This window comes from Vanellus vanellus (genome assembly GCF_965231255.1).
Source record: "Vanellus vanellus genome assembly, chromosome: 5".
NCBI lineage: Eukaryota > Metazoa > Chordata > Aves > Charadriiformes > Charadriidae > Vanellus > Vanellus vanellus.
The window spans coordinates 5,412,043-5,556,221 of NC_138910.1; the positions used below are offsets into that span (position 1 = coordinate 5,412,043).

At 40.6% G+C, this 144,179-nt stretch overlaps 2 protein-coding genes across 2 annotated transcripts in view; both read right to left on the reverse strand.

Moving 5' to 3' along the window:
* ARHGAP15 (Rho GTPase activating protein 15) overlaps positions 1–15,567 on the reverse strand; it is a 319,965-nt gene extending 304,398 nt beyond the window's left edge. Inside the window, exon 1 of the mRNA XM_082483158.1 lies at positions 15,400–15,567. Within this exon, the coding sequence (XP_082339284.1) occupies positions 15,400–15,564 (165 nt within the window). The 5' untranslated portion in view covers positions 15,565–15,567. The remainder of the gene's footprint in view (positions 1–15,399) is intronic.
* Positions 15,568–49,031: 33,464 nt separating this feature from the next.
* KYNU (kynureninase) lies at positions 49,032–113,415 on the reverse strand (the record flags this gene model as incomplete). Its single annotated transcript, XM_082483564.1, has 14 exons — positions 113,374–113,415; positions 108,496–108,685; positions 101,808–101,928; positions 94,956–95,038; positions 88,616–88,677; positions 87,109–87,180; positions 85,628–85,702; positions 84,100–84,246; positions 78,171–78,269; positions 77,326–77,399; positions 59,330–59,382; positions 57,730–57,815; positions 53,970–54,200; positions 49,032–49,184 (listed from the first exon to the last, which is right to left on the reverse strand). The coding sequence occupies exons 2-14, from the start codon at positions 108,662–108,664 to the stop codon at positions 49,032–49,034; spliced, it is 1,425 nt and encodes a 474-aa protein (XP_082339690.1). The 5' UTR covers positions 108,665–108,685; positions 113,374–113,415.
* Between the last annotated feature and the right edge of the window lie 30,764 nt (positions 113,416–144,179).

Consider the following 144,179-nt stretch of genomic DNA (forward strand, 5'->3'; position numbering starts at 1 on the left):
TTCCTGCCCTCCCCTTTTCGTTCCCTGACCACCATGGCTTGTGGAGGTTCACATTTCCAAAAATACCTCAGCAGCTGACAGTCCCAAGTCTAAGACAAAGAAACGGAGGCTGAGGCTGAAATCGCGGCTTCCCTGCCTGAACCGAGGCCTTTCTCTCATTTCAAACAAGGAAACATCAAGATGAAAGACACGAGAAATCTCTCTCATGTCAATAGATTCATTAGACGTATCTTTAGAATAAAAATATTACCTTTCATCTTTTCATATTGATTTTTTTTTTTCTGTAATAAACATTTTTGTTTTCCTAAGGAAAATACAATGTTTGCAACCTATGTTTGAAAATAATAAAAAAAAAAAAAAAGCCACCAAACCCAGAAAATAATATTTTAAAAATGATTGATCCTACCCACACTGACACGGCCGGCAAACACAGATTTCCATCGCATGTAGTCATGGTCTCATATGTCATTATTCATTCAGTTACTATGAAATCTAAATCATGGCCTAAGACTTTTTAAAAAAAATACGGATTGTGTATTTCTGTAAAAAAAAGTTGAGGTCTCAGAGCACACTACTGTGTAAGGAAAAGAGGATACTGTGGTTTTATTCCCACATTATAGAATTATCTTGTTCTAGAAAATATAATCTTGTCCAGAACCCTGTATCTCTCATCCTCAAATGAGTTTATTTTTCAAAAGATAGCACTCTTCCTCTTTCTGTAGATCCCCAAAATCAAATACAAGAGTAGAAACTAGTAAGACAAATATTGACACTGCTATTTTATTTGGATCCAAATACTTCACTTATCAGCTAAATAATTTATTTGGGAGTTAACACCATGCTTTATGAAACTTATTTCTTATTGTGTATAATTCTTACCTGAACATATTACATGTAAGCTTAAAAAACTTTCACTTTTACATATCATTACTTCATCTTTTCACTATTACAAGCATATTATTTATGGTTTTGAACTAACATGCTATAACTGAGCGTAACGTATTTTTTTTTTAACGTTTTTCAGATCAGCAAACCAGAGTTGAAAAATAAAATGCCTCTTTTTGGGGGGTGCGTGCATTCATGATGCATCATCAGTCTGTTTATTAAGTAATCATATCTGGGTACAAGTGTCAACACAATTTACGTTTTGAATAATGTGAAGCAGATAACCTCAATTAACAAGTAATTAGAGTCATTTTCCTATTAAGCAGTTTCCCTAATTGTTTTTGAAACCTGGAACTAAAATTGTAATAAATAATAAGCGGCCAAAACATGTCCCTGCATTAGCTTAATCCAGGCTATTCCACTGGAGCTTGGGAAAATTGCAGCAGACATAAGGGCTGAATATCCACGTGATGTTGAGAGATGAGGGAAATGCTGGTTTATGGCTGTGGACCTCTGTATAGTCCACTTTTTTCTGTGATGGTTTTGTGGTGTTTGGTTTTTTTCTTTCTTCAACATGAATCTCTTTCCTTTCCCTTCCCTCTCTCTTTTCACCCCCCTGATTTCTTACATGAACATTTAATGTATGGAGCATTTGACTTAATCATTACCATGGGTTGACTCGAGTTTATCAGGGAAACACCATCGCAGAGTGAACCAGAGTAGGGTATCATCTCTGTTGAACTACAACTCGCAGTAGCACAAATCAATTTGATAGCTCATATTCTACCTCCCCAGCATACTATACCTCTGTTTATGTAAAATAATAAATATGACCTGGTTTCCCCAAAGAATTTGTATAGAACAAGTTGTGGGTTTGTTGCCGGTCATCAAAAAAGAAGTCCTTCCCTTTGATATCAGTCCTTAAATAGATACATGTCACACGTCAAGTACAATAAATATGCTCAGATATCACAAAAATTTCATGTGTATTTCTCTGTTTATACTATATGAAATCACGGAAACCACCTACGTTGCATTCTGTCTGCCATAGCCAACAATGAGGAAAAAAAAATAATCTAGTTAAACACAAAAAGAAATCCACCCTAAGCCAAAACAAACAAATAAACTAAAAACTAGCAGAAAACCTACCCAAAAGTCCCAGGAAAAAAAAAAAAAGGCAAGTGCAATAATATTCTCTTTGCCTGCAAACTCCAGCCCAAGCCAAAGCCTCGGGTCTTGCAGATACATTTACCACAATTGCAGCTGGAGAGCTATGCTGATAGGATAGACCATTTTTGCCTGAAGGTAAGGAAAGAGAGATTTCTTATAGTCCATGAAGGAACCAAAGTACCCGTGACTACTCAGAAGGCTCTTAGTTGGTCTATCTCCGACTAGACTGCCCCCACTGCCCCACAAATAGAGAGAACAGCAAAGCGTGCATGTCTACAGGAAATGTTGCCAGCCTTGGAAGAGTAAGGGACTTATATTTTTTCCATTTTTCAAAAATTTTCGATAAGGTAATAAATCAAAACCAGACCCCCAAAAATAAAAAAATTGAAAACCATGGGAAGATACCCTGAAAAATTCCAGGAAAAACTCTGGCAGCTACAGGAGGACATGAGCTGTTCAGAAGGAATACAAACATTTAAATAATATATCTTGCTGGAAATTAGGCTTTGTGAGAAATCCCATTGATTTCTTTTAAGTCATTTTATTAAAAGGTCTATTAATGCTTGGCTTGCACTTTGTGGCTATGAGAGATGTTGGAATGAAGAGCTATCAAAGGTGGCTATCAAAGTTTTTCCCCTTTTTCCATTTAACTTTTGCTAACTATTAAGCTGCTCATTTTGTGGAGACAATCATTAGTGTCTTTAATGTGAAACAAAGCTTCTGGATAAGAGCTGCTAGCTGAAGATCAATATGAAAGATATCATTTCAGTTACAGCTTTAATAACTGTAACAATAGGGAGCCTGGCATCGCCGCCTTTATGCATTAATGTAATTTAGAATCTACCAGGTACAAATCTTATCAAACATTAGCAGTGGCTGCGGTGGGATTTTCTAGGTAAGGAAACCGCGTGATAAATGAGAAGTATTTTAAAGGTAAACTTTCATGTAATCAGGCTCATCTGCCCTAAAACCATGAAAGAATTTACATGAAGAAGAAAAAAAAAAAAAACAAAAAACCAAACCAAAAGAGATTCTTGGGAAACGATGGCAGCTTTTAAGGAACTGGAGGTGCACAGGCCCATAATGTGCTCAGAGTATACTGGGATGTCTCTCTTGTTTAGATCATTGTGAAAACCATACAACCCACAGGACTGGAAGATTAGAAGCCTCAGCCAAATTCAGTGCAATTAAAGATTTTCTACAAACCACCATACGTAGAAGCCCACACCTACCTGAACGTGCACCCCATAGCTTTCAGCTAAACCACAGAACAGATGAGGAGTTTTTGCCAGGCTGCCAGCAAAGCACCAGCTCTGCAAAGCAGCAGAATGACTCTTCCTCCAGCCAGGACCCACAGCTCCACACAGCTGCAGAAAATTCCTCTTTCCCAACCCTATTTCTTCCAGCCCACCTGCCTCCAAATTCCTTAGCTCCTTAATTGTTCCGTGCTTTTCACAATCACCAGCCCCTTACCCCAACCTTTCCCATGCATCTGAGATTTTCATGGTGGTATCATCCTTATTCTTCCGCAAGAGTTTGTCTACACAATGTTATTTCTTTTCCCAGCTTCTCGATTTCTTGATTAAAAAAAAAATAAATAAAATATCAACACACACACACCCCCCCAAAAAAAAAAATCAGGCCTGAAAAAGTTAAAATGTAAATTTTGGACCTTCCCTGCAAAGTTATTCTTAAAATCTGATGCACCCAATTGGCAGTTTTTTAAACAATTTGTTTAACTTGTGTCCAAATGTCTTCAGGTTTTAGTGCTTACAGGTGGCCACTTTAGATTTACACTTTAATTTTGAGAAAGATCTAAACTGGGAGCACTGAATTTTCAGTTCATCATTTGCTGATAAAAAATGGAAAGCTCAAAGTTGAAGTAGCCAACTACTGAAAAGAGTTGGCACCTGGCACTTTAATTTTTAAACATTGGGGTTTTTTTGTGTTATGAGGTTATAAAGTAAGAGTCTGACTTCAGGACCACAATCAAGAAGAATGAGCTCTTAAAGATGACAGAACTGCTGATGTGAAGCTCAGTCAGTCCAAAACCCAGGTTTAGGCCAAATAGACACACAAAAGTTTGGATGCTCGTCTGGGTTTTCTACCTGCCTTGGGGCTAAAGATGTCATGAGAACAGATTTGCTCATCACAGCTGCAGTACTTCCAGTTCTGGCCATGGATGAAATATCCAGGAAAACAATCTTTCTTGCAGAGCTCTGGCAGGGGTGCGGTGGGAAGTATGGGAAAATGGGATAAGGTATTTCACAATCTTTCAAATTTAATTCCAAAACTGGCGGAAGATTCAGAGATTAGAAAGGATACCACTTTTTTTTTTTTTTTTTTTTTTGCTTTATTTGGCTTTTGACTGTACTCCTAAATGCAAATTTTTACTGTAGCTGTCAGAATATGTGGCAGCTCAGATAGTCAATAATCATGAAAAGAAAAGCATAATTGTTTCTAAAGTTTAGGCATATTCAGTACTGTCCTAAAGTAACAAACACAAATTAGCAATATTGGTCTCTGAAATACAAAGAAAAAGGCTGTAAACTGAAAAACAAAGCTCCTTCTTTCTCTCAAGGTGTAGGGTCCTGGGCCCTCTGAAGGGGAAGGTTGCAGTTCCAGCCTTGCCATGGCTGTGAAATCACAGTGTGCGCACACCCAGAAACACAAAATCGCACATGACCAAGCCCTATTTCCATGAAGGCTGTGATCATTACCGAACAAGAAATCAAACAGAAAACAAAATATTACCATGTGAACGTGACTGGATCGGATCCTGCACTTATTGCTCCTGCAAAAAAAAAAAAGCTGACTTCAAAGGGAATTTGTTCTGATTTAGGGCAGGCGAATGCTGCTGTCAACTATTCGTCTAAGAATAGGCGCGTTGCTTAACAAGGACGCTCTACTGCCTGTTTTAAAACCTCTTCTCAGTGCGTTGAACACCATTTAGTAAGCGTGTCCATGTATTGCACAATAGCACACGTGTTTAGGGCACGCACGAAATAATTCGGTCCCCATTTCATTGCATGGGTAGTGCAATTATTTCACTGCCGTAGTAAAGCAAAGAACAACAACAACAACAACAACAAAAATCCCCTGGTTCTTTACCTCTCCTGTCATGTTGCATCGGGTCACTTTGTGTCACATGATGTGATATAATGTAAGTCAATGCAAGGAGACACATGTCCCTTCTCATTGGAAATTTAAAGAAATGGAGCTTACTTTTCCCCTGTGGGAAACTATGCAGGTCAGGTGCCCAAGACTAGCTATGGGAAGTTTGATATCATCTCAGTTTCAGTACCTACATATCTCAAATCTTATGGCATTTTGAAAGGAAACGTGTTAGATGCCACAATTTAGCCGTAACACAGTACTTAATAAAGATAGCGTAAGAGGAATATAATTCCACGGCTTATGTTCCTTGCCATGGTGTGCACTGACACATATTGCCAAAGAGACTCTCTTAAACTATACTTTTAAGCACACTTTTTGAAATGTACACTATAAAACGTGAAAGCTCTCAGAGAAACCGAATGCGGCTAAAAAACACGTGGGTATAGAATCAAGGGAACAGAACCGATTAATGATGAAGCCAAAGCAAGACTTTTTTGATGAAAAATAGTGAAATGGTTAAGCGCAGAGAATATAGATAAGGAGAATGTACAGGACCTGGGGCCAAGTTTCCCTCTCAGTTACACTAGCATAATTGTGGAATAATTCCATTTCAATTAATAGAGTTAATATGATGGGAATAGAATTATCTACGTAATGAGCATGATTGAAACATAACAGTCGACCCAGCTCTGAGGCAGACTCTGAAATGTGTTCAAAGGAGATACGCATCATCCTCAGTCCCGCTTTACAGGTGGAGAAACGGAAGAAAGGACCAAAAATCTCTTGGCAGGCCAATGTCCAAGCTGGGACCAGGGACACATGGTAAATTCCAGCCCAGCTCCTTCTCCACTTGTTTGCAATAAATAAATCCAACAGAAGGCTATCATGGAAGCCAAGTGAAATATTACGTATATAAAACATTATCTCTCTACCATCACGGCATGTTGCTATCTCACTCCTGAAGCAAAGAGGTGTAGCTTTATAGTGCGCTGGGACATTTAGCACCAGGATAGTAATTTCAGTGTCATTAACACGCCTATATATTTGAATGCCACTGTTTACAGGATAAAATAGCAGAAAAATTAGAAGCCTGAGAAGCACATTCGGAACAGATGCGGGAAATAACTTTTTCCTACTAGGAAAAAACACAAGGGTGTGTGGAATGCGCTATGAGATAATGAAAATGATACAAAAGAACTGGTATCATTTCAATTTGAATTAGACATTAAATTACAGAAAATGATACTATTCAGGGGGTTCTGGTTAGTTCAAAACCTCATGTCTAAGTTTTCTAAGTCTGCTTAGTTTCCTTACCAGGACAGCTCAAAGGCTTCATTTTACAGAGTTTTGGAACAACTGAGTTTTGAGCTACCAGCGCTTGAATCAATACCGTGATTGTCTTTTGGCTTTGAACATTTGGAGTCTTTAAAAATCACCTTATTAAATATCAAATTCTTTTCATTTTTAACATTTTTGACAGAAAGAAGAAAAGGGAGAGGTCTTTTTTTTCCTTTTTGCTTCTGAATTCCTAGTGGATACACAGCCCTACTCACCGCGTATCACTAAGTAAAGGTAACCTCAATCTGCAGCTGTACCTGCTCTTAAAGAAGATATTACATCTTGTATGATGTGGCCAAAAATTGATATTACCATAAGTTTCCACTGGTATTCCATAGACTGCGATAAAACCAATAATTTCAAAAGAAGCAACACATATTTACCCCTTGCATTTTCCTGTGTTTGCCAAAGAACTACTAACACTGACCCAAGTATATTTTTTGAGTTTTTCTTCATCTGCTTTTCTATCAGTTTGGAAAACCATGGTTTACTTCCCTAAGTGCCTTAAAGAAACAAAGGGATTCATTGGTGGAAAAGAATGCAATAGTATTTTCCTTTTCCAAAGATACTTAACAAGGCAAGCAAACAGTAGGTAGCCCTGGACTGAAGGGAAGAGTGCTCAAACCACCCTGCACCGCAGCATCTGATGAGGGAAAGGACCAGGTTTTGAGGGAACCACCAACTGGTTAGGCAGAAGAACAAGATCTGGGCTGGACTGCCCATCATCGTCGTTCCAGCAGGCACACATGCCTTGGTGTCACCAAATGAAGGGGGAAGTCTGGCTAGACGTCTTACAGGATGCGTATGGGGTTTCTGGTCCGGCCCCAAGCTCTTGCACCAAGCAGTGACACCCCAAACCACCAAATCCTTGAGAAGAACCAGCACTGGCATCTCATATCTCCACATCTCACTGAGACAAAAAAGGTTGTTAAGAGGCAAGCACAGATGAAAAGAAAATATGAAACAAAAGAAGTGGAGCATGGGGTTTAGATGGTAAATTAAATAATATTTTCACAACCAAGTTTTCTTTTTTTCCCCTCAAGATATACATTACAGTAGAGAGAAATGCCACAACTGAAGAAAAAAACCCTACTCTTTGATTTTTTTTGTTCTATCGGCTTAAAAATATTTTTAAAATATTTACTCCACGTTTTCTATGAAACCCAAAGGGATTTGCAGGCTTTGAGGAATGCATTGATCCCCCAAGTTGTAGACAACTCTATTAATGACAATGCAAATGTTTCATTCTTTCACTAAACGCTGGAAAAACGATGGGGAGATATTCGCAGAGAGGATGGAAAACTTCCTAGCAATGCATTCAGTTTGGAAACTATTTCAATATTAAGCATCTCTTCAAATAATCGTGCTTTCGAGCAACGGATGATGGGAACATCAACGTTCTGGAGTCAGCGGCTCTTCTAGCTAGCATCTCCCCGGTTTTTAGGGGAGGGGGGAAAGAAAGGAAAAAAAAAACCCAACATTTGGCATAGACTCGTGCTTCTGTAGCATCAGCTGCTTCACCTGTAATCTCTAGTGCTGCTCTGCCCCCTTGTGCTGCTGCGGCTGCAGAGCAGCGCCCGCGCCTTTGTGCGGGGACCGCACGCTGAAAATCCCCCCACTGTCACTTCTCACTTCTCCGGCAAGTTCAAGGTCAGTGCCTAGCTATTTTCAGCTCATCTCTTCTTGATCCATGCAGAGAAATGACAAGGTAACGTGATTTGGGGTCAGCTGTATTACAGGAACCGTTACATAAACGGAGAAAGTGGAAATCAATCCCAGCTGACAGTGTCTTCAGGATAATCAGCGCTCACTCCATGCCGCTGTCAGCTCTCCTGCATCAAACACCATGTTACTTCTGTCAGATCTCCTTAACAAAACCATATTCTCACTTTTGGCAAAGTAAATAAATATTTCGCCCGGGCTTGCATTTAATTCCTTGTTTAGAGAACTTTAACACTTTGGACTTGCAAAGAGTCCCCATTTATACGGGAAAGGACGTCTTCGCCTGTCATGTCCATTACTGCCTGCAAAGGGCGTTGGCAAAGATACAGTGGAGGCTTACGAAATACCCCATTCTTCATATTTTGTGCTCGATTTCTTCATGCAGATGATTGTCCTCCAATTCTCCGTTACCGAGCAGACCTCGGCTTCCCAAAGTGCTCACCTAACCCACGGTCATCCTCACCCCGACCGTATCAAGGCTTTTCCTCTAACGTTTCAGGACACCTTCCTCAATTTGTTTGATTATTATTACTTTATCTGAACCATTTCCTCCCCTAACTAGACATCTTCCCTACCGCAGAATTATGAACATATCATTTCACAAGATGCGCCGCGTTAGCCGCGTCTCGATGACAGCACATGGTATGTCAGTTTAGGGAAAGAACAGCGATTCTATCCCACCCACCTTGTGCTCCCATGAAACTGCCAAGCCCGCGGTACTCCGCCGAAGAACAATTTACCATAATATTAGTTGTCAGTAAATTCAAAGACGGAACTCCTAAAGCTATAAAATGGATTAGAAGCAATTTAAAAAAGAATTAACAAACTAGAGTAAGAGTATACTGTCAACAAACAAATGCTTCATCATAGCACTGTAATTTGGAATTTTAATTACCCCTCTGCTTCTGTAACAAAACAATGTCTGAACTGGCAGCCATTTGAATCTCTCACAGGTCATTGAGCATTCTAGTTAATTACTCTATGAATAGCCTGTTTTTCTCCCCTCTGGAAACACGTTTCTAATGGCAGTCAAGGTCTGACAAATGTGTCATCTACATAATTAGCTAGGAAGCAACACAAAACATTAAACATGCTTTGTGCCGACAACTATCAAAACATTTCATTTGTTGTCAATTATTCATTACTTTGTAGGTTCTGAAGGGGTTGTTATTATGGAAATAAGTCCAGATGCTAACAAGGTTAGAGTTTTTTATTCAAATTAGTAATCAGAGGACTAACTTTAAAAAATGTATCCCGTGTACGTTTATGGCAGCGTTCAATCAGTACTAAATTATAAACGAATTTAGTTAAGTTCAAGTGAAAATAGCCATGGCAGAGCACATACACTAATTTGTAGAGTTGCATCTCTCTTTGAAGTTTTAGGATCTAAGCTGAAGTAGCAAACTTTCAGAACCTTTGGCAAGACTAATTTGTGCTTGGTAAATAGAGTAAAGATTTTCACAGCGTGAGATAATGTAAGATTGAAAAAAAAAAAAAAAAGAAAAAAAAAAACCTGGAGGTTTTTGAACCTTTTTTCTACCCTTCTGTCACACTGAGTAAAAGTCAAAATCAGCAATTCCGACTCATATAATATCTCGTCTGAACTTCAGTTTGGTTTAACAAGGAAGCCAAACCGGTTACATTCACCACTCCCTTAATAGAGCTGAAATGAATTTATCCTCGCTTTTAAGAAGAAATAGGTGCTGGTTATTTCTCTTTTCTATGATCTCATTATGATGCTGCCTATCAAACTACGCAGCTGAAATGGTACAGTGAAAATGTTTGGAGGAGAAATAAATGAGCAGTTGAACAATAAAATTAACTTCTTCCTTTTTAGCCAAGATTATTTCAGTTGAAGTGCGAGAATACAAATACATAATAAAGAGTACCTTCTCACAGGGCATATATAAAAAAAAAAAAGGGGGAAAGAAATATTCAGAAAAACAAAAGGCTCATTCTGAGCCTGGAAAAACGCCTGCACGCTAAATGCTGATCCTGAAAAGGGGTTGGGAGGCAATCATTGCTCCATTGAGAAAAATTGCTTATTGAAGGTAATCTGAACCCTAAAATATTCTACTACATTAATATTCTACTTTCAGCCCCTAAGTCAAAGGAGTTCGTGGCATGTAGGACATACACGAGCACGTAGGGGTGCAGCCGGGAGCGGTGCCCAGTGGAGGCTGAGGGCCTCTGCCCCGGAGCCGGAGCAGCTCCTCAGGTGGGGAGCGAGGGACACGCGTGCTGAAACGGATGAAAATCTGGAGTCAAGGGCCGAAGGAGGCAGTCTGCAAGCGCGACACACACCAGGGAGCAGATCCAGGTTTTGAAAGCACAAAACCAGTTTGAATACGGTATGGGGACATATGACAGACTTCACTTCTCATTTCCCTGCACTAGAAAGGAGAACAACTAATGTTATTCAACAGACTAATTTTTTTTCTGCTTCTGATTTCTTTTTTTTTTTTTTTTTTCTTTTTGGGGACAATATTCCCCTTCAAGAAGTAAAACTGGACCTGTGTGATGGGCTCACTGCTTTCCCTCAAATCTTTCACACCTGCCCTCCAATACTGAGGGTGAGCAAGGTGTAAGCTTTCCTTCATTAAGTTACCACACTTGTCATGGGAAGCTCATTTATTTTTCCACAGCTGCCCCAGTGCTACTGTATGATTTGTGTAACACCTTGAAAGGAACACAGCTACTTCCTTACAGAGTTAAAAGTATGACTACTATGTACGGCATTAAAATTTGCAGAGAATAAAGCCTGGGCGGTCGCTATTACAACACAAAAAAAGACAATATTTTCCCCCTTCCACCTCAGATGTACACAACAGGACAGGAGAAGGTTTTCTGGTTTTAGAAATATTTTGTCAAGATTTGTTTTTTCCTCCAGGAAAAAAAAAAAAACAACTAAACTGAGAAAAAAAAAATCCTCAAAAAGTGTCCCTAAATAAACTATACTATAAAAGAAGCTCCGATGATCTCTCAGAGATTGAAATAATCCATTTTCAGCTAAAACTACCCATAGCAATGAAACTGAAAATACTCTAAGAGAGGGCTGGAGTCTGTCTTGTAATTAACATTAAACAGATAACATATTTATGAGGAAGTCAAAATATTTTGGAAGCCGATAATCCTGTAAGCCTTAACACGGTATAAAAACAACAAATAAATGCAAAGTGTTACTGTTACACATGCCTGCCTGATCAATGGTTTTCACATATTGATCTATAAATGGAGTTGACAGTCTGTGTTGGCTGCACATTTTCCAAGCAGCTCTATTTTTGTACAAAACCAATACGGGCAATTACCTTTGTTTGAGATGCCAAGTCTTATCAATTCAATGTGATTTAGTGTCATTTTAATTAAATATCAGGATCTACTTCAGGACAATCTATACAAACAAAGCCTCAAACTTGACTATAAGCTTGATTTGAAGTAAACATGTACAAGCCCTGCAATTTCAAAATATGGCTCAAAAACTCTGCTAAACAGAAGGCTTATATTTTTAGCAATTTTATTCCTGTCTTTTTGGCTAGCCATAACTTTGGCAAGTGTTCTATGATCACAGGAGTAAGAAACAAAAGAAGATTACTTCCCCTTTCCCTGATAATGTATTAGAGAGATAAATAAACCTACCAGTTTGTTTAACCTAATCAGAAAAAGCTCTCATACATTAACATTTTGGAATGTCTAAATAGGTTCTAATTCTTAATATAGACGCCAATAAAAAAAGACATTTCATTGTTTGAAGTTGTTTTGAATGAAGCAAAATGCACTTCCCTGGGGTTTAGCAGATGAAAATAGCAAATATTCATTTACTTTGCTCGTTCAGACACCAACATTAAGCACAGAAAGAGCCCTTGCTTTCCACGGTCTGTGTCCAGCTTTGTGATTTGTGCTCTGTAAACTCTACATTAATACCCATTTCAACCTTTGCACAAAGCTCAAGCATTTCCATCGCAAATAAATAACGTAAACCCCCAAGAATCTGCATGTAGCTTTTGCATCCGTTAGCTTACGCAGCCCACATTTGCATCTTTACTACTGTCAAATGCACAAGTGCATATGGCCCTACTGATGTATGATGCACATCCTTCTTTGTCACACTATAGAAAATAATGTGTCCACCTTCACAAGTATAGCCCCAGGTGTGCTTGCAACATCGCAGCAAATGCTCGAGAATACAACAGATCCCTTAGAGAAAATTATGCATTTTCTTCTCTATAAATCACCAGTGATCTTTCTAGTTTTGTGCCCGGGTTTTGCCCTTTCTTGTCTGGAGGTTTTGGGTTTGGTTGTTTTGGTGGTTTTTTTTTTTCCAAATAAGTTTTAGAAATATTGATCGTTCAAAACGTGCCAAATGCTGATTGCCTTAATCCACTGAAGTCGGTAGGTTTTGCATAAGTTGGGTAAAGAGGATTTGACCCATTTATTAATAGAACATAGGGTATAGTACGCAGGTCGATTATAGGTGGTGAAAGAGTAATATGGAGTCCTTTATTCAGCTATTTGCAGATTTTGAAAAGAAAAATCTCTCCGATGATAGGACAAAAATATTCAGTCAATGTAAAATAGAAAATAAGCATTATCAGTGGATACCTTATAGGTTATATCCATCATTTAAAGAGAGACAGACTGTTGAGAACAGAAGATTTCCAAATAGAAAGATCAGGCTAAATCCTTCTTATCTTCTAGCCCAAAATAATTAGCTTTGCTAACCATACGGGTAATATGTATCTTTTAGCAGGGATCTCTGTGCCTTTAAATGCAAAAGTGAAGACTGTGTCTGTAAGTGCACTGTAAAAGAGCGCCACAAATTTTAAAACAAGATTACTGAATGTATGTGTATACACACATATACGGGGGGGGGGGGGGGTTGGACCTTGCTTTTTCAAGACACTTGGACAGACAGAACCTGCTCTTCTCCATCACTTTCCCCTAAATTCTTGACAAGTCACATGCACAGATTCGGATATGTCAGCATGCAGTTGATACACGCAATTGATATTTCCCTGCTCTTTCAACTCGAATCTCACTGTGTTTGAAGCACGTATTTGAAAACGTTTGGATCCTTAAGAATTCTGCTTTTCGTTTGGGCGTTAGCAAACAACTTTAAGAGGCTTATTTAAGTAAATACGTCAAAACACTTTCAGTCTGTCAATATCTAGTCAGGAAATTCTGCATGGCGAAAAGAGATGAAAAGAATTGAAATAGAAAGGAAATTAGTAGCATGGCAAGCTTTCAATCTATTATGTCGGAGCCAAGTTTGCTTGGTAAAATGACACATACTCAGTAAAATTCCGCTTTTATATAATTAGCTACTCAACAAATGTAACACAAAGCAACTTTTCAGCTCTCAGCCACTGAACGTATATTGTACCTGCTATGGTGATTGGAATACGGCAGTGAATATTTATGTCTAATTTAACTTTTTAGAGCCCTTGCTCTGTACCGGTCCAGCACACTATCCCCAAAACTAAAGTTATGTAACAAGGTAATATCAACAATGAGAAACTGCATGATAAAATCCTGCCCAAAAGTGAAAAATGCTAATTTTGTCTCATTTAGCAGCTGGATACAGAAATGCTCATTAGTTTTAAGAGGGTTAATCCTTTTAACTTTTGCATATTGATATGCCAATTATGCCTAATTGTACAAGAGGCATCAGTCAAGGTAATAGTGCATAAACACATGAAAGTTATTAAGTACATCCCAACATGTAATAAAGTAGGTGTTAATTGGTAGCTGAGTTCTGCAGGCTATTGAGGTGGATAATTCATTGAGAGATGGATCACTTGTAATTTCTCTACATAATTCCTTTTGCAGTCTCATGCTGTGATGTTTTCATGCTTGTCAAAAACAACTGCAGCCTAGTGCCTTTTGTTAAACACAGCCAATAAAATATGTTAGGCATCATTAAATATACTTAACTTTTAAACTTTTTCAAAGGTACAGTTCTTCCTGATAATACATTATAGTATTCCCAGTAAATTACCATAAGCATCGTTTCAGGTTTGTAATGGAGGAAAATTTCATGTCAGATGAAAAGGAAAAAGCATGTACAGTGTGTCTGAGGCAAACAACGTTCGTTAAACGGAAGGTAAATGAGTATCTTATCAGCTGCTGAGATCTAAACAGATTTTTCTCTCCAGAAATATAAGGTGCAATGAGTTAAGCTATAGCAGAGACATTAATGATTAAAATAATGTATTTCTAAATAAGTCTGAATTCTGAGTTTGAACTTCGAGTGAAAAGGGAAGAAAATACAGCTGTTATTGTAGGTTTCCTCCATTTAATAACTTTGTTAGAAAGCTGAATATTTCATAGGAATCCATTACATCAACAAACCAAAAAATTAATGGCTGGCAGGGTTGTGAGAAGTGACTGAGACCTGGGACTCTGTCCCCAGCTAACAGAGTTTTTTCGCTCATTTGCATTCTCTGAGAACAAAATGGATCTGGAGTCCAAAAAGTGGCTAACATTGCATAAATAATTTTGTAACATCATATGGCCTCAGCTGCAAGTTGCCACCATTACGGAAGAAAATTAACCAGGGGAGACTCATACCAATCAGTTTGTTTAGTAGCTCAGAAGGAGTACAGGGGCAGGGACGCAACTGGCAACAGAGTTCATCGCTAACTATTTAATTTAAAAAAAAAATGGTAATGGATAAAAAATGACTCAACTCTTTCAACTCTGTCAACTGCTAAAATAATAAGATAACTTCAGTGTCTGATTTTTTACAAATCATTCATTCTTACAGCGAGATTTATTTTTGTTGCCGACAAAGATGTCTTTTATTTATAGAGTTGTAATTTCCGTTTCTTTTCTTTTGTCTGGTTGTAGCGTTTGCCTTTTGAGAAATCATGACACGTATCTGATACTGTAAGCACTATTCTCTACAGCAGCCGTATTTAAGTACTGTAACGCTTGAAAGTTGAAATGCTGAGTAGATGCTATGATCCCGACCACCAAATCCAAATAGTCTTTCAGTAAAGGAAAATTGTTATTCCAATGCCTAGCCATACTCTTAAAAATATATTAGTACCGTTAAATCCCCCCTTGCGAGGGACGATCATGAAACCAGTATCTTAAGCATACTTAAGATAATTCTGTAGTTTTTAAAAAATCGGAAGACTCAAAAAATGTTAGGAGTATTTTACTTACAGGCTCAGTGACTTTCATGTTCTCGGACAGAATCATAGATTTGCTTTGGCTCAGTCTATCGTGGTGACTGTTGGCATTTTTGATCCTCATTTGAACAGCCCCTGTACAGTGGTGGGAAGGATTAGGCTTTTCGGAGGCCGTATCAGAAGTTGTAGACCTTTCCATGGTTACTGGGTTGACCTGAAGAACATTAAAAAAGAGCATTAATTTAGGGACCCTTCATACAAAAACGTATCCATGAATACATCACTGTAGTCAGGAGAAGAAGCTGAGTTATCTTGCTGGCAAGATCTTGATCATCTTTGAACACCAGGATAACTAACTATCAGCTGTGTCAGCCTGTAGTTTTATTATTGTCCTTATCACTCACCCATCCAAACTGCCTTGGAAGAGTTAGTTTGTGTAAAAGATTATCCTTATCTCAAAAGCCATTCTCCTTTATGGTGTAATCTCCCTGCAAGCCTCTGCCACGTCCAGCTGGCAGCCACTACACTTTGTCTTTGGCCCTGCTCACGCTACACATTTTAAATCTTGCAAAGGAAAACGACACGCTGTGAAGCCAATTAACATATCTTACCTCCACAGTTCAATGCGTGCATGTTACAAGTGCATTACAGGGCCACGCTGCAACCCTGCTAGCGTCCGAGATTCAAACCCAAATCGAATAAAATTTTCCTTAATTTTAATGATTCTACCAACAGCATGGATGGGATTTTTGTTCCTCTATTCAATTTTAACATTTTGAAACGAAGAAATGGCTGAGCACATCAGCTCTCAAGCCCTTGGAGGGATCAGAGGGAACTTGTACAGAATGATCACCTTCTCTAGAAGTGCTGCTGTTCAACCTCCTGCCTCGCCAACAGTGCAACTCAAGAAACTGTTCTGGCCGTTCAAATTCCCAAAACATTTTCCATCAGCAAGAGTTGCTTTATATTTCTTGTACAAAACATCAGGACAGTGATGTACACCACTTGTTCTATTTTCCTCCCCCCTAGTTCACCCCTAGTTCATTTGTCCTGGTCTGAGGTAAAACAGGACTACTATATGTAAACCATGAGTGAAGTAATACGGTGAGAGTCATAAGAAAACTTGCTATTTATGTTGATATTAACTGTATGAGAAGAGCTGAGGTACTCAATGACATTTTTGCCTCAGTCTTCACAGGCAAGGACTGCAGCCACACTGCCCCTGAAGCGGAATGCAAAGGAGAGGATTGGGAAAATGGAGAACCGCCCACTGTAGGTGAAGATCAAGTGCGAGAGGAACCTGAGGAACCTGAAGGTGCACAAGTCCATGGGACCTGATGAGATACATCCACGGGTCCTGAGGGAACTGGCAGATCAAGTCGCTAAGCCACTAGCCATCATATTTGAGAAATCGTGGAGGTCTAGCGAGGTTCCTGCTGACTGGAAAAAGGGAAACATAACCCCTATTTTCAAAAAGGAAAATAAGGAAGACCCAGGGAACTAGAGGCCAGTCAGTCTCACCTCTGTGCCTGGCAAGATCATGGAGCAGATCCTCCTGGAAACTCTGCTGAGGCACATAGAAAACAAGGAGGTGATTGGTGACAGCAAGCATGGCTTCACCAAGAGCAAGTCATGTCTGACAAATTTGGTGGCCTTCTACGAAGGGGTTACAGTGACAATGGATAAGGGAAGACCAACTGATGTCATCTACTTGGACTTGTGCAAAGTGTTTGACACTGTCCCACACAATATTCTGTTCTCTAAATTGAAGAGGTATGGATTCGACAAATGGACCACTCAGTGGATAAAGAACTGGACGGTCATACTCAAAGAGTTGCAGTCAATGTCCAAGGGGAGAGCAGTGATGAGTGGCATTCCTCAGGGGTTGGTACTGGGGCCTGTACTGTTCAACATCTTTGTCAGCGACATGGACAGTGGGGTCGAGTGCACCCTCAGCAAGTTTGCCGATGATACCAAGCTCTTTGGCGAGGTAGACATGCTGGAGGGGAGGGATGCCATCCAGAGGGACCTGGACAGGCTGGAAAGGTGGGCCCAGCCAACCTCATGCAGTTCGACAAGGCCAAGTGCAAGGTCCTACATCTGTGTCGGGACAATCCCAAGCACAAATACAGGCTCGGCGGGGAACGGCTGGAAAGCAGCCCTGAGGAGAAGGACCTGAGGGTGCTGATTGACGAGAAGCTCGACATGAGCCAGCAGTGTGCGATCGCAGCCCAGAAGGCCAACCGTATCCTGGGCTGCATCAGAAGTGTGGCCAGCAGGTCAAAGGAGGTGATTCTGCCCCTCTACTCCACTCTTGTGAGACCCCACCTGGAGTACTGCATCCAGCTCTGGAGTCCCCAACAGAAGAAGGACATGGACCTGCTGGAGCATGTCCAGAGGAGAGCCACGAGGATGATCCGAGGGCTGGAGCACCTCTCCTCTGAGGAGAGGCTGAAAGAGTTGGGTCTGTTCAGCCTGGAGAACAGAAGGCTCCAGGGAGATCTTATTGTGGCCTTCCAGTCCCTAAAGGGGGACTACAGGAGAGCTGGGGAAGGACTTTTTACTAGGGCACGTAGCGATAGGACAAGGGGGAATGGCTTTAAACTGGAAGAGGGCATTAGGAACATTAGGAAGAAGTTTTTCCCTGTGAGGGTGGTGAGGCCCTGGCACAGGTTGCCCAGAGAGGTTGTTGAGGCCCCATCCCTGGAGGTGTTCAAGGCCAGGCTGAACGTGGCCTTGGGCAACCTGGTCTTATGGGAGGTGTCCCTGCCTAAAGCAGGGGGGGTTGGAACTCAATGACCTTCAAGGTCCTTTCCAACCTAAACCATTCTATGATTCTATGATTCCATTCTATGAAAAGATACCATATAAACCAGAATTTCTGGTTTCCCAAGTATGGAGCTGGGGAAATGGAAATCCATTTAAGTACAGTTATAAAATATTGAAAATCAGCGTTTTCCAAATGGATTTGAAAAGCACAACTTTTTCTAGAAACATTTCCTCAACCTTTGAAAACTCTAAAAGATGAAATTCCCTGGTTTCAAGAACATCTGTTTCTATGAAGGCATCAGAGCAGAGGAAGGTATGGTACCGGTGTGAATGTGGGAGAGGGAGATGAGGAGCGTTAGTGCATGTCTCTGGGCAGGACCAGAGGGCATTGTGTTGGTGGAAGGACACAGCTCTCATAGCTTCACCCTCTCCTGGCCCTGCTAAATCAATTCTTTACAGGAAACTGCCTTAGATGTAGAGGATAATAATGAGAGGTCATGCAGACATGGAATGGTTGAGGTTGTAAGAGACCTTTGGAGCTCCTTTGGTCCAACCCCCCTGCTCAAGCAGGACCATCTAGGGTTGGTTGCCACAGACCAAGTCCAGACAGCTTTTGAATATCTTCACAGGGATTTAAACTCAAACAGCCAAAGATATGGAAAAGTGAGGAAACACAACACTCTTGAAGAGAGAAATGAAAAGAAAGTGCCTCAACATCAGCCATTACTCATTCCATATTACATGCCATGATAGAAACATGAAATTTAGTAAAAATAATAGTAAATTTTATGGTCAGTGGCTGTTTCCTGCATTGAACTGGTTACTCAAGGGTCCGTACAGAAGCTGAACCACAGCAAGAGAGGGGAAAAAATTGGCTAAAGCTGTTTCCTGCTACTTGGGATTATGCATGTCTATTACTGCTGTAGAGCTGGTACATGACACTGGGAAAAACTGTATATGTGGACCTTTATGAGACAGCACTGTGTGTTCTTCCTCTCTGAGACACTTCTCGCCACCCTTCGGAGCAGTCACCACTCAAACCCATGTCACAGGGACACTTTGCCATTTTGGCAGTAAGGTCTGCAGCATAGCTAAGCAGGAAATGATTTTTTCCTCCTTCTAAACTTGGAGAGTCAAACCATTTTGTATTTCATATTGGTGTCAAACCAAAATTGTTTCTCAACAGATTTTCAGTAGGCTCCAGGCTGGAGAGCTGATCAGACTCGAGAGACGAGAGCAACACTGGCTCTGTCACTGATCCAATGTTTGGCTGGAGCACATCTCTCAGATTTTCTTCTGAAATCTCCCACCTATAAAACTCTGACATATCTCTTCTTGGGAGCATTATGAGTTTTAATCAGGTAGTGTCTGTCTGCTGTTGGCAGTACATGATGTGCTGTAACAAAGTTTAATAATATGACGAAGTCATGCCCTAGATCTCAATTAGGACACAGTCAGTTAATGACTGTTCTTCTGAAAATGTTTATTCTATTCTCATTGAAGCTTAGTTAATTTTCCCTAAAATTGGAACTAATTCACACACATCAAACTACTACAAGGAGGTGTTCTGAGGCACTAAAATTACAGGAACCACCATGACAAAAAAGAAAAGGAAAGGAAAAAACCCCAAACCTCAACATTTCCAATAGTGTAGAGCATGGTGAGATCCTGCTGAATATGAAGCAGATCTTGCAGAATATAAAGGAAAGGTACAAGTTACAAAAGGTGTTCCCTCAGGATTTCCAGGTAGAAATCTTTTGCTGCCCAAACTCCATTAAGACTCCTGACAACGTTATCAGCCCTGCATGCCAGTAGATGGCACCCTGAATATGAGCTCCACAAATGCAAAGGCGTTGCATTCCCATTTGCAAGAAAAATTTGGTAGTACACTCTGCCCTCTTTTTTTTTTTTTCTTCTTTTTTTTTTTTTCTTTTAACTTTTAAAAAGTAACAAAAGGGAATACAGTCAGGAAACAGATGAAATATTAACAGAAAACAGAAAAAGGATCCTATCTGATGCTTTTATGATTTGGTGCTTCCAAACTGTTATTAGCATCATCAGGGCCAAGTTTGGGCCGGTTTTGCAGGGGAATTCGTTTCGCTTACTTTGGAAGGCAGAGCTGCCAAGCCCTGTGCAACTGCTTGCGAGGCACTCCATGTTCATTATATAATTAGCTAATTTGCCTTTTGGCAAATAGTTAGCATCTGGATATAAATTTTAGTTCTGAAACCTCCTACGGTTGATTTGCTGGAGAAAGGCATTAAACCAAGGCAGACCTCCCCCCCCTCCCCTCCCTGTTGTTTATCAGGTTCCTGGAGCAAAGGGGCAGCATAACTTTAAGGAATTCACCTAAGAGAAGGGGGACCGGGGAACACCCTGAAAAACCCTCTTGGAAGTAGCTGGTCTGGGGCACTGTGGCAGCAGTTTGGATAAGAGTGGGGAAAAGTCAGGGAACAGTATGGGAACAAGAAAAATCCTTGACATGAAGTTGGATAGATGATACAGGAAAGGAAAACTGATTCGTAGGATGGGAGAAAAAAAAAAGATTACAGTGGATGGGAGAAAGAAGAACTTTAATTTCTGAATAGTGGGTAGATCAGCTTAATTATGGGGCAAGAAACACCACTGAGCTGAAGGGACAAAATCGCCTTTCTGTCTGGGACAGCTGAATCGATTTGGTCCTACACACACAACCACTTTTGGAGATACCTTCAGGAGTCCAAAAGCCCTCACAGAGGGAAGAAGGGGTTCATGCTTTTAATTAAATTATTGGCCTCAGTGGGTCAACACTTGCCGTTGCTTTTCCCGTGAATTGGTCCATGTGTTTGGGATGCTCGGAGAGGAGACAAGCCTGCTTCAGCAAGTAGCAGAGCATCCCCGAAGTGCACCTGGTTGAACTGAAGCCAGAGCTCAGACAAGTACAAGTGTGAGGTGGCTGCTAAATAATCAATTATTATTAAACATTTTACATGCCTTGGCGAATCAACAGTTAAGATCCTAAAACCCCGATTTCTAAATGTACAGTTGACTTTCAAACACTTAGTGTGGAAGTAATGAGTATGACAGAGGTGAAATACAGAAAGGTTATTGCAGATGCAAATCTGTACACACAGTAAAGTCATCCTGTTTCTGAGAATCGGGCCCAGGTTCAAAGAGTAACACAGCAAATTGTGGAGATCAGATATTGGCCTTCCTCACAAAGTGCTGTGTCTTGGCAAAACTACTTCCAAGAATATTTTTGTAACAATTCTTTTAAAAAGAGTGTTTTCACAAAACCTTGATGTTCGATAACAGCAAAAATATTTAAATTAGTTCTAATCTTCCTTTGATGGGAAAAAAATACTTTTCTGCCCTTTCTCTTCAAAAAGAGAAAGGAGATGATAAAGGAAACAAGGTAACAGTGTTAACTTTCCAATGAAACACAAAACAAAACCAAACCCCCTTCCTTTTGCTATTTATAGTTTCCATGAAAAAAGGAAAAATGTGCTTTTTAACTTTTTGCAAAAATTAAGAAAGTCAATTGTTCATCTCACTGCCATTCTTATGTTGTTGGTAGCTTAATTATGGTTTCTACCTCACAATGACGACCAGTAAATATTCCCCTCCTACAGCAGCCCATGGAGCTAGAGGAAATTTCATATTGCATTTATCATTTTTTAACCCATTTTGACATGTTGCTTTGTCCAGAAATGGATCATATAACAAATGGATTGAATGGTATTACCCAAGAACTTTATTTCATGAGTTTTGGTACAGTATTGGCAAAGTTGGTATATAGTTTTTCTACAAAGCAAAGCATTAGTTCTTCAAGAAACAAAAATTTCTAAATTTTGAGTTGAGCTATGCCTATGTTTCCTACAGCTACACACAGTGAAAGACAAAATGCAAATGTTAATTCATTAGCAATTTGTACCAAGTAGTAGTTGTAACAAATACTTTTATCCAAGAAAGGAAAAAAAAAATCTATCCATGATTAATATAATCTGTTGCATTTTTTTTTCAATATGGTGAGATTAAAAATGTTGTATATCATTTTTGGTAAGCTTTAATGTCCAACTTCACTCCTTATGACATATTTACCAGTATCAAGTCAGAAGCATAGTGAGCATGAAAGTGCTCGACATAGTCGTGTAAAAACACTGCAAAATTAAGGTGCATCTTGTTATATTCCCTAATTTCATTTTTCTGCTGAAAAACATACTATACATGAAGAACATCCATTGAAACTTAATGCAACAATATTTCAAAAGAATAAAAATCAACACTAGGATAAAAATCAACCGTCACACTAGACCTGTGGGCCTGAAAAACCATAAGAATGGAAGAGGAAGTAAGAGTTAACAAATGAAAAAAACAGCTAATGCCATACACGTGGTGAGTCAGAGCATTCTTGTAAAGGAGAAAACATACTGCTGTGTCTGTGAAAGACTTGTTTAAAATCAACACACCTACGTAAATATTTCTGCTGTCGGGTTTTGCTTTTAGCCTTTGCGACAGTTTATCATCTCTGCTGAAGTACAGCTCAGGGGCAGTAAGTGCTTAAACACACAACTGATGGAAATAAAGGGAGAGAGATAAAAAAACTATAGGTAAAGAGAGGAGACAACAAGTAAACTTCCACAGAGCTTTTTTTCAATTATTCTTATCTGCATTCTGCTCTGTCTTTATTTTTTGTCAACCATCCCCACCACGCCGCTCTCACAGCTAACACGTCACACATCTGTGCCCAGGGCACGGACACAAACAGCAAAGGCTGCTGAGGGACACGGTGTCCTGGGCTGGTGCCCAGAAGAGTCCTGAAGCCAGTTTATCTGAGCACTAGAAAAACAGAAAAATCCATTGTAATGAAAATACAAAGCAGATGTAACATTCCTGCCTTTCCCTTTGCAGAAAGATGTCATCCAGCCTGGAATAATTTGTACTTAGGAAGTAGCATTAATTCCAACCATCAGTCATCTCTCTGGTCAAAGTAGATCTGAAATGACACTACATCACCATTGCCTGGGTCTTTACTCCATTTTTATCCTTTTATATCAGATAAGCAATAAAACAGAATTTCGTGCTGAGTTCAGTCTGCTGTAAGATGTTAAATGTCCTCAACTCAACAGCACAGTTTCCCTTATCAACCAAACTCGCAACCGTATTCAGCAAACATCTGTGAGTTAGTTGATACATCCTCAGTCCTACGAAAACCATGCTCATTGGCATTAATTATCACACCTCCTTTTAATTTCTTTACCTGTTGCCATATTAGACTTTCAGGGGTGTCTCTCAGAACAGACGATACACTGAGCAAGGACCAGGGAGGTCTTCTTACCTCATATTTCTAAAGGCTGCCTTTGTAATCACACTTTTCCAGTCCAGTATTTGAGAATTTTCTGCAAACAAAAGCAGAAATGGCCCACAGGGTTCTTCAGGCAACCCTAATTTAAATGTACAGCTACCCATTCCTCTCCTGTGGTCAAAGAGAAGAGTAAAACATCTTTTATGTTTTGTTTGTGGCTATATCTCCCTGTCCAGCGTTCCTCTGTTACCATGTGTGGAATATGCTGTTCAGCACATTATTTGCAATTATATTTATGCTCTGAGGTATATAATGCAGCCTCTGTGAAGGATGCACCTAAAGGCAAATTTCTTGACACAATCTGGCCCAAATCATAGCAAACTTCCTAGGTAGTAGCAAATACAAGAAGTGAAACATTTTCAAGCACCATTGTTAAACAACTCCTAGGCTAAGGAGTCTTTCGTCCTTGAGATTTTAACTTGGTCTTTGATATGATGAGCATTTCAAGCTTTTTGGTTTATTCTTTTATATAAACAGAGGGTTTGATTTTACAACAACACTTGGTTAATAACTGCGCAATTGTCATGATTGAAATCTCATGCGCCAGCTTCATATCCAGCAGGAAGAAAAGTGTGTTATCACCTAAAATAATTTCTTCCTGGTTTATGCAATGGAGGACGTGTGGTTCCGGGCAGGTCTTAAAGGCCTGATCCAGATCTCAGGTTCACAGTGAAGCCACTGCAGTCAATGGAGTTACAGCAACGCAAAAGTGACATCGAGCGCAGCCAAGGAGGAAAGCCGAAGCGTTTACTGCGTTGTGGAGCCAGGTATGGCCAAATACTTTATAACAGACTGCAAAAGGGAAGGAAACAGACTTGCACAATCGCACAGCAGTAACTATGTTGTTTAATTTGAGGTCTAAGAACATACTCTAAGGTTGTTTTGATGACTGCGTTCCTAAGAATTAAAGTGCAGTAAAATGCAGTACTTCATTTCTCATTCCTGATAGTTACCACGCGCATAAGGAATATGTGATTCTCCACTTAGAGTACGTCACAGACCCTCATGGGTGCAGAGTCTACACCGCACAATAACTTAGAGGCTCTTATAGTTTGATGCTTCAGCGATTTCCTGCCCATTGGCTGCAGTGCTAAAAATATGAGTGGCTTACTGCTATTTTTTCAACTAATAATAGCACCTTACACAATAAAAAATTAATAGGATAAAATAAAATAATAGAAGGCTGATATTGGTCCCTCTTTCTAGCAGATGGCAGCAAAATATCTTAAGTATATATACCATTTCACTGGAAATATTAGTAACCTTTACGGGCTGTTGCTCGATATGTCTCAATGATTCAATGAAGAGAGACATGAAGACAGACAATCTGAATAGCTGTGCGATGGCTATCAATGAGGATTTCAGCAGAGAGCTAAGATCCTCCTTTGTGTCATTCTGAAATTTTGTAGAAGATGATAGCTGAAAGCCCCAGGGTCTCTTCCCTGCTATGCGTAGACCTTTAAAAATAGCAGGATCAGATGACAAAGAAAAACAGGGATCTGGAAAAGCTACTTGTACCCTATAGGGCAGAGATGTGTCATCTCTGGAAATGCTTTCCTATCCGGATAGAAATGCCCTGAGAATTAGAAAGAGAAGAGAATGGGAGAGAGTTACTACTCCAAAGTTTTGTACATGCAATGACAAACTCTTCACATCCATATTTTATGACTACAAATTCAACTCTAATCCTATAATCCTGTGACCTGCTATCTAAAGGACTTCCCTGCACAAATAAAAGCTCACTATGAAATATCGTTAGGATATTATTGGAAACAACAAAACTACATGCAATGGGGTAAAAGAGCTTCTTCAAGTCAGCAAGTGACTGCATATGGTCATGTCTCTTCTCGCATCACTTAGTTTCTTAATTATATTACATGTGAAGGTCTCAGGAAAGGTAACAGCTGTTTCAAAAGTTCGTCTGTCCCAATATATCATATGGGATAGCATAATGGAGTCTATTTTCACCACTCCTATGTCAATTTAATATCTCAGTTTCAAGTGGAACTTGAAGCTAAAAGTATCCTTTGTGTACAGTTTGGCCTGCATATGTTCTGGGAACAGTCGTCCATAGTAGAAATTCAGTTGAATATGCAAAAGAACATGCCTGGGAAAAATTGCTACTTCTAGGTCTTCTTGCTGGCAGCGCGTTTCACTTCTTTCTGGAGTGCATCTGATCGGCGACACCTGCCTCCATTTTCCGTGCTGCGCGAGCTAGACTACAGCCCTCCAAATGATGAATATTGGGTCATATATACACAGTATTAAAAAACCAAACTATGACTATCGCCTGATATGTAACACTTTTAACGCATCCTACAACGTTGAATAGCAGAGTGAGTATAGTTTAGTCATTAGACCAGTGACAGCAAGAAGTTCCCAGCATCATAAAAGTTTATAACAATTTGATTAATTTAGCACCTGAGAAGTGCTAGGGGGGCCCAGAGGAGTACTGCTTGGTTACTCCTGACCTGCCCTCACCTATCAGGTAAGGAAAAGATAATTTCCTTCTACCTTCTTTCTTTCTGCTATTCATTTATATACTGCAGATAAGTACAGATTAGAGTCATGTCTTTCTAACCACCACGGGTAAGTCTGACCACCCCTAAACTCATTTTACACCTGGCTATGATGCTTGTCACACAGTAACTTTTTAGTTTAAAGCTGTCTAATTCTGAATAAAAAGAATCCAATATTTTCTCTAGGAAGATCACATAAGAATCACAAATTTTCTCCGGTGCTTGAAAGAAATCTGTTCCTATAGCCTAAATGTTCAGAAAAGTGTTGTTACTTTTAATGTTGCCAGATCTGAAGTGATGAGATACTATGGGAAAGGTTATTCTTGCAGTATTTACAGATACAAGCAGAAGCAGAAGTGACAGAAATTTCAAAGACTGCTTGAAATACTTCCAGCTCAATTTTGCAGAACTTCTCCTCACAGAGATTCAGATATGCATCCAAACTTTCCGTGCTTACCTGAACTAGACATGTGGTGATGGTAATTTTGGAACAGCCAGAACTCTCTGGAGAAGTGGAAGAGTTAGTACCTCAAGACAAACTGATGCATTAGAAAAATATTTTTTAAACGCCTGAAAGCCTGCTGCAAATAGCCAAAGAAACAAACTTCCTATAAGTCTAAATTTCACAGCTCTGCCAACAGAAATTTCAGTTTCAATTTGACAGCAGCTATATAAACAAGCTATCGCGAGGCCAGCCCGGGTAGGACATCACAGCACATTTGTGACCTGCGCCACATTCGTGTACACGCACAGGCTCCGCTGGCTGCTCCGCCGCGGAGGAAGCACCTTGTGGTCATCACTGAGTAAAGCTACACGCAAGTTTTATCCCACTCTACCTCTAAATCACTACTTAACGCTTGGAACAGTTGTAAGTCATGCCTCAGTTTGCCTCCTGGTCCTTTGTTCCTGCAGCAGCAGCATCCCCTTCACTAGAAAAAAAGGCCTTCTTGAGCTCTGTTAGGCCTTTGGTGAAGCAGCGGCAATGATTTTAACCTCTTAGGGTACCTTACAGTCCCTCAGCTTAGCAGTTTAAATGTGCATTTGCCATGTCTTAATCCATTTTGCAGTTCCATATACCCATCGTCCTGCAGAAGACGTGTCAAACGGAGAAACCGATATTATTGGATAGAAAAGGCTTTAAAGCTTCTCCTAATTGAAAAACAAATTAACAAATAAAGCGAACTTATAGTAAAGCTCTTTCTTTTTTATTTAAAACTTATAACCCCCCCTATTTCTTTCTGACACTGCCTGCCTCAATAGCGTCTACAACAAAAGGCTTGCCCCTTATTCAGACAGCAAGACCTCCTCCGTCCCAGCTCCCCAGGATAACGTTCAATTCTCTGTGCTGCGCTCCCGAAACAGTCCCTCCTACCCTCTCTCAGTCTTCCTCCATACATAGCTGCAGCAGTTTTTGCGCTGTGATCCTGCAGCTGCTCCCTTCTTTCTTCTCACTGCTCCCACTTCCCATCTGAGGGGGGAAGAAAAAAGCTCCAGACACTTTTTAATCTGTTCCCACACTCCATCTCCGCTTTCCTTTGCAGAGCTCCTGGTGCTGCTCTTGTAGGAGACGCTGCTGTGAAACGCAGCAGAGCCAGCACCTACAATTTTAGGAGAAAACTTTTAAGCTATAGCAGGAACGAGAAGGGGAAATTCTTTGCGGCGTGCGCCGAGCAAGCCCCTCTTCTGCATTTCGTGGGGCCCCCGGTTTGTTTTCTTCACCAGCCGCCTCTGCCGTGGCCCAGAGCGGAGCAGGAGGTGGCAGGAGCGCCTTACCCCACCACGCTGCTCCTCAGCACCGCGTGGCAAAGCGGGGAGAAGACAAAGGCGTTTGTTTTATGTGATAGTACCTGATATCACATTGTGCGGCTGAGATGTCTCCTTTCAGCAAAGGGGAAATACCAAGGGTATTGTGGTGTCAAAAATACAACTTATTAGGCAAGAAGTTTGAGCATAGGCTCTGTTAATTATATCTAGGTTTTTTTACTGCAAATACACGTTGGTTTGTGAGGGAGCAATGAAAACTTTATTTCACAAAGGTGGTTCAAGACGACTCCTACCGTCAGCTGTGGGTTTATTTGGTAGTGCGGTAACATGCAGAGCTGGTGGACTCCTGGAATCCCTTGTTGGCTGAAATTGCTGCTCTCAGCTCAAGTGAGCCCTTCCAGTCCTACGTACCTTTCAGTCCATCAATATTATTCCCTAAACATCTGTATTTTAGTTCATGATACGAGTCTGGTTATAAATCTCTGTACTTAACTTTTTTCATTGTTTTATTTTATACAATTTTTGCTCCATCTCTTAATAGAGTCCCTGTCTTCACTTACTCACACTCTAGGAAATATTTCATAAAAACACCCAAACTTCAGATGAAAATTAAAACTAGAAAAGAGGTTTTCCTATTAAAATCTCTGTAGCAATTCTGAACGGCTCAGGTCTGTATGACTACATCCTACTCAGTCCAGAGCCAGTGCTGGATCATCCAAAGGAAATTCAAGACCAGTTTCTCTAAGTCTCTGCTAAGATTGGGGGCAATCCTTGTCTTTGCCATGACCTAGGGATTAATGAACAAGGAGGAACTCATATGCTTTGACTTGGGCTGTTTCCGCTTCCTTTGCCGCTCCAAGAGGAGTGGATGGATTGGTGCCACTTCCTAGTCCAAAAAACAATCACAAGAATTTGATTACTCATTACTGCTGGTTACTGTACTTTGCTTTTTTTTTCCTAATAAAGTAACCAAGCATGCAATGTACTGCTGATAATAGAAACATTAATCTTTGTAAATCAAGCCTCAGCTCTACTCAGCCCAAAGCACAAAAGGCAGCACATGTCAGAGCAGCTCGGCCAGTTGGAAAGTCTGATGTGACACCTTCCCAGTGGAAGATGTTGATTCATTTGTAGCAAAGCTATTTGCTAGAAACGCGTTTTGTTTCTGAAAGCCCAGGGAGGATTCTGTTGCTGTATGCTGTGGATGCCCATAGTGTTACCATCAGGCTCTCCTGCAATGAGTGTTGGGGTTTGGCTCTGGCCACCATCACCGTGCGGGCTGAAGATCCCCCAAGTGGTGGGACATGCTGCCAGCCTTAGGTCCATTCCCCCACCATGGACTGCTCTATTCCTCCGAGTTCACTGTCCCAAGCAGACATATGGCTGGCCCAGCAGTAGGTGTCTCCTGAACCACAACAACAGCAGAAATACCAGAAGTTCTGAGAGCATCCTGACACCCAGCAGGCTGGTGACGAACCCACCAGCTATGGAGGTGACTCTCTTGGAGACAGAACTCCATGACTTCAACTGTCTTCACAAAATATCTGTGTCATTTCCCTCCTCACCCACAGAGGAAGAGAGTTTAGTAACATCCTGAGCAGCAGACAAACAAGTACAGGTGCCTTGCCTAGGAGGAGCTTCGGTAGCTGAATCAGTACCACATACAGTGGTGGCTTTGCTCAGGGTGTGGCAGGAAAAGAAATAAGAAACAAAGAGCAAGCGCATGTCTCTTCAGCTCTCAGCCACATTCACTTCTGGTTTTTCTTCCTCCTTTCCTCCCCCTCCCCTCTTATCATCTTGCAGTTTAGCTGAAAAACTGATGGATGTCTGGGAGAAGGAATCAGAAGTGACTTTAAGTTTATTTGTTCGAGGACAGCGCTTATTTAGTGTATCAGGCACAGGCTTTGGAAGAAATATTTATGAAAAACCACAGTACAAACCCACAATACCTAGCTTAATTACAAGTGAATGATTTAATACCCATCAATCTCAAATGGCAGGAAGTGTTATATTGTGTCTTAAACAACCTTAAACCACTAACCATAGCAATAGCAAACTTTCTCAGTTAGTTGACTGAAGAAATGCTTCAGTAAGCATCTGCACACTGAGTTAGTATTTTACTATACAACTTGCACATACCCCCAGAAGTTTAGAAGTTAATTTGGGAAATACCAACATCTGTTAAATAACCCTCTGATATCTTACCTACTTAATTCCTAAAACATCTCTTTCTCATGATTCTCATCTGAAATAAGGTGAATGAAAATACAGAGAAATTAAGAGAAAAAGGCCAAAATTTTCAAGCATGTATGAATTTTGGGTTCTTAGTTTCCGGCAAACAGGACTCACTTTTACACACGCTGGACCTCAACACTTCCACGTGACTTCGGCATGAGCCAATAATGCACTGAAAATGTGCTCCAGCATGAACTGGCTGTGTCCACAGACTGAGCTGTAGCAGGAGATGGGTTTACCCCATGGGCAGTTTGCAACATCTAAATATCCATGCCCAGAAAATTATTGCCTGCTTTTCTCATTCAGACAGCCTTCTTAAAAAAAACAAACCAATAACTTTTCTTTTAGTTCTGTTTCAGCCAGCCTGGAAGCTTGCACCCCAAGTTCTTCAAGTTCTAATAAAGATGATGGGAGTCCACAGACTTCGTTATAAGAGGTCTCACTCTTAAAAGGAAAATAGGTCTGCGTTGAGGAAGTCCCTGTGCAAATGAGGAGCTAGCAGTGTTTGTTTTGTGGTCAGTCTCCAAAACAACCTTTTTATAGTATTTTTCAAAGCAGGAAAGACTGACCGAGGCACGTTGAGTGCGCGAAGGCACAAACTTAACATCTAGCACAGCAAAAGAACAATCTCCTCTGTCCTTCACATGTTGATAAGAGAGTTGTCAGTGAAATGAAGACTCATTGAGACCTCTGGTTGAAGCAGTCCAACCTTATGAGAAGGTTTCAGAAGCAAGTAACACCAATGCCTCCTGACCTAGACCAAGCTCACAGGTTCCCAGACGCACACCCAACAGGGAAGTGTGGCCTTCAGCCTACTCTGAGACTAAAAGGACATTCCAGCAATTAATTTGGTGGTGCCAAAAGCTGTTGGAAGCCACCGCAAGATGGAAAAAGGGGACAGTTCCATGCAGGTTGTGCAATCAGGTAAGAAAATCTGCTCTTGCACTCTGAATGGTACTTGAATTATCATGGAAGATACACAGTCAAAAGCCGGACCAAAATTTTATCCCATCTCTTTTCTTCAGGACTAATGCTATTAACAAATGAAACCAGGAAGACCATCAAAGCATCTTCGTATAGGTGGTATCCACCGGTACCAGCTCCTGGTTTTGTAGCACTGAGAAATAGGTTTGTTGCATGCATGTGGAAGACTTCGGAGAAAAGTGAAATGGAGAGACTTTAGGTAGAGCTCAAGTGATGCTTTTTTTTTTGTCTTTAAAAGAGATCAGCTCAAACAACATATACACGTACAGGATTAGGGTACCTTCTGTACAACCGCCATGTTTCAGGTTTCTAATTAAGAACACACCTAAGCAATAACAGACTTCTCTAACATCAAGAGACAGATTTTAACAGCATGCAGGCTTTAACAGCTCCTTAAATAGTTAGCAACTCTCACTGATTGAGCTGACACAGCACAGAGGCATCTATGAAAAAAGTCAAGAAAAATAGGCAAGTAGCAGAATTACACACTGTGAGCCTAAAAACATTCAGAAGGTGCTGCCTATAACCCGCTAAGCCCCACGTGACTCAGTAGAAACAGGCCATGAGAAGACAGCAGTTCCATTGTTGTAAGCCCGCGGGACTCCTTAGCAGAGGACCAGGCTGAAAGCTCCAAGCAGCACAGCAAAAACCCATCCTTACTACAACACTAGAGATCATGATGGGCCCTCCATCCCCCTTGTGTAGGGTACTACTTTTTAGAGCCTGGTCTGGAGCTCATCGCTGCAAAGAAGTAATAACTTCTGGGACCAGAAGTAGAGAAATGCAAACTCGAGCTGTGGACAGCTGTTTCAATTAAGCTAGCATCACGCTGGAGGTCATGGTCTTGTGCCACCCAAACATCAGGAGAAGAATCAAAATGTGTCTCTGTCACCATCTTAGTTTCTGGTTCCTGCCTGGCTCTGGCAAGGGGAGGGGTGGGGAGGAACATGCCCGAGACTGCGGTCTGATACCGACCTCTCCTTTGCTGCCCTGGCAATCCCAGCCCTGGAGAGAGGGGCTACCAAGGGGGCCACACAGCCATGTTCAGTCAGAAAAAGACGGAGTGTCTCTTCCAAGCTAGGGTATCTCTTGTATCAAAGCAAAAGGAAGTTTCTACAACAAATGCTGCCAAAAAAGGCAGAGGTGTTTTTTTTGTAATTCAATAATAGTGTACAGCAGGAGCTTTAAAATACAGAGAGTGCTTCAGCTGCTCACTCTATTTGGAAAAGAAAATGAACAAATGTATGTTACAGATGTAATTGGATTGAGAGGTAAAGTGAACAAGAGATGCTGCTTTTAAATGAGTTTCCTTTGGACACAAAGAGGTAAGTTGCAGGGAAGGGAGAAAATAAAGAAAAATAACTCTGAGAATTCAAACTACTTTTCTAAATCTCACATCTCTGAGCAAAATGCATTTCAAATGACTCTAAGACATTGCAGCAGTAACATAAAACCCACTACAAACACAGCCCAGGAAGAGAACATGTTCTTTTTATACAATTTCCCTGTCTGTGCTGATTTGTGTATGCAGGCAGGACAGGTTTTTTTTCTCCAAAAAGTACAGAAAATTTGAAATGTAATCTTACAACACTACGCTAAAATCTGTCTCCAATTAGTATGCACAATTTCAAAATGCGCTTCAAGCCACGTGTGATATCTTTCAACTCTGACCCATATTTCCAAAAGAAAAACAAGTTGCTTCTTACGATAAAGCTATCAGTTACAAACACGAGTCCATGTCACAAAGTTTGCAGCAAACGACACACTACCAGGAAAACAAATCTTCACCGCGGAACAAATCTTGCTGATGCTGCCTCTCCTTTATGTGGCCCATTATCAAAGCATTATATTGTGCTATTTGAACATCTTCCTAAACTACTATTTCCTTCTAAGGCTCCGAAGGCCAGAAAGCAGTGTTTGCCCACTGACGGCAATGCAAAGCTATCTTTTCCGATAGAAAGCTTCAAGTGACACGAGGAGTCAGGACACATAACTTTTTTCTGGCCGGCTCTGAAGCAGAGGAGGAATTAGTCTGAATCTAAACAGCCTCATGCAGGAAACATGCGACCATAACATCTCCATCAAACAGCCCCGCAAGGAACAGCGTTGAGAGTGCCCGTGGACAAACCAAGGACATTTTTTGTACAATGTCTTTTATGCCACCCCAGGTCCTATTCCTATTAGCACCGCCGATGAATAATACAGTGGTACCAAACTTTTTGATACCGAGCAGGGAGATCTCTGGCGATACCGAGTATCAACTAGATACATACCCTTACAACTCACTAATTCATAATATCCACTGCTACTAATCACCTCCCTCCTGGTCACCAGCAGGAAAGTCAGTCAAACAGGGCTAAATTGCACCTGGCAAAGGCACAAATGTCGGGAAACATGATCTAGTCTCATTTCCCAGCCAGTGCCACCAAACTTTTCTACCTTTTGGGGACAACTAGTTAGTACCGGCAGAGATAAGAGAAGTGATTAGTGGTTTGGGATACTAAAAAGGGTTAGAAATAGTTGTCTCTTGCATAGGATGCAGCAGATTCGCTAGATTCTGGATACTAATTTTGCCTTTAATACATCATTTTACATCTGTACGCGCTATGTTGTTGCTCATTGTTTTCAAATTCACAAATGCCAAAAGGAACAAAATAATTGTGTAATTAACGTAATTTGTATTGAACGCATACAAAATACACACAGTTATGGTCATTTTAAAAATCTTTAGCAACAGGTTTCTTAAACTGTATTAAGATGAATTTAAGGCTCCTTACCTACAGCCTCACAGACGTCAGCATCTCGTCTCAAACTGCCATCGACCAGCAACAGTTTTTACTATTTCAAAAAACGGAAAACATCTAGGTCACATGTCTATAGACTGCATTTGGGTTAATCTCCCACAGCTCATAAAGATAGAAAGAAAGCAGGAAAAAAAAGTAAAATAAAACCACTTCCTGCAACAGCAGAAGCTAACCTTCTCACCAGTGAGCAACTTACACCCAGGTTTAGTACAAAACTTTTTCCGGATTGGATAAAAAGCCAAATTTTAAAGTGTGAAAGTGGCTGCTCTGTTAAAATTGCGACAAACAGGGAGGGTAAGTTTTTGCAGAAGGTAAACATGAGGTTCAAAAGGAAATGCTGAAAGGAATTACGATTCTAAGCCTCAGGACAACTTCCCTTTTCTTACCTTCAATGAAACCCTTTGAGTACTGGAATAAATAGCTTGCAACAAATCTGCTTTGCTATTTTGAAATGTAGCTTTAGTAAACATGACACTTACCATACTGTTACTTTAGATTTATAAAATATAAAGTTCTAGTCAATCAGAGAGTTTGCTACCAAAACAAACAAACAAACAAAAAAAAAAGACTTGTAGTATTGCCTGGGAAGGTCACCCGGATAAACACTTCTGTTTCTTTGATTTTCTGTTTTAACACTTCTCCATGAAGCAGCCCTTGGAGAAGCACAGGCACACACAGCTGCTGCCCCACTTCACTTCCTGCAGCATCTCGTACTGTAACGGTCCCTCTCAGGCAGGGGAACCCAGAGAACCAGCAGATTCGGAGGCAGCTCTGCACCTTCGGGGCTCTAGAAAAGCCCCTTGCATACGCCTTTACCAGCGCCTTCCCCCTTTTTTTTTTCACCAAGAAATGGTGAAAAAATACCTCTTTCCGGTATTTCTAGCTCATCTTACAAAACAAGGGCTCTTCACCCCGATACAGTGGGGTTCCCATGCAGCGCAGGGTCATTGTGCTGTGTGTGTGAGGACCACCATGGTGCTGCAAGGCTCCAGAGTGCTCTGTTGATGCTTTTGGCAGAATAATAAAAAAAAAAAAGTCTTTTTTTTGGTTGTCTCCCACAATAAACCAAAGCACTGCCATACAACCTGAGAAAATCAAGGTAATCCTGAAGTTTAAAGATTTGTCCCAAGAGCGCAGTAAAATGAACCCCATTGACAGCGTTTTCCGGTGGAGCTCCTGAAGAAGATATGCTCCGTCTGTGCAGATGTCCAGCAAGCAACTCACTGAGTGCCCTAAAGGAGGATCTTGCAGAACATTTCAAGGAGAAAGGACAGAGACAGTTGGGAAACAAGGGTTGGGCCTGAGGCTGGAGTAGGGCTTAAGAAGACCTAGAAAGGGATTGTGACATATTTTACAAAGCTGCAAGGAAAAGACTGATTTGCAGGCAGATCATTTCCTATTCCAGCAAAAAAAAAAAAGCAAAAAAAAAAAAAGATGCAAGAAAGTTCCTGTAGAGAACAGCTTTAGCATAGCACACTCTTACTGAAGCACACAGGAAGCAGGGACTCCAGAAGAATACCCAAAAGAAAAAGGGGGAACATAGCGCTGCTGAAGGAATGACAGAGTTGCTAGGCTACAGAGTGACCCTTTTGTTATTATTATTGATTTTGTAATAACTTCTACAACCCCCATTTCATTGCCAAAGATCCAATTATGCTTAAGGCCGAACAAAGCCAGAAACAAGGCCGTCCTTGTTCCCAAACACTTGCTATGTAAGCCAAGAAGTAACACACACGTACAGAGAGGAGAGGGACTTCAACAGCATGAGAGTCGGTCTTCACCATTCTAAATTAAAACACCATTTCTTTGTAGGCACTGACTTTTGGGCATGTTTTTTAAAGGTGGACTTTTGGAACAAAAAAGGTGGGTGTTGAGTATGAAAGGTGATGAGGTGTTCATCCCAGGTGTGAGGAGGCGAGAAAGCAGTACCGTGCTTTTCTGTAAATTAACAACTGCTAGTGCTTGAAGAACCTGCAGCAGCATTAATTAATTTTTAATTTAAAAGCAGTATATGTTTCAACAAATTTTGTCATATGGAATAAATTTTAGAGAACCATTGGTTGAAAAATCTATTGTAGTCATGTTGATCGTAAGAATTTCCTCAAATAAAACCATCAAAAGCATTTTTACGATTAGAAAATATTTGTGAACAGTGTGGACAACAGAACTTCATCCCTAAACTGTGAAGAAACCATCAGCAAACCTGTAAAATACTGCAGCAGAACGTGCCTTTGTTACCTTGTCCAAAACCTAGATTACCGGGGATGTGACATTTTTCATGAAAATGTCTTTCACTGTACACCTAACGTTTCAAGTCAAGTTGCATACTCCGTCTGATTCCCTTCGCATCCATTTGACAGTATGTCAGTAGTGACAAAATTCTATAAAAGGATGGCAGCTTTGCATACTGCTTAAACTTATGCAGCACAAGTTTCCTGTGTGATCTCTGGAAGGCTGAAAATACTTTAGATGTGCAAAAAAAACAGTTTAGCAAAATCTAAGAGCTCGCTTAAGCTAAGTAAAACTAAACAGGAAACAGAAACTGCGTAGAACATTACCTGGAGCAGATTGCTGCTCAATCGGTTGGTCTTTGCCTCTTCGCTGTGCAAGTTAAAGATGGAGCACCATTTCCGAAGCTCAGATTTCTTGTCCCTATTTCAGTGACTCGTGGCGTCATTGCTTATGAGACATGTCACCAAGCTGGTGAACATCCAGTTTTCCACATCTCACAACTGAGAGCAGAAAGCACTAAGGCTAAAGCAGCAGTTTTAAAAATCGCTGTTGACTGAGGATGCTGAATGCCCAGCAGCTGTTACCAATTCAGTTCTAATAAACTCAATGAGTATCGTAAGCTTCATCAGGTGCTTGATCAATGATTCCAACACTTGTTCTGGACCAGCAGCCTCCTGAGGGGGAAAGAAAACTTGACTTTTTGTCTTCTTTCCTGGTTCAGCCTTTGCTCTTTGTTGGGATGATTGACAGGCAGCCCATAGCCTGGCTTGTATAGCAGACAACCAGTGGCAAATCTAATTTGGCGGGTAAATCAAGCCATAATAAACAATACAAACCTGGACAACATGTAGGCACAAGCATGGAGGAACAACAATACATGCAATGTCTGGTTCCAGAAGAAAATATTTTTTTTATTAATGAAAATGGATAAAGTTCCAAAACTTTGCAATTCACTGGGAAAAAACCTAGGAAATTAGTAGACTATGTGATAATGAAGAAATAATGTATCATTTCCCATATTCTTCACCAGAGAAATGATATTTTTTTCATATTTGTAGTAAGTTTTAAAATATTTAAATTAAAAAGGAGAACAAAGAATTATGCCTCTATGGACAATAATTCATATTCTTGCTCACAGCAATTATTTGCTCAGAGAGCTGTTGTCCATTCAGTAGCCATTATTTTTTTTGCTACAAGGGCTTTGACTATTTAACCGCAGTAAAAACACTTCTAGGAGCATATTCTTATGTATCGAGAAAGCCATGCACGTGACCATGTAACAGCTCCAATAGTTTATAGTCCAAGTTAAGAGAAGTCTCAATATTATCTGATTGGGCAATAAATGCTTATTATGTAGGAGCTTGTATGTAAATGTCAATGTAAATATACAGTAATGGTTAAATTCACACAACCCTCCCAACCATCATGTGCATTATAAACATTCTGGCATCATCTTCCAAAACCTTCTACTCTGAGCTGATTTTTCCCCTAAACAATCCATTTTACTTACCGCAGACTTAAAAGCATAAAAGATGTTTTTTAAAAATTGTCACAGGTTGTAGAAAATAGATCCTTAGAGCTTCTCCTGCAGTTTAACGCTGGCTATATGGAAGGAACATATGCGTTGTGACTTGAGGTCTAAAACCCACAACGTTCAAATTTTAGGACACAAATGATCTTGTATTAAAACATCTCTTAATAGCTGAGCTGCTAAAGTTTTGATAACAGATATACTTTGCAAAGCAGCAGAGAAATTTAGGATAGAATTCTCTGAACATTTACTTCCTAATAAACATCATTTTGGCTTATAATGAGGTCTGGATGTAGAAATATTTATAGCTAAGAAAATAACATATTTCTTTATTTTTACACTCTATTTTTCAAGCCTACCTAGTGTAACTTTTCACCGTTTAAAAAAAAAAAAAAAAAAAAACAAACAACAAAAATTAAGGCACTGAGCTTAATGGAAACTACTAGGTAAGAAATTTCTACATAAATCCAAGTTGGTCCTTTTCTCTCTCTTTTCCAGGTGTTTTAAGGATCTTGACACTTATTTCAAAGGCCAGCCTTACCTAGGGCTATTTTTAAGAACTTAGAAAAGCCACTCCAACCCATTGTACAGCTATACCGTACTAAAAAAGAGACAAAACCCCAGCATATGCTGATGCATTATGTAAAGACTTTCCTTGACAGGATTTAGTTACATGCAAGTTTTAAATGCAGTGTAAATGCATTTTCGGGAGTGTTAGGCCTCCAAGTGCTAAAAGTGCTACAATACCAAACTGCCAAAAAGGTGGTTTTACATAGCACAATAACGGACCCTAAAAAGACAAATGACTCATGCACTTTGGGTGACAATATCTTAATCTATGCACCCATGATCAAGTGGTGCTAGCAAAATCCTCTTCAAAGCCCTTCTCTTCTCCTTGGTGTTCACCACTGGCTTCAGGTGTGACCCAAACTCTCCATGCCAATAGCTTGTTGACTGGAGAGGTTCCAAAGGCTGTCAATGTTTTCACAGTAAAAGAAGTATGAAGTGAGTCTCCTTGTTATAAAACTGATACTCCAGCCAGTGTTGTTTCTGCTTCCATTAAAAAACCTTCAGCTACATGGTGAATAACAGTGGGGAAAGTACAAAGCCCTGTAAAATCCCACACTGCGGATGAATGCAAAAGAAAGCTGAGACGTTCTGGGTTATTCTCTTCTTTTGCTTCAGCCTTTGAGGAAGAAGAGTCTCATTTCTATAATTTCAGATTCCATATTCACAAAAAGATAAACATGAGCATACAGCAACACAAGGCATTCAGAAGAACAATGCAGTCACTGTAAAATCTGGTGGAAATAAGAATTGCTGAAGTCATTGCTTGTCTTTTCCTAATTGCTTTTATCCATGTGGTAGACTCTGCTCTCGCTCTGCTCCCTCCCATGCTGCCATCGCAGAGTGAGTCAGAACTGCCTGGGCAGTTGTGCCAGAAGGAAGAAGTCAATAAAAGCTAGAGAAAGTCAGATGCAGGAAGTGTAACTCCTCTGCAGACAGACGGTTGTCCTCTCCCGTGGTCAGAAGCTTTCAGGGGAGACTATGCTGCCTGAAATGCACTGGGAAATAAACAAACCACGAAAAGAATCAGTTTGTCAAAGACTTGAAGCAGGTAGTTAAATTACATAATTGAATATGTCAGGTCCAATCCCTTCTTGTGATTTTATTTACCCACAATACAAGGATATTTCTAGTTTTTGTTCATAGCTGTACTCTGTTGCCCTTTATCCCAGCTCCCTCCTTCAGACAGGCAATTGCTATTATACATTCTCATATGATCTGTGAGATGTCAGGAAGTCATACTGGTTATTGGCAAACAGGAGTATCCAGATTTGGGGGTGGGGGGAAAAAAAGAAAAGACAAAATCAAATGCACCACGGTGCAAGTAATAGCCACCGGGTTGAGTATTAGATACGCTGGCAGTTTGCACTTCTTGGAAGACTTCTTCACAACAGCCACCTACAGAAGATAAAGTCTTTACTCAGACCACTCCAACACGGCCGCACAAATACATTTGATTTCAGCTTGCTTTTAGCAGTCAAAAATAGCATACTGATACCCTTCATTCCATAGCTTCTGAGGCTGTTCCAGTTTTTCAGTTCCTTCTAATCTTTATAGTTTGTGGTCTCTGAAGTCACATACTTCCTTTTCCCTTGTTTCTCAAGACCACACTTTCCCCCCCATTCCTCTGGTTCATGCTTGTAATCTTGCTTTTATAAGCCCCTTTTTATTCTATATCTGCCAGACTCAATAGGGGCTCTCCTAAAGCAGGTAAATAGTACTGTGCTATTCTGATGCTGTAGTTACTTATTTAGGTAATCGTAGAAGAATCACCTTGACGCTACGATAGCGGGCGCCCAGTGCCATGTTTTACAACACCTCCAGTCTTGTCTGATGTTGGGGTGGGGGTGCGTTTAGCAAAATTATTACACTGCTGATTTCTTATGAGCCAGAATTATACCTTCTGGGCTGTGAAAAGCATTCATCCAGATCCACTGTTTCTGTTAGTCCAGACAAGCTCTGCAATGGGACAAAGTGTAGCACCAGCAGTTCAAAAGCCAAGTGGTATTTAGGGTTCGTGAATATTTTTAGGGGTTTCGGAGAATTATGGATTTAGGAGAGAGGAAGAGAGGGAGTTTAAGATTTTAGGTGTGGCACCGCAGGTAGCAGCCCCTACCCCTTGGTCATGCGCATGGACAGGAGTGTCAGCAGAACCGCATCTCTGCAGCAACCTCTGCGTGTTTATAAAGACTCAGTTAATTTTAGTCCATTTAGTCCACCCCCGACCTGTGTCGTCAATTCATCTTTATTTCAGGCTTCAGTTATCATGACCCTTCCAGTTCTTCTGAGCAAAAAAGTGTTGAAAGTTAGGCCTGTTGGGAAAAGTACACTCCACAGGACTTTTTAATTCGGGTTTATTCTCCCCTTGGAACAGGGTCTGCAAAACCAGCTTGCACTCATTAGTCATTTCTTCACAGAGCCAAGCATTATTTTTTATAACCTTTAACAGCGACAGTGCGATGGAGGCACCAGCCCTTCTCCCCTTGTGCACAAGCCTGTAAATCTAAAATAAGACCTTAATGAAAAAAATTTAAGCATTATAACTCTGCAGTGTATGTCACTGTGATATACTGAATGCAAAGCAGCTGTTCCTAACAGATTTGGCATGTAACAGGGGTAACGTAATTTTACACAAATCATTATGTTCATTATATTAAATTAATAGATTAAAATTACACAGCGATGTTTTTTAAAACCATCTTACCCATAGATCCCTTTACCCTTATATTCTAAGGATTGGGGTTTTTTCTCCGCAATATTCTGTGCAGAGAGGACATAAATGTCCAGATCACTAGGAGCATAAGCCCCTAAATTCATGGCTGTTGAGCCTCTTCCAATATAAGCATCTGAAGGAAAGGTACTTAAGGGAAATAGAAAATGACATCATTTTTTTCCTGATCTTTTGAAGAGTGAAGTATTCTTTTCCCATCCTACAGGAACAGATTCTGGACTAATTTTTCCTACTAAAGGCTTTAAAGTCTAAAATTCATCAAACATCTTGTCCTCAGAGACAATGTCATCCAAGTTCAAAGGATCTATAGTCCTGCAAAACTGATGTCTTATTTCAGAGCTAGTGCCTTTGTTTTCATTGAATGTTTGATTTCATCAAATTAACTCATGTCTTTTACTTTCTATAAGTGTGAAAAAAATAGAAGTCAGAACCAAACCTCTTGACTCTCTGAAGAGCACACATATACACACATATAGATGTACATATATATCATATATGATCAGTTGATGTGTTTTTCTGTCTAATATTTTTCCAGGGTAGGTTGAGTGTAGATTATTGGGGGTTTTATACATATTTTTGAAGAGCCTTTGAATTGAAAATAGTAGTCTTTCAAGGCATGTGTTTTAATGAACATCATTATGATTAAGAACATGCTTTTCATAACTAAATACAAGACAAATTTTTTTCAAGTAAAGTCTGGGTCTGATTACTGATGGAGGAACTTCAAGATCTTTTTGTTGCTAAGCATTTCAATATTCATTCAGAAAAACGTCAAGATAACAGACTTTAGCATGTAATTTTGGTGATTCATGCTTTTTCTGGTATTTTATCAGTTCAGTTTTAATATCCAGTTAAAGCAAGAAACTTTGAATAAAATAAGAATACTAATGAAAATGAAGCAGTCATATGCTATGTCCGTACTTCCAAAGAATTTAGGATCTTCCAAAAGTTGACCCATAACAATATCTTTCATCCATATCTGGTACAGAGCAATAGTCTTTGATGTATTAGTTAAATTCGAGAAGTTGAGAGTAATTTCTTTCCAAAAGTCAGTGTACTTGTCACTCCTGCTTTGGTCTAGAAGAACTTTACCTTATCTAAGTCAAGTTCTTTCAAGAATAGGTGAAACTCAGCTGCTATAAAGAGGTTTATAGACTCATTAATCTGCCACTGAACTATGTTCAAAGCAGAAGTCATGAACAATGATAACGAATGGGATTTTCACATCAATTTAAGAGCCAAGTTCCACTATTTTTTAGTATGCCATTATACATGCTGTATGCCAATATCTTAATAAGCTATTTTTTGCACAACTGTGTATTAAACAGGATGTGATCAAGGAATGTGGAAAGCACAGTCAACCAATAGATTCCAGAAACCAAGCGTGAGGTCTCAAAATGCACTTTAGCATGACTTCATAATCAGTAAAACTGAAATACCTGACATCAGGATGCTGAACCACAGGAATCAAGTTGTGCCATGAGGTTCTCTGCTGGGTAGAGAGGAGGGTGGCGCACCAAAGACAGGCTTCACCGCTGGTGGAGGGAACGAGGCTTCAGCAGGGCTTTCCACAACCCCTGTGAGAAGCAGAGTTATCCTAAATTTAGCAGTGAAAAATGTTTCTAAACTTTTTGCCAGTTTCTGCTGGGCTCAATGACTCTGGCACACCCAGTAGCACACCTCTCCAAGCTGAAGCTCTTGTGTTACCTGCCTGTTATCCCCCACCATAGCTCAACATAATTGCAGCTGTTTGCTAGCATCTATTTATAAAAAATGGAAAAAACATGGAAATCTCTTAGACTGATAACAGCGTCATAGGCAGAGGTCCTCCTCCCAAGGTTGTGCTAACACCAGTGAGCTTTTCTCAGTAAGGCTGATGGCTCCACCACGCGCTTTTCCACCAGAGTAGCTATCATTGCTCTACTTGCTGCTGGGTTTTATCGAGTTGGGGTGTGCTAGGGAGGTTTTCTCAATACTTGCTTTGACAGGGCTGCTCAGGAGACCAAAGCACTGCTTTGGTCCTGTTCACGAAGGATCAGCCCTTGATTCTCCCATTCTAGTGGGTGAAAGCTTTTCCAAGCTGATGTGCTGAAAAACTTTTAGGACAGCCTATTGTAAAGAAATATATGTTATTAACTATTATATTTACCCCTCACTCATAGACTCTACATTTTCTAGATGTCAGATCAAAACTATTTTTACAGTCTCAATGATACAGAAACTCAGCTGTGGAATCTGGAAAAATAACCCTTTCAGGGGCAATTAAGAGAACCAAGAGGCAGTTGAATCCGGACTTTCATTCACAATTTCTCTAAGGAGACCTTCACTATATTTTTCTCTGTAGGAAGCAGCGGTACCGGAAAGTCTGGGAACATCCTTAAAATAAACGTCCACGCATTCGCGCGTTACTGAGTTGCCAGGTGTTGTTCTGTCTAAGAAGGTAAGAACTAGCAGAACGTCTTGCCTCTTGACCACACTGGTAAAAATTTGATATCTCACACATGAACATCTGAGCACTTTGCACAAGGTTTCAGCTAAGACATTAAAACTGCTTCTGAAGAATGAATATTTCTGAAAATTTCCTTTCACATCCCAGGTGGAAATTCGAATAAAACACTCATTAATAAGAAACACAGTGTCAATATGCACGAGGTATGTCAGACATACCTCACTGCTAAAATAGAAATATATTCCAGGCCTGTTTCTGTTGAGATTCGTTAACGACATTTTAATAGCTCCCAGTTCTTAACATCTTGTGTTTAAGTACCAGCGCGAACTTTGCAGACGTCCTGCAGCCAGCCTTGCCACAACCACCCCACATCACGCTCTCTCCCAGCCGGTAAACCCGGGCGCCAGGAAAATTTGCACAGCAGCAAAGTTGCAAGTTGGACCCATGAGGCTCTACCCGTACCCTTTACCACAAACATATGGTAACACCTATCCCACTGAAGACAGTCTGTCCAGTAGCAGGGAACTTGCTCTGCGTTGCATTAGGTGAGACCATGAGCTATGCTGCAATCCATACGGGTATCTACGTAATCTGTACTCCACCGGGCGGGTGGCATCCCAGACGGCGTAATTCCTGCCAAGCTCTAGTGTTTAGATGCTTTCTTTCATTCAGAATGCGATTGGTTACGAAGAAAGAATTGGAAAAGTTTTCATGTCTATCTTCATATTTATCACACCTGGCAGTGTGATGATAAGACTGTTGTTTGCTTTTATTTCAAATGAAGGGGTTTCAGTGCTGCTCGGCCCCGTGCTTTTTTCAGAAGCCTGTATAAATCTTGCCCCACTTGGGAGTCATTTTGAACGTATTAAATAATGATTCTTCTATGTCTCTCCCACTTTGATGTAGCCTCCTAGGAGAAAGAACTATCCTGGATATACGACTTGGTCATGTTTTAACAATTTGACGATCTCTTCAAAATCCTTCAATAAAATGTAAGTTTAAAAAAAAAAAAAAAGAACATCTACGCTTAGCTCAGTTGATAAGAAGCCCTGTCCCCCACAAATTATAATGCAGCAAATTTTTGAACATATACTTTAAATTCACAATTCGTTTCTTATTTTTAAAGCTATTTTTTATCATTTGATTAATTGCTTAAAACTGTACACAAAGATAAAGGGAACTTTGAAATTCATACCTTGGAGTATTAACATGTACTCAGGACTAGATGTAAATGTCAGAGAGAAAAAAGATCTAATGAACTCTTTATTGGTGAAATACTGTATTGCAGCTGCCTAGAATTTTAAATGGTTGGTAGCTAACTCCAAAGCAAAATAACTAGAGAAGTTTACTTACAGCGTGAACTCTCATTCAGCATTTCTAATGTCTTCTTCCAGAGTGGATGGAAGCCATTTGTTTTGCTAGAAGTTACAGCTACTTCATTTTGTTGAAGTTTAGTGGATCCTTTTAACTTTAACAAAATGTCCAGAAAAAAAAAAAAAAAAGAAAAAAGAAAAAAAAATTGTGCAACCACAGAAGTATTTTTCTGTCTAGAAAATTACACGACCATAAGTTTTCCTTTTCCCTGATGTCTTCTCTGCCATAATAATGGCTTCAGGATTTAAATCCTTTGCTGCTATTGTGACTTCAAAGCCTTAAAACTGCAATTGAATGAAGTAGTTCATCTGTCATTATTCAAATATGAAGCAATTATGATGAAATAAAGATAGAATTCCATTGAGAAATACCCCAATCAATTCTCACTTATATTTAACTAGAAACATAAAATGATGCCTAGAAGAGTAAGTTTAGGTAATAAAAACTTGGAATATAAAAAGTATGAATTACTGATCTATAACTTATTCATTTCTGACTAAGCCTTCTAAATATATTTCACAAATATTGACAAAAGTTTAAGCTTACGACGCAAAACTGTCTCTCAGCCGGTCGTAAAGAGCAACTGGCTTTTCCGAAATATATTTTCATCAGTTTGAGTGCCCAAAGGTTCAGATGGGAACCCGCTGAGATTTTTAAGGGTCTCTGAGCAGGTCAGCTCCCTCTGAAACATCTTAGATCATGACGTGTTAATTGCATCTGGAAGGAGTGGGGTTTATAAGTGAGCATATGAAATAACACACCTACCTCGGCCATGTCTTCGTTATATTGCTGCTGCTGCTGCTTTGATGTCTACACATCCTGTAAGGCCCCTCTGTGGATTTAGCCCTAGATGTTTATTTTCACCTTTCTGACCACAACCAAGTCCCATCCCTACCGCTGGGGTTAGAATTTCACGGGGAATTCCCACCTGTACCCAGTTGTAGCTGGATACTTGATCACAACATAAAGTAACGCAGCTTAAAAAGTTAATTATTTTGTTTCATTATCTTCCATCCTTTCTTTTTCTAGAATTTAACATACTACAGGGCCAGATTAGGTTGGGTTTTTTCTCTCTTTCTTTCTCTTTTCATCTTTCGTAATCTACCAATGTATAATACTCTGCTGATAAGATGAAAGCACGGTGGATCCTGCAGCAGTCAGACGAAAGGCTCACAATGGTTTGCGCCTTAAGCTCTCCAAACGGGTCATGTCCTTCCCGTTCTCAGTCATGCAACAACCTCAGGTGGTAAAATAACTATTATGTCACACCTTTTTTCTTCACTCAGAGTGTACTGTTCTTTTGGAAAACAAAACCATCCTTTTCTGCTTATGGAAGAGGACTTTGCCTTCTCTCTAGTCTTTCCATGGGAAAGCAGGGGAAAATATCTGCAAATGGATCCTATATTCTTTTTCCCTCATGTTTTCAACAGCTGCAGTGTGTTTAAGAGATCTGTACAGTATCAAATTGTGCTGTGCTGAGAAAGATCACACACAACCAGGGATCTACATATTCATGTTTATCTTCCTTCATTTTGTAGGCATTTTATCAGTCTACCTGGGTATCAATTTTCTGTCATCTACAGACACTCATGTCTTGCAGTTTAATTTGAAAAATGTAATTTCTTCAGACAATCCAAGAACTAAACGTTATCACAATTAGAAAGCAGTAGTACTTAATACTGAATTTTAAATCAGAGATGTAACTAACAAGAAGCATTCGGGGTATATACAATTAATTATTTCACACATAATTATTCCTGATATTACTCTAACCGTGATAACTTAGAGCATTTGAAAAAGCAGACTGTAATATTCTTCTTTTTTTTTTTTTTTTCCACAGAAGCTCTTTCACTTGATATTCTCTCACTAAATTATATGTAAAATACTGACACCTAATGTTAACTTTCAGTATTTTTCATTTTGCAGAACTTTTACTAGAAGTAGTGAAAGGCTGTGTGAAACCAGTGCTTATGCTGCAATTTTGTTTCAGTAAAGTGTAATACATCCTTCCCTCACTTTTGGGAAATAATTTTCTGAATCTATATATATGACTATAAAACTAAGGAACTTTCATGTTTATCTTCACAGCTCATAGGTAAAAGAGAGAGAGTAATTCAGAAAAGTTGAAATAAGTAAGGGTCGATGCACTGAATTTAATCAAATCCATCAAATGGAATACAAATGCTTACTTACAAAGTCGATATTGTACCTGTAGCCTGAAGTGTTACTGAGATACAAAACACTGGTAAACATTTATCAATAATCTGTTATCTTTCAAAACCTGGACTCATAGATGTAGTAAGTACTTTACCTACCCTACTTGGTTCACTTTCCTCAACCAAAGACACAAGGAATACTTTTCACAGTTTGTGAATTCAATGCAGATGCCAAACTGTGACCTCAAAATTCACCATTTATCTCCCTGTAACCTCCGAGACATCTAGTCCAAACCTGATGTCTACGTGCTCTTTAGGAAGAGATTTTGAGGTTCTTGCTCTTCCTGAGTTTACCGAGGCCCAGCTGATATCAAAATAAGGTATTTTATAGTATGACCTAGTCTCATATCTGGATTTATATTAAGCTTGCCTAACTTTATAGGGAAGACATAAGTGACTGTTAGCCGGAGCTGTACAGCAGCACAAGTGCTTCAAAGGCACTGGCACTGAATTAAAACTCTTTTCAATGCTGTGGACTGTCACAGTTTTATATTCAGTGCTTTTTTCATCAACAGTCACTTTATGGAAAGCGATCCTTTTCTAAGACCGTGTCACTTGACAGATGAAAGTAGCTGTGCTGCAGATGCAAGTATAAAAATAAAACCACAGCCACAGAAACAGGGATACCTGGTCTGCAATACAACGACAGGGTCTCAGCTGAATTAAAGAGCGATGACGTCAACGTAATCAAAACCTCTTGAGTGAGCCAGAGCTTTCCAACTGATTAAGACCTCCTGTGCTATTCTTTATAACAATATTCTAGTTTAAGAAGCTGGTCTTACTCTTCAGAAGTGCTAAAAATACCAACAAATGCTTTATTTGCAGTTCTTTCAGCTTTTCCTTACATATTACAACAATGACATAGGTATTATTGCAGCAGGGATTTTAAAACTACCTATTTCTTTTTTATTTTAGAGCACAGGTAGACACTGTGAAGTCCTTTGGGCTTCCCTGTGCAGCAGGAGATGCTCAAAGAGTGTAAAAATCCCAACCGGTAAAATAGCTCTTGACCCAAAATTGTTTGGAGTAGCCTTCACATCTTCCCCCAAATCCTTTTTCACCCTTGAAATGGAATAAAAAGTACTACCAGAAGTAATTTTCTAAGTGTTTCATACCAAAAATCAGACACATTGAGTATCATCAGAGAGCAAGTTTTAGCTGATTCTTGAAAAAGGGCACGTGCTGAATAGCTACAGACGTAGGAGCTTAATTGTCATTTATGCCAAGGTCTTATTTATGTCTTAAAACAATTCTAGGTAAAGTCTTGGTTGAATGTAAGCGGTTTTTCTTCATTGCTTTTAGCTGTCTAGTCCAAATCTCTATAAAAATTTGGGCCACGCTGTAAGTTAACAATGATATACTTTGCTGCTGCTTAAACAGTTCAGAGTTCATTTTGCCTAATCCGAAATAAGCCTTGTTAAAACTGCAGTAAGTACGTACAGCCCTTCACACTGGCTTACACGAATTTAAAATTGTTCTCAGCTTTTCCAAGCATATCATCTCCAAGATGACTACCCAAAAAGAAAAAGAGTAAATGTTTTGTTTTAGCCAACTGTATCACACCAAAGAAGGTATCTGCAATGTAAATTCCTTCTTCAATTAAATCATTAATTAAACAAGAATTTCAAAATGTTGGGCCCTTTGAAAAATCTAGTAGGCAGCAGTTAACAGTTTTTAAACAACTAATTGTTCAAATTCTACTTTTCAAGTGTACCATGTACTTTAAATAGAACTGATAAATTAAAAATGTAAATTGGACTGTATCTTTTAACTGTTGGTGATTTGTCTATTTTCCACTTTTTATTATGCATCATTTTTATAATAAAGAAGGGATTTTTTTTTTCATTCCTGTTCTATTTGATAGCAATTCTTCCATGCTTCTCAAAGCTAATGTAATAAAACTACATAAAATGTTTAAGAAAAGCCCCATTAAAATATACAAAGCATACTAATTCATGAAGTCAAAGTCAAAGCAGAGTGGAAATATGAGCTTTAATAAAACTATGTCTGTTGTAAATAACTATTCAAGCACAGCCTTTTTTTTTGCAAATTGCATGGGATATAGCTCAGTCTACTTGAAGCAAAGAATCACTCAGCGGGATAAATGCATCTTAGTCAGAAATAGATTAAAAGATACAGCTGAGCCATCAATAAGAACCAGATAGCGCAGTATTGTTTGCTGTTTGTTTTGAAGATGTAATTGCAGATCCCAGGATTTCAATAAATCTGTGCACATCATGGAAAGAATTGTAGAGAGGAACTGGGGCAACGCGAAGAGCGTTTGGTTCTCGCATGTCACACTGCAAAATAGAAAAGGAATGCTTAGTAAATTCAGGTCACTTCATATTTGTTTGTCAGGTTATGTTTTTAAATGTCATTCTCATCTTCATGGACTTACAGCAAGGAAAAATAACTGGACTGACACAGAGATATATGAAAAAATTTTGGGACTCCTAAGAAACTAACGTGAGGACCATTATTGTGAAGAACAGAGCAAGGAGAGCAGCGTGTTGCCTAAAAAAGGATGCAAGGCTCAGGATGGGTAGGACTCCAGCAGCGCCACTGAGGCTTCCAAACCAGCTCTCTCTTCTCCAGTTTGAACAACCCCAACTCTCTCAGCCTGACTTCATAACAGAGGTGCTCCAGCACCCTGATCATCTTTGTGGCCCTCCTCTGGACCTTCTCCAACAGGTCTATGTTCTTATGTTGGGAACTCCAGAGCTGAATGGAGTACTCCAGGCGGGGTCTCACCAGAGCAAAGTAGAGGGCCAGAATCACCTCCCTCAGCCTGCTGGCCACGCTTCTTTTGATGCAGCCCAGGATACGGTTGGCTTTCTGGGCTGCCAGCGCACATTGCCGGCTCATGTTGAGCTTCTCATCAACCAACAACCCCAAGTCTTCCTCACGTATGGTCTCCATCCATTCTCCACCCAGCGTCTATTTGTGCTTGGGATTGCCCTGACCCACGTGCAGGACCTTGCACTTGGTTTTGTTGAACATCATGAGGTTCACACAGGCCCACCTCTCCAGTCTGTCCAGGTCCCTCTGGATGGTATCCCTTCTCTCCAGTGTGTCAACTGCACCACACAGCTTGGTGTCATCAGCAAACTTGTTGTGAGTGCACTCAATCCCACTGCCCATGTCACCAACAAAGGAGTCCAGGAAGGTTGGACATTCCTCAGGAAGGAAATCTTTAAGGTGCAGGAGTTGGCCATCCCCAAGTGCTGTAAGACAAGCTGGTGGGGAAGAAGACCAGCCCGGCTAAACCAAGAGATTTGGCTGGAACTCAGAAAGAAAAAGAAAGTTTATGGCCTGTGAAGAAGGGGCAGGTCACTCAGGAAGCCTACAAAGATTTTGTGAGGCTATGCAGGGAGAAAATTAGAAGGGCCAAAGCCCAACTAGGACTTAATCTGGCTACCACCACAAAAGACAATAAAAAAAAATTCTATAAATACATTAACAGCAAAAGGAGGACTAAGAAGAATCTCCATCCTTTTTTGGATGAGGGGGGAAACATAATGACAAGGATGAGGAAAAGGCTGAGGTACTTAATGCCTTCATTGCCTCAGTCTTTAACAGTAAGACCAGTTGTTGTCTGGGTACCCAGACCCCTGTCCTGAACGACAGGGATGGGGAGCAGAATGAAGTCCCCATGATCCAAGAAGAAATGGTTAGCGAGCTACTACAGCACTTAGATGCACAGAAGTCTATGGGACCAGACGGGATGCGGCCAAGGGTACTGAGGGAGCTGTCAGAGGTGCTCACCAGGCCACTTTCCATCATTTATCAGCATTCCTGGTTAACCGTGGAGGTCCCAGTTGACTAGAGGTTAGCAAATGTGATGCCCATCTACAAGAAGGGCTGCAAGGAGGATCCAGGGAATTACAGGTCTGTCAGTCTGACCTCGGTGCCAGGGAAGGTTATGGAGCAGATCATCTTGAGTGCCATCACAAGGCACATACAGGACAATCAGACGATCAGGCCTGGTCAGCATGGGTTTATGAAAGGCAGATCCTGCTTGACTGACCTGATCTCCTTCTATGACAAGGTGATCCGCATAGCAGATGAGGGAAAGGCTATGTATGTTGTTTACCTGGACTTTAGTAAAGCCTTTGGCACCGCTTCCCACAGCATTCTCCTGGAGAAACTGGCTGCTCATGGCTTGGATGGGCATACACTTTGCTGGGTAAAAACTGGCTGGATGGCCGGGACCAAAGAGTTGTGGTGAATGGAGTTAAATCGAGTCAGTGACTGGTCACAAGTGGTGTTCCCCAGGGCTCAGTATGGGAGCCAGTTCTGTTTAATATCTTTATCAATCATCTGGATGAGGGCACTGAGTGCACCCTCAGTAAGTTTGCAGATGACACCAAGTTGGGTGGGAGTGTTGATCTGCTTGAGGGTAGGATGGCTCCACAGAGTGATCTGAACAGGTTGGATTGATGGGCCAAGGCCAATGGTATGAGGTTGTCCTGGTTTGAGGTAAAACAGGACCAATTTTGTTTAGTAATTGTACTTCTTAGCTGGGCCTCTTCTAACTACTGAAATTAACAGCATATTGTGCAGACACTGTTGGCTCTCAGAGGGATAAGACCTATGTTTATAGTTGATGCCCAGGCATGGTATGCAGAGAGGCTCTTGCTTATGCTTATTGCTATAACACCCACGGGCAGCTCACTTTGTTACTTGCCCCATTGCAGGGTCGGCAGTGGAAAAGCGTAGAAGGGTCCCACCTGTGGGGAGGAGCGAAGAGAACGGGTGACCCAAAACTGACCAACAGGGTATTCCATCCCATGTGCCTCATGCTCAGTATAAAGACTGAGGGATCAAAGGGTCAGTGCTCTTTCTTCAGTGGCCGGCATCCAAGGAGGGCTCTGTCTGTTTGTCTGCCTTTGATCCCAATCCTAAATCCAGATCCAGAAATCAGTTCCCGTCTGTCACTGAGTCCAGTATGGGACTTCCCCAGTGCCAGCCGGTGACATGATTGTCATCCTGGGAGCTTGGTATGGTTTGTATAAATTTTATTAGTTTCTTTTTATTTTATTATTAATATTTCATTAAAGTAGTTTAGTCCCTTATAAACTCATGTCTCTCTTGCTCGCCCGATGGCTCATTCAGCCTAAACCACAACAGAGGTTCAACAAGGCCGAGTGCCGGGTCCTGCACTTGGGTCACAACTCCATGCAGTGCTACAGGCCTGGGGAAGAGTGGCTGGAAAGCTGCACAGCAGAAAAAGACCTGGGGGTGTTGGTCAACAGCCACCTGAATATGAACCAGCAATGTGCCCAGGTGGCCAAAAAGATCAGTAGCATCCTGGCTTGTATCAGGAATAGTGTGGCCAGCAGGATCAGGGCAGTGATCATCCCCCTGTACTTGGCGCTGGTGAGGCCCCACCTCGAGTACTGTGTTGAGTTTTGGGCCCTCACAACAAGAAAGACATTGAGGTGCTGGAGTGTGTCCAGAGAAGGGCAACAAAGCTGGTGAGGGGTATAGTGCACGAGTCGTATGAGGTTCAGCTGAAAGAACTGGGGTTGTTTATCCTGGAGAAAAGGAGGCTGAGGGGAGACCTTGTCGCTCTCTACAACAACCTGAAAGGAGGTTGTAGAGAGGTGGGGGTTGGTCTCTTCACCCTAGTAACAGGTGATAGGACAAGAGGAAATGGCCTCAAGTTGCACCAGGGGAGGTTTAGATTGGATATTAGGAAAAAATTTTTCCCCAACAGCCTTATTAAGCATTGGAACAGGCTGCCCAGGGAAGTGGTTGAATCACCATCCCTGGGGGTATTTAAAAGACAGGTAGACGCGGTGCTGAGGGACATGGTTTAGTGGTAACTTGGCAGTGTTAGGCTAATGGTTGGACTTGGTGATCTTAAAGGTCTCTTCCAACCAAAACAATTCTATGATTCTATGTTAAACAGCACTGGTCCCAGTACTACTACAGGCACGAGTAACATCACAGGGCTTGCAGTATTTTTCTTCCATCCCCTCTGTGAATTTGAACATTTTAGAGAATAGAACAATCTCTCAAATTTGAAGCGTATTACTGCATCACGAAGACAAGCCAACAGTGTGAGGCCCTGTGCCCTCTTAAAAGCAGCAGTTCCTGGAATTCCCTGGCAGCACCAAAACAGCAGCATATTTAGCCTGGAAGAGTTGCCCTTTGGGGACACAAGTACCCAGCAGAAATAAAACTCATATATCATTTATATGGCATTACGTTATCAGCCTCACCTCCCAGCACTTCTAAATCACCGAATGTACAGCCTTAAATTTAGCTTTTATTCTTTTTGAGCAGTGTTCACCGGTAACGGTGCCATTACATGGCACTGCTGTTCAGTGGCCTCTTTTTCTGAGTGCTAAAACACATGTCTAAGGAAATTACAGCTTTTTAATTCCTCCACCTTGATGCCTTGCAAAGAGCAAGGGTTTGGCCATTTGCAGATCAGGAAAGGGACCGGTGGAGGTTCAGAGCTTCTTGTCATCATCAGGCTGTAGGTGTGAGAGTTGTGGCATTGAGGATGGCAAGCACCCTTTGAGGTCTCCTGGCTACCAGCACCCTGGGGTGGCACAGACCTCTTCTTTGTGATCTCTGGACTCCTGCCTGGACCCATAGCAGAGGACTTGGACAAACACACTGAGCAGGAGAGACCTGTGCAGGCAGTACATTGCGCTGGACAGCTCTGACATACTCATATTTGTGTTTTTCCAGTGATTTGTTTTTTTTTTTTTTCTTTTTTTTCCTTTCTCTCCTGTTCAGACCATCAGCTTCAGATCCATAATGTGTCCCACCATAATGCACCCATAAAGCAGCTATAACTTCAGTAGCGATTCCTGGGTGCTACTCACAGAACTACTGCAAATAGATCAACAGAGGACAATATACAGACTAACAAATACTTTATAAAATAACTCTACTTATTTGATTATTTACACAAGTAAAGACTGAGGATACTATGTAAGCAATTTGCATCATTCCCAGTCTTTTGGAGGCTTATATGACATTATATTTGCATAAAAGCAAAATTATTACTATGTTATGGAATAGGTTCACAAAACAGTGCACAAGAAGACAAAGTTTGATTTACTCACAGCTACTCCTCTCTTCTCTAGCTCTTTAAACACAGTTTTGATTGGAAGGGAAAAAGATAGCGTGAGTTGGCATCCTCTTTCCTCAGTCCGAGATGGTGTGATTAATTTCACAAAGGGCTTCCCTGGATTTGTTTTATCCTCACTGTAGTAATGTTTTATCAGGTATTCCAAGTAACCGGTGAGTAGAATGGATTTCCTTCTCAATGCTTTCATTGTAGTTTGACCAAAAACCTATAATGATTTTAAATCATTAGAACGATAATGTGTTGCTATAGAAAATGTAAAGGCAGTAAGTAAGACTAAAAGGGTAGCAGATTTCTCCATACATTATCACTGGATCTAATGGTAATATCAGATAGACATCATACATAAACATGGCAGGATTGGGCTTCTGAAAGCACAAGATAATGTTACTACTTTAGATAATGAAAGACATTTCTGTCTACTGTTAAAAAGTTTTACACACATCCGTATCTGCATAAATGAACTTGCACACCAAAACAGTTTGCTACGAGATTATTCATTTGCATTTCTGAAGAGGATCCATAAATTATCTATACATGCAACAGGGCTGCCTGAAACTCAAAATCAAAGGCAAGTTTTTCCTTGTACGTACCTCAAGTAACAAAATCCAAGGGCTAAGACTGAAACATCATGATTGATCTGAAAATTCTTGTCTTTGAAAACCCAAAATTTATACTAACTTGCTGACTTTACTGCTTTAAGTCCTGTACAGGCTCTGTCTTTGCTAGTCTGCATGAAGAAAAAATATTCACTTGATTCTGGGTTAGTAGTTTTATGCTGTTATACAGCTACAAGGACTGAGCTGCAGAAACTCAAAACATCACGAGACGTGCAAAAGTGATTGTTTATAATGGCAGTGCTATTTTGCCACACAAACAAGAACAAGAAATGTGGCAGAAGGGTCTGGGAGCAGGAGAAGGTGAGACAGCTTCTGCTTGTGCTCTGGAAAGGGTCAGTTACAGTGAAAAATGGAAAATGTGACCCTGGAAACAATTTACCCCTGCCTTTTCCTCAAAGCCTTCCTTTTCTTCTTCCATCCTTCAAGGAAAAATGGCAAGACGTAGACAGGCGAGTACCCAATAGTCACTTCAAATCAGATTCTGGCACATAAATGCAGTATTGCCGCTCATGGACAATTATGCCTCCACTGACTGCAGCTGCCAAATCAGAAGCACGGCGGAGGTCCTGTATGAAAATCCATGATCTTTGCTCTCAATGAATCACTGCTCCACACTGAAGGAGTAACACTTTTAAGATTACTTATATCATAACCTGGAAGAGCATGTAAAGAGGTAACCAAGAAATCGTACTCAAAATACAACAAAGTCTGCTTCCCAGCAGCACCTGGAAACCTCTCTTTTGTAGAATATCCCATGTATTATTCCATGATATTATTGCAGCCACTAGACACCGCACGAAACCAAAGGATTATCAAGCATTGGAACAGGCTGCCCAGGGAAATGGAATCACCATCCCTGGAGGTATTTAAAAGACGGGTAGACGTGGTGCCGTGGGACATGGTTTAGCGGTGGTTTTGGAAGTGTTATGTTAATGGTTGGACTTGGTGATCTTAAAGGTATCTTCCAACCTAGACTATTCTATGATTCTATTTTTTTTGGCCGTGAAACAAAATATGGCTGCTGTAAGACAGACTTTGCACAGACACAGTGCTGTCACGGAAATGAATGTGACAGGGCCCAGAGCCACCAGCAGTCACTGTTTCTACAGGTCAACAAAAATCTAGAGGTGCTTCCCTCACCGCACAGGCAAGCAGAGCGTGCACACAGCTATTCAGCACATTACTGGAGGTAAAATGGAGACCTGCCTCCTACACCTCTGGGCTTTGCAGCAGAATGAAGGATGGATCTCCTTAGGCTGCTTGCAAAAAATCTGTTTGCTCAGGCTTTGTGCAAGGAGTATTTGGCCTCCGGGGTGAAATTTTTGAAAAAGATCTTTTAAATGTGGCTGTAGAGCGCTCCCCTTTTTTCCATAAAAGGGAGCAGCTACCGCCATAACAGTCACTTTAAGCATTATTGAGGAATAACATGCATTAACACTTGCAGTTTTCATTGTTTCCATTGGAAACACTGCCTTCTGCTTAATGTGTCCCAGTGAAGGTGGCATGCAATTTCACCAGCCATCTCTTGCCAGACGTGAAAACTATTTTGTTTCCCACTGTATTAGAGCAATTAGCACTGGGAAATCCTGGCTGTGCCAAAAGGTAATGCCGGCACGGGAAGGGGAGGCGATGGAAACGGCTCAGCCCTCATTGTTCGAGGCTCCCTGCAGTGGGCTAAATGACATCAGCCCACACAAACCGGAGCAATGACAATCTGGGTCATAGCAGAACAGCTTTCAGCTTATCTCGGAGGTCACATAAAGTTTAAAAAAATATATTGGATGTTTAAGGACTAACAAAATAAATTGTCAGGCAGAACAAGAAGCATTGCTGTGCCCTTTGCAGTCCTTCAGCATTGCATGTAAGCTGGAGAGAGCACAATTGGCAATTTTCTGACTTTGTTTGCTTAAGATACTGTTTTTTCAGCAAATAAAGAAGAGGGACGTACAGTGTATGGACATTGCTCTTTGTTCCAGCATCAGCTTTGCCATGACACTAACATTAATGGAATGCGAGCAGAAATAAATTTCTCCCATTTAAGCTGATGGCGAAATCTTGTTAACCGCCGCTGGCTTGAAAAGCAGCTTAGGAAGAACTTTAATATAGTAGCATATGTAGCATATAGTAGGGCAATCTATGTAAAACCATCCTTTTTAGCCCCGAAGACCTAGATTCCTGCATTTCAGGGGTGAACCATACATAAGAGAAATACCGCTATGCCTGGATATGAATCACAACACGATACCAGGTGTTTGGAGGAGAGCTGTGTGCCTTCAGACAGTGTTGAATTGTGCTCTCCGAGGTGGAACAGAGGGCTTGCAGCACATGGGTCACCCCTTCCTCACCAGGAAGAGATCAGCTCTGTATAGCAGGACTGCCCTTTCCACAGCCACAATCTCAGTGATTCGTATAGAGATGGGTCAGAGATGGGGCTCTGCTCCTTTGGCCACCAAAAGAATAATGAAGACATGAAGCAAAACCCAGTCTGGAGCTGTACCACACTCACGAATTCCCCTTTTAGGAAGCATTCACAGACAGCTTGTGCCTTTTCTGTTTGTAATGAAAGGGACTACAACGGAGGACAGGTTGCCAGAGCCACTGGTTCCATTGAGACTCCAGGACACCCAGTGGCCACATCCATTTTCTTTCATAAAGGAGCTAAGTCCGTTTTGCCCAGGGAAATATATGTAGAAGCAACTCTGGATGCAACTTTTTAAAGTTACCTGCTCCCTTCCTAGGAAGATCGCTAACGGCATCCTTTGCATGAGTTGCACTGAGGCAAACCTGGAATATCTCTATGGGAAAAGCTGCTGTTTGTACTGAGTTCCTAAAAGCAAGGACACACACCGTGCTGGCGGTCAGGCTTGGAGGTGCAAACCTCGTTTATACTGGGTCCAACAGCAAACTTTGTGAGAACAGTGAAGGGGTGAGTATATTTATTAAAGGTCTTGATCTTTCAGGGTTGTAGGGTTATTTTGTTTGTTTTTCAACCCAGCCCCCCCTTCGCTTTTTAACTATTCTTCAATTTTTTTTAATGGAGACAACAATGATACGTGTAACATTCCTTTAACATTTTTATACTCTTAAATTCAAGCTCAAAGTAAAGCAATTACTTACCTCTAAACTAGCTTGCAGAGCACAGACCAGTAAAATTGGAGGATTCGATAACCGAAACCCATTAATTCCTTCACTTAGTTGTAATTCTGGAAAATGAATAACTTCTATTAGTGTTTTTGATTTCTTCCTTTTAATGGATTGGACCTTATCTGGAAGTCCGTCCTCAGGCAATAAAACATTTCACTAATGTGGCCTGGAGAAATCGGTCATTAAAAGAGAACAGTAATCTGTTCACAGCTAATACTGTTAACTTCGAGAGAAGCCCAATTTTATCCAGCAGAAGACCTCATTAGCAGCTTCATGGGAACTAGAGAACTGCAATTAATTTGTTAAAACCACCAAAATTAATTTGTTTAAAACCACCTTTACACTTGAATCTCTTTTCACACCGGCACAAACCAGAGGAATTCCAAGTCAGCAGAGGCAGGCTCGTGCAGAGCCGCGGCACGCGAGCGGGGAATCATGTTCCTTAACTTTATTAAACTGATGAGACACGTGGGAGACTGCATATGCAGCTAAGTGTAGCTTCAGGCCACGTAGAGAAGTTGCATAGACTTTAGGCTGTGAAATTTCACAAAATCTATTTAATAAATCTATAAAGCCTCACTGTAAGTTCTGTGTCACCATTCATATTTCATGCTCCAGCAGCAGAGCAAGAGGATGCTGTGGAGGAAATGCTTCTCGTGCACAGCAGACTGGCTAATTTTATAATCGTTGTTGCCCAACTTCTCCCCTATAAACTGCCCATGGAAATGAATAAACAGTATTTTTCTTCTTTTAACACTATTTCAAGGCAATTTGTGTTTCCTGCTGGCTTTCCATAGTGCCACTCTCTCACATTTGGTCAGGAAACAAAGAGCAGACTGAGGCTATTAGAGAAGTGTTCTCCAGCCAAAGTCACATCAATAGCCACTGCCACAGAAAATTAAAAATATATTAAAAACAAAACAACCAATCAAACAACAAAGCTCCTTTCTCCTCCTGGTCCCTCAGGATATTCTCTCTGCCATACTTTAAAATGGAGCTGAACAGTCTAGCTGTCAGATTTGGAAAGGAGTCCTCATTTCATGTTGGGACAATAAATATTTAGCTATTTCAGAGCAGGTTTGGTTTTGTCTTATAAACCTTCCTTCGCAAGTGCAACGGATTTGGAGGTGCTGAAACATTAGTGGGATTTCATGATTTATGTCAGGTTGCCTTACCTTTATTTATGTAATTTCTCATTAATCCCAGCAGAACTAATCCTAAAGTAAGATATTACCCAGGTGAATGATAGCAGATTCTCGCTCCTCGGAGACTTATGTGTTTAATTCTTTGACATACTTTGAAACTTTCATCCATATTCTACATCTGCATTTTGAAGGTATTTCAGCAAAGTATCTAGAAGCAGACAGTCAGACCCATATGCCCAGAGACCAAATTTACTCCCACTTTTATTTTGTTAACTCCACTGCATCACATATTTGGGATGAGTTGAGCTTAATACCTTTAACATAAGTGAGGAAATAGGAAGTTCTATCCTTTCTAATCAAACTACAGTGAAGCTGGTTACATATAAATACATGAAATAAGGTAAAATTGAAAATGTAAAAGTACATACTGTTTTCCATGAGGAATCGTGTCTTGAATTCATGACCCCACCAGCCGATTAGCCTAAGATTTTGTAAAGAAAGTAAATTAGTAGCAATCTTGGTATAATGTCTTTTCATTGAGATTTAGGAGTTAAGAAATATGTAAGTAAGATTAAGAAGTACATACATTTCTAATAATGCATTGCATTTCTAATAATGACATAAAAATGACATAAATTCTATGAATAGCTAGCACTAAAACCTTATTATTACTATTTAGGAATTTCTCTTTAACTACTAATGATAAAATGTATCACATATTTCAATTAACTATCGATTTCTAACAATATCCTTTTTGTATTAACTCATTTCACAAAACAAATATAGAACAGAAATATTTCCCCTTTTTTTTTTCCCCCAAGACATTAAATTCAACCTTCCTTAAACTTAGTTTAATGAATATTGAAATTTAAAAGGTGTTATAAAATCTGACTTAGTTCCACCAAGCAGAGGAGTTGGTGATGGACAGCGGACAACAGGGACTCAGAAGAAGGATTGTGTGAGCATTGCCTTTTCCTTACTGTGAGATGGCAATCTGAATTCTGAGTACACTTTTCTTCTCCTGAACTGAGCTTATTGTTAAAATTTTTTTCCTTTAAAATAAAAACCAATCCGGTTTAATCCAAAAATCTTTTTTTTAGATCGTCTTCAGCAAATAAAAAAGAATATTGAATAGAAAGAATATTAAAAAAATGAAAATTAAAGATTAATTACTTTGAAAATAATTTATCCAAGCTTTTAAATTGGGGTGATAGTCTATATATAAACGGTTTTCCAAACAGCTGGATGCACTGGATCACCCAGTGCCCAAGGCACTGCAGTTAAAGTCAATATTACAAAACCAGGGAGTCTCTCCCCACCTCCCTCTGGTTCTGTACTTCTTAACTCAGCACATGGTAACATTGGGGACTAATAACATCAGTACTAGTTGACGTTTCCCACGTATCAATGCTATCCCAATATCAGGAAGTTGCCACCTTAGGAGGTCAGGAAGGAATCTGTGGTCTCCAGGACAGAACATATTTGGCACCATTTCTCCCAGGGCTTTGCTCAGTTTTCTCTATGCCAGGTGGCCGAGTTATTAGGAGTGAAGCCTGGCAAGTATTCAAAATTTGTAATAGTAAATAAATCTATAAGTAAAACTCAGGGTAGATCAGCCTTCCTGGAAGTAAACGAGGAAAAAGAAAGGCATTGCCCCTCTTTGCCGCTCTCTAAAGCAGGAGCACTTCTTTGCAGTAGGCTAGAAAGAGCTTAGCTCTGCAGAATTAAGGCAGCATTTGAGTTAAAGACTTGTTATACGAATACCGTTACAACATGGTGTAAAATAAAGTACTCCGTATTTCTGTATAACAACATAGGTTTTATGTTTACTTCTATGAAGGGCTCTGAGCTGCATCCAAACATAGTTTATACAGAAAAAGCATGCTTTTTCCTTTATTGCTATGTGTTGTTTTTATTATTCTAAGACCCATGAAAATCAATAGTGCAGTATACGTTCATTTCAAATGAGATATTACATTGCCAAAATGAATATACCCCAAATAAAGTATAATGCAGCTTCTGCCCAAGTGACTCAGTTACTGATGCTTTGAATCATAAAAGATATTCCAGCTATTTAATATGAACCGTATAATATAGAGAGAACATTTTACTATAAAACCTGAATATTGTATGTTACTGCAACATACTACTAATGTCAATGGCATGCACATTCCATGAATTCCAGAAGTTTTAAACAGAAAAAATATCCATGTCAAATATAACACTTGGACTATTACTCTGTAACATGGAGAAAACAACACTATTTGGACCACATCCTAAGGTCAAAGACAAAATAAACATCAACCAGAATAATACCCAGGCAGAGCCTGCCGAAAAGCATTCTGGTCGTATTTTGAACGCTCAAAACTCACTATCTCCGAAGCTGGCTTAAAACCAGACCTCTGCTGCAGCTCCACGTTTGCAACTTGGAAACTGAAATTTCAGAACTTTTCCAAAATGACAGAATGAAGGGTTTTTTAAAAGACAGTTTTAGCTTGTCTTGCCCTTTCCTACCATAACTTTGACAATTTGCTTTTTCTTTTTTTTCCTTTTTGGCTGTGCTAGAACTTCAGAGGTGTCACTACAGGATGTGCACTTTGAGGCAGCTCTGGTCCTACACTCTCATTGATCTAATGGTCCATATGGATGTCGCATTATTTGACATATAAGTTGACAGGCTTCAAAGTGTGGAAATTAACAAAATCTTTACAAATTAGCAATTTGCTGTTTACAATTTTCCGTGAAAATTTTGAAATGAAGGTTACCACTGCTATGCCAAATTTCAACCTGTTATGATGGGAAATAGCTAAGGTGTTAAACCTCAAACATAAGGCTTTATAAATGCTCGCTAAAAATAATAGGCAATAAAACTGCACATTAAGATACTGCAGTAAAATTTCTTATTAAAGAGTTGTTACTCTGCATGCAAAATAAGTAGTTTGAAATGCAGTCACCATTTTGACTATTCCTGCTTCAAAAACAAAGGCACCAAGATCTAAATTGATTTTGAATTCCAAACCGTAATCTTTGCAAAACACATAATGTGGAAGGCTCTGAAAAGACTTATATGATGTCCTTGTGGTTAAAAACGCCTTAAAATTGTTCGGAAGTGGACTCGAGAGTTACAGCATTCTCATTACAGATAAAAGCCATTTTGTGAAGTATTTTAAAAAGCAGAGTCCGGGGAGAAAAGGGTCTACTTTTGCAAATGTTCCACTATAAACCTTTGAGAATAATGTTTTCCTGGTCGCTGCCCGTTACACGTAAACGTATCCAAACTGAGCACTTGTCTTGTTTTAGCACAGCACTAATCAAAATGGTTATCCCAGCGATGGCCGGCTTGCGGTGTGTGCCCGGGTGGCATCCTGCTGCCAGTCCCAGGTACCCACGGTCCCCCAGGGCTGCTCAGCAGAGGTGCTCCTGGAGCACCTCTTTGGCTAACATCTCTCCATCCAGCAGCGAAAGCAAACATTAAATCCATTGCGATCATGCCAAAAAGAAGAGTACATTAGTGCCCGATCAGCCGTGGCTTTTTCTGCGAGGAGTGCATGTTCTTACAAACCCACTTCTCTAATAAATTTTAAAGTAGATAACACATTATTCTATTTTATCCCTCAGATAAAACCCGTGTCCTCATGGTTTGACAGCCCTGAGACTTTACCAGAGAGTTCTGCAGCTTTCCAGTCTATGCACAGAAGTAGTTTTTAAATGTGACACATAAAATTTAAGGCAAACTGTTACTAGCTCGATTTCATGGAACAAGCAGGCATATATGAAATATTGCTGAAAGGTTTTCAAATTCCTTATTTTTACCCCAAAACGTTCCCTTATTTTACAAATTAATGAACAAAGATTTGCTGGGTTGGCAAATGACTCCAGAAAGGAGCAGTATCTTCTCATTTAGTCATACTCTCTTTAAGGGCGTTTACACCAGGGAACAATCCCTTCAATAAGTACTTTTATTTGGCTCATTTTCCTCCTTCGTATCTGTCTGTGTTAGACTGAAGCGCCGGTTGTTCGTAACTTGAGCCGTATCGTTTGTAGTTGCATTAATGATGCAAGAATGTGGGATATAATGATCATGATGTATGTGCAGTGTAAACATCAAAGAAGATCCAGTTAAAGAACACAGAAAAAATACAAAAAAATTCCTTTGACCTTTGCTTCGCAGTTACAGACGATCATGCTACTCATTCATAATTTACAGCCTGAAGCAACATGGGTCTCATTTCCCTTCTCGGCAAGAAAAAAGAAGGTAGTGATACAGAAAAAACAGGGAAATATTACTAATGCGGCCCTACTTCTACAATCCAGGGCAGCGCGCTGGAAGTATCCTGTCATTATATTGTGTGAGAAAACATTTTACATCCATGGGAAAGCGTGTTGAAAAGCGACAACAGGAATGCCGTGTGAAATTAATAATACTTTATTTTACATTTGCCCACTTCACTGGGCATGGAAGAGTTTGTCTTCCCTCCTTTATCAGGTCACAATTCTACCCAGAGATTTCCTACTCATTAGTTAGATTATATCTATATTAGGAACATATACCAGCAAAGCATGCTATGTTTATGAAACCGTGGACGAAGCTAAATCATAAACAGGCAGTTTTGGGGCGGACTGTGTCCGCAAAGCAGCTGATGTAGCTGCTGGGTGGCAGCTAAGCTCTTCATTCACACATCGCAAAAAAAAAAACTCCAGATGTTGGCAAGGATTTGTTTGAGTTTTCATGCTACTGTTCTAACTCTGAGTAAGAATCAGCTTTGAGGAGTTAATGAGATGTCTCTCTGCTCCCAAAGTCTATTACACAGAATTCAGGCAGATGTTGTGCTATGTCTGCGAAGGCAAATTCGTGCAGGAAAAAGAACGAAATGGAGCACATCCACAGCACATCCATTCCCTCTGCTTATGCCTCAACACCTTTCAGACCTATAACAGACAACCAAGAGGCACAGTACAGTTTAACACAAGCTTACAGAACCGAAGTGAAGTGTGTCTCCAATATCACTCCATCAGCAGGAAAAGTGTTAAATACAAAACCCATTAGGTCTCAGGATAGACTTCAAAAGAGTACAGAAAGCCTGGAGGCTGGAGCCAGCCTGAAGCTAGGAGCAAACTACATCTGACCTCAGTCATAGAATCACAGAATGGTTTAGGTTGGAGGGGACCTTGAAGATCATCGAGTTCCAACCCCCCTGCCATAGGCAGGGACACCTCCCACCAGCCCAGGTTGCCCAAGGCCACATCCAGCCTGGCCTTGAACACCTCCAGGGATGGGGCTTCAACAGCCTCTCTGGGCAACCTGGGGTTGCCCAGTCACAGTGATCTGACCATGTTTGACCAGAATGCTGCTGCATAGGAGAGTGCTGTGGTACCACACCAGCAGTGCCACATCCTGAGTCCAGCTCTGCCCAATTTTCATGTTTCAAAGGGCAGGTTAAATAAAAAATAAAAAAATGGTACAGCCAGCTCCTAAAGACAAAGTAGTCAGGACTCAGGTCCTGAGCAGGAACATCTCCCAACGCTGCTGCATTCACACAGAAGTCAATCCCAGAAGCCAAATTCATATAAACAGCTGCATCTCCCCCTCTAAGCCACCTCACTCTTACCCAGATTTTCGAACGGCTCTCCACAAACTCACCCAAATTCCACACTCCACGAACAGGCTTGGCAGGTGGGGCACAGCCTTTGCATTCCACTCTGCATTAATTTTATTGCAGATTTCTAATTGCAATGTTTTTATGTTTAATGTCATTTTTATCGCATTAATATTCTTGCAAGCACATGAGCATGATTGTGCTCCTTTGGATCCAACGCCAAAATTCAGAATAAATAGCAAGAATGACACACACACCTCCCAAAGAAAGCAGAAAAAACTGTTCATTGCTTTACATAGCAAATTTTTGACTCATTGACTAGAGTTTGAGAAGGAGTTTCAATTTTCTTTGCTATCACAGACTTGTCTGATCATGGATGAGTCATTTAGTCTTTCCATGCCTCAAGCCCTCATCTCTAGAAATGCTGCTCAGTGCTGCCCTAACTCTCTGGTGAGTTGTGAGAATATATTTGTTAAAATATTTTCACATACTTAGAAATGAGGACCATGTAAGAATGGAGAAAAAGATTTCCTTGGAGTATCTTATACTGGATTTTTTTGAAATACAGATAGGGAAAGGGAATTTGAAGGTATTGACTGACGCCACTGGATTTTTTTCCCTCTTCTCAGACTTTCCCCAAATTATCCTCTTGGGCTCAAAAGTAGTTTCCAGTGTCAGGTTTCTGTTGAGTTCAGAATTTAATATTTTTCTTGATCCGTGTCACCTAACTGGCACTTACGTCAAGAAAAAAAAAAAAAAAGAAAGAAAAAAATAATCAATATTTCTCTTGCTTAATTCCACATGGTGTTTTATAGCTGTGCTGAAACAAAACTGAAGCCCAAGTGGGTGGACAATGTTATTCTACTGCAACTCCTTCCTCTCCATGCTGGCCACCACAGCACAGTCCTGCTCTGACCCAGAGCTCCCCTGCTGACAGCTCGCTGGAAGGGAGAAAAATACTTCACGTAATATTTGGTGTGGTGATGAGGGGTCTGCTTAATCAAAACAAAGAATAATCGAAAAGTGACTCCCAGTTTCATAACTGAAATGTAGAATTCAAAGATTTTAACCCTCCTGTGTAGGAGAAATTCTTCATATAGTGTGAAGCTGTCAGTTATAGGTTGTTCTTCATAGCATACATATATACAGGCTAGGATTTACATGGGGGATTAAGGGAGTTAGCAGCTAGCCCCTGTTAGAAACTAGCAATATTTGGAAACCTAACTCTCACTCTCTCCTTCAGAAAACCTTGCAAGATTGCCAGAAGCTATATTTAAAGCCTCTTCCCCCCCACCCCACCCCTTATATCTATTTAGATATCCTTTATCCCAAATGGTAAGATTGGACTTCTTTCATTATTCTCTTCTGTGCAATGTCCGTTGTTAATTTTAAGTAGGATCTGTTGTTAGACTTTGAAAAGCTTTTGAAGCCCAGGTAATTATTAAGCTCAGACTTCTGTAGTTTTGGACTTGTAGATACTCTGATGCTTTCCTTACCCTTTTCAACTCATTACAAATGTTTCCTAATTATTAAGCATATGTGACTTGTGAGCAATGTCATACATTATTAATGGGCCAGTCTCTTAGAACTCAGTGGAAAAAAAATCAAAAATCCTTATGAAAAGTTGCTACTGTGAAAGTAGTAACTTTTCATATTTAATATCAATGAGGCTTTATTTTGTCAAAAGACCAAAGTAACATGATTGTATTAGAGGCTAATAGCATGACGTTTTTCTTCTGTTAAGTAGCTTGCACTTTCAGCACCATCTGAAGGGAGATATTTTTTCTCCTGTATTTTGAGGCTTGTCTTGGTTAAAAAATAGCCAAATTCCCTTTCTGCCTCGCTGCAAATTTTAACAGCGAAGACCAAAATCCCCAAAAAAGTTTCATAATCTAAACAACGACATTTAACTATGCAACTGCAATGGGTGAAAATAAGAAAACTCTAGATTTGGGCAATGGTCCTTTTTCCAAAAGTAGCTGGGCAGCTCTCAGCTCCCTGAGCTTTGCTTGTCTCCGAGGTGGGGAACGTAATGCAACTGTTGCCAAAATTAGAGACACTCTTGGGTGAAAACCTAGTCTGTTTGGTCAATCAAGTGCAAGGTGATTTACAGCTGATAGGTATTTGAAGACAGAGGGTACACACGCTCTTCTTGAATTGATTTTTTCCTTGTTAGTCTTTTAGACTCAACACAAGTGGGAATACACCAATTTCAACATGTCCCTCCACGTTACCCCTCCAGGTCAAAACAAAAGGAGATTGAGTTCACTTTTGTAGCAGGAAACAAGTTGCTGTGATTGGGGCATGAGAAAGAGAAATGGCTGCAATGCTGCGAATCCAATCAGGGCCCCTTGGAGTCGCACCGAGCTCTCCGCCAAACCTCTAAGGCGCTTGCGATGAGGGATGATAATTTCATTCGCAATGATCAGGCAAAAGAAAGGTATGATCAAGCGGCAGACAAAATTGGAGCCTAAATTAAATCCCGGGAAAAGACCTCACAAAAAACAACCCCTCTAAGGCTAATGAAGTTGAATTAAAAACTGTTAAATCAGCTTACGAACAACTATTATCACAAAGTGCTCATATATCACTTCCACTAGCCAAATATCAGATATATGAAAAGGGGGAATACAGCCAGCAGTACGTTAGCACATTTAGCAAGGGGAAATCAAATATTCTGCCTAACATCAGAAATTAAAAATCAAGCAGGGAGCCAATTTACTCATAGAGATATTAATAAAGTTCTCGGCGATTTTTATAAAGTATTGAATAGTTCCCAATTATATTATGGTGATAAAAACCAGCATATTACATTCTTTAAGAATTCAGTAATTTTTTCTAGGCTGTTTCAAATAGATTAAATTAAACAAGAAGTAAAAGCAACAATCCCTCCTAGATGTACTTTTAAATGTGAATTCTGACTTAAAGGAGACTTGGGTGGTTTTGATTACTATGATGCATTTACTGAACTACACAGTCTCCTCAATCCCTTAAATGAATCTTTGAGGTGATGATATCTGGATAGATTTCTAAATAATACATGTATCAAACTGAACTATAATATAAAAATTTTAAGATCTGGGAAGTTGCACTTCCTCGGGTCTTTGTTGTTTTTGAATGCAGTAATCACAATATTAATGCGAGACCTTTATCATACTGGAATCCTTATTAGCTAAAACATAAGAGTTATCACCTCTGCTCTTTGCCTGAAACAAGAAGCAAAATGCATTAGATGAGATTTTTTTTTTTTTTTTCAATGTCAGTGGCTGGAACTAATTGAATTCAAAGTTTTAAGTGTCAGCAGAGTCGCCAAAGAGTCCAGTAGTAGTGTTACAAAACATTTACTAACCCCAAGTGATATTCAAGGAGAAAAGAACTCAAACGGAGTTTATTGAGCTGAAGTCTAAGATATGAAATCGTGAAGGGAGAACAGAAATGGGCATCTTTGAGAGATATCTTAAAGAGTCCCTTCTCAAAAAGATGAAATTTCATCCATTGCTAGAGACCATGAGAGAAATGTGACTTAGACACCTTTCTTTACAGGGCTGTAGTTGCCCTGACTTTCAGTAGCACATAAACTACCAGTATTTTGGGCCCTAAAACGTTTGACACGAAGCCAAATGCTTGACCTGAGGTCCAATGCACGTACGTCAAATGTTTGACATGAGGTCCAACACTGGTTTCAGGAGCCCCAAAGAACTTCTCACTGCAGGAGCAGGTGAGAAGCCATCAGATAAGGATGCTTATGGGGACTTATTCTTGTGCCACAAACTATCTGTATCCGCAGCACCGACCACCAACACACACTGATAGAATATTTCTGCACTTCCTTACAATGGCTTGCTAGAAAGTCAAGTCAGAAAACTGTCAGTGAAAACACGGATGCTGAAAAACTAGATTAAGTTAGGAAATTATTAGATATCTGTTCAATAAAATGTACGCAGCTGAAGAAATAAATAATTCTTCACTTCAAAGACCTGTTTTTCATGCCATGGGGCAGAAAGAACCTACAAGTTTCCCAAGAGAGTTGCACTGGTGTGATTAGCTCTCGGATTTAATGCTGAGAAACTAGGAGAAGGAAGGAAGCGAATAAGAGAGGCTTACAGTGTCCTTCCCAGCAGCTCAATGGAAACTGTTCTTCAGACACATGAGTGAGCACCGATTTGTGTCCCAGACCGAAACTGTTGCTGTAGCTGCCCTATAATTTCCACACAGTAGGAGGCAGCAAGAGGCACCTGCCTGCAAGTGCTGCCAATGACTTCGGTGGCAAATGAGGAGCAGTGACTGTGATAGTAAGAACTTACCATCAGCAACGAACAGCTGTGAAGATCTTTCACAAATGAAGAGTGAGAGCAAGGATGGCTTAAAGAAAGAGGGCAAGAAGAAATGTTACATGTCATGAAGGTCTCTAAGAAGCTCCTGACTCAAAGGTGTATGGAGATTGGCAAGAAGTAAAGGACAGCAGGATGTGGACTTACCAAGAAAGGAGCTGGGATGGGGGCAAAAGAAATGATCCAGCTTGCCCACAGCAATGGTGAAGATAAAATAGATTTAACTAAGGGAACCCAAGGAAAAAGAAAAATATGATGTTGTATGCCCTGGTGAGACCCTCTTCTCCTGGCTGAGCACTGGAGAGATGAAGGTTCAGACAGCAGAACGAGGGGGTATGAGGACCAGAAGCCCCATGAACAAGTGGAAACAAATAAACACAGGAGATAAACAAAACAAAAAAGAAACCCCATACGAAATCCCTCTGGTGCACACACACAGCAAACCAACTTTGCAAGTAATAAAGAGGCTGAATTATTTCCTTAACCTGGGTAACGACTTTCCAATAACCTTTAAAAATGCTTATGGTTTGAATCAGGTGCTGGCTGTGATATGAATCACAATATGAGCTGTATGGGTGATCCCAGAGCTGCGGCTAAAGCCAGAGAGGTATTCAGCCAGGACAGGGACACGAATAGCTCTGGGAGACATGAAGTGCAGGAGACCCCATCTGAACCGGTAACTGACAATTACAGGAATATACTCCAGGGGACACAAATGGGAAAAAAGGTAACAGTATTAATGGCAAAAAAGCATAATGTCTATTGCTGGTACTTTCAGCTTCGAGCAATTTCAAGGCATACGGTGATCTTGAAGCACATTCAGAAAGGAAAAATTAGAAACAATTCCCCACTGTGGGCTAATGACCTAATACAAAAGCATGAGCAAAACTAATTTTTAAAGGACATGTGTAGACTACAGCTTTAATTGAGAATCTTAGAAGAAAAGCTTCGTAGAAAGTACCAAAAGTGGGAATCTGAAGTAGAAAAAGTGAAAAATGATCAAATACTGAAAGTGAGTCAACATCTAGTAGGAAATCCCAAATGCAAAATTGCATTAGTTCCAGCACATTTCTGCACAGAGCTAAGCGAGGCCTTAGTGGAAATAGCAGATGATTTACTTGATTTTTTTTTATTGAAAATAAACTTTTTCTTCCCTAAGATAGAAAGGTTCTGTGATATGGATACAGAAACATAAAGAGTGAGATAAGTATAAGAGGGGATATAATGTCTCCGTTTGTTACTAATTAACAAGGCAGGCAAAGGCGGCTTTCTTTCCATTTTGTTAAAGGTGTGTGACACCAGCTGGAGTTTTGCACCTCTGGAAGTTCATTCAGCCTTCTCTTATTGGGAAAAATCAAGACACAGCCAAGTGCTTTCAAAACTACCTGTCTCAAAGTGGAGAACTGAGGCACAAAGAGCAGGCAGCTAACAACCCACGTCCTTTGAAACGCGGGAAAAAAAGAAAATCACAGCAACCGTACAGACTCTGAGGAGAGCCCCAGGATCTCTTCCTTGCTAGTTAACGGGGATACAAGAGTTGCCCCCAGGCTACATTCACCTTTCCATCAGGCTAAGCCTGTTGGGTTCCTTTCATGTGTTGAAGCAGTTGTGTCTTACACCATCTGATGAGAAAAGCTAGAGGCAGCAGATGGGAAACTGCATCCACAAGGAACAAAGGCACCTCCCTCTCGTTTCCAAGGCTGGCAGTGGGAAAGGGCCATGGCAGAGCAGACTGAGGTGTATGTCCCATCGGCATGGTTCAGAAGGAGAGATGCACGAGAAATTTGAATCTGCTCAAATCTAACATGCAAACTCAGCAGTGTAGTGATGGATTACTGAAGAATGAATACCATTAAAGACCTATTGCAAGAATTTGACCATCCTCAGCCTTAAAACAAAAACTATTTTTTAAAAAGGATGTGACGAGCATCATGGTTTAAATGATGTTTCTTCATATTGTTGGTGGAGTTTTGAACAAAAGAAAGAGCAAGTTGTCAAGCAAAGATTTAAAAATACATAAAACCTCCAAATCTGCACCCACCAAATACATGTATGCTGTAAATGCTACTTTGAAGAAGATACGACTCATAGAACCTAAGTGCTTTTGTTTACTTGCTTATCTCCACTTATCCCAGTCTTTTGATGCCTTGATAACAGGCATGAAAAGCAGGAATCAGTCCAGCACCATGCTTTTTAAAAACACTACTATATATATTGGGGAAAATTGACAGGAACCACATGCTTCATTTTAAGGTTTGAGTTTTCAAAATTAAGAGTTAAGTGTCTAAGTAGCGTGGGAATACACTCAGGGAATGAAAACAGCACATCACTTTCACACTCACTCCAACTATCCTACAGGTGACGCAGACTTGATATGCAGCGCATTTACACACACATAGTCCCATAAGTCTACAAGTAGACATACAGTTCCTTTCTCAAAGACCTTAAAATCTAACCAGGGCGAAGATGACAAAACATAGGGAAGACCTTCAGGGAGGAACGAATGAGAAGGTTATTTATAATGAGAAAAGAAGCAAAACTGCTTGAAGATACAGCTTAATTACAAGGGAGGATTTGGAGGAATAGAGAGAGAAAATGCTTGACAGACAACAAGGAGACAATCATGGGAGCCACATAAAAGGATGCACAGAGTTGAAGAAAAGAGAATGGGAATAGATGATGTGAATGCACATTAACCTCTCTCTTTTTTTTTTCTCCCAGAGACTTGCTCCAAAGTTAAAAAAATGCTCTTGGATATTTGCCATTCAGTTGGTGAATCCGAGAACGCACCCCTGCAGGCCCATCATGGGCCTAGATTGGCCTAATAAATCACTTGTCCCAAGACAATGCAATTAAGCCTAATTAGCCGATGCCTTTATTCCTAAACAGTCTCTTCCCAAGGGAGGTTTTAACTTTTGGTTTCTAAATTAGCTCAAGGAACTAAATTGTCCTCATCTCCCTGTCAAAGAAACAGCTCGTTTCTACCTTAGTATGAGACGCTTTATGCACTCAGGGAACACATGTTGCGCTGCACAAAGAGTTTATCCATAGTCCGCAACTTGAGTCCACTAAGACCGGTGACAAAACCCTTCATCAAGCAGTGGCGTCTACGCTTCCATCTGTGAGCACTGACTTCCCACCTTGCTGTGTTCAGCACAGCTCCCTGGAAGGCTCTACACTGCTTCTCCAGATCCTCTCCTTGGCCGGCCCAGGGTCCTCTGTTCTGCTAAAACTTTCGGTAGTGCTGAGACACTCAGAGCTGGTAGAGTCCAAGGGTCAGTGAGAGTTGGACCATCTTAGTCTATCATTCCTAGAAGCATTTTAAACAAGAGCAGCTTTAATTCTTTCCAATACAGCAGATAAAAAAACAACCTTCACAATCTTTTTGTGGCTCTCCTTTGCTCCCAACTTGTATTGCTCCAAAACTGCATTATTTTCAGCAGTTTCACAGAAGCTTCAGCTATTTAGTTTGGGGATTTTGTGGCTCTAATTAAAAAGAAAAAAATAACGTGGTGTCTCCTCATAGATAAGAAAATAACTAGAGAAACACTCAGCTGGAGCTATCAACCCTGGAAGGGGTTGAGCAACCTCTTGCAAAACAAAGTTACCAGGGCACAGAGGGTCTGCACTGGAGCAGGGTGGGACACCGAGCACCTGGAAAAATGGGAAAGGGGAGATGTAGGGAGCTGGAATAGCATATTTTTGTTTATCTCATGCCAGGGTAAAAGTTCATTTACCAAAAAGCTGTGCAGGTCTCTATAACAAAGTAGCAAGAAGCTATTTGTGCTCTGGCGTTTTCATGGGAATCAAGACACCAAAAAAGAAAGTGATCTAAGAGAAAGGGTTGATATCTCACCCCTGTCTGTGAAGAAATTTTCTGAAGATACCTTGTGTTTCTCAAAGCTAGTATGAAATAGTTATCTTTTGGTTTCTTGTTCTTTGATTTATTTTTTTTCAATCCTATAGTAAAAAACGACACTCTTTGGACATCGGTTGCTTCCTGCACATACAGCATTTCTTCCCATCATACAAACTTTATATTTGTAAACTCTACCTGCTGCTAGTCTGTGCTAAAGTTAAGTCTTGATAAATCCCTTCATTTTAAACACTAGCCTGTGTACAATTTTCATTTAATCCTCTGCCAAGACTTGTTATTATTCTCCTGGCTGCTTTACATACATTTATTTCTCTTTCATCTTTTTAAATTGTGCCTTACTTTTTCTTACAGGGATTTGACTAGGACTTTTTTTCCCCTCTCCTATCTCAGGACTCTGCGAGTTTGTCCCCTCCTGTCCCTTATGCCAGCTGACAGCAGAGCTGAACTCACCGCACATTTACAGCAGCAGATACTCTACTGTGAACACCTGACTTCTGTACCTTCTATCTCAGGTGCTCACAAACATTCACATTTTGCTATAGCTAACCCCCTTGGTAGATTTTAGTTATCCTTCTTTTTCTAAATGGAGAAATTGAGAAATGGGGGAAGAGAAAAGGAAAAAAAAAATAAACAAAGACAAAACCACAAGTCTTTTCCGGAGCCCAAAAAGATAGTCAAGCAATATTTCAGTATTAGCAGGTCATCTTAGCGTTCTCTGCGTCTTGGGAACCTCCCCTCCGCAACATAAACGCATTTATTTGGAAACTTGGTGGCACAGGATCAGCCTGCTCTCACCAAACGGTTTCAGTAGTTTTTTACAGTTCTGCTTGGTCTTTTTTTATTTGAAACCTTCCCATAGAGAAATCACTCTAGCACAATTAGCCAAGAATATATTGCATTGAGATATATAGAGCAGGTATTAAAAAAGCTATTCGAGTATTAGAAGAGACTTCAAAGGAGGTGAGATCATGAAAGAACAGGGATATATTGGACCCATATATGTCAGATTGATTCAGTTTTACTGCTCTAGGAAGAAAGATAGAGGACTAGCAAAGGACTACCCACCATACTTGGGTCCAGGTGTTAATTAGGATGGTTACAACATGTATCTTTTAGACCCATGGCCCTTGCAGTGAATTACAGAACTATCCCTAGCTAAACCAGGCAGTACGGGATGGTGTTTGCAGTGACACAGTACAAGGGAATGTATGAGTCTGTGGTGTCCATAGCCTCCATCTTCCAACCGTTAGACCCAAGGATCAAACTTCGCTCTTGGGCGTAAATCCTCTAAGTTGGTGATTTACCAACTTTTAAAAACTCTTGCTGAAGCTTGCACATCCGTAAAGAGGAGAAGTGGGATTGGTGTTGCCTTTTGTCTGCTGGGATGTGGCATGGTGTTACTGAGTAACACCGGTTTTAGGTTGCGTAGGTTGGCGGTTATGCTGCCACAACCTCAGTCTGCAGACTCAAAGCAGAAAGTGGTGTGGGCATGGCCATAGCTGGTGGTAAGGCTATTAAATAAATTAAGAGGCCTTTCACAAGTCACATTTTAAAAGAAAACAGCAGCAAATAAGTGGGGTTTTGTCCAGGGAGCAAGCTCTGGATGGAGCAGCACCCTTGGGGAGCAGCTGGGGGGGAACCCAGTTTCTGCAACTGTGCATAGCTACAATGTGAGCGCCTGTTTGCTTACACTGCTTTTATTAGCAAGGATGGGCACAGACAAAAACATACTTATGGAATTAAGGGAAGTTAAAACAAAATACCTAAATACCTTTGGTGATGGTCAGAAGCTTTTAAAATTACAATTTTGGATTAAGCTGTTTAATTTTCAATAAGTACGTATGTCCTTTTCTGCCCCAGCCTCAGTCAGTAACAGGCAAAGGCACTTGGCAAACGTTCTGGGTCTGCCTCTCCGAACGTAGTCAGAACATCCATTTTTATATTAAAATACAATACATTATTTCGATATAAAAATAACTACTTAGTCAATAGCTTGCAGAAAATATGAAGGATGAGACAAATTAAAGGAATCCATATGGGTGGGTAAAGTGACTCGCATAATATCGGCCATGAGTTAAAAACAGTATTTCAGAGAGTTTAAATGACAAAAGGATATCAGCTGGATTGGAATTTAACTATCCGCTTACGTGTGTGCTGAGATGCACAGAAACGAAAGTGTTTGATGCTTCTGTTTCTGAATGAAGTTGTCTGGCCACTGGGTGTCATCCTTGATTCAGACGACAGCCGAAGACTTTTTAGATACAACATAAAACCCGCAACTTCCAGCGCAGTTAAATTCCACTCTATTTGATTGTACAACATACAGCAAATTGCTCTGCATTTAAATCAGCTATAAAATTGAATACTTTGACATAGACAAATTCTCCTTTGTCTCACTGCCTTATTTGGAGACCTGAAATGGCTGGTTGATGCAGGATAGAAAGAAAAGTAATGCAACCGGGGCATATTAACTACAAACAATTTGATGAGTGATTATCAAATCTCAGGAAATATGAAATAATGATGATTAAATAATGCAAAGGGTCTATGCAGGAAGTTTGGAATTATATCCTTAATTAGGCTCCAGGCTGAAAAAGCCTGTTTCGTATAGGCAATTGTATTTAAGACATTCGGTATCCAGATTCAGTACACAAGTTAATGACTATGTATGAAGAGACTGGTTCAGGAAAAACTAATTTAAGCTTTTACCTACAAAGCCAAGCTAGTACCCTCACAGAACTTTCAAAATTTCATCAAGGAGGAAAAAAGACTCAAAGTCCTCGTGATTTTATTCATTCCTCCTATTGCTATTCTGTGATTTCTAGCCGGCTCACGTTTTTTTCACTGCTCAGCATCTTCCCAGCTTCCCACAGCCAAGGCCCAGACCTTTGGCCATAGGAGCAATGCCTGCGCCTGGCTAACAGTGCTTCCCAGTTACGCCAAAACTTTACAGAAGTAATATCCAGATATTTGGAATATTTTGCCAGTGTTCACATGTGAGGATCGAATTGGCTCACAACAGGTCATATGTCATCCTAATGAGTTTTCTGTTATGGGTGACTGAGAAGAACTTATCAGCTTTATTTTGTTATCTCCTGGGAGTCTAGACAGTCTGAAAGCAGCACATAGTGCAGCGAAGCTGCTTATTATAATATTATTTCTCTCTGAAACCTGATTTAGTTGGCCTTCTTCAAGCTAAAATGAAAGTGCCAGCAATTTCTCCAAGCATTATAGCCAGAAAGAAATGTTTACATTTGACAGTGCATTAAAAGTATTAATCCTACTGTTCTTAACATACATACATACAGCCATCTAACATTTTAAATAACAGGTTGTTTTTTTTTTAATGCAGCTAACCTCAGTTGATAGCACAGCTTTTCATGGATTATACAGTCTTTGAGAACACAGAGCTCCATGTAATTCTTCCTAGCTTTACAGTGGATATAATTTTAATGAAAACATGCCAGTATTAAAGAGCTATTAGACACAGGGATGAAATTGTCTTTGATTTTGTTCACCAACCGGAGACTTCAATGATTTTAAAAAAATCCATTTTTAGAGGAAAACATTAAATATTCTCTGTACATTAAACAGTCTCATAGGCATGATGTAGGTTACTTGGTTTTAATATTATAAGCATTCTCTTTTATGATTATATTTAGTTTAGAAATGATAGCAGACTTCAAGAAGGAAATGCATTTAAGATGTGAGCATGTACATTAACAATTTCAAAATTTACTAAAATTGCCATAAAACAACCCATGTGAGGCAGCAAAGTCAGGTAACCAAATTATCTATGATTCTATGATGAATGTGCATTTGCAGCCCGCAGATAGCCAACCGCGTCCTGGGCTGCATCAAAAGCAGCGCGGCCAGCAGGGCGAGGGAGGGGATTCTGCCCCTCTACTCCACTCTGGTGAGACCCCCCCGGAGTACTGCGTCCAGCTCTGGAACCCTCAACATAAGGAGGACATGGACATGTTAGAGTGAGTCCAGAGGCGGGACATGGAGAGGATCCGAGGGCTGGAGCACCTCTGCTATGAGGAGAGGCTGAGACAGTTGGGGCTGTTCAGCCTGGAGAAGAGAAGGCTCCGGGGAGACCTTATTACAGCCCTTCAGTACTTAAAGGGGGCCTACAGGAAAGACAGGGACAAACTTTTTAACAGAGCCTGTTGCGATAGGGCAAGGGGTAATGGTTTTAAACTAAAAGAGGAACGATTCAGACTAGATATGAGGAAGACATTTTTTACAGCAAGGGTGGTGGAACACTGGCCCAGGTTGCCCAGAGAGGTGGTAGATGTCCCATCCCTGGAAACATTCAAGGTCAGGTTGGACTAGATGACCTTTAAAGGTCCCTTCCAACCCAAACTATTCTATGATTCTATTCTGTGATCTAAATTTGTACTGTCCTTTTCACTGATGCAGTAAGTCAATAACAAATATTAGCCCAATTAGGGGTTTTTGGAGCAGGGAATTTCTTCTGCATCTATACATACACGTCCATAGTTTATGCCTAGGAATCTATACACTTTAGCACTTTCAGATCTCAACTCAAAGGGAAGATATTTTCCCATTTAAACTTCACAACACCTTTTATTTGGGTATAGAAATATACTTACACTGGTTTAATACTCTGGGAATGCTTCTCATGAATGTAGGCACCAGCAAGGCCTCCTGCTCCGGAGTTTAAATACTGCAAATAATAAATCAACATGCACAAGTTGTGCTCGTTATCTGTAAAGGATAGCTTTCCTTCCCTCACCCTGCTCTATAAAACAGATCAATTTTAACATTTCTAGTGGTTTCTAACTGGAGATCTTAGCATTTTTCTCAAAGTGCTGATATAGGTAAAAGCAGATGTATTTTTTCAGATTGGTTCTAAAAATATCTTTCTTGGCTTACATATAATATTGGAAGTCTAACAGACAAAAGGCTAGAAAATTGAACTACAGCTGAAGGAGTCCTACGTCATAATACATATGGCAAAGTCATCAAACAATTCATCTGACTATATCTGTCGATTCTTAATCTCAAGAGAAGCCAAAGGAACTAAAGATACCTTGTTCTATGATCCGAAATTATTTTTTAGGCAAGAATATTCTCTTATTTAGGGACGACTTAAGAAAATCTTATTGCTGTAAGACCTTCTCAGTGAGGGAGATGAGAGAAGAGCCTCTGATACTGTGACCAAAGAGCTGCATGTGCTTCAGAGCAGATGTTTAACCACCGCTAGCATCCATCTCAGACCCACAAGACCTTGCAGGTTATTGCCACTGTTATCTGTTGGAACTTCTCGTAACAAAGCCACCACTAAAGTCAGTGTCTATCTCCTCGTTGTAGCTGGTAAAAAGACTCAGCCAAGTCTTGATCAGTTCAGGTGCAGTTCTTATTCATCTGACCTGTTTGCTGACCCATCATAAGTGACATTGTGGAAAATAGTCTCAAACAATTAATCTATTTTTACCTTGTAGGAGCACCAGCAGGCAAAGTCTACGCCCCAGTCATGCAAATGAAGCTCTACATTCCCAACAGCATGAGCCAGGTCAAATCCAACAAAGCAACCCTGCAGGAAAGAGATAATTAATATACTCATCAAGATAATCATCACTATAAAATTATTTTGAAACAAAATCTTTAGAGCTTTACTTGCTCTCTATATAGGCACGCTGTCATCCCATCTGTTTTGAGTTATTACTAGAAACAGGGTTTCTATACCATAGTTAGATGTAGAAATCATGAGTTGCTTTGTGGGCTGGTCTTCAAGGACTCTTGAGTATGGTTCAGATTCCTAAGTTTTTTCTCATGCAGTAAAACGGAACCACTTGAAATAAGTGTTCAGAGTGAATGCATAATTTCGAGCTGTTGTATGGCATGACAAGCTGTAGGCGGGGACAAAACAGTAATGTACGTAATGACGCCAGTCACTCACGAATAATTACAGTCCACTATATACTTATGCTTAAGGTCTCCCTGATATTTAAACTATGAGGATTCCTCTTTGGGAATCCAAATGGGTGAGATAGCCGCCTACGCAACACGTCGAGCTTTAAGGGCTCGTGTACCCGTCCCTAAAACTTTACAAAAGCATTCTGTCATTTCTCTGTGGAAAGTGCTGTATTTGTCATAACCACAATTTGCCCAGGGCACTGGGGGGCGGGAGGGGGGGGGAGCGTATACTGACCGCAGATGAATAGAGCAAAAAAGTAGCTGTTTTACATGCTGACCACTGGATGGCAGCATTTTTAAACTAAAAAGCTCTTCCAAGCTTTGCCATTTATTTAAACGCAGAGAAATAAAACTGCCTTTTGTGCCTGGACTACAAATTAAATGCTGTTTTGCATTTTGCTTTTAAAACGCAAACAGCCTGCTTGCAAGCAGCGTGGTAGGGATAAAAGTGAGAGCACAGGCTTCAGAAAAATCAACGTCCAATAATAAAACAAAAGGATTTTGTTAAGAATCTCTTGCTGGTTTTTGCACGAAGGGAGCCTTAGCTAAATTATTTAAGCGGTACTTTGGTATATTTAATCTTCTGTATAAACTAGATAACAATTTGAATGAAGCAGCATTTTAAGATGTGACGCGCTAATTCTAATGGAGGCGTTAGTGTAGTTATCAGCTTGAGAAGTTCCAAAATGATGCGAAGAAAACTCACTGCCATAGCATTTGCGCGATCTGAACATTTGCTCTTAAACAGAACCAAAGTTCCAATAAATAGTCCAGCCTTCACACTCCCGGTGGCTTGTCTTCACAGGGACACTCAGAAGTGAGTTAAGCCAAAGCTAATGCAGAGAACCTGAAGCACACTGAATGCCCGCGAGAACACCCTCAATTCAGAGACCAACTGGCCTTGGTTGAGAGAAATAAGCTACAGCAAACCAAAGCAAATCTGCTATTGAACAAGAAGGTTTTCATAGGGTTTTAAGGCATTAACTTCAAAACGTCAGTTGACTGGATTTAAACATTTACAGATATCCCTCTGTACATATGTCCCACACAAACTTTTTTGAAGAACTTCTATGACACATTCATTGGTTGCAGTGGAAACGAGGAATAACATGGTATGCTGAGAGTCTTGCAGAACGTATGTGTCGGGCAGTACATTAACAAAAGTAAACCAAACAAATAAAAAAACAGTAGTTGCTCATAAAAAAAAAAAAGCCTGTAAGAAATTTAATTCTACAGTAAGTCTTGTGTTAAAACCCGTTGTATTTTTCCTGTCAATAAGGGTCCAAGCACATGTCTAGGGACATGTCTAGTGGTGGTTTTGGCAGTGCTAGGTTGACGGTTGGACTCAATGATCTTGAAGGTCATTTCCAACTTAGATGACAAGTTATGAGAAGACAGTAGATGGGAGGTAGGACAAGACTCCTTAGGACACCAGCAGGTTGGATGCCCTCACAGCAAAGGCAGTATAACAATGCTCCATAGCCATATCTCTACCTGTAACCTCAACACACACAAACTTCCCTGGGCACTGACACTGGCTGGAATAGACCAGCTGGCACCCACACTGTGGCCTCGTAGCCCACAAACAGGACGGCCACCAACATGCCACCCGTGGGTCATCTTCCGGAACTGCTTTAACTGCTCCCCAACGCTTTGAAATTGGTTAGTAAATCCTGCTGGGCACTGTTTAACTTACGAATGAGGCACAGCCTGAAAATCTGGGTTCAGCGCTGGCAGGTTTCCTGCATCATCTCAGAAACACCCACTCGTACCATTTTGTTCAAGTCGTCATCTGCAAGATGGGTGGTGCCGGTTTGCCTTCCCAGGGGAGGCGTCTGGCACTCGCGTCGCACAAACAGCAAATGTTTAGCCACACAGATTGCATGGGAAAAAGTAAAACAAACTGAAACAGCTCTCCCTGCACAAGCCACGCAGAACAAGGACTGCGTGGGAATGTCGCTTCCCCAGACTATGGGGAAAACAGAGCTCTCCATCTGCTCTGGGCGAAGAAGAGGACCATGTGCTCTCCCCTGCCTCTTCCGTTTTATTCTAACATCTAAAAGTCATTTCTGCAAAGTGTCTGGGTAGCTGCTGATAACCAGCAGGTAACAACTCAGCATGGACAATGACATTTGGAGAGAGGGAGAGAAATGACAGCTTCACACCAGCAAAGCTGGGGCATTTAGAAAGAGAGACAGGAAAAGCAATGAAGATGAAGGATCTTAAAGCTCTTCCTACTGGGACTCAGGAGATTAAAATACTTTACATACGGTACAGAGTCAGTGGAAAGTACAATATAACTTATGAAATGAAAATTGTATTTGAAAGGTAGAGTCTCCTAAAAGTCAGCCATTTCTTCGCTGGTAGAGGAATAAAACGACTCAACCCCCTCCATCCTCAAGAGCAAGCTCAAAAGGATGAAACAAGGAAAACTGTGACATCCTCTTCAGCCTGCTGATGAGTCTCTTGCACAATATGTAGTAATTTTGATTTATCTGAGAGACTAAGATGGAAAAATAGCCCGAGGTAATTTTTCAAGCTTAATTTAGTTCATTTAATATTTAATGACTTAATGAAGCTGTCTATGTGCAGAGCTTTCACTCTGGGAGGAATCTTAACGTACGTAGAGAACTTAGGAAATTGGCTTAAAAAATGTAAAAGGAAATCAGTAACTTAATTCATAAATGATTGACCTCAAGAATCCTAGGACATTTTCCAGACCTCCTGAGCTCGCAGCTCAAATCTCTAGCCAAAACCTGATCGGGCACAACACCGCAGGATTTTATTTCAATTGTACATTAAAAGAATTATTAAGACCATCTGCGTAGGACTTTTCTCTCTGCTATACTGGCTGACAAGCGATTCTTTTCCTCCTCTTCTCAAATGACATTCCCACCTTGTGTTTCCCCCTTCTGACTTCTTTGCTTGTCACTCTCCCCAACCTATGTTCCGTTCAGGAGCATGGGGTCATTCACCACCCTTCATCATCAGGAAGGGGAGCCTTGCGTTTTTGCTATGAACACGACTTCTCGGGCTTATCCTCTTTTAACATACATTTTAAAGGACTTCCAGCCTTTCTGTGATGATATTTTATGAATAAGACAATCCTGGTTTCATCAGGTCCAGAAGCTCTTCAAGGAGACATAGTCTTTAAGTCCACACACTTACTGCCCTGAACACTTGTCCGCCTGGAGATGGGGACTGGTTGGATGCCACCAAACAGAAATTGAGCCCACGCGCATTACATAGATGTTAATGACTGTGGTTCAGCCGTTGTTTTTCCGGAAGGAAACTGAGCTGAATGTACCTGACAGAGTAGGGAAATAAGAACAGGGCTGGCTCATGCTTTTTAAGCCTTACGGGCACTCAAGCAGTTCTTCAAGCTGAATTACTTTTTCTTTTTAAATACGCTAATGACATTTTAGGTCATGAATCCACCTGAATCTACCCGAATCCCAGTCCTATGTGCCCTAACCACAGAAAGGCTGGTAATTTGGGGGTTGGTGGGCTTTTTTTTTTTCCCCCTTTTGAAAGATTTTTGGGAGAAGAGATTCAGTTCTGTGTTATGGCATTTCTAACAGGCGTGCAGGTAGAAACAGGACTTTGACGTCTATCTGTGCCTGCTGGAGTACTGAACTGCTGTCAGAAATTGCTCTCCTCTTCGGTAACATGATACAATCTCTGTGTAAGCGTGCGGTGGTCTTGTGCGTATCCACGTGGAAGCACATACCCCTGAGTTAATAATATTATTTGCACTACTTTATAGAAATGCTAAGCTCTCTCCTCCAAGTCCTGGTTATCTCCTCAGATAATATAAACATCAAATCCATTTTCGCTCCACATAATGAACTATCAGCAACTACTTTTCCCCAGAAAACAGGTTGTCGGCCACTTTGGGGTAGTTTATAGCTTTCAGTGAAACTGCATCACTTCCACTCATCCAAGCATGTGTCCCACAGTCCAGACAACATCCTTAGAGAGCTGGTAAAGTGATAGGCTTTTCCCAGGTTGTTCATATTTGCCATAGAGAAGAAAAATTTCTCTCCGAGACACCTTTCAGACACATCACAGAGCAGATTTGGGGGAAAAAGCACTGTAGGCACACAGGCGTTGGCAGCTGAACGAAAGCTCTGCTGCCACCAGGAGTGAGAGTGAGCAGAGCAGTGGGTGTTATCATCCTATTAATAACCTATCTTCCCTTTCAAACATTTCAGCATAGCTTTCTGATTATTTAAGGTCAGCAAAGTACTGGAAGACCCTCACGGAAGGCACCAAGAAGATAGTGCCTTTAGAGCTGCATGGAGCTGATACACAGACCTGTTTCCCCCTGCAGCTGACTCCCCCTGTTTCTTTTTTCCTTGGTTTTCTGCATCCATGTCAGAAGTCAGTCTTGTTTTGTACTGCGTTCAGGACCGTTTTTGTTGCCAGGTGCTGCTCTGTGAGAACATTCCCTTTTTATATCCCATGGGCCCCGCGCTAGCTCTCACACCTGCTGTGCTTTCTCAGGGGAGACTTTACCGTCACTTTCCAGCAGCATAACTTACTCCCTGACCTCCAGAAAAATTCCCACTGCCAAACCTATAGCAACAGAAGATGTATAGCCTGATGTGAGCCAGGAAGCTCTCCAGAGAGTTAAAACAGCAAATATAAATAGCTGGTTTGCCAAAACCCGGCAATACTAAATAAGTTTATCCTTGAGTGGTTTAATCTTACATGAGATAAGGTACATCCAGTAAAAGACTGCCCCTACGGAAAGTCTGGTGACCTCCTGTTGATAAGAAGACTTAATTAAAAACTATATTCTCTTGGATTCCTGAGGCAGTTGAGATGGTTAAAGAAGTTTTACAGCTATGTCCACAGAGGACACTGCCTGCAAGCTCCGAAGGTTGAGTCGTCACTAAAATATAGTTGTCTTCTGATGTTGATGTGCTCCATGTTGTGCCTGTTTCCCGAAAACTGATCAGCTGAGTCCGAACACTGCTGGCTCCATGGGGAGTTCACCTCCCTGCTCACTGAGGGCAAAAACTGCCACAACGTGGCTGCAGGAAAGGAGGAAAATCATGGAAGTCTTCCAAAGAAGCAGAAATCTAACACAAACTAACTGTTAAAGGGAGATTAGTGTTGTGATTACATCCTCCTCCTCCTCCACTGAATCTCTTGAAATCCTGTCCTTCAAGAAAAGTCCTCTAGAAGTAAATAGCCATGGATTGTCTCTCTGTATAATTTTAGTCACAGCTTCAGGATTGCTCTTGCAGGGCTATTTCTTCATGCAGCACACAGCCCCCAAAAGGACCTGGGCACAGACTGCTTTTACTTTGTATCAGAGCCCCCGCAAGTTTCCACATGCGCTCTGTTTTGTTTCACAAAAAAGTAGAAAATTGAAAATATTTCACAAGGCAAATTGATCTAAAATTGGTGCAAAAAGGACGGGTTTGGAGCAATCCTACCTTTTCTTGGCCAGCCTTTGTTATTCTAGGGATGTCAAACAACTGTCCCGTGTAGTACTGCACCCCACTGAACAGAATGACAGCAATAGAGTCCCCTTCCTTCTCAATTACAGCAAGGATATCTTCAATCCTCAAGGTCTCCTCCCCCTAAAACAAAGTTAAAGCACACATTTTGCATGAAGTCTGGCAGTAATGAAACTGTCATTTCTTGTTTCATAATCTATATTTTACCATGAGCCGTGCTGCTTGCATAAGGAGATCAAAAGCAAATCCTTAGCATGTTAATGATACACAAAGGTAGTGCTATGAAGTAGCCTGTGAGTAAGTTACCTCAAAAAAAAAAAAAAAAAAAAAGAAAAAAAAAAAAAGAAATCATTAGCAAACTTATTTTGAAGGTCTCAGTTATAAAAAGTCTCTTCACTTCATATTCTAGCATGCTTCATACCATTTAATATTTCAGACAGCTTTAATTTACAGTAAAAAAAGTCCTGGTGCAAACAGCATATATAATGATTTTTATGTGGCATCTGAAATTTGTGACACCCACAAGACTTGAAAGTTGTCTATCAGTTTCACTCTGTACTTTTCTGATAAACTTCGTATCCCACAGGAAGCTATTATAAACCTGCCATATTTATATTTCAAAAACAATAAGTCTCACATCATCAAAAGTACAAAAATCCCCAAACCTGGGGTCATTAAATATAGAGGAATTTCAAAAGAAAAAAAAAAAAAAAACCACAACCAAACCCGCTCATTCTTGATTCTTTATAGGAAAATTACTGCCCCATCCTCCTCCCGTCTTCCTAGCAAGGGATCATGTAAAACATACCATCACCTAGGGATCAATTAGGCAGTGAAAACCTAGAATTAAATTAGACTTGTTACTGAAAAGAGCTCGGGCAAGATTGTTGAATCGCAAGTAACCGTTATTATCTCAACAATCTTTGCAAATCTATCAAGCGTTCAGGAGTGGGCTCTTTACTCACAAGATGACTCAGATTTCAGAAGCAAAAGGTCACCATCAGTTTATAGTTAGGTGGCAAAGTTCTTAATACAGCAAAAGTGAAGCAAGGCAGTCTTTCAAATTAGTCTGAATTGCATATTACTCAAAGCAGACCTTTCCCTTCGCCTGTGCTGATACAGACACAGTGCTGTTCGTGTTATGGCAATCTTTTACCTTAGGACATGAAAAGGACATTGGGGTTTCTCAGTGAACTACTATATTTTGCAGTTCTCTCACGATGCTGTCAGGTTTTGCAAGCAGGAAAAGTAATGAAAATAACATTTTTTTGTTCTTCAAGGCAAAGGCACTAGTTGAACCAATTATAAAATGGGTTCTAATACCAAAAAACGTATGCAGCAAGAGAATACACGATTCATAAATTTTACCTAAAAGTATTAGTAGAAATAGATTATAACTTCTGCAGCTAGGCAGGAGAATATTTGAGAATGTATGACTACTCTCCTACAAAATACGCTTCTGCCCTTAGCAGTAGCAAGCAGAACTGACATATTTCTCACCAACCTCCCGTGGCTGCATCATGAGCATGCATTTCTCCACATCAAGTCCGTGAAGTCGAAGCTGGGACTCCACAGCGTACTGGAAGAGATTTCCATATAGAGCGCGTTAGCGCAATTGCATGATAAACCAACTAAAAGGAAAACACATCAGAACTTCAAAAAAGGGATTCAGATGCCTGCCTTTCGCTAAAATTAATGCTTTAAAGCCTAATCCAACTCCATTGAAAACTTTCTAGGTTTCCTTTGGTTTGAAAGAGATCAGAATTTAATTCACATCATCAGACAGCAAGGATAAAGTCAAAGCCGAAATCCTACTGGATAAGTTCGGGGAGCAGAACGAGGGTGGAAATGTGGTGGAGGACGTGCTGTATGACATGCCGGCAAGCAAAGCCTGCACCCGTAACAGCCACGAAGGAGACAGAACATCGCCTCTCCAGGGACCTTGGGTACCCGCTCTGCTTGGTTGCACAGGCTAAACGCCAGGCTGCCACGTACGCGCTGCTGTCGCGGCGAAGGAGGTCTGGCCCGCACATACATGCTGTCCCCGTGCTCCTCTCCCATCTTAGATTTGCTGCACAGCTGGGAGGAAATGGGAGCTCTACGCTCTCAGGCGATTTCGAAAATCCCACCCACTGATTTTATCAATAAATAATGGTTCTGGAGATAGGACAAAAATCATCAAATAATACTATAAAATAGTTTAAAATTACACAACGGGAACTGAAATGACAGGAGCTGCACAGGTCGTTAGGGAAGTGCCACAGAAATTTAAGAAGATGGAGTCCAAATGTACAAGTGCGCCTGGAACAAACGTGGGATTAATATGAACATTACTTAGAATAAAGGCAATTTGAGGTTTATACATCTGTGCCGCCATCTTCATTACAAATAAACCTGTTAGTAGCTTGAGTCATTTTTATCGCACCTTAGAGATCAAATTTGTTATCAATTTCCATGAGTTTACAGCGTTGATGATAAAGTAGCAGTGGGCCACAAACCCAAAGATTAATTTGCTCTAAGCTGTGATGCACGGGCTATTGTCTCCTATTTTATAGCAGACAAATTATGTTTGAACTAGTAATCTAAAGCGCTAAGAACAAACATTTCCATCTCTGTCTGGGGATATATAAGTGTTAATGTTGTGAGTTTGTATTGATTTGGTTTCATAAAGTAAAACAGCAACAGGAATTAATAAAACATTTACAACTTCAGTTGATTTAGGCCAGTAGTTTGCTCAATGTCTTTAAAAAGACTAATAAATCAATGTACCCATTCAATCTTTTCCTCTTGTAACATTTTTTATTTGAACAAAAGGAATAAAGTTACGATCTGTAAAATATGCTGAGCTCAAAAGCTTCTGACAGATTTTTTTTATTGTAATGTTACTTGGACAAGATGAGCTAATAAATATTCAAATCAGGCTACTGATATTCTTTGGAAAAATATGATTAATAATACAAATACGGTGAAATATTAATTTCTTACATGGTCAGAGGGAAAGGCTCTGGCTTCTAGAAGAATTTTATAGCGTCTTGGAGTAGGCTTAAAGAAAGATAGCTGTTAAGAACAAAAGAAAAAAGATATGTTGAAATATATCTAAGCAGAGATGAGAAAGATGCTCCCAGTGTATAACTTAATAAAGACTGTTTGACTTTCATGCAGACTACAGAGAATCCCCCAGAAATTACAAATATTTCTTTGTCCGTGTAACATTTATCAAAGCAGGAAAGCGTTATAATACTGTATTTCATATATCCATAACAAAGGCCACAGAAATCCAGCAGTGAAAACTCGCAGTTACAGAAATCGATGGCAAAGCTTTGACTGCGGCCAGGGAAGCTGGGATTTCACCCGGCTTCATCCCACAAGCAAAAGCAGCAGCTGAAGAGTAACGAACAGTGCAAAGGAATTGCATTTCCATGCCTGCCCTAAACCATAAGTTATTTAATCCTCCCCTCCTCTGAAGTAAGCCTGACCGAAGGACTAAGCCTCCTGCAAAGACCTCACTCTCAACCATCTCACCGTCTGTGGGTGAATGGTCTTTCCTTCTCAGCTCCTTGCCTGGAGGCAAGTTGGGTTTGTCATCATCCTGAGAGGAGTAGGAGGAGACTTCCAAGCCCTCCCGCTCATGCTAGCAGTGGTTACACAGGGCTCAGCGCGGGCTGTGTGCCCGAGCAGGTTGGCACAAGCCTGGCTGCGTTACACCTAACTCGGGGCAGAGCAGCCACGTAAACCGGCTGGTACTCAGCCCCATCCTGTCCAGCTTCGGGTTTCCTTATTTAACAAAGGTCAGAGACAATGTTACAGAGGAGCGGATCCGAGTGATAAATCTTTTTGTGTGAACCACCCAAAATGAAGCTTCATGTCCTCATTCAGTTGAGCCAAACCTTTGGAAATACTAGAGAACCAGAGCCGGGCTGCAAGTAACCACAGAGACCTGCGCATAAGGGAAACCACATTCAGGGCCACTACGTCATAAAATTCCAAATCAGATGCTTTACCACATTTTAGGCCTATATAAAACAGCATAACTCAAAAAGCCGTCTCTCGTATGAAACTGCATTTTAAGCTTGACGGCAATTACAGCTTTGTCTTGGTCACAGTTGAGCTCTTGTTTCTTAAACTTTGAAATTTGTGTGAAACTCGAGAACTTATTTGTAAATGTTTCTTTAATAATAAGGTCTCCTTTCTGAGGACTGACAGGCAGCACATGCAAGAACTTTGAGAAGTTCTCAAAGTACAAAGTTCTTCAAAGTACAGAGTCTTTGAAAATATTTCTCTGTCCAGTTTTTCTGCTTAATATTAAGCGGAGCCAGGTCTTGCACAAACCAATGCATCAAACAAGGTACAACTCCCAGGGCTTAAGAAAAGTTAGGCTGTCATCCACTGCTATCTTGATGAGGTCCTCAGGAAACATTTTGCTTATATTCACAAAGAAAGGAAATAAAAATATTTGTTGCCACAACATCAAATAAGTATCATAAAAACATACCATCTGGAGGTGCAAGTTAACAGTTAGGCCATTCATTAGGGCTACTTCATGTCTTTGGGCCCCTGAAATAATAACAATAATTACAAAAAAAAAAAAAACTGGTTAGGGTTTTTCTTTATAATTGCAGAGAAACCTAGTACAGAGTTGAGAAAAAAGTATGTTTTTGGTCAATGTCTCTCTAAAGTCTGGAAAGTAAACAAACGTTTGAGGTGTCATCACAGTGAAGTAAAAAGATTTCTTGTCTGACTCACTACACCACACTGGCAGGAAAATATTTATTTTTTCAGGTCAGCCTCAGAAAACACAAAACAATGAAGTATTTCCATTTCCCGGCAAGCCACCAGTGGATTTATTATCATTAGTACCTCAGACAAAAATCAGGTCAGAAGACTTTGTAAAGCAAGACTTGCAGGCTTATTTTTGTCATAAGTTTATATGTAAAGCAAGTCAGAAAACATACTGAGACAATCATCTATTTTAAGTGGTTACTATAATGTCAAGCTAAATCTCATCCTTAATTAAAAAAAAACAAAACAAGCAAAATTAGCCTATTGAATATAACAGACCATTATTAATGCTGCAAATGAGGAAGAAGCCATACCCACACAGCTCCAAGGAGGCTAATAACAGATGCCTTTTGGCTACAGCTAATCACGGGCAGAGCTAATGGAGTAACGACTAATTGTTATTACAAAGTATTTAGTAACAAATTCTCGAACCCTTATCAACCACTGGTGAAAGGTTGCAGGCAGGATGAGGGACTGCGTGTTGGGCAGGCGCCACTGAGATATGGAGAAAATCAATTCCTGTTTCTTTCCGTTTTGCCTGATGTCAGTTGTTGAAAAGCAGTAATTCACCCTTGACACAAATCAGTGCTTGGAGAGTCGTCTTCAGCTGGATGATGGGCTCGTGCACCTTGCCCTAGTCATCACCCCAGAAGTGGAGTTGGACGACGATGGAAAGAGGTTGCAGACAGAGAGGGATGAAGACAAGTGTAAGCAGGCAAGGAGGGCAACAGCCACCCTTGAGATCGATAAAGAAGAAAGGAAAACATGATGTTAGGGTAAAAAGGGTAAGGGGGGTCACAAGAAACAGAGAGGCGAATCCTGGTTTTCTCCTGTCCCTGCCTTGGAGGGCACACAAGGTCCCAACCAACACAAGGGAAAGGCACCAAGAGCACTGAGACACTGCCACCATATCCCACAGAGTTTAGGTTCATGGAGCTATTACTTTGCAAGCCGAGGAAAAAAACAGAACCATGGGTTGAACTCGATACAAGGAGATATAGCCAAAGAACATGGAAATCTGTAACCAAGAAGGGGTTATTCATAAATCTTTGCCAAGAAAGCCTCAGCTTCTAGCACCGCAGAAAAAGCCAAGAACCATTGTGATTGAGTTATTCAAGGGCTTTTATTCATATTGCTGAAATCATAGAATGGTTTGGGTTGGAAGGAACCTTGAAGATCATCGAGCTCCAACCCCCCTGCCATAGGCAGGGACACCTCCCACTAGAAATCTCCAGGGACTGAACAGGAAGATTTGTTAATAGTTGGCAGTCACTCTGGAGGACCTGTCCAGGGGATGAGCCAGGAGGAAAAAGAAATGTCGTGAATAAGTTCCCTCCTTCAGACACCAGGAACATCATCAAGTTTGGGGGAAGAAATACAAGTAACCCTAGTTCTTCATAGGGAAAAATAAGCTCTTTTCCTCACTTAAGATCCTCTCCTTTGCTTTCTTTTCTTCCCTCTGATAGCATTGTATCTGCCGGCTTCATGCTGCTGAAAGAGGTCACCTTGCGGCTGTTCCATTGCAGATACAGAAGACAGCTAGAGAGAGTGATTGCAGCTCAAAACAGTATTATTTTCAGTCTTAATATTTCTATGGAACTCTTGAGGCTGAAAAAAGGGAGAGCATCAGGAAATGGTATTGTTCTTATTTCTCCCTCTGCTCCTTCCATGAAATCTGCGGCTTTCACAGCACATTCTGCACGAGCAATCTTGTGCCTGCTGTACCGTTTCCGTATAAAACAAATGGTTAATCTGTAGATCACTTTTAGCTGCGTGCTAGCATCCCAAATTAAATATGACACTACATTTGTCATGTAAGTCTTGGTCTTCCGTAAATTATATATTTATTAAAAGCTTTCCATTATTGAATTTCATGCCCACAAAACAAACCTCATCCGTGTCATTGGAAAACTGTTATCCTTTATAACCTGCACTGCGTTTCAGAAAGCAACCTTTCTATGATCCAATTAACCTATTACAATATTCAAAGACCCGGCACACAGGAGACAAAATTATGTTTGCTTTCTTTATTTCCTAACTTTATACCATATCTCCGAGACAGGCTAAAACCTGTATGTTCTGCTTGATAAATCTCCTCTTTAATAAAAGGAAGCAGCATTTGCAAAGTACAACTTCAGAGACAATTATGATTGCGTTAGGCAGACACTGCCATCCTTCTCCTCTCTGACTGCAGTGGGAGTCTGATCCTCACCAGAGTAAGTAAAAAGCATTTGTGACATGACTGAAAAAAGGCTGAGGCCCCCAATTCTGAAAACAGTTTGGTTATTTCAAATAATCCTTATCACTCAAAGTCACTACAAATCTGCTCAGCATTCACTCTTCCCTCAACAGAGACCTGCCAGAGCACATTGTGCAGCAGCAGCCATACAGTTAATCTTGTTCCATCAGAAGGTGATCCTGCCAAGGTTGTAATGTTTTAATAAAGTCTGGTAGGAGAAACCGAGATTACCGTCACCACCGTTATGCCACTCGGCGTGAGCATAGAAAAAAAGCTTTGGCCTCCACTGACCTTGACTTTGCATTTCACAACGTATTTACTACTGTAACTTTCACTGAACACGAAAATGTGACTGCATTTAATAAGCAAGGTGTTATAGCACTATAAACCATTAAACGGACAAAGATATTTTACAGTCTTTAGTCCAGTCCTGAATAAATCTCACCAAATAACTTTTACTTACTTACTATTACTTAGAGTCAGAAATAACAATTCTGCCTCCTCCTCCTCCATATCATATTCAATATTGAATAAAAAACAGGGTAAGATTCTGTTTATGTTCTTACATTAAATTCACTAAAAAGAGAAATTCAAAATTCACTCAACTCATACATTCTCAGTATTACAACTTGATGGAAAACAGTACGTAATCATAAATACCACATTGGTAAAGAGCATTTTAACATAACATTTTTTTGGCATTTATTCACTTTGCCTTTTCACTATTACCTGCAATTTTAAAAATCAGAATTTATTACAATGCAACCATTATTTGGGAAATATTAATTAATTTGCATTCTAAGAACGGCTCACCTAGGTCCTGAAAAAAGCTATGAGGATATTACATAAATAAAACCCTGCTGGCACATGAATTTGAGAACCAGATTTGAGCCCAAACCACATTTTATAGTTCAATTAAACAAAGCCCCAAAAATCCTAGAGAATGAAACCCAAACTGATAATATGTTGACATGCACTTTACTGTTGAGGAGAACAACAGACTATGAAACTCTTCCCAGTAAAACATTTTAAAAACAAAAGTAGGTTAATGGTAGGGTCACCTCAGTCATAATTTTTGTAGAAAACTTTACAATATACCTTCAAAATGAATAAAATTGTAATAAGTTCAGTGTAGTCCAGCCATTGTGATAAATAAAAAATAAAATAAAAATAAAATAAAATAAAAAAAACACTAGTGTCATATAAAGTCTGGAAAAGAAAAGAAAAATAAGGAGACTGACAAGCAATTACATGAAGTTTAAGCAAAGCTCTCATTTCCCTCTCCTTAAACCCAGAATATGTCTTTTAGTTAAACAAATATTAATACACACTGAGCTGGCAGCCTCTACAAGACAGATGGCTAAGGGAAAAAAAGTCCCAGCCTGACTCTCTGCTTTCCGCAGTGACTCTTAACCTAAAGCTGAGACCCAACTGACCCCGGCACCAGCAGGAGGTCAGTGCTCAGCCTGCCCCTACACCCTGCAGGGAGGTCACAGGGGCCCACGGTTTGCAGAGCAGTGGCCAACATTCACAGAAGGTGATGCAGAGAAGCAGGAGAGTTCAGGTGCTTCAGGCCACCCTTTGGGGCATCTTGGCTCTCTCTCCTGGTTATATGAAGAGCATCAATGGTCTTATCTTGTTACTTTACTTATTTAGGTCCCAGAAAGAATGTAGTTTGACTACTCTACTATGAAGATGATCAAGAGACTGGAGCATCTCTCAGATGAGGAAAGGCTGAGAGACCTGGGTGCGTTTAGCCTGGATAAGAGAAGACTGAGAGGGGATCTCATCAATGCTTATAAACGTCTAAAGGGCGGGTGTCAAGAGGATGGGGCCAGGCTCTTTTCAGTGATTCCCAGCAACAGGACAAGGGGCAACGGGCACAAACTGGAACACAAGAAATTCCATCTTCAACATGAGGAAACACTTCTTTCCTGTGAGGGTGGCAGAGCACTGGCACAGGCTGCCCAGAGAGGTGGGGGAGTCTCCCACACTGGAGATATTCCAAATGCACCTGGATGTGTTCCTGTGCAACCTGCTGTAGGTGACCCTGCTCTGGCAGGGGGGGCAGACTGGATGATCTCTGAAGGTCCCTTCCATACCTGACCATTCTGTGATTCTGTGATACTCTCCCATTCTCATACAACGGAAGAGAAATTCTCTGCTCTCCAGTTAACTAAATTCAAGATTTACAAGCCCTTACTATGCATAGGGCTAGTTGTGTGACAAGTCACATTTCCCCACCTGCCCACAGCTTCCCAGTTACACCCTACCAGAATGAGAACATCCACTTGCCAGGAAAGATTGGTCAAACTAGAGAAATTCCTAAATGAGCTGTGTTCAGCATTTCAACACCCTCCATTCCTTTACATTCTCACATTTTTATGTTCTATGATAGTTAATGAATGAATGTACTGAGCTTGCCCTTGAACATAGTGAAAACAAGAAAAGTCATTTCTTAACCTCCTGAGTGATACTGAGGTACTACAATTGCAATTTCCAAAATCAGAACAACCAATCTGCATTTTGGGTTTTATTTCATTCTGCAGATGAGATCGCTCCACATAGCCCAGTGGAGACACGCTCATATTTATGTTATCTTAGGGCTTACATCATGGATAGACCAACTACAACAATTTTCTTATATTTGTTCTCTTCTAATAATAATGTCCAGTATTTTAGCTACTTGGAAACTTCATTAAGAAGTCAGGAAGTGACTGTATTTATAGATATATAAATAAACTTGTCATGAAACATTCCTTAATGTGTTTGTTTCCAGTTGTTCAGACCCCATTTGCTTCTCTTGAAGGAGAAAAACCATAACTTTCTCATTGAACACCTGTCTATAGTTGGAGGAGAAATTACAAGACAATACAGTAGGTCGACTTAACTGTAATATTTTTCCTTAGTGAAGGCACAAATGAACACTTGATAATTCAGTTCAGACAGTCAATATCGACAGCTAGATTGAAATAGTGGCCAAATCTCACTAAAATCTACTAACCTGGCCTTGACAATGGTTATAAGGGTTGGGGAGAAAAAGGGTCTGTGAGAAACCCTGCCAAGATCACTTCTCTTCCCCCTTCTGACAGCAACAACTCTGAAGGAAATCCCAGTGAAAGATTATTTCAGCAGCTACACCCATGTTAGAGTAATAGGCGATAGAGGAAATTTGCATTCAGACTCAGACGGCTGCTTTCCTGGCTGGCAAACTCACCAGGCGAAGTCTCCGGGGCTCCTTCTCAATCTCCAGAATAACCAGATGCATTTACTGCCAAGGTCCTGCGGCACTGCAGATTCCTCAAGGGGTACAGCAGGGTAATGGGAACTTACAAATAGCAGGTCCTGCCCCAATTATCTGCTTCATTGACATAAGCAGTTCTCAAATATGAGGCTGGATTTAGTGGCAGGGAAAGGAGGAAAAGCAGAAAATGTCTAGATGGAAAAGGGGAAAGTTCATCGGTTCAATTCTAGGAGAGAAACTGAGAATCTGTAATGCCGAGTGCCCTTTAAAAGGGCTTCACGTGTTAGACCAAGTGGTTTACGATGCTCCAAGAAACCCTTTGCTGCCATTAGCTTCATCATATGCATATGCTCATATATTATCTCATACATTCATCTCTGATATCACTTGCAGCCTTAAAATAAAATGTTAGTCTATGCACAAGGCAGTCAGAAAAAACTACTTTAAAACAAAATAATGCATGGGACTAAATTCCGGTTACAGAGTTTCAGAACTTTCAATCTTAAATGAAAAAAAAAAAAAAATGTTGTCATTTCTAGAGAAAGATTTTTCCCCGCAGTTCACACCTACCAACCAGCTCAGCCATCAGGTCCAGGATGCACTCGTCTGCCAAAGCCCACGGGCGCTGACCATTGAAGTGTCCATGGACACCTCTGAAAAGGAAGAGGAAAACAATGAAAACATATGTGGTTCCCTTTGGATCAGCACTAAGAAATGTACCTGATTGGGAGACCCCACACCCGGAGGAGGAGACTCGCCTAAGCTGAGCACGGCGCTGCTATCGTGCCATTAAAGCTCGTAGCAAATGCAGTGCGTTTGTTGGTTTCTGTCAGTTTTTCAGTTGCTTGAAAACCATTTATTTTGGCCCCCAAAATTCCTTTAGAAATCCCTCAGAATTTCTTTTTCACAAGCCCTCGGGAAGTGGCTGGAGGGGCACAATAAGCCTCCGGGCACGGGCACGCTGGGAAAGGGCACGGTGGTGCGGGGTGCAGGATGGCATCCCCCCGACCCCAGCTCATAAACCACACCGAGAGCAGAGGTCGCCCTGCAGAGTTACTCCGCCTCCGTTTCCAGCTGAACGTCGTACGGTGCAGGGGATGGCAGACTTGAATACTGCCTTGCTCCCGGACAGAAATATTTCTTGTCGCAAACAATTTCTGTCCTCCTGAATCTCCTGTCTGAACTCACCCTTCTGCATAAACCAGGAGGTACTTAATGTATATGCAGGGGAGCACCTGCCCAAACAGAGCTGCTTGCTAATTTTTATTGCTTCTCTTCTCCCTGCCAAATTGTTCCAGATCTAAGTGTGCGCAAAGCCTTTCGGTTTGACAGAGGACATTTAAAAACTTTATTTCGCAAACTGTTCCTGTCTACAGTGGATCATACGGGCACCGTGAACCTGAATGCATCGCTACTCTGAGGTGACAGGTATGTACGTTCAGTTCTGGATTAAGTGCTCTGAACTAATTTTTGCTTCGAATGTGACAGAGAAGTAAACCTCTAAGGTAGCCACCATGCATATATAAATAAAAAGTTGCAAAGTTTCTTAAACGTGGGGTATGGAGTGCACAGATTTAAATGCAAACGAAGGCAGATTGAGAAAAGTAATAATGGTGCTAATCCAGGGGAACGTTGCTCTGGGCGATTTTCATATTTGCTGAGCACCACGGGGTACTTGTGGAGTCGGAAATGCCAGGCTGCGTGCGGCAGAGGCAAACCAAGTATAAAGCTGTTTCAAACCAGGGACAAAGCCAGTAGGAAATAGGGTAGAGAGCAAAAGAGCCCTAAAAGCTGTGAAGAAAGGAAGAAAAAAATAAAAGAAAAAAAAAAGAGAACAAGTACTAAACCTTTTAAAGAACAGGCCCACAACGTTCACTCAAAATCATGAGAAGACGCCTAGCAGGTGAAGAGGTGAGAAAGGAGAGAGCACGAGACACTACCAGCTAGTCCCCCATGCTTAAGGCTATTTAAAAGATTGGTTTTCCCTATCCACCTCCTACTTTTCCTTCTCAGGTAGAATTTCACTCTGTCTCCCACACGAATTACCTGGTTGTTTTACAGTCAGACCCTTTCTGATTGACTTGGGTCTAATTCCTGCCTCCTAGGAGTATTTCCAAAACAACCACAGTCCTAAAGAAAAGAACTGCTGCAAAAAAAAAAAAGCACAATTTGTCTTAACCGTTTCATGCTTCTTATCTTTGCGAAATACCATTTGCTTTTGGATTAGTTCAGGTCAACGGCTGAAGGAGGGCACAGGAACAACTGAACATCTCTTACGGATAAAATAACCTCCCTGTGTTCAACGAGTCCAACCCCACACAGACGACAAGGAGGACCCCGATCCCTAGTTTGGACGAAGTCGCTGTACACTAGCGGACCACTTTTCTCCGTTTTAGAATTGCTGTCTGATGAGACCTTGACGGCAGAAAGCGGGCAGTGTGAAATAGCGCTCATTTACAAGAAGATTTTATAGAAGAGGAACAAAGGCACTAGGCGGGTAGGGCAGAAAATGCGGTAAGGGGCAGGATGAGTGCTAAAAGTTCCTCCCCTCTATTGGACTATAATGCAGCTGCATTCCCTGAAGACAGTCGTATATATTTCACAAACAGCAAGACGTGTATTGCTAATTTGCCTTCTTATTCCTAACGGTAATATAGTGATCAAGGGACTGTGGGATAATACAGACTGTTAAAATAAAAAAGCCCGAAGATTTTCAGTGGCTCCCAGCCCAAGGGGATCTCTATTTCTGAAAGAGGATAGCGAACATAATAAGAGGGGGAAAAGAAGCCCGAACCACCTATGGGATTCACTTTCATTAGCTTTCTCTGATTTTTATAGCCATTAGTGTCCTTCTAATGGGAATTTACTGATGAAAGCTCTCTCCAGCACACAGGACTAACAAAATTTCAGAATAAATTTCCAAGTTATCATGAAAAGAGATATGAGATTTTGGGCATGAGAATATTTTATTTTGAGAAGAAAACATGGAAATTTAAGTATATTGAAAGGGGGGAGAGCCAGCATTAATTATTATTCATATTATTATTATTATTATGGCACAGCTTACAGCTTGCCTCCCTCTTGATGGCCAATATAAATGCCAAGAGACAAAAATTATTGCAGCGAAAATGGTAGTTAAAGGCAGATTCTTGGACCCTTTTTTTATTTTAATCACATGAAACTCTGTAGCCTTTGCTGATGGCACAATACATCCTATTACACTTAGGTTGTAAAATTCTGTGCTCTGCCTCAGAGAATTTATATCTCTGTATATTATGCCACCCCTCTCAGCTCTGGTAGGCACTGGGGGTAATAATCTTTAAGGACACAACTGCAGTGCTTCTGGCATTCCCCTCATACACCGATAGCCCACGTCCCGTTTTGTTTCCACCGTACCCTAGGTAGCAAGAGAGATTTAAATCAAGGTACCCAAATTAATGAATACCAAATGTGGCCCATCAAATCATAAAGCATCATACAAACAGAACAATTTCTTAAACTACCGTGAGAGTTTCTCATTGCGCAAATTAATTTTTAGTCGGTTACCATTTTATTTTCAATTTGGCAAGAAATCATGATGCCACATTTTATTCGCTGAGGTCTGGTTGATTTAAAGCTTGCTAGGGGAGCTAGAAACACATTTTCTGATACGATCCCAGGGTTTCAAAGGCGGTAACAAAAGGGATTTAAATGAATTGCCAGTTTCAGGAATCTTCTGCACTCATCCGAATCTTGTTCAAGTGGAAATTTCCTTCTTGCTTCTTTGCCAAAAATGATGCAAGGTATTTAACGAGCCAACACAGACTCTAAAGTTTGACGACGGTTTCAAGCAAAGAAATAGCCAGAAGAAAGGAAGACATGTCCAAAGAAAAAGAACCGTATGGAGCAGTAGATTGAAGTCAAAACTAAAAACCCCAGGGCATTAAACCAGGCGTTTACAGCTCTAACACACAACCTGCCGAAAGGCACAAAGCAGAGATGAATCGTGCCGAATGGCAGGAGAAGTGGGTCTCTCAAGCAGAATATGACTGAGCCCCTCCAAGCTGCACTGCCGCTTGCAGGACTGTTATATCTTGCAGATTTAGTTCAGCACATAGAACCAAAGATACCTTTTGACTCACCGAAAACAGCCCTTAGCTACCAGGGGTACTATACTCTAAAGCCTTCCACAGACTTGGATGTTTTCTCTACTATATTCATGTCAGAAGCTTGTTGCCAGACTGCTTCAATGTTTAGAAGTATATACACATATCTAGTTTCTAACCTCAATTTATTAATTCCTAGTTTATATTTACTGTGCCAGCAATGTTATTTCAGATAAGTGGCTCCTTTTCCCCTCCCTATGCTTACCCCTTGATGCATTCACAAGAGAACAATCATTTTTTCCTCTCAGTCTTCATTTTGCTCAGCTGAAAATCTCCAGTCCTCGAGACTTCCATTCAGCGGGGTCTCCACTCCCCAGTCACCCTACCAGCCCTTCGCAAGAGCATAGCAACGGGCTACGGCAGACTCCCTTCTGCTTTAATAGTTCCACTTCAATGAGTTACTCGGACGCATGAGACTTTGCCCGCTGCAGCGAGTATGTTCACATGCAATAATGATTTTGTAAAATATATCAGTTGCTTAAACAGTTGTGGCAGGGGAAAAGGGAAAACAAGACACTGCAAAGCACCTATTGGCCTTCGTCCAACCGAACAAGTCGCTTCAATGTTGGCCTTTTAGATTCAAAAAAAATGGATTATTGGCTACTCTAGGCTAAGCATGGAAGAGACAACTCTTCGTTCCTTTTTGCCCCTCATTCAGTAAATCTTGGATTTAGCTGAAATCAAAGCAGAAAGAAAGATGAAGTCTCAAAGGCTCTTTTTCAATCCATACTAAGAATGCCAGTGGCTTGAACTTGTGGTCTTTATAAATTAGCATAAAAAAGAGGACCAAGGAACGTGGAAAGAAAGAATACAAAACCAGAACAGGTATGTGGGAGGCAGATGTAAGAGCAGAAAGCTATAACACACCATTTAAAGGCAGGGAGGGAAAAAAGAAAAAAAAAAAAAAAGGACAGTGACACTGCAAGAGGTAACACAAGAAAGAAATGCATGAAAAGGCCTCTTTCTCTCCAGGCCTTACTCTAATGAGTTGCCATCACCACACAGAGCTAAAGCCACCAGCTTCCCTGCCCTTGACAACAGCAACCAGGTGATCTTCCTTTTCACTCTTGCCATCAGCTACAAACAGGGAAAACCATTAAAGTAGACAAATATAGTAGCTATTTGAGATGAGTCCCAAGACACAATAAACAGAAAAGGCAATAAACCCATTTATAAGAGAGTCAGAATCTATATCATTGCTGACTTGAAGGATGTACCTAATTTGCATGCCATTTCTTAGATTCTCACGATTTACCTAAGCCACAGCCACTGAATTCCAAATTGTGCCGACACACAAGCCATTGAACAGGCTTTGGCTGGTAACAGCCACTACCTTAAACTGGATTTTGCTAAGCTGACCTTGGCGGCTGGAATAAAAACATCCATTTGTGCATCTCCAACCACGTATTTCTTTTGCAGCCCCCAGCACCCGATCCCACCCAGCAGCTTCTTTAAGCACACATTGCTCTGTTCAAATTTAGCTTGATCTTACCCTGACTCTCTCGCTTGCCTTAGGTACATCTGCAGCTAGCAGGATTTTGTTCTGGGCTTTCGTTGGGTTTAGTTTGGGTTTGTTTTGCTTTGGTTTTTTTTTTTTTTTTTTTAAATTTCTGTTTTATTCTGGGTAAGATGTTTGGGGCCAAGCTGTATTTTTGGCCAACAGCCTTTCTAGATTTGCTCCCTCTCTCCTGATGGCTTAAAACCGTGTTTCCCCCTTAGATACAGCTACGGAAGGCAATTTTGATCTTCTGGAGAAACATGCTGCCTACCCTTTTCTTTCAGGTTTTTATAATCATCAAGAAAAAAAAAAAAATCCTTCACTGTAGCAAAGACATGTAAGAATGGAAGTGAACCAATGAAAAGGTGCAGTGAAGGAGCCGAAATATGTTTGCACTCCCAGTGCATCACTCTAACAGATAAGAATGCTATCTGACTTCTACCTTTTGAAAGAGCTCAGCTGTTTCCCTGATAAAGTGCGATAATCATACAGAAATGGACAGAGTTGCAATTTTTTCAAATGACTGGAGAAAGTGCAGCGCTGTGCTGAATGAATAACCAGGAGGAACGAGTGCTTCCCAAAGTTCCCATTCATTCCCATTCATTCTCAACCTTCTTCTCCCTTATAAGAATACGCGCAATAAATAGGGAACAGTAAACCATTTTTATTAACCCACAGCCTTCATATATGAGCAAGTGAAACAGCAGCTACAGAGCTTTCACATTTACACTGGGAAGTCTCCGTCTAGACCACTTCTACTGAAGCCAGGCTGCCCCGTTAGCAGAATTAGTTTTTCCTCTTCTGTCTCCCCATAGTTCCTCAGGTCTCTCACCATGAAATCGCACCTGTTCCCCTCATATCCCGTACCCTATAAAAGCGTTCCCCTCTCTCCCAGCTCTCTCACTCATCTGGATGTTATATTTCTTTCCTGCCTTCAGCTCCCTGGTTTTTATTTATCTTTTTCCTTTCCCGCTCCAGCTTCCCAGGTAGGTGCTGGACACCTCAAAGCACAGACTCTCCATGGAAACAAAATATAATACAAAAATAAAAAAGCTTTTTTTCCCCCCTATATAACTGAAAGTTTCCCATCTGTTATGATGACAATGCCCCTTTCCTGCAATGCTGAAAGGTGTCCCTTTTTTGTCCTCCTGTCTCTCCTACATCGTCTCCGTTCGGCAGAGCTCGTTGAGATCCACCCTCAGATCCTCACTGAGATGCTCCTGAGAAGACAGGAATGCTGCTTCTTTCTAAATAAAATGAACTTGTCAGGCAGAGACCTGGTTTAAGAGGAGCCAAAAACCTGCCAGTGTTGGCAGCAGCACCACCTGCGCTCGGTGCTATTTCAAGGGGAACTGCCCATTGCAAGGCCTGCAGGGTGAATCACACGCAGTTAAAAATACTAATTAGAAAACCGCAGGGCCTGAAACTGAATTATGTTCACCAGCAAGCAGCAGTAACCAAATGAGCCTGCGTGTCTTGTGTATAAACACACGTAGCGATTGGGTGGGGATGGTTAAACTGTGCAGGTCCTCCAGGTGAGCCAAAGCAGAGCCACCACCCGCAGCACAGGTTGTCACAGCTGGAAGTTTCTCTTTGCCTGTTTTACTGCTCGTATCTTTAAAGGCGATATAAATAGTGCTAGGGAAACACTGAACAAGTTTTACTCCCGGGCTGTGCTGGTTATAACATGCTATTCTTCTATTCAGGCATTTCCAAGGCAGATCCCAAAAGAAAACAAAGTGCTCACCTGAAGCACAGGTTAGCATCTCGTGTACTCACGTTCGAGCCCACTTGTCCAGTTCTTCATCCAAGTAAGTTTTAACTTTTCTTGGCTGGAGCCCGAGAGAATTCCCAGCAAAATATACACAGCTCTCCTCTCCATCCACCAGGCTCAGATCGGCTGCGGAGGGAAACCACAGGAACAACAATCGCGTGGGAGGGAGCACAGCAGGGACAGCACACACAAGTGCATACACACACACGTGTGCCACCACCCAGAGCTCTGCCTGCTCTGCATTTCCCTGGGACACCGTGGTTGCCACGTGTGCATGGAGGTGCCGCATCCTGATCTTCCTCCCAGGACACCACGCAGGTGGCCCTGCAAAGGGCTGGAAGGAGGAAGGCAGCCAGGCAATCGGCAAGTGGTTATTCACCTCGTCCTCCTGCAGTTTTTGGCCAAGTCCACCTATACGTGTTCTGGAGCTAATGTGAGTTCAGGCAGCAGTAAATCCCCAGGTCTCTGGGGCTGTGTGGGAAGCAGCCACTGGCACCGATTTTGTCAAGTGTGTAACCAACAGGGAGTGAATAGGGAGCATTTTCCCTGACCAGGCTATCCACTTTTCTTCCATCATCAATATATTCCTACTCCAAGTTGTGAAACTACTTGAATCGCGCATTTAATAAAAGTTAAGACAAGGTAAATCTGTGTCTTTCATGTAAGTTCTCCCTGCATAATGAAATCGCTATTTAGAAAAAGGCAGTCATTGCACAGAATATTTTAAGGCAGTCTCAAAAGTTCTTGTCCTGTCAGCATATGTTGTGGGCTGTAATTCATGTCATCATCGTCATCTGAGGAGGAGGAAATCTATGTTGACAAATCCTTTCAATGATTAGGAGAAAAGCAAGGCGGTAGAAATTTATAAATAATAGCTCTAGCGAGGTTCTGAACAATCTAATTACCCCGTGTCATCATCTATCAATCCAAATGTTGCCTTTTTCTATTATTTCTCACGTTAGAGATTCTTGGAGGCACAAGTTATGGTGACCTTCTAGAAGGAGTAAATAATTTGCATTCATCTATACATATACTTACAGTACCTCCAAAGCTAACATTACATGCATTTTTGGTAAACATAGTTGATATACCTCAGAAAAAAAGATCAAATGAATGAATACGTTAAGATATGTGCCAGAAACAAATTATAAGATTGCTCTTCTGTCTGTGAAAATTTTATGTTAGGGCTGTAGAAAAATAGATTAGATGCCTGGAAAAGGTCTCTTACTACCTTTTGCACTAACAATTACCAACTTCATGGGACTTCACCAGAAACACATTTTTCAGAAGTATAGACAGCTCGGGTAATTTCTTAATTAAAGCTTTAGAAGCTTTTAAAAAGCATAAGTCAGAGAGCAATTTCAGCCTAATCTGTTTTACAGATACTGTGTCTGTTTTTCATCTCTATTCTAATATGAATGAAAACAGAGAGGCATAAATATTACCCATGCTCCTAAATTGGTTCTATTAACAATTCTTTTCCTATCAAGAAACACAATAATACTGTCTCATTGGGAATAGAGAGACGGATCTTAGCTCAAGCATTTGGAGCTCAATCTCACTAATACTCTTTATACTCCAATCAAGCATTAAAACAGGTAAGGAATTATAAGCAAGTTAGCTTTTCTTGCACCACGGTCCTTTCTAAATAAAAACACCTCTTGGGTCACTGTGGGAGAGAGATGGCATTACCGCTTTGATAAAGTGTAATTTTCTACTTTTGCGCCTCTTACTTTGGATATTCTTTTTTTGGCATGCTATCAACTCTGTAGTGGGCTGTACTCTTTTCCTTTTCACAAAAAGCCCTTTACTTCCCCCTCTTTGACATCATTAAAAGACTCATTTCGGACCACTGCTGCTTCCCAAGCTAGGCTTGTTTTTTGCAGCATCTTTGTCATTTCACAGCTTCTCCTGACCAGCACACCGTTGTGCTCCAACCTTTCCTTGGTCACTGTGATATTCTTTACAGTAGCGCATTTGTTTTTCTAAGACTGGAACTTGTCTTTCCCCAATTTCCTGTGCCCTCATTTCTCACAGTATTGGCCCTTTTTATTTCTGGAGGAGCAGTGGTGGACACACAATATGTATTGAAATAGTCAAATAAGAAATAAGCATAATTGATGAAATAAAGGCTGGTGCAAGCCAAACAGGAGATTGAAATGTGCCCTTAGAGTAGCCTGAATAAAAAAAAGAATACGTGAACAATAATTTACATTAAGATTAATTAGATACATTATTAATTATTCTCACACCTACTCAGAACCGCGTAAACCAGTCAGATCTAATAACATACATTATTTTGCATACCAAATATACCCATTCCTCTACATTAAAGATGTATTTCTATACCTTTTAAACCTCAAAGAAAAAGCAAATTTATTTTCAGAAATACATAGTCCAAACAAAAGGGAAAAATGCAATGTCTTTATTAACCAGAAAGGAAGTACTACATCTTTTTATACATTATCTGAGTCCTATCCCTTGTTGAAGGAGAAAAGATCACTTCTTTCACACCTTCCTATACTTCCCCACAAGCCCTTCAAACAAAGAGCCAGATTTATAAGATTAACCACTACCTTTAACCATCTCTTCAGGGAAATACAGCTCACCCCTTTCACTCTGGGACATCTTTTTATTCCCAAGAAACCCAAATGATGCTCTCTTCCTTTACAAGATGACAAAGCACGAGCCATAGCCTTAATCAGATTGGTGATTTGGCGCCCGACTGCCAACTGCAATCCAGTCCTTCCTAAATCCCCCCAGTGCACGAAAAAGCATTAAGGAGACTTTGTTGTCAGCTCGGAGAAGAGCGAGGAGATCCAAACATTTCTCTAAATCTTCTGCTGTCATCTTTCCCTATTTGCTCACCTGAGCCTCGTCCCTTATGCTTGCACACAAAAACTCAAAGATTTGCCAGGGAGTTAGTCTGCTGGTGGTTGCAACTTGATTGATATAACAAATAAACAGCTGTGGCAGTTTAAACTATTATAATGACTTTCTACATATTTTTATGTACGTCATCTTACCGTTGTCTCCTATAGATGTTCTCATCTGCTTCTTGTAAGGCTTCGCTTTAAAACCTCATTGTAATGTTTTATGTAAATATATAAAGAATATTTGATGGCTAATATCTGTAATGACATTTATCTTCAGAAGCACGTTATCTAGGATCCGCTCCTGCGCTCAGATAAATGTCATGGGAGATCTGTCTCTATGGCATAGGCACACAATGTAAATATATATACATTTACACCCCTGCTGTTTTTCAGCAGGGAAGCTGTTCCTGATGACAGCTGAAGCAGGGAAAAGAGAGACGGGGGAGAAGAGGAGAAAAAAAACCACCTCAATTTGGGAACACAGGAATGATGAGTTCTCTGTGCTGTTCAGCTGGTACTACTTTGTAGTCTGCTTATCTTCCACTAAAAAGTATATATCCACAGTCTCAGGACTAAATATTATAGTAACTGGGGAAAAAAAAACATATGGGTGGTCTTTGGGACTAAATATTATGGTAATTGATAAACAAACAATAACGGAGGTTGGAAAGGAAACAATAAACACTGTCACAGGGGTATCAAAACCTCTGCGTACTTCTCAGAAGAGTCTTTAATCTGAAGCTGCTGAGACACTACGCTGAAAAGTGACCTATCACGTTCTTGAGAGACATTTCACGTGCTGCAGCCAAAGACACGGCTGCAGTCCAGGTGCCCTGGTCAAGCTGGGTTTCAATAGCACAGCCAGATTAAGGGCAGCAGAGCAATGGCCACCTGAGCTCCATTCCAGCATCTTCCCAGCTTCAGAGGGACATTCTGCAGCAGCAGGGCAGCAGATAAAGTGGCTTTGAGTACAGAATAGTCATACCCAAACAAACAGATGGGGTTTAGGAAACCCTCTTAAGCAACCAGGAAAAAAAAATTAAAAAAAAAAATAAAAAAAAAAAAAAAGAATTCTTGGCAGACAGGCTGAGAACACCTCCTCCGTACGGAGGAAGCACCTAGTTTAAATATTTGTAAAGTGTCCAGTTCTGCTCTGAATAATATAAATAGCGAAACTCAAGGATTTAAATATGGGGAAAGGTAAGTCAATACCATCAGTACATAGAGACCTAAGATTTATCATCCCTACGTCCTAAGGACATGAGCAGACTGCATTCCCAACATTCATCTTTGCTAGGCAGAAAGATACTGAAGACAAACATAGTTTCAAAAGATGTCCAGGAATTCAAACAATTGGCACCATTCTCTATCACAGATCTTTACTGGACATAATTTAGTGAATGTACCATCAGTACTGTTCTTTTCAGAAAAATATCTGCAGAAAATTGAATCTGCATTTATTAGGAAATAAAAACATTTTGCAAGAAAGATCTATGACTTTTTTTCCTTTAGAATCATAGAATTGCTGAGGTTGGAAGGGACCTTTAAGATCATCAAGTCCAACCATTAACCTGCCCTGACAAAATCACTTCTAAACCATGTCCCCAAGCACCACATCCACCCTTTTTTTTAAACACCCCCAGGGATGGTAAATCCACCCCCTCCCTGGGCAACCTGTTCCAATGTTTCATAACCCCTTCAGTGAAAAAATGTTTCCTAACATCCAATCTAAACCTCCCCTGACATAACTGGAACCCATTTCCTCTTGTCCTATCACTTGTCACCAGGGAGAGGAGGTCAGCTCCCACCTCTCTACAACCTCCTTTCATGTAGTTGTAGAGGGTGATAAGGTCTCCCCTCAGCCTCCTCTTCTCCAGGCTAAACCACCCCAGTTTCCCCAGTCATTCCTCATAAGACTCATCCTCCAGATCCCCTCACCAGCTTCACTGCCCTTCTCTGGACACACTCCAACACCTCAATGTCCTTCTTGTAGTGAGGGGCCCAAAACTGAGCACAGTACTCGAGGTGGGGTCTCACCAGTATTTAATTTTTAATAGATGCTTTCTGCCAAGACAGAAAAGGACAATGACTATGCCCATGTACGTTCACCATCTAAGGAAATATGCCATTTCTTCAGTGTGCAATGACCAGGGCCTGCAGAGCATGCACAGTTTTGTTCCTCATGTATTTGGTGTGCGAGCTGAAAACAGACCCAGACAGGACATGGGAAGCAGGAGAAGAGCCCAGGACCATGCTATCTCCACAGGTGGGTGCTCCCACCAGGTTTCCCTGCATGATTTTGGCCAGACGCAGTAGCAGTAGTGGGTACAAAAAAAGAAAACCAACAAACAAACATGCAAATGTTTTGTAGTTTTGCTGGGCTGAGAACGATAACCCAAAGCAAATCACAGAATGGTCAGGGTTGGAAGGGCCCTCTGGAGCTCCTCATGTTGAGATGGAGCTTCCTATGTTCAAGTTTGTGCCCATTACCTCTTGTCCTGTCACTGGGCACCACTGAAAAGACTGTTCCAATCCCCCTGGCACCCTCCCTTTAAGGATTTTTAAGCATTAATAAGATCTCCCCCTCAGTCTTTTTTTCTCTAGACTAAAAAGCCCCACGTCCTTCAGCCTTTCCTCATAGGAGAGATGTTCCAATCCCCTCATCATCTCTGTAGCCCTTTGCTGGACCCTCTCCAGCAGATCCCTGTCCTTCCTGAAACAGGGAGCCCAGAACCGGACTCAGTGCCCCAGATGTGGCCTCACCAGGGCAGAGCAGAGGGGGAGAATGACCTCCCTCGACCTGCTGGCCACAGTCTTCTTGATGCCCCCAAGGATGTCATTGGCCTTCTTGGTCACTGGGGCACATTGCTGCCTCATGATCATCCTGTTGCCCACCAGGACTCCCAGGTCCCTTTCCACAGAGCTGCTCTCCAGGAGCTCAGCCCCCACCCTGTACTGGTGCATGGGGTTATTCCTCCCCAGGTGCAGTACCCTACACTTGTCCTTGTTGAATTCCGTAAGGTTCCTCAAAATGCTTCCCTCTAAGCTGGCCAGCCCTCCTGCACACCCCTCCTTGCCTCCCTGCCTGCACACCAGGTCCTCTCCATGACCAGGCATGCCACAGGCTTCCCAAAACAACCTACAGACCAGGAACGAAGCAGAAAAATTTTGAGAACCATTTTGCATGGCTACATGGAAGCCACGTGCGGTTATCTGTTTGTAGGCAATTCATGAGGGAAGTGGGAAAGATCTTCAAATAAAAGATTTCATTATGAATTATTTGCTCAGATCAATTATTTTTTCTAAGGCACAGTCTTCCATTTGGCTTCAGGAAGAGCATCATCTCTACTCCCAGCAGTAAGGCATAAATGTTAATATAATACACGTACCATTTCTTTCATTAACTAAAATAATTGTAACCAGATAGATAATACTATATTATACCAAGGAAGCAACTGCTCTGAACTATTGTAAGCGACATTGCCGTTTCAAACCATTAGATAGAAATTCTTCTGCCTATAATTTTCAATCAGTCACTATATTGTTCAAAGCAGCTGACTGACAGCATAAGCACCGCGTAAGTACTGTATCCTCACATTTTATTCAGGATGGGAACGAGAGCATAAAGCTTTTGGTGCTAGAATAAGCTGATGGATTGATTTAGCAACATCAGGGACGTACTGTGCTCAGATATGACTGCGATCGCTCAATTATCTCATAAGTGACAATAATTTCCAAAGATTTGCGATAAACACATAAAGATGTGAAGCCCCACCCTTCCCCCACCCCGTTCCCCCACCATAATTATAATTCTCACTTGGAGGTAAATCCTTGACTTTTGGGATACAGAAACATTCACGAAGATGCTTTAAGTCATCTTCTTCATCTAAGCGAAGAGCGAGCTTCTTGTCTGTGGGGCTGCAGCCCAGCCGCAAGGCAGTTTGCTCTAAAACAGTTGCTGGTAACACAGGAGAAGATGGATCCATTTTCAGGTCATTCAATTTCACCTTAAAATGAAAAATGCCACCGTTTAACTTCTGCAGTGTGCATATTCACGAGGAGCTGATAAGCAGCCACTAAAGCTGCACCATTCGAGACCCAAACTTACTTGTTTTAAAGCTTTTAATAAGTGAAGTATTTGAATAGAATGGTAAAAATGATAAATTCAAGTACTTCCAAGGCAACATATTGCTGTAAAACCCAAAACCTTCCCCCCCCCCCCCCCCAAATACGATACTCTTCCTTTTTTAAGTTATATCAGCAGCTTCTAAGTTCTCCCAGCAGACCGATGGCAGTGACACACATTGAAGTGTCATTCACAATTTTGAGATCTCAAAACCAGAGGCAGCATTATTGTTTCTGCGGTCTGCGCTCCTAAAAATAGCAGGTTCGCAGCTACACTGAAGTTGTTTCCAGGCTCTGCAACGTTCAGCCTCTTTCAGCTTTGCATTCTTAAAAACAGGAGGGGGTGTTTGTGTACAGCCATGCTCACGTACGAGGGCAGAGTAGGCAGGATGCAGATGGCAGACAAAGGCATCCTTAGAAATGTAGCTTTCAAGACCAGGATCTCGAATTAATATTTCCTTCTAGCTACAAGGAATACACTGGTGTTTCAGTTCCATTTGTCCTGGGAAGGGAGAGAAGCCCGACTCAAGAGGCAAACACGATAGACTACAGTTTTGGGTATTCTGTTAGAAACTATGACTGCAAAATTTACAAGCTCATTGATCTTTGTAAGAAGAATAGTTCTGTAACTGTAACGCTCGGAGACAATAGTGTGTTCAAGACAGCATTTTTGCACTCGGTTTTACAGATCCATTGGCAAAGAAAGTTTATGACACATACTCTGTACTTTAGGGCAAAACTTGCCCGGTGCTGCGTTCTGTTGCAGAAGGCAGTCAAGAGGCTCACTGAGGTGCTTGGTGGTTTCCCCAGTTTAAGGAAATGCATAGTTAAACCACACAATATTCTCTGCCTTTTCAACATCCTGAAGAGCTTTGGTGCAACAGAAGAACTCCAGGGCATAGGCAAGAACAGGACAGGTTATCACATGATGGGCAGCACACAGCCACCAGAGAATATAGCCTTTTCCCCTCTGTTTGACAAAGAAAGGTTGTATGCATCCTCCGTATTACCAGCTCTCTTTTCTTAAAACCAACAGTATATTATAGACAGTTATCCAGAAACAAGCCGTGGAAAGAACAAGAGACGATTATATGGGTTGTAGCCAGCTGAGCATTACATTCATTGTCACTTAACCTATCTTGGGTTTTTGTGGAAGAAGGGTTCTGAGAATCAGTGTGACAGTGTATTCCAGGTTATAGATTTTATTTTATTTTTTTAAAATAAAATCCCTTATGACACATTTGTCTTTATACTTTTTGGTGCAAATACATAAAAGCAGATTACGTCTTTCATCAATGTTTTATGCCAGTCCCTGAAGACCATCCAGAAGAACTTCATCAACACATATGGGAAGGATAACAGTTGGTATTTAAATATAAACCCTTAAATAGCACAGCCTCATTAGTGCCAATTAATCCAAACCTGTTTATACTTTAGCCAAATGGCCAGCATGATGCTAGTTACCTGGTTTAATTTGCTATCATTTAGTTTATGATGAGAACATTTTCTTTTTCCCCCTCCAGACTTGATATCTTACACAGTAGCAATTTTTCCTCTCCCACCAGCATGTAGAGTTAAAAAAAACGCCAGTAGAGCTCTGTAAGACAGCAGTTTTCATTTAGCTAATGTTTGCCTTCTCCTGGGAGATATTGGAGAGATCCTATTTTTGTGCTGTCTCCACACAGGTTGTTCACACCTCCTCATTGTCACCAAATTTATCATTCCCACTCATTCATCCTAATCATCCCTTAGCTGGTAAAAAGGAAAAAATGGTTGGGAAAAAAAAAAAAAAAAAAAAAAAAAAGATATTTGAACATCTTTGTTCTCAGAGTGTTTTTCAAGGCTTCTAGAAGTCAGAGGGCTACACCTAGACAAGTCGTTGGGTGTGATGCTAAAGTGGCTGAGCTGGCTGAAGTCAATACACCCAACCAGTCACCTCCTGAAGAGTTGCGACTCTGCTAAAAGCCCTGTGGGAGATGTGACCAATCTCCCCATTCCCCAAGGAGCTGCTTCTCCATTCCTCTACAGCTGAACAGCAGATCCAAGAGCTTGCCTCTGCCAGCTTTTCTGGTGGGCTATGGGTAATGACATCTGTGCTCTTCTGCAGGTCAGAAGAGTATCAGCCTTTCAGACCCATTTGGCAGTCATCAGGGAAGGTGTTTAGAGATCTTTATTTCCTCCAGTAGATGTTGTGAAACATCTAGAGAGCAAGATAGGTTCACAGACACTATGGCCATCACTAATACTGGCACCTCATTATAGTTTAAAGACACTGCAGTATAACTTTGCTTTCACTTCAAGTAACAAATTTTAAGAACCCATGGGCTTAATCAGTAGACCAAGGTTTATTTTCAAGCAATACTGGGATCAGCACTTGGAAAGTGAAACTACTCTTTGTTTCCAAAGGCTTTTTTCTTTGATTTACAACACTAGCTTGGGAGTCCTGGTCCCCTAGGCATTACCAAAGCATGTCCAGTACATACTCACACTGTCAATATACAGTCCTCTCTTTTTAATAATGAGTATTTAATGCAAATTATGGAAACAATCCTTGGAGAATGGGCTGGAAATCAAGTCACCCTGACTGCCTCCTTCCAATAAAAGGACCACACTGTAGTCTGCACAGTCTTTTCTACAGTCAGTCTCCTTCCCACTCAAGTTAACGCCTGGATTTTTTTTGCTCCCCAGTGACATAGCTCCTGAAGTAAGGGAAGGAGCCTTTTAATCTCTCTAAACAGGTGACTCGCTTGAGTTCAGGATAATTGTTCAGTGATGCTCAGCTCCCCTGGTCCGTGGGAGGGGAACCATGCAGCATTGGTATTGCCGTCACTTATGTCCTCTCCTGGATAGAGCCTATGAGGAAGGTTTGGGAGCCTCCAACGTTTGGGTCCTGGGGCCCACACAGGCAATGCCAGCTAATACTCCTGCAATTTATGATCAGGAGATGGATGATAATGGTGCTTGAAGGACAGTTTGGTTTTATACACCCGATTCCTCTCACCTAGTCTGTAGATTCTCTGCTTTACACCATATGAACACAGCGCAGCATCCTACCATTTGTCTTACTAGAACCATTTTTCAGTAAGGACACACAGTTATTACAGTGGATTAATGGCTATCATATTCCAGGTCATCTGCTGACCTGTCTGGCAAGCAGAGATGGGTTTTGTTTCCATTTGAGGCCTGACCCAAAACCTACTGAAGTCAATAGGTGTCTCTATTACAGACAAAGATTTCTGGATCAGGCTTTTGGTTCCCTGTCATTGCTGTAGTTTGCTGCATCTGATCAATGACTTACATTTATTGTGATTCTTATTTATATTAAATTTTGACAGCAAATAAAATATTAAATACGTAGATCTAGAAGCTAAAAATGATTAAGTGCTCAGAGGTATCTGATTTAATACAAACATTATGAAATAAGATAAAACTACTAAAATAAAATCAATCAAAATCCTATTGAGGAATGAAATCCCAGAGACCCAATTCTGAGACCAGAATAAGAAAATACTTTTGTCCTTTGAATGGGAATTAGGCTTCCTAGAGAGGGAACCACAGAATTGCTTGGGCGTTTCCTTTTTTTTTTTAATCTGACCAACACTATTGCATTTTTTAATTGCTGCAGAATAGAGTCCTGTGCAATTACTTTACAATAATTTATGAGTCATTTGTTATTTTCTACATGTAGACAAAATACATTTGTATAAGAACAGCACACCTTTATTCCATCCAATTATCTTAATTTAACTGAAAACCATATTCTATATCCTCTTCAAATTAAAATTCAGACCCATCAATGCAAAATGTAATTCCCACCTTGATAAACATGGTTCCTTACCAGGATTTTTTTTTTTCCTACAACTTAAAGGAAAAATAATCAACATACATAATAATTATTCTTTGCTTATAGTAAAAATAATCAAAATTTTAAGAGAAACAACTTGCCTCTACCACCTACTCTGCTGTTTTCTTTTTCCTTTCAATGAAACTTCCTTACACTGCTTGACTTAATAGACATAGATGACATGAGGTCAGCTTTTTTTTTTTCTTTTAACTCTGCTCTTTTGAATCTGTCACAGAATTGGCCTCTACTGCGTACTGAAAACAACTCACCAATGACTGTTGGCAATCTTTCATTTTCAAAAGTAGTATATGCAACTTAAACTAAGAAAACAGTCATTATTGCATGTTTTATCAGCACAGACATCAGCCCCGCTACTTCATCTCCCATTTTAAAACTATAAAAGACAATGGATGAGAATTAGTCAGACAAAAGTGACCTGAATGTCTGGGTGATTATTTCTATTTTGTCCTTTATGCATAATTTACTGACTAAATAGGAAAAAAAAAGTGTGAATATTAGCAAGCCATCTTATCAAATTTACACAGGAAGGTCCATTAGGCTTAATTATAAGAATGATAATTTGTTCTATTTTTAGATCCACTTATGATATTTTTATAGAGTTACCCTCTGTCTATAATTGTATCTTGATGTCTTTATTAAAAAAAAAAAAAAGTCCCCTCGCCCCCCCTTCAACATTTTCTTTAAATATTCCAAGATTTTACTCACAGTCTGTCTACCCAGCACAGTGCTGACAGGCACACAATGAATGCCTACGTAAAAAGCTGTATTAATATTGCCAGAGAAAAAGAGTTTATCATGGGAATAGCATACCCTGCACTTTCTGCCCTCCAATAGCTGTTTACCAGGTTGCTAAATGCAGTTCAGCCCACAGACCTTTGACATTTTCAGGTTAGCGTCCAAACGGACGCTTTGGAAGGAAAACTGGGGGTGTGCACACATATAAGCACACAAGTTTGCAGTACAGGTCCACGTTGTCAAAATACACCCACTGAAAGCACCAATAGCGCTGTGGATTGGAGTTGTTTTAAAAAACAAACGAAGAAAAACTACAGAAACACACAACGCGTAAGGGTTGATTCTCCTTCCCACCTTTACACGAAAAATGTTTTTGTGAATAGAATTTTGCAGACGGAAATCCCTAAAAAAGCACAGCCCAAAGCAACACACATTCTAGATCAATTCAGGTTAAAGGCACTTCAGTGAATTTGTTTAAATTGCACAACTGCAGAGAAAGAAAAATCTAAATATTCATAACATACCCAACAACAGACACACAGCAGCAAACACAACTGTATAATTAAATAAGTTACAGCACAGTGTCACAGCTGCAGCAAGGGAATGTGACAGAGAAGAAGAATAATAAACTCAGTTACTTAGAGTAATTTAGGCACACATTGACCTTCACGTCAAGAAGTGTTTTGGTGTTAAAAGTAATTATACATATAAAACTCATCTTTTCCCCTCCACAACAAAACCACATTACCCTGTGGTTGGCAGCCGTTCCTGAGAGAGGATGACGAAATTCTTGTGCAAATACTCGGCGTTGCATGAAGAAACAGCCACAGTCACGTGCCTGCTCCTCCAGACTCTGACCTGCACAGCCACCAAACACATGACCTCCGAGAGTTAACCAAAAACCAGGTATATATAAGTATTTATTTATTTATTTTCCCTTTGTCACCACAGCAAAATTTAAAGCTCTAAATAAATGAAGAAGGCACCTTTCTCCTATCCAGGCACAAGAATACACACACAATTATAATGAAAATGGTTTAAATCCAAACTCTTTTGCTTTAGTGAAGGATCGATAACGTAAGAACTAGAAGTCAGCAATGTTCCCAGCCACGTGGAAGAGGGAGTGGTGGGAATTTACATGGAACATGGATTTGCCATGGTGGAAAACAAAAGAAGAATTAGAGGTGAAGTTAGAGAGAAACAGAGCTGATCTCTCTCTTTACCCTCTATAAAGCTTATCCTGAGCCACTCACTTATTAGCCCAATCCCCTCTGTTCAAGCTTGAACAACACCCATTCCTACAAATTGCTAGAACAGTCATCTGGAAGCAACAAAAATAGTTTCTCTCTATTCAGCCTCCAAAATTTCAGAGGAAAAAAAAAAAAAAAAACAAAACAAAAAACACACACACACACACAAAACTCAAAAAATACACACACACACAAAAAAAAAAAAAAAACAAACAAAAAACCAACCCAAAAACAAAACAGTGGGAAGAGTTATAGGGGCAAAGAGCACCGAGCTGTGGACTAACAATGTAATTTAGAGACACAACTCCATCCTGGTATTGTGCATGCACAGACCCCTGCAGTAATGCTTGTTTATTAAGTGGATTTCCATTTTCAGTAAGCACCAGTATATTTGACACTCTTGAACTGTAACATTTCATCTTCTTTACTAGACAAAAACAACAAGGCAACCACACAGAGCATTTAATGTTGACCCAAACAAAACTAAGCGAACCTCTATCCATCAGTTCTTGCAGTATCTTTACCCTGTTTTGCTCTATCAAAAGATATTATGGACTTCCCACTAACCTGTCTTGTTTCCTCCACCAGCAAGACAACTGGATGGTTGCTCAAGAAACTTTGTACCCCCAGGAATTTGGGCTAAGAGAAGCAAGAGGTTGAGGCACTTCAGCTACTGAGGCAAGAGGGATCTGATGTCAAAAACACCCCAAAAGAGTATTTATTTTTTCTTTGGTTGGCCCTTTAGGTCAAACCAAGCTGAAATACACTGCAACTTTTCATTTTGCCCTTAGAAATAAACGTATATAAACAGCAGAGTGAAAATTTTCCCACTGCATTTTCCTTTGAAAAAGCATCTTGAGTTTTACCCTTGATTGTCAATGGTGGCAGGAAAGCAGCTGTGCTGGCAAAGGCCAGATGGCTGTAGACTTTCATGAGAGCAGGAATATTGACCCCTTCTTCCAAGCTATTCTTCTCAACACTTCAGATGGATTGATAGAAAAATAAAGACAAAAACCAAAAACCTTTGCCCTTAAATTCAAGGCTCAAAAGTCAGTAAACATGTCTCTTTGGCAATTTTTTTAGCTGCAGTACTAATTTAACAGTTTATTTTTCCTCCTGCGATGTTGCGAAGTGACCAGAGAACGAGACGAGAAGAAGGAGCCACTGAAAGCCACCGTGAGAGCTACACGCAAGGGAGCGAGGCCACAGGGGGCTGCCAAAGTCCCGGCAGGCGCCGGCTGATGTGGCAGAGAGAAGGCAGAGAATGCAACAGAGCGCAGCCCTGCCATCACCCTCTCAAAGAAGCTGTTAGGAGAGTGACGGGAAAGCAGTGACATTTGACAGACAGTTTAGAGAAGGGAAAAAAGCAAAACAAAACACACACACCAAAAAAAAAAAAAAATCAAAAAAGGATTTACGCCTTTGCGAGAAGATGAGCTCTGCACATCTGTAACTGAGATTGTATGGGGATACATGGGGCAGAGAAGGAATTAAGGGGACGGCAGGCAAACACACTTCTCATACCAACAGCTTCCCCAGCTCATTCAGAGGTGCTTAACCAGGTTAAGCCACGTGCTGCCAGACACATCCACCAGCACGCTGATTCCTCTTCATCTCATCATTCACCCTCACCATTTGCCCTGCCCGCCTGCCATCCGTCACTGCCGGCCCCAGGCCCACCGGAGCACGTTCGAGCCCTTCTCCTGGGAGCCCTGTCCCTCGATTATGCGAGCTTTTCCACAGGAACACCAATAAAACTTGTAACAAACTCACTTGGCAAAACGTATGTCTTCTTCTCAACAACAATAAATAACCACGGGTGCCCCGAAGCACACCCACCCCATGTCAGATGGGGCGCCAGGATGCGTGGGCCATCATCGGGTCACGAAGGCCTGCCTTGGCACTGCTAGCCCAGAGCGCTCTTGCCATCGAGAGAGTAAAATGATCCAGTAAACAAAGAAGGTGCCCAGTGACAGGACAAGAGGTAACGGGCACAAACTTGAGTATAGGAAGTTCCACCTAAACGTGAGGAGGAACTTCTTTACTTTGAGGGTGGCAGAGCACTGGAACAGGCTGCCCAGGGAGGTGGTGGAGTCTCCATCTCTGGAGACATTCAAAACCCACCTGGACGCGTTCCTGTGCAACCTGCTCTAAGGTGGCCCTGCTCTGGCAGGGGGGTTGGACTAAATGATCTCCTGAGGTCCCTTCCAACCCTATGATTCTATGAAGAATTCTCTTTAAAAGAAAAAGGCAGGTCTTACCCAGGATGAGATGGCCTGGAAGACCCTCAGGCAGGAAAACACTGTGGTTTCCACAGTCTGAAAAGGAGGAGCAAGGCAGTGATGTGTCCAAGCAGCACACGCTGCACCTGCAGCACAGAGCTCTGCTCAGCGCACATCTGCTTAGAAAAACTAAGGTTGCCTGAATTTATAAGGCAAGCCCCACAGCTATTTTTCAAAACACGCCATCTGCACCTTATGATAGCACGATGCATTACACCGCGGGCCTAAAAGCGACGAGCTGGTAAACAACAGCATAAAACCTTTGGTCTTCTTTCTGCTGAGCTTGCTACACCACCTTTCTTATCACTTTTGTTTTCTCTCCACCCCATCAACACTCCTGCTCTGCCTGAAGACCTTACCTTTTACCTCAGGCCACATTTATCAGGATGCCATACACCTGCTCTCGCTTACCTCGTTCTCCGCCCTCCCAGACCCTAGAAAGTTCTGTTTTGCTTCTGGAATGATTTGAAGGGAACATGCATATTTGGCTTATTTAGAGCAGTGGGTCGCTCTGGTTGTGTGATTCTGACTGAAAAAAAAAAAAACTCAGTCCATTTTGCTTTACCTTACAGAGAGTTAACTCTATACCTATGATCTGTGGTTTGAGGGTTTTTTATTTATGGAGCAGTTATTAACAACTCTTGCTAAATTATTGGCTGCCTTTTGGGTGGCCAAAGTGAGCTCCTGAAATCTTCTTGCTTGTCTGAAGCGCTTTTCCCAATTTTCTTTTCTGTTGGACACTTAGGCACACCTCCTTAAATACACATGGATTTTTCCCTGTTTTGTGACCTGCTCCTAATACTGTTTTTCTTCATGCTCTGTGTCAGTTATCATTTTCATTTCTTTCTGAGTCTTTAAACATAACATTTGTCCTTTAAAATCTGTTCTTAAAGTAGAGTTTCCATTTAAAAAAAAAAAAAAGAGAAATAATAGAAATAAGAAATTATTTACTTTTCCACGGTAACATTTAGGGAGAAACATTCCACCACTGCACTAATAATAGTAATACCCAGAGAGGGACAATGAGGGAATCAGGGTCAAGTGATTTCCACGTAAAGAAAAACAAGAGCAGTAACTCCCCCCCCGGCTTTGATAATTCCATGGTAGCTGCAGCAGCAAGAGAGCATATTTTGAATAGATGAAACTTCCTCGTGTCCCCCCGAGTTAGCTGCTACTAATAAAAGACGACTGTACTTCTGATGCCCTCACCGGCATTTCCAGGTGGAATGCGCATACACATATGTTTTAAAAGCCTCTTGCTATAAGGAATGGCTTATCACTGTTGTTTATCTTAATGTTTTATAAAGGATAAGAGCATTTTTTTCCCCCCCCTCCAGTCAAATATTTGGTGTTAATGTTTGCTTTGGACAGGGAGGACTTTTCAAGCCATTTTTACCAAGCACAGGGACTGGAGGGGGAATGTGTCTGTCCCTTCCCGAGGGAGCAGGAGTATGACAGCAAAGGGGGAATTTGAGAGACCCAAAGCCAAACGGGGACCCGGCAGCCCCTTTGCTCATGGCAGCTGCTTGCTATGGTTTGCATAACCTTCTTAAAAATAAACGTGAGTGCTTCGGGGATGGATTTAGAGCCAATCTCCCAACTACTCTGTCTCCAAGGTCCTCTCAAAGACAGGGAAAGGTGTCTGTGCATCAGATACAGCCGCCTTCTATACAGCCACTGTTTCATCCCCAGCATATGACCAGCTGTGTGTCCGGACTCTCACAGGCGTACAGGACAATTGCCAACTTCTTCATCTACTTGTAGCACATTTCCTGCCTGTGGTCAAATTGCTTCTGAGAAAGGGGGAACCAGAAATCAGCCACGGGCCGGATGCAACGGGATAATAACAACAAGACCTTCTTGAGACGCTCCCCACAATGCCAGAGCTTTCTTTTTTTCTTAAATATTTGTGTACCGTATCTCTTACAATTGACTTCATAGCATTGCAGGTTGACTAATGGCTGAGGAAATTAATTGAACCGAGGTAGTTAAATGAAACCGGTGCATTTTCCCTCCTCCTCTGCCCCTTGTTTGCAGCTCCATAAAAGTGAATGCACTTCACACTTTCCTTTTTACGTTTAAGCTCTTGCAGCGGTTACCATCTGGAGTGAGACTCAGGGAGGCAAGAAGGAAGAAAAGACAGGTCAGAAAATAACAAGCTGAGCTTGTACTACATGTGTGTCGTAACAGAAATAAATAAAAAAAATAAAAAAAAGAATGCCACACAGCGTAGTACTGATTAATGAGAAGCACCACGTGGATCCGGAACCTCCAAGAGCTGAAATTGCAAAGACCGGACTATGCTTCATTTAAATCACCCACTGCTGTTCTGGATGGCCCGGAAGCAGTAGAGGAAGCAATAGTACATAGAGCATCGTGACAGGCAGCAAAGAGGTGTGTGACACCCCAGGGGAGGCCACCGTAAAAAGCCAGTGGTCGCTCAGGAAGGGGATCTATTCATACGTGTTCTGTGATAAGAAACTTATTCTGCAGCTTTCTATCCGAGGGGGTTTAACAGCACACGTACAAACAGGGGCAGATCATTTCGGCAAAGACTGAAATTCCTGAAAAATACTTTAATGCCAAATAACACAAGAAAACCAACAAGCTCCTGCATTAAGGGCACCGGGGCACGGCGTTGCTCTCGCAGGGGGACAGAGGTGAGGAGAAAACCTTGCCTTTTATTCATAAACCCAGCAGGTTCCATGGGAACAACAGGTAAGTACCAAACCCTTTCTAGAAGAACAAACACAGAATCTCGTGCCGCTCAGAGCCGCCTTTTCATATCCATACACTCCCTCCTTCCCTCCCTGTCCCCAGACCGGAACCTCTCAGCCCTCCCTAACCGAAGATTTTATCTTTGTTTGATTCACTAATAAACTGATTGTGCAGCAAATCAGACCGCAAACCGGCCAAGGTCTAAATGAAGCTTTGCCAATACCCGACTTCCTACCGATATTTATAATCCTCAAATAACCCTTTGCTCGACCCCCCGGTTGCAGGCAGTGACTCAGCAGTCGCAGGGCTCCTATTAGTATTCTCGAGGCATTTCCAGAGCGTTTCAAACCGACTGTCTCACTCGCGCTGTGATCAGACCGATCAGTTTGTGGTGAATTGCTCTGAGGAAGGTTACAGGTCTCCATAGGGACTGCACATGATCTTTGAAAAGTGCATTTCCCTCTAGCAAGTCATAAATGCTCAGGAGAGCTGCTAAAGATCACTCAAAATATATTATTGAATACTTCGATGTCGTACTCTCATTCTGTGTTATCATATACCTAAAGTATATTAAAAGGTTCCCTAAATACCAAGTGCATTTGCGTGGAATAGATTTGTGTTTTCCAAAGCCAAAAGAAAACAGCTTGATGTCATTACCGGATATGTAACACTTTTCCTGCAGTTCTGCAGAGTGGTTTATAAGCGTTTGACAGTGCTTTTTTTATTTTTTTTTTTATTTTTTTCCCCCAAGTTCCAATGGCTGTTGTGATAGACTTTAGTTAACTTCTTTGGATTTTTTTTTTCCTTGCTAACAGTCCGCAGTCAAAATGAAAAATAAGAACCTTCTGGATCCTGTCTTGATAAGGTCAGACTGTAGAATTTTTCTTTCCAGCAATTTAGCCAGGCTCTCTCCTTCCAGAATACATTTACTCAGTAATAAACATCTCCAGACAGCCGGGCTGTACAGACTGGAAACAATTAAGCCAAAATTGGGGAAAGCAGCACATGAATAAGTATTCCACTTTAATGAAATTAGACTGAAAAAATTCAGGAGCAAAGGAAGTAAAAGCATTTTCAAATTGTATTAATTAGATGTATTTGTAAAAATCTGTGCTCATGCAAAGTACCTTATGCATTTTTTAATATCAAACTACACAGAAAATGTGCTGGGTAATTACAAGCCTTTGGTGTTGTAATGCTGTGGTCAAGCACGAGGCACACACCAGCATTTGGGGTACATAACTTAATGTCTAGTAGGAAAACCAAACAAGTTTAGCCAATTTTCTTTAAGCCTTATAAAAGCAAGCCTGCCAAGCAACAGGTTAAAAGGGTTTGTCTTACCAACGTCAAATAAGGCTAAAAACCAGCTTATTCCCGAAATGAGTTAACAAATTCAGCTATGAAGAAGCCTCATCTCACAATTAGGTAAGCAATTAAGTAAATATGTTTAGCTGTCCCAGCTTGTTAGAGGTCCAAGTAAAATCCCTCTGAAACAATCTAGAGTTTTTCTACCATCACAAACATTTTGCCAGATTCTAAATTCTATAGTTTTCCAATGTTTGCATAAATGCACTTAGCACTTAGACATCACACACTTAATTGGAAATCCATCACCTGTTTACTTGCAGTAAGAGAACAAAAAGCACCTGTGCCATTATTTTTAATTAAGTTATCCTCCTACACCTGCTCTGTCCAACATCCTCAAATAGTTTATAAATTCTAAAAGAATTTAGAATTAAACAGTTACACATCATGTTTGTGACATCACTTGCTGTGGTTTTCTCAAGAGGCTCAAAATTAGAACAAAACTAAACTTGGTTTTATAAAGCACTATTTCAATTTGGAAAGTTCACAGCATTTTCAAGAGGAATTAATGAACGCTGCTAATAGCTGGATCCGAGTTATAAGGCATTAGGAGGACACAATCATGAGGAAAGGCAATATATAACCTTTAGATGGGACAATTAGAGATCAATTATTAGAGCCAGAGAAGAGCATTTGAAAGCAGCTTCTTCATTAATCAAAGATTATCTCAAATTAGAATGTTTAATTATTTCCCAAGGTTCTTTGTATATTCTTTTGCATTATAAAAAAAGAAAAAAAAAAGCCAGGGGCTTTTGGAAAAATGCTAACTTTTTGAACATATCGTTTTAACATGGTTTTAAAGCTGAAATACCAAATATTTTAAAGAACACATAACACAGTGAATGTAGCATAACTCAGAAAATTACACAGAAGATGCCACTGCTGCTGGTTTTTAGTATACTACGTCTGGTGGGTATTGTTAACTATTTGGATGCCCAGCTACTTAGAAAAAATGCTTTAATACAAGCAGCAAGAAAGGAAAAGATGTGAATGTCCTACGCACTGTAACAATCTGGGGCAGGATCCTAAGATGTGATGTAAGATTTAGATCAGACTCGCAGGCATCTGAGTTTCAGGTTCCCAAATAACCCGGCATATCCAAAATCTAGAGTGGGAGGCAACATCACAAACAGGCACAGAAAGGGTGATTAGGCCAGCTGGTGGGTAGAAAACGCTGGGCACCAGTATCTCCTCCCCTGCCACCGCACAGAGAGCACCATGTCCCATGTCAGAGGCAGTCCTCCAAATGCAAGCTGCAAAACATGCTGGAGGTTGGTTCAACATTACCTTTCCTGGGCTAGTAGCCATCATTGACCAAATCACCATGTATATTTGTATATTCTGACAGTTTAGATGATAGTTGGGAGGAGATACACCTGGATGGCAGGAAAGGCCTTTTGCAAACAGGATTTTTTGAGAAACACAAAGGGAGGAGTGTTTTGCTGAGGCCTCTTTGCAGTTTAGGCAGATGCAAAGTGCACAGCTCAGGAGGAATGACAACTCCTACTCATCCTTATAAGAGCTGAAGTACTTGGGTAGGTCCCCTCTAAAATGGCCCTGAAAGCTACTAGCTTTAAGAAGCCATCTTCGGCTACGGCAGCATGGAGAGCTGTCCTGCGAAGGCATCGTGACCTTCCCAGAGCAGAGTTCTCATGTTCTTCGGGAAATGCCATCCGCTGGTTGTTCACGGTGTAAAGTCTGTTCAACCTGTGCCTGGCACACTCACCATTTATCTCCTACGAGGGAGATAAATGCTTGGTGGGCACAACACAAGCTGTCCACGGGGCTGTGGGCGCCTGAGTACCTACTCATGGATCTTCTTAGGATGTGTGTTCCAGTACAATGCCTGGGCAGTTATTCTTCAGTGACAGCCAGACACAGATATAGATGCACCTGGGGAACCAAGCTGTTCCCATTAGGAGGTACCTTTCTCACACCATTATGTTTTTTCTCATGGCCAACCTTATATTCAAGCCACGATGAAACTTTTTTATGCCTTTATTCCCCAGTAAGGTGTATCCTGAATATGGATACAGGCTCTCTTCTTCTCATAGATGACCTTCTCTCCTTGCAGGGCCCCATCCTTTGTGGGCTAGGTCAGGATGACCCCAGGCATGTTCATCTGAACTAGACTTTTGCACGTATTGCAACCAGAAACCTTTCTGACGTAACTCCGCTTTTAACAGAAATGCCTCCTGAGCTCATTCAGTATAGAATAACTAACCTCGAGATATTCTGATTAAAACCTGTCACTGTTCATGAGAAAGTATACTAGCAACCTGAGACAAACAAATGGCTCTCAGTCCCCGTCTTTCACCAAGTCTCTTTCACCAAGTCTCACCATTTGTCGTTTTTCCTGCTGTTATAAAGAAGATTTGTCAAACTTGCACACTTTGGTGCAACGGTCTACTTAGTCACCACTAAAGAACATGGCCGTGATACCTGTGGCACAGGACAACTCCTGCTGCTGTAGTACACCTTGTGCGGTATGCATACGTCGAGGTGTGAGTTTGGGCGATGCAGAAGGGCTTCCTTCCTGCAGAGTGCTTCGCACGAGCTCAGAGAGGAGTTCCTCCAGAGATGGCCCCAAGAGAAGGCAGTATAAGGGATACCAGGGTGGTACTCGCCAATAAAAGGAGATATATGCAAAGGAAGACTAAGTCATGGATGCAGGAAAACTCGATCATTTTCAATGATGGAGAACTTGTCTTTACGGAGACAGGAACTTAGGGTCCTGCAACATCTGTTGGCAATGTCACCAGGAAAAGCAAAATATCTGACCCTTTCCACAGCAAACTGTGATGGGTGAGAAGTGCTAAGTGTGCCATCACCCTTTTACTTAATCACTACTTTTTTTTCCCCTTTGAATTCTTCACATTCTGCTAAATATAAGGCAAAGTGATGGATAGCTAGTTATGTTGTGTGCTGTTTTCTGCAATTAAAGTCAATTTTGAAACTACTTGGTCTGTTTTTTCTTAGACTCCAGGGAAAAAGGTTATTTTCACATTTCCCACAGCCTTCTTAAATGCTTTAATTCTTACCGGTGTAAGAACGGAATAAATGAGGCAGTATTTAGAATTGCTAAAATGTCCAGCTAATAATAGTGCATGACATAATTACTATATAGACTTTATCAGAGAGGCTGAAGCCAAAATAGATGTCTATGGGAATATCATGCAACCGTATGTGAACATTCAATATAATAAGTAGAATATCAAACAGTTGTTCCCACGTTATTCTTATTTTCTGCATTAGGAAAAGCATCCAGGTCTGAGGAAACAGGACCGTGGCCATGGAATGTCTTACACCTTATTGATTCCTGGCTGCTTTCTCTGCCCTTTGAATCAGCCTCTAATTGCCTTGGTGAGAGCAGGTTTCAGGATGTTCAAGGTCATTGCCACTCAACCCAACTATGCCAGACTCTACTCCATTTGTTAAATATTTATGCCTCTTTGCAGCACAAGTCACACACGCCGTGGTGCCCTGCAATTCGCTCACCGTTCCATAAAGCTTTATGGGTAAGATGCATCTCTCAGGTTGAAGAAAGGAGCTAAAAGGTGCAGTTCCATAATCACTTTCATTTGGTCCAAGGCTTGGCTACTGCTGTCAGGTTTGATCTCTCTCTGTCTAAACTCCGCGTTAATGCTCACCCCCTTTTCTTGCTAGCGCCAGCACTTCTATAACCAAATCATGAGCTGCAGCGATATATATGGAATTGCTGGATTAATTTTCAGCCATATATCTGCAGGGGTGCTCGAACTCACTATGGGGGCAATAGCAAGAATAAATAGCTACTCCACAGTAGGGTTGTCCAGACTTCAGCCGTCTATGGCATTGCAGCCTAAATCAACCACCGCACCGTGCGCCTAAGGGGGTGGCTACTGCATTATGCATCTCCACTACTTGAATGCACAGAGTTTAGCAACGCAACGCCAAGGTAATATAAGTAAATACCTGGCCCAATAAAGAACAAACAAATCACAGCAGGCTGTCCACATATTTGAAAACTGTTCAACAAAGAACATCATTTTTCAAGTCGTAAATTCATGTGTTTTGAGACTAGAGCAGCAAAATCCCAGGTTCCTCGGGGCTGTGGCAACCCGATGGAAGGAGTCTCCAGTGATGGACCAAATTTAAGGCACACATTGCCCTTAGTGTTTTCTACAGGCAAACTCTATGTTGTTTCTTTCTCAGCATCCTGGGTCTGACTTTAAGAAAATTAACTCTCACGTGTAACGTAGGAAGAACTTACAATTATTCTATAGACTAAATACTTACAGACGAAACAGTTGGTGGGGTAAATATATTCTCAATGGAAGAAGTATTGGTCTAAATTGAACTATGCAGCAATCTCTCTGAAACCTGAAAGAGATTCTGATAGTGAATATCACTCAGTTCCTTGATAGGGACTTACTGATTTGTGGCAGAAGAGCCACCTCTTAGAGCTGCCCACTGACTTCAGCCGGAATTTGAGCCAAAACTGTGAAATCCAGTTGAAAGATTTTTGTTATTATATCAATGTGGGAAAAATGACTCGTTCCACATTTTAAGAAAGCACACAATTTACTTGTAAATTACAAAAAAGTACACCAATTCTACCATCTATTGGCATGAAAATTGCTTATTGATTCAAAGAAAATGCTAGAAATATTTTACATAAAATTACTGTGCTAAAATTAGAGTTTATAGCATTGAGAGCTTCTGGGAAGAGTTGTTAAAGGGAGGAAGTTAGTTTTATGATACAAAAAGATAAAATATATTTTAAAAATATTTCGCAAAAAAAGTAAATGCAGTTTTTTTTTAAATAAGACTATTCCTATTAAGATATACAAATATAAAAATTTAAATAAATTGTTCATTCTAACTCATTTTAATTCATACCAAGTCAATGTTATCTGTATAGAAATGCAGGCTTTTATTTCAGAAAACAGACTCATTTATAGTGATGTAATGTATAAAATAAAATTATTATAGGAAAGAGTTCAAAGCATAAATGCAAGCATTGTGACTATGCTGCTGCACCACCGAGGTAGCTCTCAACCTGTTTAATCATTTCCACTCTCTGCACCACGGAAATGTATGAGAGAGGGCAAGAGAGTCAGGAGAGAGAAGGTACTCGTGCACTAGCACCGGTTTTCCCTTATCAGCACTGAATAGAAGTAAGTGCCCTACCTTGACTTCACAAAGTCATGCTTTAGGATTATTCACAGGCTCAAAATGAAACACCAGCTTAAAAGTGCTAGATCAAAGCCAGAGGTCCCCCCCGTAACAACCCTTCCCCGTTCTGCTGATGGAAAATTTGTATTTCTGATTGAGCAAAGCACTTAAGCGTGCAGGTTGATTCATCTCAGTCCCCGTAAATCAACATAAATAGACACACACTTATAGTCAAGTACAGGCACAACTGTTTTTCTGGAACTAGACCTTTATCAACAAGGGAGCTTCTTGTCTCTCTATTAATCCTGGTTTACTGTACGTGAATCCTGCAGTGCCAAAAGCGTGTCCAAGACAGAGAGCAGGAAGGGAATTCACAGACATTTGGGTTTCTAAGGCCAACCTGTGTCCCCACACCAGCTCAGGGCTTTGGGTCTCCTCGCACTGCAGACCTAAAGGGGCTGGATTACCAGGGATTGCATTTACTTTTAAAAGGGAACCCAAGGAATAAACACTTTTGAAAAGAATCATTGCCTCAGGTGCCATGTTTCCACCCAATCTAGCTCAGATGAAGACACTGCTCTCCATGCAGTTAAACCGTCTTTCCCACAAGAGGTGGTGAACAGGGCTTGGACGGTCCTCTTTGCAAAAATATGAGAATACACAACCCCCCTTCACTTCCCCCTCCTAGTTTATGCCTCAGAGAGGTTATTCTATAGTCTTATTTTAATGAAGTAAAGGTATAATGTGTTTCCTACTGGTATAAGCTCAACAAGTTTACACCAGCCAGAGATTTTGAGAGGCAGAACCCATAAAAACTATTTTACCTGACATACGTGCACAAAAAGCAAGTTTCTGGCAGAAAGCAAGTTTCACTTGACCTTGCAGGGAAAAGCTCCCAACAATTTAGAACCAAGGGCTCATCCACATATTTGTTTCCACCAGCTTTATCTGTGAGCTCTCAACCATCCTTCTCCCGCATTCTGTTGAAAAAATGAGGCCATGACTTCACAGTCAGTTGCAAAACTAAGTTTAAGAGGAACTTTTTGCAGCAGAGTGCATCTTTCCATTGTGGAAGCTCAGAGCACAATAGACAAAGACCCCAATACCTCTCCACGACCACTCTGAGCTTTTGCCAAAAAAAAAAAAAGAAAAAAGATAATGATTGCATTAATACAGGTGCTGAAGCTCTGGTCAGCATTTCAAATTGCCCCAGCCTGTTAAACATATTAACCTGCCTTTGAAAATAAAATACCTGCCTGGAGCAATTCTCAATGCATTTCCCATTAAAAAAAAAAATCCCAGTTCAGTTCCTTGAAAATTGGTTGCATACGTGATGAGGCGTTTCTACAGTATGCCAGGCTTAACCCCAAAATGTCCCCCGTTATTCCTCTACGCTCTGTTACAAATGCCTGAAAACAGGATTTATTACAGAAGTGCTTGATCGCAGCTTTGCAAAAGACAAAAGCATAATTTCGGTGTCTCAGGGGTTGATTGGAAAAGCACCTCTCTGCAGGTTATCACAAATTTTTATTAGTCAATATCCAATTTTGCTCTGTTTCACACATAAAATAGTACTTTTTTCAAGTCTCTCAGAGCAGTGGTAAGACGCAGTATCCGCCAGGTAAGAGCCAGTCCTCCCAGCCAAGCTCTCAGCTTCACTGCAGGCTTTTTCTACAGTTCCTGTAGTGCAAAAGGTCTATAAATACCACCGATATAAAACCTCTTACATGTCTTCCCAGTACAAGCCTTCAGGATTTCACTGCTGGAGTAGTACCGTTCCTCTCCCGGAAGGTTATCTTTATGGAAAGAAAAAAGAAAAATTATGTACAGCTAAAAAAACCTCAGTGCCACAGCAAGCACTAGTCGTGAAATCGGTCAGAAACTACTGAGAGCTGCGGCGATGTCGTTGGTGACTGTGCTGGGGGTGGAGGTGGCTGCTCAGCCCACAGCACAGCAGAGGTGCAAAGCCAGGGTTCCTTCTCCCGCAGAAGACATTGACCCGCAGAGGGGCAGGTCCCCATCAGGAATCAGCGGTGGTCCCCTGCACAAAGCAATTGCGACACGGGGTCCGTGGGAAAATGAGTCCTGAACAAAAAATGCTAGTAATAATTAAGGAAATTGAAGAATTCTGGGAGAATGTTCATAGTGGGAACAAGCACATATATGTGCGGAGTTTTTATTTAAAAATAGATGTTTCAACACCATCTCAGTAATAAGGGGTGTTCAGTTTTAAAAGTCTGATATCAGATGCTGGACTTAATTAGTGTTGTGTGTCAGCGTGTTGTGAAAAACCACATTCTCTCTACTCCACTTTTTCCCCTGACTTTAGAAGGACAAATGTGATTAGCAGAGAACACATTCCACCTGCATAAGAACATTTTCTAATTATTCATGTGGCTATAAATGACCTCTGGCAGCTCTTAACACGGTAAAAACTGAAGATGAACAGTACATGCCATTGGGAAAATAGCGCAAAACCTTCCCCATTTCCCTTGAAATGAAATTTTTGGCCTTGCTATGGCAAAGAAATAAAATTGAACACACAGTTTTATTAAGGTTTAAGATCCTCTCTTGTCTTGGCCACATGCTTCCAGCACCTCTCCTGTGCCAGCACCAATAATCATGTGGTTGAGAAATTATTTTCTTTCTTATCCATTTTTGGTTTTGTTTTTTTTTTTTTTTAATCTATCTTAATTTTCAGCCACATCCGCTCCTGTTCCAGATGACTATACGATCACTCAAAAGTGGGACTTTTGGCTTATGTGGGAGATGCCGAGATGTTTTGCACAGAGAGAAGAGGGGATGAAGGGATGATATATTCAATGCTAACACGTACTTGGACCTGTTCAAACTAGTTGTGAACTTGCAGCCTGATTCATCCTCATCCGAGGTAGCACAGATGTCCATATTACACAAAGACCTGTGCAATCTTTCATGTTGTTTGTAACTATTAACCGCAGTGCAAACACTACACAATATAATAAAACAAATTGGTTCTGTCTGACAATGGGAGAGGCAAACTTGTTAGATAAGATGAAAGTCTCTGCATTTCACTCAGAAACAAGCTTTACAGCTTAGTCATAAATACCTAAAAATCGTGTTTTCTGATAGAAATGTGATACAAGTTAATATATTTCATTTCTGGGTGGCACATATAGCACTAGAAAATCCAATGTGTCCCCATGGCAAGCCTACAAATGGAAGATGCAATGTTAGTTTTTTGATACAGCTTACCTACAGGAACCAAGTTCAATCTAGCCCCAGCGGAAAGTTAACTCAGTCATAGTGTTCATTACAGCAGCCCACAAAATAAATTATATCATACTAGTCTAGTGTTGCCATTAAATTATCGTACATAGTTTTGAGATAGCAATACTAAATATCTATGAATTTCTTAGTGCACTGATCTTGAATAGTGGTTATTTCATGATTCGCTTTGTCCAATAAGCAGGTTAATTTGCAGATGGAAATATTAAACGTTTTTCCTATTATTTCTGTTTTCATAGAAAAATATCCTTATTGTCCTATTCTATTTCACAATCATTATGCTATACTGAGATATCTTTAACAATTCAGTAGCCATTTAGAAAAAAAAAATGCCAAAATGTATGCAGTTATTAAAGTAACATTAAGTGCTTTAATAATAATTTTTGGTTGGGGCACACAAGTTATAAATAAATTCAAATGTCATATTAACCTTAAATTAAAAAAATAGAAAAATTGCAGTCAGCAAGAAAATTAGATGTCTTACCAAACTTTGTGTTGCAACTTTTAAATTCCCTGAGAAGATTTTACTGGAAGTGGTACTTAACCTTTATATGTCATGATCTTGGAATGGCAAGGTCTACGCTTCTATGGCCAGGCCAATTATCTTCAATTAAGCAATAAATGTGCAAGGCTTGTTCAGTGCCAGTATAAATTCCCAAGCTTTATACTATACCTTCAGAAATACACTAAGAGTTAAAAAACAGAGTCACCTTCCAGTAACATTTTAATGAACCACACCTTTATGTGACTTCACCATTTAATACCTTTCACTTAGATAAGGTTTTACAGCAACCTCGAAGAATAAAACTGCTTGGCTACACTAATTTGAAATGGAAAGCGTATTGCTCTCGTGCCTTACAGGGGTGCCTTAACTATCCGCCATGTATATTTCTTCTGGACAATGACCATATAAAAGATTAACATGTTGAGTGTGTTCATAGTAAAACATGAAATTTATTGGAGCAGTTCATTTTTTTTAAATTTACTATAAAAGATTACAATCACCTACCCTGCAGGAACAATGGTAATATATCTGCAACACAGCTTACTCACATGGTTCTTTTGGTTTTGTTATCGAAGAGGTATATGACATATATCTAACTGAGACACATGCTGAGATTTTTTTTCAGGATGCATCAAAAACGTTATTTATTTTTTCTCAGAAGTAACACGTTCTACTGAAGTGCTTTTATTAGACAAAAGACGTTAATTACAAAGGTGTGAAATAGGGGCTGTATGGGCTATTCTGGCATTACCGGAGGCACAATAGAAAAGATCCAAAGGGTAGGAGAAAAGTGAGATACAGTGTTCTCCCTGATTTTCACTAAGTGTGTACGGACCACTTACATCACCTTTTGCTTTATAACACAATCCCAGCATGCACGTAAGTTTTAGAATTCACAGAAAGGCTGTTATGTTTTCCCTCACTGCCAAAAATACCAGAGAAATTTTATTGTGTAGGGAGAGAAAACAATATAGGAAAAATAAACCACGAATGATTTTACAAAATGCAGCATGGCATTTACTACCATCTGATGTGCCTTTTAAGCACATTTATTCACTTATTCCTCCAATATGTGCTTCCCAAAGTGAGTCTTGCAAATAATAGTGAAATAAAAGACCACAGTAACCATGTCCTTTCCTTTCTGACTGGGGAGACCAATCACTTTTTATATCGCTTTTTATGCATAACCGTTTTTTTTTTACCAATGCATTTCTTTACAAAATTGCTGGACCAGATCTGTCCCGCTATATTAATATCACATTCACCAGAGTTCACCTGGGTGATGCTTTCCAGCCCTAAGACAGCAAGCTAAATTACCAACAGGTTTGAGAGGAGAAGGCTTTGAGGCAGGACAGGGCACAGCAGCACAGAGAAGGACACCGAAGACCCTCAGAGAAGCACAAAGCAACTATTTGCTAGGAAATGGCAAATATCTCCAACCAGGAGGCTGAGGATATCCTTCTTGTTACAAGGAGAGCAAAAGGAGAAGAAAAACCCTGGGCAGGTCCAGCCTCCAAGAAATTTTGAGGCAGACAAGAAATGCAAGACCGTGATGCGGAGGACAACCCAGGGCTGATGGGATTCACTTGGTCATGCTCAGAGCAAATACCTCAGCTTTCTAAATTCACATTTCCGATGCGATGGGTGAGTCTCTCCAAAAGCATGCCAAACTTGCAGGAGCCAAGCTTAAAATGTGCAAAATATTTAATGCTGCTTCTGCATACAAGTCCTCTGCTGTTTCACGTGTTGCTTTCCGTGTTCTGCATTGCTATCTGTGCGTGAAATAAGCGCATGTTGACTGACACCAAGAAATCTGGGTTTAATCGCTCAAAACAGGCAGAAAGGACTCCAAAGCACCAGAGAGCTGAACAAGGGATAACACAGATTGCGGGATGGAGCCCCTAGCCACTTTTCTCTGCCCTCCAACTTACTGGCACAAGGGAACTCACTGGGCTTAACATTAACCAAAAAAAAAAAAAAAAAAAAGAAAACAATAGTACCAGCTGTCAGGCAGCCTCGGAGAAAGTACCTCATTATTTACTGCAATGCAAAACTATTCCATTTGTCCTTAAATATTTTCACATGTTTTAGGATTCATTCTTTAAAATTTGTTAAATAAAGCTGCTAGGTTGTAAATCTTTGCTGTTCTGTACTAAAATTAAAACCTTTGCTGACATTACATATTTTGCTGCGAGGTTCCAAAGCATACATGCATACGTTACATCTAGGACATCCTTGTAGATACATTAGGAACATCCCACAGAATTAGGTTTTACAATGACCTTAAAAGAGCCTGTATTTGTTAATTGGATTCTTCAGAGCCCAGAAACTCTTGGTTTTTTTCCTCTGAGTCATAATCCCATCAGCAAAGCAGTATTCAAAAGATGCTGTCGGATCCCCCGCTTTCAGTTGTCTCTTTGGTTTCTAAGGGGAGAAGTGCTGTGATTCATACTCAAAGGTACGCGGGTCATTCATAACCAGAGAGATGCACCTATTATGATGCAGCCTTCCCAAAAGACATTTTTTTAGCAGTGGATAATTGAAAAAGGAAGGGCTAACATCTATGCAGCGGCTTTAACACACGTACTGTAACTCTCCTCCCACCTCCGCTTCTCCCTGGTTCAGATGGTGAACCTACAAGACCGCTCTCCTTAGTGGAAACTTTTAGTAGAGTTTCAAAAGCAGCTGTTGAACACATCTAATAACCATACTCCTCTCAGTGTCTTTGAATCCTTCCAACAGATTGCTTTGCCTGGCTCTCAATAGAGATAAAACGGATTACACTAAAAATCTATGATGTCTCACACCTCCTCTTCCCTGTTACCCTCTCCGTCTGTGGAGTTTAAAAATGAAGTCAATGCTGTAGCACAGGGGTGATTCTGTGATAGAATCGTGGTCCTTTACTTCCGAAAGAAGGAAATGGAGGCCCTTCCTTTACCATAGATTAAGACACAACAGCTTAAAAAGGAATCTGCTTCTTGGGTTTGCACTTGTTTGGCTTTAGTCAAGTGAATTTAACAGTAATTTTTCTTTATAATGGGACTAAAGAAAGAAACGTGCATTATCCATACATTTAATCAGTCTTGTATCAGAGTATGTAACAGAGAATATACACATGAGCTGGACATAGAGTAGCTATACCATTAATGCAGCCTCTGTTTCGTAGATGGTATTTCCCAATGGTGAGTTATTTTACAACGCAGTGTTTTTATTGCTGTGGCACCGGTAATGATGATAACATTTCTTATTAACTAAATAAAATATCAGAAATATGTCTTGTTGATGTCTTTGTTGAAAGCCCAATCAAAATATCAACAAGCGCATCAGGAAGTGCTTGGAGGCTTCCATACCACCATTTTCTCTGAAAAATTATCATTGGTCGTGTGGGCATTTCTATACTGCATGCATTACGTAAAGCACGTTTTCCTTGTACCTGGTCGCCGCGTATAACATAACCTACAGCTGATTCGCATCTACAGGTCACGGCGGCAGCACTGCTCCATCAGCACGCCGCGCGAATTTAAAGCGTTGCGAGTTGACGTCTTACACGTTTCGGCTCCCTTTCTTAAACCGGCATTAAGGCTCATCTGTTCGCAAGATGAGCTGATGTGAGGAATGATCAAACAACTCAGCAAGCGAGAAGAGCGGCTGGCTCAGCTTGCAGCGGCACAAGGGTGGGGGAAATGCTGCAGCCGCAGGCCCGGAGCAAACCAAATGCCTCGAGCCTCTGCCCTCTTATGTACCCCTAGCACAGACAGCAGCTCTGTTGGGTATACAACTATTCAAGAAAAGAGAGGGAAAAAAAAAAAAAACAACAACAAAAAAAAAACCCTGACAATTTTGGTTAATTTAATGTTCTTCCCAGAGCTGAACCTGAGCATCCGCAGAAGAGCCATAGATGTCAGCACCACTGCCAGCCAAAGCACGTTGCGACCTCCCTCCCAAGACTGATGGCATCCTGAGCGTAAGGAATATAAAATCAGAAAGCTGAAAAATCTGACATAACAGTAATTCTAAGGAAATATTATCACCACCACTTGAGATGTCATAATTAAGAAAAATGCTCAGATTTGAAATTTTATCAAGTGTGCCTCTCTCTTTTAATCTGAATAAGCCCTGAAACATTAGCTGGTTTTCTAATGTAGGATGCACTTTAAATGAGAAAATAAACTCGTGGCTGTGCTTAGAAGAGTCTTCATAAAAGTGTAAAACCCATTTCTGTGACGGGTGACCAAAAGGACTGTTGAGTGGCCGAGCAGGACCAGCACCGACTTTTTGCGGTCCCTGTCACCAGAAGGGGACAGTCACAACCCATGTGAGCAGAGCCACTGCCACTATCTCCACAGCATCACCTAGGCGAGCTATTATAGGACAGACATGCAAAAGAACAAAGGTAAAATTGCACAGACAATCACACACTTGGCATTTCTTAATTCTGAAGTGTTTAACTTCACAATTAAAATACTGCTTAGCCAATAGGGTTACTTCCTATGTAATATATGCTTCATTAATATATACGGAGCTGCTGTACTAAAATCAGTGTAAATATCTCAAAAATACTTTTTTTTTTTTTTTTTCCTGATTACATGAAGCCGGTGGATCTGCTAATCTCTATGAGTAAACCTATTCGTTTCAATTTGGTAACCCCCCTTGGTTATTTTTTATTTCTTTGTCCCGCTTTGATCAGGCTCATGACTGATTCCAAATTGTGAAGCCACTCCTTGCAAAATGCCTATGATGTGATGTAACGAGTCTATGTGTTTGGGAACATTAACATTAATAAGGATGTGAAGTTTTTTGCACATATCCGAGGTAATAAAATTTGCATTATTTTCAGCAACTTGAGAACTACTTTTTATTTCTGAGATGTGTATCTGTTTCTCTTTCAAGATAAGGTTTCTTATAGAATACCTCCAAGTGTTTTTGTAGGAATTTGCCATTGATGATATTTATAAATTTCAAGGACATTTTAGAATTGTCAGCATGAGGCCGCCAGTATTATGTCACTCAAACTGAAGTCCTCTTTGACAACACAGCATTTTCCCCCAATATTACTGACAGATGTCTCAAGAGCAAGTCACCTGTTACATTCAGTGGTCTGTAGCTGACACTTCTCTTATTTTATATGTGAGAACATTACTCCACAATAATTTAAAATTATTTTTCTCTTCAATGGCTTTGAAACAGATAAAGCCATTTGTAACACAAGCCAGACAATTTTTACACTGTGGCGGCACATCACACATCCCGTATTTTTCTCTTCTGCAAGGGTTTCACTCACAGTGGGAACAAGACACCTGTTTAATATCATCCAGGGTAAAACTCACAAATTTCTGTGTTCGATTTACCAAGAAATGCAATGAGGTTCTAAACATCTAAAGTAGAGGCGCCCCACGTGGCTCTGTACCTCGCTGAACAGTTTGCCGATTCAAAGGGATGTCAGGAAGAAGCAACATTTAGGTAGCTGCGATATGCACTGATTTCATGAAAGATTAAGTTTTGCCAAATTGCAAGAAGCAAAAATTAGGCTTCAGAAATTTGCTTGACATAAGGGAATGAATGGTGGAGGTTCATTAATCAAAGTCTATAAGGACTTTATTAATAACCTTAGCTGTTAGTTATAAAGGAAAACAATGATATTTTAAAATATTTAGAACATTTAGGGTACCTGCAGGAATTGCCTTGGTTAGAAACTGTGTTCATACTTAAGCTCCGCTAATAAGATGAAAATTGCTGATATCAGTCTGAGGAAAATATAAAAGAGTAATTTGGGCAAAGATGTGCTTGCAAGAATGCATAGTTAACGAAAGCATCTGAGAGTAGTTACTTGGAGCTTTCCCTGGGCTATATCTGTTGACACAACAGCATCTCAACACACCAGACCACATTAAAAAGTTGCAAAAGTAAAAAAAAAAGAAAAGAGCTGATGTTCATAGCTTGCTGTCTTCAATGACTTGACACAGATGACTGTTTGGGGTTTAGCACACGGAGTGCAAACCAATTCAATAGCAAATCTATTAGTTTTTGTAATTAGTCAAAGAAATACATGCAGTTAAGACTATCGCATCGGAACAAATTTGACAGTTAACCCAATATTTTTCGGGGCAATGTCACATTTTGTGGTTAAAGCTTAATTCTACTCTAATTCCTGATGTACCAAAATGTTACTTTGAGAGCAATTGGAAAAGGCGATCCCCAGCTATAAAAAGGTTCAGGGAGAAAAATTCCAGAAGCAAATATACAACATTGATAGTTAGGTTATTGAAGAATTGAATTAACCAAAGTTTCCGTAGTGGAAGCCTTATCCTGAGCTTTGATTCATACAATCTAAAAATTATTTTCACATTAAATAAATAAATATAGAAATGAACAGAGACTTTTTATGAGTCCTCAACAGAAGAGAAAATATATGCTTTTCCAGTTTACCTAATCTTTATTTTTTGCCTGCACAGTCCTATTCCTTTTAAATTTTACTTTAAATCTTCCTCTTTCTCTGCAAGGTTATTCTGCACAGCATTTAGTGAGGACCTCCACAAATCATATTATTTAAAAATAAATAACATCCTCCGGCTCGGTGCTTTTGTGCTGGTGAATTTGTGTAGGTACCCTTAACAAAATTATGACTTTTTTTGGAAAGATCTTGATGTTGAACCGCTAAATTATCTTTACTGTACTGTGACGCACCTCTACAACGGTATTCAGTAAAAGCAATCAGGCCATATTTTCCACTCACGCTTATGTAAATCAAAAATAAATCATCTGAAGCCAGCAGGCGTGACCCAGTGAGAAGAGGTTCCCAGCTGTTAAGTATGGGCTTAAGTCAGGAAAGATTTGTTGGATTCTGTGGTTTACGCTAAATGCAAGTAAAGAGCAGATCTGTCTTTGCTCCTGGTTTATAGAACATGCCTGGAATTTGGGCTTTTGTAACCCACGTTATCACTCTGTTCTTCCCTGAATGTATACGGTGTGTTAATTACTGTAAGTAGGATTTGTGATCCCATTTAAACTGTGATTCAGACGCAGACACTCACTGACATCCTACTGTTGCCTGAACATCCTCTTTACACTTATCACTCACAATAGGGGCAATTTACTGACAAACTGCAGAGCCGAAGAGAGAAATAATGTATCCCCTACCTTACCGTTCTTTTTTGGATTCATTTCTTCAGGGTTTAAGCTAAAATTCCCAACCCTGAGCAGCTTCAAACACCTGATCCTTTTTTCCACTGCACTAATCCCACCGCCAGAGCTGCCCTTTGCGGGCCGTCCCGTGAATCGGCAGGGCTCAAAGAACCACAAAGCATCGTGCCACGGGGTTGAAGGGCAGCATCAAAAACCATTTTACATTTCTTGGTGTCTTATTTGTCTGTTTGTAAAATATGCTAATCACGTTCTATCTGATACAACCTGGCGCGCCTTGTGGTTACCCTGAACATAATATTTTACATGTCGGAAAAGAGACAAATAAGACTGTCTGGGCTGGATCAGGGTAGAGTTTATAGCGTTTCCCCACACAGTGACAGATGAATATACATTCATCCTCGTTCGGACCGAGTGCACGCAAACATCAAACCCAAATTTAATTTCTTCTCTATCAAATAAGACAGAGCATACTGTATTCTTCAAGCAATCAGTATCATCTACTCAGGCACTGATATTTCTGATCTCCTAAACTCTGTTAGCTTTGGAAGATGTTTCTCTGTGATTAGAGAGTGGATATAATGCGGTCAAATGAATGGTTGTATCAGTTCACATACACAACCGCCAATGTCTAGGCATTGATCCTGGGAAAACTGATCCCTTCTGGTCTGCATCCCAAAATCTGGAGAGAAGGTAGCGGTCTGTTAAATAAAGTCACACCAAATTAGAGGGAACAGGCTCTGCTTTCCCAGCTCTAAATTTACTATCATTTATCTAAAGTTAGTCAGTACAAAAAGACATCCAGTATCAAATCCCCCCTGTAAAAGAAAAGATTCTCCCTAGAACCTGCTGAATCACTGGTTAATAGAGTTATAGATAGAATTTAACTAAGGCATGATTTTTTCCTCAGTGTGGGACTTTCTGGGGAATAAAACATAATAGTTGTTTCAAAATCATATCTTCCAAAACTAATATTTCCTTTTAATAAAGCAGATGCATTAAGGGACCAAGGCCTTATTCAATCAAAGCATTTAAATTACTTAATGGAATGTAAAACAGAAGCAAAAAGTTAAACTGATGGCTATCGGCAGTCCAGAGCCGCCACAGGCTTAATTGGGCACTTTCTAGACAACATTCATCCGTCAAAGCCAACTTCCAGGGCTCCCCACCTGAATAGCTGATGGTAAAGTCAACAGCCGGTGTCGTGTTGGGGTCGAGATCTAACAGTCCCGCGCAGCCTTCAGGGCTCAGTCCCTGTACGGTTTGGGTTTTTTTATAATCCGCCCAGGGTAATTACACCCCATATAACTCAGTCTGGTTTTGTGCTCCCTGTGCCGGATTCCGGTCTCCGCAGATCACCCTGAAGCGCATGGGAGCATTCCACCAGCCCTCATGCAGAGCCAGGGCTGCAGCCTCTCTTCCACTGCCATCAGCCTTTTCTTGGCATGCCTGGCTTAGGTTAGAAGCCACTTAATTAGGGTTTAGTGCCTTTATGAACAGATAGTATATAGGTATGCTTTTTATTATTAAAGAGTTAAAAAATCCAGTAAAAAATAATAACTTTAATAGGTTTCTTTATGTGACTAATTCTATTTTTAAACAGACATAACAGTAGCAAGCACTAGCGAAAGTTCAGATCTTCTTGAGTCCTGGAATCAGGAATCATTCAAGCAAGTAAACCCAAAACAGCTGCAGTAATTGCCTGAAATTGCCACTTTTAATGACACAAATTATACCGGAGTGATGTTTAATGAAAGCTACAATTCCCAGCTTCTATATGCAAAATTTAAAACATTCTCCTAAATTGTGTTGACCTCTCTTGTTTAATACCCTGCTAATCTTTGAAAATTGGAAACAAATGCTTCAATTAAGAGACAATTAATTGACAATTAATTCAACAATAAGCAGATGGCCAGAAAGAGCATCCTGCTATTAAATGAATCAAATGTGAGAGGGAGCATTTGACCTTTCTTAGGTAAAGCCCCCACCCCACCCCCCCGGAAAAAACACTTTACTTAAAAAAAAAAAAAGAAAGAGTGTGGATTTTTTTGTGTTGTACTGTGCAGAGCTATAACTTTGAAAAATGAAAATAAAAAGCTTATTTACATCAGTATTTGGGTCTAGGGGATAGGAAATGTGAATTAGGATAGGAATAAAGAGAAATAGCATGCACAAGTGCAAGAGGATTTACAATAGCTCGTGCACCCCAAGGCCTAATAGAAGAAAATAAAGCCGCCATTATCATCAAAACTGCAGATGATCTCATAAAGGGTTTGTCTACACGGGGAGGTCAGCGCAGAACAAGCTCTGTTATGAATTTAAAGTGCGGTTGCAACTTTGCCTAGCTCCCTGCGCAGGCACGACGGCTGCTGTTCCGGGGGGACGACGGAGGAGGCGCATTAAGAGGCTCGGGGTAGAAGTGCCCGCTCTGATCCCTGCGCGTGAGCCACAACTGCCGTAAGGCACTGAAAGCACAAAGCAAAGGTCAAGCGTGTCCCTTCTGCCGGGTGTAGCCGGGGAGGCCACAGATTCGCATCGCATCACCCCCTTCTCTGCTCTTCTGTGGGTGGGAAAGGGTCAGTCTGGCACCCCGGGAGGGAGAAGACTCTCTACATTCATGTTTCCACTCCTTCCCCAATAACATCCCCATACAGACTAACCCGATGGTTTAGTATTCTTACTAAATCTAGTACGTGTCTAACCATTTTGCAATGGGGGTGAAGAAGATGGCTAAAGCCTTGAATTCCTGAAGCCCGTGGCAGAACTCCCTCAGCCAAGCCAGGACTTCGCTCTACGGATCTCAAAAGACCAAAGCCAGAATCTCAGTGACGTTGGGGATATTTTCAGATAACTTCAGAATATGGTCCTTCTTCAGCTCTTTGCCTCTTTGAGAAGATAGGTAAAATTCTATTTCTTCTCAGAAAGACATCATATGTGTAAATATGAATTTATGCTGAATTTGCAATGCAGTGCATAGAACAGAGAAGACACTCACCCCATGCAAAAAGAGTTATGTTTATGGGACTCCAAGAAATTAATTTTATTAGGAAAAAAAACTAATTATTTTGTCTCGAATAAATTACAAAAGAGAAATCAATGAAAAAAGATAGACTTGACCAGGGTGAGAGGTCCTGGCAAAGAACCTGACCTACAAATAAACCAACGTTGCTGTTCTCCAAATTTTTATTTAACCTATATGAAAAAAATTAACATGATTAATGATTGAGACAGATAAATAAAACATTTCGGTCATCCTACACATAGCACTGCAGGAGTTTTTACTACGTTTCATTTGTTAGTATATTTTATGCAGTCTGGCTATGACTTTGTTGGTAATTTATACTGCATAAAGCTTGACACCTTGTCTGGCAGAAGCAGAAAGCCTGGCTCTCTAGGGCTTTGGCATAAGCAAAGCAAGTACTCATTGCTTATACGTGAAGAAGTCTGAGTTTTGCTAATATTCATCAGATACTCCTGCACTTTATTTCGATGTATGTCTCTTAATCCCACCATGAGAACAACCTAATCCTAAAGCCGGAACAGCAGGACCATTAAGCAAACTCATGAATACTTTCCTCATAATACTCATCTTTCCTATGTCAACATAATAGTGATTTTTTTTTTCTTTTAATATTAATAATACATTTTTACTTGGGAAAAAAGTTTTCTTTGATATTCCAGAAGTTAAACAACCAAATAAAAGTTGCTGTATAAAATCAGATGTATTGTGTCACTCGTGCGTGGACACAATGGTGTCTCCTTGAAAGTGCCTCTGAACTTGTGAGGCTCTAGATAAACGTTTACACGGTTTAGACAAGAAATGTAGAGACACGATTTACCTGGGTTACTCCCAGGTTCCTGGAAAGCAGAAGACATCAATGGAACTGGAAATACACTGGAAAAGCGTCAGGGAAAATATGTTTGTATCTGTCAGAGCTCTGGGGACTCCAAGTGTATAATGACACGAGCACAAATTTAGGACAGGTTAGACAGAAACTTCATTATCTATGGTCACAGTGAGAGGTTATTCGGACAGAATCTCCCCCTCTGCTGCCCTGGTCTCTCCCGAGTGACTGGGATACCTAAGCTATCTATTGTTTCAGGTAAAAAAGAAGAAAGAAGTGAGGAAAAACAATCATTTCAATGTTAAACAAAGCCAGACTTAAGCAGCTTAACTGCCGCAGTGCTAAGAAGGAACCAAACAGTAAATAAGGTAACAATACAGAGAGATGGCTCTTGCTGAAGCCTATATAGAACCGGCAATACCCAGTACTATCTTAGCTGAGAACTGGGGAGCTGGAAACACTCACAGCTCTTTGTTTCAACGAATGTTCTTTCAGTTAGGATAAACTTCTTAGCCAGACCTCTCAAATTTTAAGCATTAATAATTTACCACCACACATCTTTGATTCCTCTTTAGTTTCCTCCTGCTCAAGCTTAAGACTTGAGACAGTGAAATAATAATGACAAATTGTAAATACATTTATGATGTTCGGTGCCATAGAGAAATATTTTTTTCTCTTATAAAGACTTTTTTACACTTGAAAAGCAAAGATTTGATTACTCAAGTCGTTATCTCCGTTGTTTTCATTTTCAAGACGAGAGATCTTGTTAGCGATTACTGAATTACCTTGCCTTTTGCAAATCTAGCTCTAAGTGTTTAGTCAAACTTCCTGTGTTAGTGAACTCTACAAAGTGCTTTAAAACTGTAGCATTGGTTCCAGTTTCGTTCTTTAATTAAACTTGAAGGGTCCTCTAGCAGTTTTGTGCCTGTGCCTTCACTTGGAATATCTCACACTGCACAGTGCTGAGGCTGCACACTCATCAGCAGATGCCATATGGGTGGCCAAAAAAAAAGAAGATACAGAATATGATTCAGGAAAATTCATGCATAAACATGTACTGATTTTGTCTTCACAGCTCATTGGAATTTTAAAATATTTTGAATTGTTCTCCAATATGAAAGACATAAAAGGAAAAAAAAAAGTAATTTTTTTATTAATAGCTTGATTTATTTTTAAACTTGAAATAAGGGAAAAGGTATATTTTTACATTATTAATGTAATCAGTGTTTTCAATTTCAAAATGCCTTTTCAAACTTTATGTTGTAACAAAGGAGTTTAAAAGGTAAAAAACAAACAACAAGCAAAAAAAAAATCAAAACACTGCAATCAAATACATCAAAAGCATTAAAGCAAAAAGTTTAGTTTAATATGATGTAAGCTTTCTCTGGAAATCTGCTATTTTTAATTTTCATCCCAATAAAAGAATAGGAAAAAAGTATAGATCAGCAAGAAAGAACAATTTCCACTCAGTCTGTCTGTATAATATGAATTTTAGGTAAATGTTTTTCCAAAAAAAATCATCCCATTTTCTGACATGCAAGAAAAGAACATTTGTTCTAAGTACTATTATTTTGTCTGATATTGCTAAGATTAAAAAGATCCTAAGATTTTCTGAAAAATTATATGTCAATGGTTTCATTCCTGTACTAATCATGATAATTAGAAACAAAGCGGGTTTTGTTAGTTACAAGCCAGAATTTTTAAATGTCTGGCAAAACAGCTATCATAACAATTAATATAACTTATATTTGTAAGTATTCATTGTTATATTAGTATAATATAGTATTAGAATAATCCAGGGATAGTCCAAATGACCAGAAGAAATTTGGACAAAAACATCTTGTCAGTATTTTAACAGAGTGCACAAGAGCATCTGTGTAATTATATTCCTTAACCTTTGGTTCCAGACTCACTCTACTTAACAGAAGACAACAAAACTGAGCATTTAACTAATACAATACACCTTCACTCTATAACAACCATTACTGTGAACACATTGATGAGTGCTGCTCAACACGACACTGAGATCATATAGTTAGATACGTTGGATATTTAAACTGGCAAATTCAAGTATGGTGGGTTTCCTTTGTCAGTGAAGGTATTTGAAATAACAAAATACATAAATAAAGGTTCTCATCATTAATGATTTCTAAAGGCGACTTCTCTTATTTCACTACGACTCTTTGAAGAATTCTTATAAAGCCGGTCCAATCCAGGGCTCGGACACGAGACCAGAGATCTAAAGGGACACATCCTCAGCGATGAGTTGTGCTCATTTTTGCAAATTTAATAAAAAAATAAAAAAAAAAAAAAAAAAAGAAAGAAACAAACTAACAGTGTTTCTAGTTTTTTGCCCTCATTTTCCTTTGTTGCTACTGGAACATAGGCTTAACCATTTTTTGTAGCCCTTCATCAAGTCTCGGCAGCTTATCGCTGGCTCCAAGCAGTATACGGGTTAGCAGGGTATTAGCTCTGTGCCGTCTTCACTTGAGACCGAAAAAACATTCAGTCAGCTAATGAAAGATGTAGTAGACCTGGCAGCTTATTATAAATCCTGTGCACTCAGAAATGGTCCCAACAAGCAGGTACACTCCTGCAGCTCTCTGATCTGCAGTCAGGCATTTCAGGGATGCGCGGAGGATAATGTTCCCTTTAGATCAGACTCCGTCCTTTGCTAATCTCCTGTCAGCCAAATTCTCCTTGCTCTTCTCCATTTTGCACCGTGTTTCATTTTAGAAATCCTTAATTAGACACCCAGGCAGGTTACAAAGGCGTGACATCATTGATGAGTCCGCATTTCAACTAACAATTGCCAAAGTTTTTTGATTATTTTATTTTTAAAGTCCCAAACCCAAGAAGTGTCTGGCTCTGCAGCTCACTTTCTGGGTCTTTGAAATGCAAATAAGTAAGTCCGGTAGACTGAAACTCAATCTGAATTGCTCAGAAATGTCAGAACAAGAAAGGCTTTGCAAGTGCAATGCCCTATTTAACAAACCTTTTAAGAAAGATCATGGTGGAAAGCGTGGAGTTTGTCACTTGAAAGTCTTTAAAAAGTGGTCCGCCTAATCAGAGTTACCAGATATTTCTGAGCAAGATTTTGAACATACAGGTATAAAAGTGTCCTTAGGTAAGGTACGCGGTTTGCATCCAGTTCACCATAGACCCTCTTACTGGTCTTATATATAGTGTGGTGTAAGTGGGGTGGTGCAGTGGGTGATGAGCTCGACAAGTTAAGGGTCGATCCTCA